The sequence below is a fragment of the Oryctolagus cuniculus genome, chromosome 19, assembly GCF_964237555.1.
Source record: "Oryctolagus cuniculus chromosome 19, mOryCun1.1, whole genome shotgun sequence".
Lineage (NCBI taxonomy): Eukaryota > Metazoa > Chordata > Mammalia > Lagomorpha > Leporidae > Oryctolagus > Oryctolagus cuniculus.
This window is the reverse complement of record NC_091450.1, coordinates 60,734,184-60,863,127: the sequence shown is the minus strand read 5'-3', so window position 1 is coordinate 60,863,127 and position 128,944 is coordinate 60,734,184. Positions and strand designations below refer to the sequence as shown.

The window sequence follows — 128,944 nt, the reverse complement described above, 5'->3', positions numbered from 1 at the left end:
CAAATATAAGAAATGAAGTCAATAAATCAAATAAAATACAATGGGAATTACTATTATTTTTTTTTTGGACAGGCAGAGTTAGACACAAATGGTGACTATGGCTGGTGTGCTGCACCGATCCAAAGCCAGAAGCCAGGTGCTTCCCCCAGGTCTCCCATGCGGGTTCAGGGCCCAAGCACTTGGGCCACCCTCCACTGCCTTCCTGGGCCACAGCAGAGAGCTGGACTGGAAGAGGAGCAACCGGGACAGAATCCGGCACCCCGACCGGGACTAAAACCCGGAGTGCCAGCGCCGCAGGCATAGGATTAGCCTAGAGAGCCGTGGAGCCAGCCACAATGGAAATTCTCAACAACAGACTTGGTTAGCAGAAGAATGAATATCTGTGCTAGGGGAAAAAATCTTTAGAAATGGTAAGACCAAATAAAAAATAAATTAGAAAAATTAAAAACAGCATTGGAGATTTATTGGATAATATGAAACAACCCAACAATTGAGTCTTTGTGAATATGTAGAAAGAGAGAATGGATTAGAAGGGCTATTCAGTGAAATAATAACAGAAAACTTTCCTAATTTGGAGAAAGAAAGGGAATCCAAGTATGGGATGTACATAGAACTCTTAAGAGACATGATCAGAAAAGATCTTCTAAGAATCGGAGAACTCAGAGGGCTTCCATAGCCTTGGAAACTCATGACTGGAGCATAGGGAGACTACTGATGCCATAGACAGGAGTGTCAATTGGTAAAGTCAACAACAGGAGTCACTGTGCACTTACTCCTCATGTAGGATCTCTGTCCTTAATGTGCTGTGTATTGAGATTTAATGCTATAACGAGTACTCAAACAATATATTTCACTTTGTGTTTTTATGGGGGTGCAAACTGTTGAAATCTTTACTTAATGTATGCTAAACTGATCCTCTGTAAAAAAAAAAAAAAAAAAAAAAAGAAATTATCAACTCCCAACTTGACTCTCACTGGGATTAAACATGACAATAGGTCTGATCTGATTTCATCATCATTAAAAAAAAATCATCTATTATTTTTCACTTTATGTTTCTGTGTGGGAGCAAACTGTTGAAATCCTTACTTAATGTATACTAAGCTGATCTGTATATTAAGATAATCGAAAATGAATCTTGATGTGAATGGAAGGGGAGAGGGAGTGGGAAAGGGGAGGGTTGTGGGTGGGAGGGACGGTATGGGGGGAAAGCCATTGTAATCCATAAATCGTACTTTGGAAATTTATATTTATTAAATAAAAGTTAAAAAAAAGATCTTTACCATGACATATTGTAGTCAACTTTCTTTTTTAATTTATTTTTATTTTTTAACTTATTTAATAAATATAAATATTAATATAATAATATTAATATAAAATTTAATAAATATAAATTTTATTTAATATAAATTTTGAAAGTACAATTTTGGATTATAACAGCTTTTCCCCTTATAATAAGATTCCCTCATCCATTATTAGTGGGGATGTAAACTAATACAGCCACTGTCAAAGACAGTATATCTCACAAATATGAAAATAAGTCTACCATATGACCCAGCCATCCCATGCTTGAGAATTTACCAAACAAAATGAAAACAGCATATGCAAGAGTTATCTGTACTCTCATGTTTACTGTAGATAAATTCAAATATCTAAGATATCGAATCAACCCAGATATGTATCAAAGGATGATGAGATAAAGAAACGGTGGTATATATTTAGTATGGGCTAGTACTCAGCTATAAAAAAGAATTAAATCCTGTCTTTTGCAGCAAAATGGATAAAACTGGACACCCTTATACTTCATGAAATAAGCCAGTCCTCCAAAGACAAATACCATATGTTTTCCCTGATCTGTGATCATTAATATAGTACCAAAAATTTACATTGACATTGTGAGGTTCAATGATTGTTTAGAGCCCTTATCTCTACTGTTGAAGAATTGTTTTTTTTATCTTATTACAATTTTTGAAGTCTTTATTTTCTGTAGGGTTAAAATAAACTTAAAGTTGATTAAAAGACTGAATAAGAAAGGAAGGAGAATGGAGGGTGGGTGTGTGGGTGGGGGGGAGTATGGGGTAGCTATGCTCCTAAATCTGTATATATAAACTACATAAAATGTTTTCACATTAAAAATTTTTTAAAAATTTAGAAAAATAAAAGATAGAAAAAGAAAATTGTAAATTTACACATGTTATAGTAATGAATTTTGATATTATCAGTTCTAGGTGACACAATTCTTGTGGAATGAGTTTATGACAATTCAGCATTATTACCAGGAAGAGAGCAATGTAAAAGTCCCTTCATGCATAGACAGAGATGCTGTGAAAAAACTTTATATAACATTGTGGTTTTTTTTTTGAGCTTTATTTGAGAAAGGATATTCTTTTTGAAATTTTATTGAAGGTATACAAATGTCTTGCATTTCATATATTCAGATTTAGGAAGATAGTGATTTTCCCCACCCTACCCTCCTCCTATACATACTTCTACACTTCTTCCTCATTTCTCTCCTATTTCCATTCTTAATTTTTAGAAAGATGAATTTTAAGTTTACTTTATAAGATTAATCCTAAGGTAAATAAAGAGTTCAGCAAATAACCTTGATCATAGCATTACATGTTTCCCCCACTTCACTAACAGTCATAGTTACAGAGTGTACCCTTTACTTCCATTTTTATTGGCTGGCAATATTGGACATGATTTATGTCCAGTCTTACATTTTGCAAATTTTTATTCTCTTTGCCTACGTAACCATTCTAAACACAATTCATGTCCTACCTGTGCCTTTTCCTCCACCCTTTCCTTCCTATCCTTTTAATAGATCGGAGATGAATAGCACACGCTCTCTCTCCCTCTCCCTCTCTCCTTCTTAGATCAAATAAATAAATAATGTTTTCAATAGAAAATATTTTAAATGGCACTAACTATGACACTGGAAGTATTCACTTTCCATTTCAGAGTGACAGGGTTTGAGTCCCAGCTCTGCTCCTGATTCCAGCTTCATGCTGGTAGTGTGCATCCTGTGAGGCAGCAGGTGATGGCTAAAGTACTTGTGTCCCTGCCACCTACATGGGAATTCTGGATTGAGTTATTGGCTCCTCACTTCAGCCTGGCCAAGCCCCTAGCTGTTTCAAGTATCTGGGGAGTGGACCACTGTTTGGGAGCTCTCCACTGTGTTCCTCTGCCTCACAAATGAATAAAATAAATATATAGGGGGGGCGGAGCCAAGATGGCGGAATAGTGAGGGCGCGCACTGATAGTCCGGGAAAATTTAGTTTAATAAAAGGGGAGTAACAGTAGCCTCAGAAAAAAGAACCAGGAAAATATTGCAGAGGAAACTCTTCTGGATTGAGTGGCCGCGAATCGGAGGACCTACTGGGAGAACAAGGTCGCCCACCGCGCAGAAGCCGAGCCGCGGGACCGAGCCGCGGAAGCCGCAGAGTCTTCGCGCCAGTGCTCGAAAGGGAGTGCGTGCCACACAGACAACAGCGGGGAGACTTGGGACGTCCAGGGCTCTGAGTCCACACATCGGCGCTGGAAGGGGAGTGGACCTGCGTGGAGAGCATGGGAGCCCACAGTTCGGGACACCAGCGGCAGACTCAACACACCAGCGCTGGAACGCCAGGTGAGCCGAACCTCAATAGCCCGAGACACCAGCAGGCACGCGGAGAGAGGAGACTAGAGGGAACGACCCCCGGGGTGGGGAGGGAGTTCAGCAGGCTAACTGGAAGAGAGAGAGAGAGAGAAAAAAAGGTGACTGGTAAGGACACGGGTTTCTCTCTCTCCGCTCACCTCTCAAGGGCGAGCAAGACAAAAGCAGGCGCCATCTTGGACATACGTCATAAGCAGAGTGACCTCAGGTCGGCACCGGCCCTGAGCCTAGCAGAAAAACCTGACTCTGGGCGGGGCAAATTAACAGGAGATTAGGACCTAGTAAATTTGTGGTGCTACTGAATTGAGACAGTGAAAAAAGAGATGGTGGGGGAGAGAACTCACGGAATTCATGTGAGCACTCTCCAGAGACGCTACAATTCTGTAACTTTGGCAACCCAGTGGGAGACTGAAGGAGAATTTGAGCCCAATCTGAGGGCCGAACAGATTCCCTGTGTGGTCCTTGGGAAAGAGCTTCCAATCTCTGGCTCCTGTGGGTACATCATTTGCCTGCTAACTACCTCCAACTTCGTTCAGCTGTGCAGAATAACTTCCCTTTTGAATCAAAAATAAAAAAGAAAGAGAGAGAGGTTTACCACGCCTAACCTGGGAGTGTCACCTTTGGCACACCAAACAGCTCTCAGGCCACACCCATCTCAAGCCCTAAGGCTCCATCAAAAACAGATAGTCCACTTAATCTAGAGTCATAGTATAACAAGAAAAAGCACCACAGTGAAGAAACCAAATATCTCCAATATGCCAAATAACAAACGCAAAAACTGAGGTAATAAAAACAAGGAAGTCACCATGACGCCCTCAAATGAAAAAGACACCCCAATTCAAGATTATGAAGATGATGACATAGAAGAAATGCAAGAAGCAGATCTCAAAAAATTGATAAGAACATTAAGAAGTTCTCAAAAACAAATTCTTGAACCACAGAAATCCTTAATGGACAAGATAGAAAATCTCTCTCGTGAAAATGAAATATTAAGGAGGAATCAAAATGAAACGAAACAACTAGTACAACAGGAAACTGGGATAGTGACTGAAGTGAAGAATTCAATAGATCAAATGAAAAACACAATAGAGAGCCTTACAAACAGAATGGGTGAAGCAGAAGAGAGAATATCGGACTTAGAAGACAGAGAACAGGAAAGGATACAGTCAGACCAAAGAAAAGAAGAGGAAATTAGAAATCTAAAACATATTGTCGGGAATCTTCAGGATACTATTAAAAAACCCAACATTCGGGTTCTAGGAGTTCCTGAAGGCATGGAGAGGGAGAAAGGATTAGAAGGCCTTTTTAGTGAGATATTAGCAGAAAATTTCCCAGGTTTGGAGGACAGAGAAATCCTAGTACAGGAAGCTCACAGAACCCCTAATAAACACAACCAAAAGAGATCCTCACCACGACACGTTGTAATTAAACTCTCCACAGTGAAACATAAAGAAAAGATCCTAAAATGTGCAAGAGAGAAATGTCAGATTACTCTCAGAGGATCTCCAATCAGACGCACAGCTGACTTCTCATCAGAAACTCTACAAGCTAGGAGGGAATGGCAAGATATAGCCCAGGTACTAAGAGAGAAAAACTGCCAGCCCAGAATATTATATCCTGCAAAGCTATCATTTGTGAATGAAGGTGAAATAAAGACTTTTCTTAGCAAACAGAAATTGAAAGAATTTGTTGCCACTCGTCCAGCCCTGCAAAAGATGCTTAAAGATGTGTTACACACAGAAACAAAGAAACACGGTGATCAATATGAAAGAAGGTAAAGGAAGGAAACCAAGGAAGGAAACCTCACAGCAAAAGATCACAGGGAATTCAAAGCATATATTAGAACTTATCTTTGGCAAATGGCAGGGCAAAGTTACCACTTATCATTAGTCACATTGAACGTGAATGGCCTGAACTGTCCAGTTAAAAGACACCGATTGGCTGATTGGGTTAAGGAACAAAACCCATCTATTTGCTATTTACAAGAAACACATCTTTCCAACAAAGATCCATACAGACTGAAAGTGAAAGGCTGGAAAAAGATATACCATGCCAACAGAAATGAAAAAAGAGCGGGCATAGCCATCTTAATATCAGACAAAATAAACTTTACTACAAAAGCCGTTAAGAGAGACAAAGAGGGACACTATATAATGATTAAGGGATCAATTCAACAGGAAGATATAACAATTATCAATGTATATGCACCTAACAACAGGGCACCGGTTTATCTAAAAGATTTGTTAACGGACTTAAAGGGAGACTTAGACCCCAATACAATAGTACTGGGGGACTTCAATACTCCACTCTCAGAAATAGACAGATCAACAGGACAGAAGATCAACAAGGATACAGTAGATTTAAACAACACTATAGCCCAAATGGATCTAACAGATATATACAGAACTTTCAATCCTACAGCTAAAGATTTTACATTCTTCTCAGCAGTACATGGAACCTTCTCTAGGATTGACCACATACTAGGCCATAAAGCAAGTCTCAGCAAATTCAAAAGAATTGGAATCATACCATGCAGCTTCTCAGACCATAAAGGAATGAAGTTGGAAATTAGCAACTCAGGAATCCCTAGAGCATATGCAAACACATGGAGATTGAACAACATGCTCCTGAATGAACAATGGGTCATAGAAGAAATTAACAGAGAAATCAAAATTTTTTCTGGAAGTAAATGAGGATAACAGCACAACATACCAAAACTTATGGGATATAGCAAAAGCAGTGTTAAGAGGAAAGTTTATATCAATAGGTGCCTACATCAAGAAATTGGAAAGGCACCAAATAGATGAGCTTTCAAATCACCTCAAGGATCTAGAAAACCTACAGCAAACCAGACCCAAATCTAGTAGGAGAAGAGAAATAATTAAAATCAGAGAAGAAATCAACAGGATTGAATCAAGAAAAACATTCCAAAAAATCAGCCAAACGAGGAGCTGGTTTTTTGAAAAAATAAACAAAATTGACACCCCATTGGCCCAACTAACTAAAAAAAGAAGAAAAAAGACCCAAATCAATAAAATCAGAGATGAACAAGGAAATGTAACAACAGACACCACAGAAATAAAAAGAATCATCAGAAATTACTACAAGGACTTGTATGCCAGCAAACAGGGAAACCTATCAGAAATGGATAGATTCCTGGACACATGCAACCTACCTAAATTGAACCAGGAAGACATCGAAAACCTAAACAGACCCATAACTGAGACAGAAATTGAAACAGTAATAAAGGCCCTCCCAACAAGAAAAGCCCAGGACCAGATGGATTCACTGCTGAATTCTACCAGACATTTAAAGAAGAACTAACTCCAATTCTTCTCAAACTATTCATAACAATCGAAGAAGAGGGAATCCTCCCAAATTCTTTCTATGAAGCCAGCATCACCTTAATTCCTAAGCCGGAAAAAGATGCAGCATTGAAAGAGAATTACAGACCAATATCCCTGATGAACATAGATGCAAAAATCCTCAATAAAATTCTCGCCAATAGAATGCAACAACACATCAGAAAGATCATCCACCCAGACCAAGTGGGATTTATCCCTGGTATGCAGGGATGGTTTAATGTGCGCAAAACAATCAATGTGATACACCACATTAACAGACTGCAGAAGAAAAGCCATATGATTATCTCAATAGACGCCGAGAAAGCATTTGATAAAATACAACACCCTTTCATGATGAAAACTTTAAGCAAACCGGGTACAGAAGGAACATTCATCAATACAATCAAAGCAAGTTACGAAAAACCCACAGCCAGCATCGTATTGAATGGGGAAAAGTTGGAAGCATTTCCACTGAGATCTGGTACCAGACAGGGATGTCCACTCTCACCACTGCTATTCCATATAGTTCTGGAGGTTCTAGCCAGAGCTATTAGGCAAGAAAAAGAAATTAAAGGGATCCAAATTGGGAAGGAAGAACTCAAACTATCCCTCTTTGCAGATGACATGATTCTTTATTTAGGGGACCCAAATAACTCTACTAAGAGACTATTGGAACTCATAGAAGAGTTTGGCAAAGTAGCAGGGTATAAAATCAATGCACAAAAATCAACAGCCTTTGTATAACCCTACCGTTCGACCCAGCCATCCCACTCCTTGGAATTTACCCAAAGGAGTTTAAATTGGCAAACAAAAAAGCGGTCTGCACCCTAATGTTTATTGCAGCACAATTCACAATAGCCAAGACCTGGAACCAACCTAAAAGCCCATCAATGGTAGACTGGATAAAGAAATTATGGGATATGTATTCTTTAGAATACTATACTGCAGTAAGAAACAATGAAATCCAGTGATTTGCAACAAAATGGAGGAATCTGGAACACATCATGCTGAGTGAAGTAAGCCAGTCCCAAAGGGACAAATACCATATGTTCTCCCTGATCGGTGACAACTGACTGAACACCAAAAAGGAAACCTCCTGAAGTGAAATGGACACTATGGGAAACAATGACTTGATCAGCATAGCCCTGACTGTAAATGAACAACTTAATACATTATCCCTCTTAGTAGTTTTTTTGTCTGTTCTACTTAATATGACTGGTTTAATTCTGTAATTAATACACAGTTATTCTTAAGTGTTGAAAATTAACTGAACTTTGATCCCTGTTAAACATAAGAGTGGGAATAAGAGAGGGAAGAGATGTATAATTTGGGACATGCTCAAGCTGACTTGCCCCAAATGGTAGAGTTAGAAACATACCAGGGGATTCCAATTCAATCCCATCAAGGTGGCATGTACCAATGCCATCTCACTATTCCAAGTGATCAATTTCAGTTCACAATTGATCATAATGAAAGGACTAAGAGTCAAAGGGAGCACATAAACAAGTCTAGTACCTGCTAACACCAACCGATAGAATAAATAAAGGGGAGAGTGATCCAACATGGGAAGTGAGATACTCAGCAGACTCATAGAATGGCAGATGTCCTAAATAGCACTCTGGCCTCAGAATCAGCCCTAAAGGCATTCGGATCTTGCTGAAAAGCCCATGAGAGTATTTCAGGCATGGAAAGCCAAGACACTCTGGCAAAAGATCTCTGTGAGTGAGATCCCAGTGGAAAGAACAGGTCTTCAAAGAAGGAGGTACCTTTCTCTGAAGGGAGGAGAGAACCTCCACTTTGACTATGACCTTGTCTAAACAAGATAAGAATCGGAGAACTCAGAGGGTTTCCATAGCCTTGGAAACTCATGACTGGAGCATAGGGAGATTACTGATGCCATAGACAGGAGTGTCAATTGGTAAAGTCAACAACAGGAGTCATTGTGCACTTATTCCTCATGTAGGATCTCTGTTCTTAATGTGCTGTGCATTGAGATTTAATGCTATAATGAGTACTCAAACAATATATTTCACTTTGTGTTTCTATGGGCGTGCAAACTGTTGAAATCTTTACTTAATGTATACTAAACTGATCCTCTGTAAAAAAAAAAAAAAAAGAAATTATCAACTCCCAACTTGACTCTCACTGGGATTAAACATGACAATAGGTCTGATCTGATTTCATCATCATTTAAAAAAATCATCTATTATTTTTCACTTTATGTTTCTGTGTGGGAGCAAACTGTTGAAATCCTTACTTAAAGTATACTAAGCTGATCTTCTGTATATTAAGATAATCGAAAATGAATCTTGATGTGAATGGAAGGGGAGAGGGAGTGGGAAAGGGGAGGGTTGTGGGTGGGAGGGACGGTATGGGGGGGAAGCCATTGTAATCCATAAATCGTACTTTGGAAATTTATATTCATTAAATAAAAGTTAAAATAAAATAAAATAAAATAAATATATAAATATATTTTTAAATGCATAGTTTTTTCTAGTTCTGATGCTTGAATATTTGATTAATTGAATCACTTTTATATTTTAGAAATCATTTGCTTAAAAAGTTTGACATGATCTATGTAACACAATACTCACACACTATAAGTGGAACTTACATGCATTTTGGTGTATGAATGGGTTCTATAATTATAATCCCACTCTGTTGCACACTATTAGAAGAGAAACTTGAGAAATGAAATTTGTGTTTCTGCGCAGAGAATGACTTGTGACTTGGCAGCACTCAGGGCCAGGAAAGGTTCACATAGCTGGGCTTGGCCATGTGGGAAGTGTTTACAAATGGCACATGGAAGCACAGTACTGATCAAGCTCATTAGGCTAAGGGTAAGCATCCACCTCATTCTGACATCCTGAGCATGGTTGGTGTATAGTTGCTAGTGATTGCCTGAAACTGACCCGCTATCAAAAATGAATTCCTGAATTAGGTTTTATTTTGTTTACTAAGTGTGGTTGAAGTGTGAAGTTCTAGAGATAGCCTTAACCAATTTAAGGTAAGGGTATATTTTCCTTAAAACAATCAAAACTCCCTGCTGCTTGCCTCTCTGTGTGCAACAGGCTGCTTGACCATGGAGTGTCACTCATCCCCAACCAACCTAAGGACCACCATTAATCTATACTCTCTGCCCAGAGATTAGCCATTTTTGGTTTTCTGGCTATCAAAACCATATAGTATGCATTATTTTGTGTTTAATTTCTTTCTGTAATCTTAATCATTTTGAGATCTCTTCTTGAAACATATCACCATTTAAGCAATTTTGATTATTAAAGAGTTTTCTATTATAAAGAAATATCACACTTTTTCCAGTCATTGGTAGATACTTGGATTATTTTCACATATAGCTCTGTGATAAGGGCTGTGGTGAGCCTTTATGTGGATCCACGTTTTCATGTATTTTGGGTATATAAGTGAGATTTTAATTACTGGATCATATGCTAATTCTCCTTTTAAATATTTATTTATTTATTTATTTGCAAGGCAGAAAATGAAAGAAAGAGAGACATAGGCATGCAGAGAAAGCTCACATTCCCTGGTTTATTCCCCAAATACCTAAAATAGTCATGACTGGGCCAGATTGAAGCCAGCATCTGGAAACTCAACCCAGGTCTCCCAACTGGGTGGCAGGAAACCAACTAATTGAACCATCATCTTCTGTCTCTCAGGAGTGCACTAGCAGGAAGCCAGGATTAAGAACTGAGACAGAAATATAAAGCAATATACTCCAATGTGGGGTGTCGGTGTCTCAGATTAGCATCTTAGCTGCTGTACCAAATGCCAACCCCTACATATGATAATTCTGTTATGACATTTTGAAAAGCTGCCACGTTGCTTTTAGAGTGGCTGCACTATTTCATTACTCTCTATCAGCAACATTCAACGATTCCATATTCTCCATTCCCATGAATTGTTTTTCACTGTTGTTAGAAGCATTGTTCAGCTTGTGTAGTGTTATTTCTTAAATTTTTATTTACTGTTTTACTCCTTTATTTACTGTTCTCAAATTGCCAGTAATGTTGGGCCGGCACCACGGCTCAATAGGCTAATCCTCCACCTAGCGGCACCGGCACACCGGGTTCTAGTCCTGGTCGGGGCGCCGGATTCTGTCCCGGTTGCCCCTCTTCCAGGCCAACTCTCTGCTGTGGCCCGGGAGTGCAGTGGAGGATGGCCCAAGTGCTTGGGCCCTGCACCCCATGGGAGACCAGGAGAAGCACCTGGCTCCTGCCATCAGATTGGTGTGGTGCGCTGGCTGCAGCACGCTGGCCGTGGTGGCCATTGGAGGGTGAACCAATGGCAAAAGGAAGACCTTTCTCTCTGTCTCTCTTTCTCACTGTCCACTCTGCCTGTAAAAAAAAAATTACCAGTAATGTTGAAAATATTTCACACAATTAGTGAAAATTTTTGTATGTTACTGCAACATGTCAATTCAAATCAGTACTAATTTCAAATTTGTCTTCTATGTGGTGGAGTTCATTATGAAATCAGCATCGCTTTTTACAATTTTTTTTTCCTGAGATATGCACTCATTCTGTTGCTACTTTGGATGCTATTGTACGCCTTTTAAAAAGAGATTTATTTATTTATTTGAAAGGTAGAGTGACAATATTAAGAAGAGGAAGAGGAGGAGAAGGAGCGGGAGGACAGAGAATAAAAAAAAGAGAGAAAGAAACCTTCTAACTTCTGGTGTTCTCTCTAGTTACCTGCAACAGTTGGTGATGGGCCAGGCCAATGTCAGGAGGTGGAAGTCCATCTGTGTCTTCTATGTGGTTGACAGGAAGTAAACTACTTGGATCATCATCTCCTGCATCCGAGGTATGTTAGCCGGAACCTGGATCAGATACACAGTAGCACTTAATACTACATACTTCAGCATGAGATGTATGAATCCCAAGAAGCAGCTTAGTCCCCTGAAATATGCCTATCTCAGGATGGTATCACATTCTTAAGTACTGTTCCAGAATGTTCATTAGTTGCTTATAGAAATATTATTGACTGGTATATATTGATATCATTCACTGCAAGTTTACTGAACTTATTAATTCAAGTGGATTTTCAGTGAATTCTTTAGTAGTTCTTTTATAGGATTATGTATTTTACATGAAAATCAAGTTTTACTCTTTGGCTTGCAGTCATGAATCCTTTTTCTCACTTTTATCACGTTTTTTTTTTTTTAAACCAAACACCTCCAGTGTGACATTTTAAAAAGTGCCCAATAAAATATTTTCATCTTGTGCTGAATCATCTAGGGAAATATTTAGTCTTTCACCATTTACATTAAATATGGAGTTTGCTGCAGGTTTCTCATAGGTGCTTATTTAAAAATATTTGTTTTTACATTTATGAGGCAGAGTGACACAGGGAGAGATAGAGCGACAGAGAAAAAGACAGTTACACACAGAGCTATCTTCTAAATGCTGGTTTACATGGCAAATGCTTTTAACAGCCAGAGTATGGTAAGAACAGGAGTTAGGAGCTGAGAACTCAATCCAGATCTCAGGCATGGGTGTCAGGAACTGAACTGTTGGACCCATCACCACTGTTTCCCAGGGACTGTGTTAGGAGGGAGGAGATAGGAGATAGAACCAGAACTTGAACCCAGGCACTGTGATATGGGATCTGAGATTCCTAAAAAGTATGTTAACCTCTGAGATAAATTACTGCCCCATACAGGTGCTCTTTATCAACTTGTGTAAGTTATCTTCAATCCTTTGTTTATGGTTTTAATCATAAATGGTGGTAGGCTTAGCCAGATGCTTAAGATGATCACATATTAATTTCCATTAACTTTATATTCATTGTTTTTCACATATTAAGCAAGTTATGTACAAGAGTAGTCCAAATGTTCATGGAAAATTCATAAAAAAAGTTCATCCTGTTGCAAAATGTACTCAAATTCATGGCTAGATTTTTCTTATTATGTGCTTTCCATGAGCTTTTGAAGATCCCTCATATTTGCAATTTCATATTGTTTTGTATGAAGATTTTAATGAATTAGCATCTTCTCTCATATACTATAGATGAGTTAATATATTTTTCTTTAATCAAGTTTGATAATTTTTGTCATTATTCACTTTTTCTTAATTTGTACTATTCCTTATTCTTAATTTCCATGAAAGTTGATGTAGTAAAGATAAAGTGAAAGGAGACATTGAGTTATCTATTAATACACTGTTTCTGTTTACTCAGATGTAGGAAGGAGAAAAGCACTGCACTATGTGCTTCCCCTGACTGACTTATGAGACAAATGCAAGATTGTACATATGTAAACTGATAAAGTCTGCCCTTTGACTTTGTGTTTTATCAAGATGACAGACAGAGGTTACATTCTCTTTTGAGTCAAAATTTATATAATGCAACTTGAATCAGAAAAACACAAAAAATTATAAATGAAGAACAGTATGAACATATGATAATTTGGTGAATCAGAGTTCTTATTACTAATTTGGCTCATATTATATATCATTTGCATGCATAGCCAATATTGGCTTCTGGCTAAAGCCTGGCCCAGCCCAAGCTGTTGTAGGCACTTAAAGAATTAACCAGGAGATGGAATATACACTCTCTCTGTCTCTCTGCCTCTCTCCCTCTCTCTCTTTCTTTCTTTCTATCATTTTCTTGTCACTCTTCCATTCAGCTTAATAATAAGTAAGTTTAGGAAATGTTAGTAACATTTTATAAATATATGGGGCTTCAATGAAAAGAAGATGAAGAAGTACATTTAAAATTATAATAAGCACCATCAAAACTATCACAAATCAATTTTTGATATATAATAAGGATAAATATAATGAAAATTAAATAACTTTATTGGAAAAATCAGCAGGTTAGTAAGATATGAACATAGACAACATTTTAGCCAGTAAACAGAATGAATGCCATTTACAAACAGTAAGAAGACATTTTGAAAATTTCAACATTTTAGGATCCAATAATGTTAAGAAAATATTAATCTACAAATTCTATATTTTCTCAACTGTGAAGTGACAGATAGAACTACCAATTAAAATGTTATCAGTAAGTCATGCAGAAAAATTCATGATTTATTTAAATCATCTTATTTAACCATTGTATCAAATGAAACATGCAAAGAAATTATTTTTGAGGAATCAGAAAAGTCATAGGTAGGAATTTGATGATTACATGAAAAGAATGTATTCAGGTAACTAACTCAGCTAGTAACCTCTAAAAATTATATTTTATTAAAATATTAATTATTACTATATTCTCGTATTAATTACTCTTATAAAAATTTTGATTTCCATAAATGTGTAGAAAACATAAAATTACCCATAAAACATTAAAAATAAGCAAATCCAGAAATCATTATTAATGGATTTGTACATTATTCTTTCATGAAAGGTTCCATAATGAGAAACCTGGTATTTCTTTTAAGACTCTTTTGTCTGCCACAAACAATTTATGTAAAATGTTATACTCCTGTGCATTTGGTATATGCATGCATATGATAAAATATATGCCACGTGTTCCTAAAACATTTCAAATATAATAACTACATGTACTCAAGAAGTTACAAACATCCTTAAAATGTCCAAGAGAGTCAAAAGGAAAATTGAAGAATTTCCCAAGATCAAACATAAATCAACAGAGAGAGGAGAAATCAAACTGAGAGACAAGTGCTATCCTAGGGACACTGGCTGAACACTTAACTTTCCCTCTGGCCAACTGGATGAAGCAAGGCAATATGAAAACTGGAGATTTCCAAGGATCAAAATATACCAAATATGAAAACCAAATTGGAAGTAATGGAGCATACACAGAAATAAGCCACAAGAATGAAGGTTCACAGAAATTACATATCAGAATTATGTTTCAAATATTTAATTAATTAAACAGAAAATGAAAAAAATTGAACTAGTATTGAGAATTAGAAATAATAAGATGAGGGAACTGCAAATTTGATAAGCCATATTTATAAAAGAATGAAATGAAATGTAAACATTTGAAAAAAATGTAATAAAGTAAACACAGAATTTAGACATTCAGCTCAGGTGATGAGAGTGATTAACTGGAGGATCGAGCTGCCAAAATATATCACAGGGTGATATTGCAGTAGAAAATATAAATTTGGTTATATATAGGGTGAAACTAGAATGAGAATGAATAAAACACATTTATTTGTATCTTTAGATTTAGAAAATTGATACAATTATGAGATATAATAACCCAATAAAATAATTTATAAATACCAAACACAGCAATCAGACATAAAGCATTGATTTAGCATTTCATTGCATTAAAATAGAGATAAATAAATAGAAACATTCAAACAGAAATAAATGTTAAACTGCATAACCAGGTAGAAGTAAAATTGGAGAATAGAAAAAAAGAAATACAACCTAAAAAAGTGACAGAACAATCTACACAGCCCTTGTATAATCCAAGAAAGATAGATACCAAAAATTATCTTTGCAGAGAGAAATGGATATCCAGTTTACATTTTAATACTTACCCATTTTTAACTAAAAAAGTAAAATAAAAATATTTTTCAAAGTAAGTCATGAAAGATTTGATTGCCATCAGATATGTCTAAAGCATATGTCTTCTTTAAGAAGAAAGAAAAGTTTTCCTATCTGATTTTCTAAAATCAGAATGAATAAACAAGAAACTTGTAAATGCATGGAAATCTTAAATCATGCTGGATGTTGAAGTAAAGGAATGTAAATTCTGGACAAAATATGAATCAAAGCATTTAGATATGAGAAAAGTATAATTCTACACAATTGAATTAATCAGATAGGAACCTGTTGCAGTAAAATAATTTATTTGTTCTCAGATACAGCTATTGCAAGACAGTCATTGTTAAAATTATTTATTTTTACTTAATGTCAGAGAGAAGAGAGATGAAGGATAGATAGATGATAGATAGATGGATAGATGATAAATATATAGGTAATCATAAATTTGCTGCTTCATTGCTGATGTGCACAACCAGGGTTGGGCCAGGCCAAAACCAAGATCATAGATCTCCAGATGTCACTCTGATGTTGTGGATGACAGGAACCCGAGTACTTGAGCAAGAGAATACTCATTGTTTAGTACAATATATCATGGAAAATGTTCAATTTTAACAAGTTTATGACAAAAATGGTTGTCTTTTAGTGGGCATATTTTTCAGTAGTTAAGGTACCACTTGGGAATCCCACATCCCATATTGGAGTGCCCAGTTTTGAATTTTGCCTCTGTTTCTGATCCAGCTAATTGTTAGTGCACACTGTGATTGGCAGCATGTGCTTGCTCATGTACTTGTATTCCTGTAACCCACATGGGAGTGACAGGATCTTGCCTTTGGCCTGGCCTGATCCTGGCTGTGTACATCAGCAATGAACAATGAAATGTATGAATATTTACCTATTTATCATTTATCTATCTGTCTATCTATCTATCTATCTTTCTATCTATCATCTATGTTCTCTCTGACATTAAATAAAGAAAAAGCAAATACATAATTTTAAGAATGACTGTCTTAGTGTAGATGTTTCTGAGAACATATAAATTATTCTATTACATTAGGTTTCTATCTAATCAATTCCATTTTATTTCATTGTATTTTCTTATATCTAAATGCTTTCAGACCTATCTTGTCCAGAATTTACATTTCTTTAATTCTATATCCAGCATGATTTAAGATTTCCATATATTTATAAGTTTCTTGTTTATTCGTTCTGATTTCAGAAAATCAGACAGGAAAACTTTTCTTTCTTCTTAAATTGAATACCTTAGATATTTCTGATGGCAATCAAATCTTTCATGATCTACTTTGGAAAATATTTTATTTTACATTTTAAGTTAAAAATAGGTAAATATTAAAATATAACCTAGAAAATAATTTTTGTCAGCAATGATAATTTTTGTATCTCTCTTTTTTGGATTATTTAAGGGCTGTGTAGATTGTTTAGGTGTATTTCTTTTTCTGTATTCTCCAATTTTACCCTTACTTGGTTATGCAGTTCAACATTTATTTCTGTTTGAACACTTCTATTTATTTATCTCTTTTTAATACAATGAAATGCTGATATCAATAATTTATGCCCCTTTGTGTTAGTTATTTATGAATTGCTTTACTGGGCTAGCATATTTCATAATTGTATAATTTCTCTAAATCTAAAGATACAGATAAATGTGTCTTATTCATTCTCATTCTAGTTGTCATATAACGAAATTTATATTTTCTACTGCATTGTCATTCTGTGATATACTTTGGCAGCTCAATCTTCCACAGTGGTCATATGACTCAGTTATCATTGGTGTCCAATGTGTTGTAGTCATTGTCTATGCCACTGTCAGTCCATTGGTGCTTATTTGTTCTGATAAGAGGATACTCAATATTTTGCACAATAAACCATGAAAAAGCTTTTGATTTTAAAAGACTGATGATAAAAATGTTTGTCTTGGACCTTTGTTGATGATAAAAATGTTCGTCTAGACCGTTGTTACTATGAACATGAATACTTTAGAAATACACATAACAAATCAAGTTTTCCCCCTCGACGCCCACATGCCAGCTTTGAAGAAGTTACAGAAAACGGAACTCCATCCATAATCCCAAAGAAGAATTTTGGGTATTACCTCTTGAGGGGGGAATGTTAGGTAGGAAAGTCAGTTAGGAGCTTATGTGTGTGTGACATAAAGGCCCAAAGAGAGGACATCTGTGTCCAGCATATGCTGCATCTCAGGGTCATCCTGATGGTGTTTCAGGGGCAGCCTGGTGTTCACATCCAGCCCTGCCCTGACCCCTTCTACCTGATATCTCCCAGGTGCAGCCCAGTATCTGCATCTCAAACACCCTGCTCCCTTCCTCCTGTCTGATAACATTTGCATCCATGAAGTCCTTTGTTTCAGACCTTCAGGAGAAAACCCAGGGAGAAGTTTCTTAACATTTGCATCCAAAAAGCCCTTTGTTCCAAGAGGAACAGGTGGGGAAGCAAGACCCATTTCCTTAAAAACCCCTGTCCTCAACCAGACTGCACGCTCAGCCCTCTGCCTCTCTGTTGAGCTGCCCACCTGGCCTGGTCAGGTGTAATCTCTCTACTCAACCATGTAACCTCGCTCCTTCCCCGCCCCCCCCAGTCTCCCAGGTCCTGTCTGGAGAGGTGCCCATCCATCCTTATGATGTCCCTGCCCTAATAAACCTTGCTATTTTACCTCCCACTAAAAAAAAAATCAAGTTTTTCTTGATTGTTACATTTGAAAATATTTTTATTCTCTTTAAAATAGGTAAATATTCAATTGTAGCTTATATACTAATTTCTGTTAGCAATGTAAATGTATTATTTCTCTCATTTGTGAAATGAAATCCAGTCATTTTAAACAAAATGGATGGAACTGGAAAACATTATACCTAGTGATTTAAGCCAGTCGCAAAGGGACAAATAGTATTTATTCTCCCTGATCTGTGACAAATAACGGAGCACCTAAAAGGAAATCTGCAGAAGTGAAGTTGATAGTATGAGAAGCAATGACTTGAACAGCCTTTGTCTTCACTGACAAATAACAGTTTGTTATTTCATTTTATTATCATTTTTATTTTTTCTACTTAATACCATTGGTGGAACTCTTTACCTAGCATTGAAGTAATCATAGGTGTACAAAGTCAATTGAAAATAAACCCCAGTAAAAATAAGAGTGGGACTAAGAGAGAGAGGAGCTGTTCAGTTCTGCACATATTCTCAGGGACTTACCCTTTAGGGTAAAGCTAAAAGCTTGTCATGGCACACCAAATCCCATTAAGCTGGGAAGTAATAATGCCATCTCACATGTTAAAGTGATCATATTAAGTGTCTAATTGATCATATAGGTAGGATTAAGTGTCAAAGGATCACATAAATAAGACCAAGTGTCTGGTAATAACAATAGATAGAATGAAAAAAGGAGAGAATGATCCAATGTGGGAAGCAGGCCACACCACAGACTCATAGAATGACAAATGACCTAAACAGCACTCTGGCCTTAGAATCAGCTCTTAAGGCATTTGGATCTGGTTGAAAAGCCCATGAGAGCATTTCAGGCATGGAAAACCTGAGTTTAACTTAATGTTTAAATTCTGTATTCTATATTTGTTTATTACAATTTTCAAATGTTTATGGTTATTTGGCTTTTTTCCAAATATGATCAAATTTGCTGTTCCTTGTTCTTATTTCTCAAGCTCATTATTATCTCAGTTCATTCATTTTTATGTTTATTTAAATATTTGAAATGCAATTACATTATCTAATCTGTGAAACTCAATTCTAGTAGCTTATTTCTTTGTATGCTTCATTAGTTCCAATTTAGTGCACATGTTGGCTATGCCTAACCTTTGGGTAAACACTAGTTGGCATGTTTTCTTATTTATTCCAGTTCACCAGAGGGAAATCTGGTTTACCCAAAGGGATTTGAGGCTCAAGTATTCAGCAACTGTCCTGGGGACAAAAATAGTCCTTCAGCTTGATTTGTCCTCTCAATATTTCTATTGATATATGTTGGCCTCTGGGAAATTCTCCAATGTTCCTTTTGATGATCTTGCACATTTTATAGTTTTTGTACTGGAAAGTAAGCATAGTGGATGTAATGTAAGAGTTTGAGGAAATGAGGCATATGTTTTATCATATGAATGTATACATCAAATGCACACAAGAATAGAATATTTCACAGGGATAGTTTGTGCAAGACAACATGATCTCATAAGAAATACTTAATTTCTCAGGCCAGCACTGTGGCATGGCAGGTAAAGCTGCCACCTGTAGTGCTGGCATCCCATATGGGCACTGGATCGAGTCTGGGCTGCTCCACTTCTGATCCAGCTCTCTGCTATGGCCTGGGAAGGCAGTAGAAGATGGCCCAAGTCTTTGGGCCCCTGCACCCACTTGGGAGACCTGGAGGAGGCTCCTGGCTCCTGCCTTTGGATTGGCACAACTGTGGCTATTGTGGTCAATTGGGGAGTAAACCAGTGGATGGAAGACCTCTCTCTATCTCTCTCTCTCTGTGCCTCTCCTCTCTGTGTAACTCTGACTTTCAAGTAAATAAATAAATCTTTTTTTTAAAGAAAGAAATACTAAATTTCTTATCTTGGAACATCTAATGACCAAGTAATATACTTTATACTAATAATGATTTTACAATGGTGACACATTTCATGTTTTATAAATAATTTTATGCTTTATACAAAGCTACATTTTATACAAATTTGTGAATAGCTATACATTTTCAGACAAATCTAAAATATGTCACATTTCACATTTAATATTAGTTTTATAAAGATAACTTTTAAAAATTCTTAGCTGAATTAGTTACCTGATTTCATGTTCTGAGTGCAATAATCACAATCCCCACTTAATACTTTTCTGATTCTTGAAAAATAATTCTGGACCAATGCAATGTAAGATAATCTTAAGTAAAATTTGCATGTGTCTGAATGACTTCTTGGTAGCACTTTAATTGGTAGTTTTTCTATCATTTCATAGATGGTAGAGTACAGGATTTTTAGATTTATGCCTTCATGACATGACTGGGTCCATAAACCTTGAAAGCTTCAAATGTCTTCCTATTTGGAAATACTATTCTCTCTCTGTGTGAACTGGTTAAAATATTGTCTATAAGTGTATCTCAATATCTTGTTAATTTAGTAAAGTTACTTATCATTTATATGTTCATATGTATGTTTATAATACACTAACAATCAGTTTGTGATAGTTTTTTTTTTTTTTTGACAGGCAGAGTGGACAGTGAGAGAGAGAGAGACAGAGAGAAAGGTCTTCCTTTTTGCCGTTGGTTCACCCTCCAATGGCCACAGCAGCTGGTGCACTGTGACCGGCGCATCGTGCTGATCTGAAGCCAGGAGCCAGGTGCTTCTGCTGGTCTCCCATGCGAGTGCAGGGCCCAAGGACTTGGGCCATCCTCCACTGCACTCCCGGGCCACAGCAGAGAGTTGGCCTGGAAGAGGGGCAACCGGGACAGAATCCAGTGCCCTGACCTGGACTAGAACCCGGTGTGCCAGTGCCACAGGCAGAGGATTAGCCTATTGAGCCACAGCGCTGGCCTTGTGATAGGTTTAATATTACCTATTGTGGTTTTAAATACATAAATTTATCCTTCTTAAAGTGAACCACTATGCTATAAATATTTTGAATTTTTCTAAATTTCCAAATCTTATTTATTTAATTGAAAGGTGAAGTAACACAGAAAGAAAATGACAGAGAAGGAGAGTGTGAGAGAGGGAGGACTAAATGCCCAGAAGCTGGGATTGGGCCAAGCTTAAATGAAAAGCCAGGAACTCCATCTGAGTATCCAATGTGAGTATCAGAGACCAAAGTACTTGAGTCCTCATCTTCCACCTAACAGGGTGTGCATTAGTAAGAAGCTGGGTAGGAAGCAAAGTAGGACTTAGTCTAAGAGCACTCCAAATAGAATGTGAGGGGCCCAAGAAGTGGTTTAACCCATGTACCCTGATATTTTATCCATTTAAAATACTATTATGCTTACACATAAATATATGTAAATGGGATGCTGTGTGTAACATATCAGATTTAATCATTGGTTCATCAGATCAGCATGTTTATGTTGTTCATACAATGTTATGTTTTTCTTATTTTAATGTCATTATCTAAATTAGGACACAAAAGAAAATGTGCATTCAGTTTGTCATGTTGATAAAACCCAAAGTCAAATGGCACAATATATCAGCTTACATTATGCACAATATTTCATTTGTCTCATAAAATAACTGAGTAGCACATAGAGCAGTTAGTTATTTTCTGCATGCTACATCAGAATAAACTGAAGTAGAGTGTGATGGCAGATTGCCCAGTGCATTCTTTTTCACTTTGTTTTTCCCACAACTTCCATGAAAATTCAGAAACATGGAATATGATAAAAAAAAACCTACAAGAATAAAAATTATCAAAATTGATGCAAGAAGAATCATACTAATTAATATAAGTATTAACTAAAATCTTGGTGCTAAATAAAATGAATTTGCTTATATGAAGGGTCCTCAAAAAATTCTTAGAAAATACTATCTCAGAAAGAAAGAAAGAAAGACAGAAAATAATGCATATTAAGAAAAACCCCAATGTGAATTTAAAGAACATGTGATCATCTTAAAAGAAAATTCTTCTGGCTGAATCCACCACCCATTTATGATTAAAACCCTAAGCAAACTAAGATGTGAAGGAAATTCCCACAACTAGATAAAATCACCTGTGGGGAGCAGGAATTGAGTCTAGTAATTCACATACATGTAGGAAATCCCAAGTTCTGTATCAGAGTGCAAGGGTTCAATTTCAGGTTCTATTTCCTGACTTCCTCCTAATGCAGATCCAGGGAGGTAATGGTGATGTCTCAAGTGTTTGAATCTGGGAGAGCTACATGGAGCTCCCACGTCCTGGCTCTGTCCTTGACTCAGCTCTGGATGTTGCAAGAATCTGTTATGGAAATCAGCATATGGGAGAGATCTCTGTGTGTAAATAACTTTTTCTCTTTCCTCTGGTTGTCCCTGTTTCTTTCTTTTCATTCAAAATGTATAAAATACCAAAATCTTAAAAAGAGCACCAAAAGAAAGCCTACAGTAAACACCGCATATAATGGAGGAATGCAAAATGATTTCCCCAAATGGTTAGCCACAAGACTCAAATGTTTTCTTGTGCATGTCTTTTGAATGTCATCAGGAAGGTTTCTGCTAAAAAAAAGTAATGTGGTGAAAATGGAGAAAAGGATTCTGGACTGCAAAGCAAGGAATAAAACTTGATTTTTTTGTGATAAATATGTAATCCTAAGTATAAAAGAATACTAAATAGTTCACTGAAAATCCATTCCAATTAATAAATTCTACAAAATTGCAGTGTGTGAGATTAGTATAAAATAAATTACATTTCTATGAAAAGTATAATGAATATTCTGTACAGTGCTTAAGAATGTATAGATACCATTCAGAGATGGGCATTTTGCAGGGGTTAAGCTGCCCTTGGGATGACCACATCCCATACTGGAGTGCCTGGGATGGAATGTTAAAATACTCTGATCCAGCTTCCTGCTAATGTGCCTGGGAAGCAGCAGATGATGGCCTAGAGTTGGGTTCCTGACTGCCACATGGGAGACACAGATGGAGTTCAACTCCTGGCCTTGGCCTGGCCCAGCCCAGGTGTTATGGGTATTTGGGGATTAAACTAGCAGACAGGGTATCTCTCTCCACCTCCACCTCCCCTTCCTGCTCTCCTATTTCCTCTATCTTACTTTTTCTTTTCTTATTTGTAATTAACTTTATATACAGAAGATCAACTCTATACTACATAAAGATTTCAACAGTTTGCATCCCCCCCACACAACATATAAAATGCTGTTTGAGATCAAGTTTTGCAGTTAATTCTCATAGTACAACTCATTAAGGACAGAGGTCCTACATGGAGAGTAAATGCAGAGACTTCTGTTGTTAATTTTACAATTAACACTCTTATTTATGACATCAGTGATTACCCAAGGCTCTTGCCATGAGCTGCCAAGGCTATGGAAGGCTTTTAATACCACAACCTCTGTCAGAATTTAGACAAGGCCATAAACAAAATGGAAGTTCTCTCCTTGCTTCAGAGAAAAGTACATCTTTTTTGATGGCTCCTTCTTTCTACTGGGGTCACAGTCACAGAGGTCCTTCATGTTGGATATTTTTTGACACAGTGCCTTGTCTTTCCATGTCCAAAATGTTCTCACGGACTTTTCAACCACATCCAAATTCCTTAAGGACTGAATCTGAGGTCAGAGTGTTAAAGAGGTTATCATTCTGTAAGTCTGCTATGTGGACTGCTTCCCATGTTGGACATTCCCTCCTTTTTAATTCTATTATTATTAACAGGCACATGATGCTATTTATATGATTTTTTTTACATTTAATCATATCTATATGCTCACTTTAACACGTATGTTCCTTTAACTTTTTTTAAAAAATTTATTTTATTTATTTGAAAGACAGTTACAGAGTGAGGTAGAGCAGGAGAAATAGAGAGAGAGAGGTCTTCCATCTGCTGGTTCACTTCCCAAATGGCTGCAAAGACCAAAGATGAGCTGATCTGAAGCCAGGAGCCAGGAGCTTCTTATGGGTCTCCCATGCGTGTGCAAGAACCCAAGCACTTGGGCCATCTACTGATTTCCCAGGCCATAGCAGAGAGCTGGTTTGGAAGTGGAGCAGCTGGGACTGGAGCTGGTGCCCACATGGGATGTCAGCACTGCAGGCAGCGGCTTTAACCTAATGCACCATAGCACTGGCTCCCACTTGAACAATTAAGATGGCATTTTACCACCTATTTTAATTGGATTTGGAGTCCCATGAAAACTTTTTAAACTGTACCCTTAGAAGTATGCCTGGGGGCCTGTGCTGTGGCACAGTGGTTTAAACACTGGAATGAAGCACCAGCATCCCATAAGGGAACTGGTTCTAGTCCCAGCTGTTCATCTTCTGATGCAGCTTTCTGGTATGCCTAGGAAAGCAGTAGAAGATGGCCTAAGTCCTTGGGCCTCTGCACCCACGTGGGAGTTCTGGAAGAAGCTCCTGGCTCCTGATTGTCAGCTCCAGCCATTGTGGTCACTTGGGGAGTGATCCAGCAGATGGAAGATACTCTCTCTCTCACTCTCACTCTCTCTCCCTCTGTATGTACATCTCTCTATAACTCTGTATTTCAAATAAATAAAATAAATCTTAAAAAAAGTAAGTCCATAGGACTGTATGCATAACTATACATCTTAACAGTTACAAACTTCCTCCTCCCTCTCTTATTCCTCCTCTCATCTTTTACTGAGATCTAGTTTCAATTGAGATATTTTATATATATATATATGTATATATATATATGATTAACCCTATGTTAAGAGTTCAACATATAATATGAAGAAAAGAAAAAATTAAAGACAAAAAAGGGAGAGAACGATCCAATATGGGAAGTGGGATACACAGCAGACTCATAGAATGGCAGATGTCCTAAATAGCACTCTGGGCCTCAGAATCAGCCCTTAAGGCATTCGGATCCGGCTGAAAAGCCCATGAGAATATTTCAGGCATGGAAAGTCAAGACACTCTGTCAAAAAGAAAAAAATGACCTAAATGAAAGATTTCCGTGAGTTCCCGGTGGAAAGAACAGGTCATCAAAGAAGGAGGTACCTTTCTCTGAAGGGAGGAGAGAACTTCCACTTTGACTATGACCTTGTCTAAATATGATAAGAGTTGGTGAACTCAAAAGGCTTCCATAGCTTTGGCAACTCATGACAAGAACCTAGGGTGATTACTGATGCCATAAACAAGAGTGTCAATTTGTTAAGTCAACAACAGGAGTCACTGTGTACTTACTCCTTATGTAGGATCTCTGTCCTTAATGAGCTGTACATTGTGATTTAACACTATAACGAGTACTCAAACAGTATTTTTAACTTTGTGTTTCTATGTGGGTACAAACTATTGAAATCTTTACTTAATAGATACTAAACTGATCTTCTGTATATAAAGAGAATTGAAAATGAATCTTGATGTGAATGGAAGGGGAGGGGGAGTGGGAAAGGGGAGGGTTGTGGGTGGTGGGGGAAGTTATGGGGGGGAAGCCATTGTAATCCATAAGCTGTACTTTGGAAATTTATATGCATTAAATAAAAGTTAAAAAAAAAGAAAAACAAATAAATAAAATAACTGTTCCTCGACAATCAAGATGAAGGCTGTTCAAACTGTTGTTTCTCAAAGTGTCAATCTGACTTCTACAGCTTTTGTTATAGGAGTTCTATTAGTTCTTACAAATCTGGGAGAACATATGGTATTTCTCCCTTTGGGAGTGGCTTAGTTCACCAAGATGAAGTTTTTCAAATTAATCTATTTTGTTGCAAATCATGGCATTTCATTTATTTTTATGGCTGTGTAGTATATAATTTATATATCTCATAATTTCTTTATCCAGTCTTTGGTTGATGGGCACTTAGGTTGATTCCATGTATTATCTATTGTGAATTGAATTGAAATAAACATGGAGGTGCAGATAACTCTTGTTTTCTGATTTCATTTCCCTTGGGTAAATTCCCAGGAGTGGACTGGCTGGGTCATATGGTAGGCCTATTATCAGATTTTTGAGGTATCTCCAGACTGTCTTCCATAGTGGGTTTACCAGTTTGCATTCCCATCAACAGTGAATTAGGGTACCTTTTTACTCACACATCTTGTCCGGCATTTGTTCTTTGTTAATTTCTGTATGAGAGCCATTCTAACCAGACTGAGGTGAGACCTCATTGTGGTTTTGATTTGCGTTTCCCTGATTGCTAGTGATCCTGAACATTTTTTCATGTGTCTGTTAGCCATTTGGATTTCCTCTTTTGAAAAGTGTCTGCTTAAGTCATTGGCCCATCTCTTAAGTGGGTTTTTTGTTTTGTTGTTGTGGAGTTTCTTCATCTCTTTGTAGATTCTCATTATTAATCCTTTATCAGTTGCATAATTTGTAAATATTTTCTCCCATTCTGTTGGTTGCCTCTTCATTTTCTTGTTTCCTTTGCTTTACAGAAGCTTCTCAATTTGAAGTAATCCCATTTGTTAATTTTGGCTTTGACTCCCTGTGTGTCTTGGGTCTTTTCCAGGAATTCTTTGCCTGTGCCAATGTCTTGTAGGGTTTCCCCAATGTTCTCAATCAATCTGATGGTGTCAAGTTGTAGATTAAGATCTTTAATCTTTAATCCATATTGAGTGGATTTTTGTATAAGGTGTAAGGTACGGGTCTTGCTTCATACTTTTGAATGCAGACATCCAATTTTCCCAGCACAATTTGTTGAAGAGACTGTCATTGCTCCAGGGATTGGTTATAGCTCCTTGGTCAAATATAAGTTGGTTGCAGTTTTTTGGATTGAATTATGGGGTTTCTGTTCTGTTCCACTGGTCTATCCATCTATTTTTCTACCAGTGTCCAGCTTTTTTGATTATAACTGCCTTGTAGTATGTCTTGAAACCTGGTATTGTGATGCCTCCGGTTTTGTTTCTGTTGTACAAGATTGCTTTAGCCATTCGAGCTCTCCTGTGCCTCCATATGAATTTCAGCATCATATTTTCTAGATCTGAGAAGAATGTCTTTGGTATTTGGATTGGTATCACATTGAGTCTGTAAGTTGCTTTCAGAAGAATGGACATTTTGATGATATTGATTCTTCCAATCCTCGAGCATGGAAGAAATTTCCATGTTTTTGTATCTTCTTCTATTTCTTACTTTAATGTTTTGTAATTCTCATTGCAGAGATCTTTGACATCCTTGGTTAAATTTATTCCAAGGTATTTGATTTTTTTAACTTTTATTTAATGAGTATAAATTTCCAAAGTACAGCTTATAGATTACAATGGCTTCCCCCCCATAACATCGCTCCCACCTGCAACTCTCCCCGTTCCCACTCCCTGTCCCCTTCCATTCACATCAAGATTCATTTTCATTTCTCTTTATATACAGAATATCAGGTTAGCATACATTTTGTAGCTATTTTGTTTGGGATTAATTTTAGAAGTTCTTTCTCAGCCATGGCATTGTCTGTGTATACAAATGCTGTTGATTTTTGTGTATTGACCTTATATCCTTCTACTTTACCAAACTCTTCTATGAGTTCCAATAGTCTCCTTGAGGAGGCTTCTGAATCTCCTATATATAGAATCATGTCATCCACAGATAAGGATAATTTGACTTTCTCATTCCCAAGTTGTATCTGTTTGATATCCTTTTCTTGCCTAATGGCAATGGCTGAAACTTCCAGGACTATGTTGAATAGCAGGGTTAGAGTGGGCATCCCTGTCTGGCACTGGATCTCAGTGGGAATGCTTACTTTTCCCCATTCAATATGATCCTGGTTGTGGTTTTGTCATAAATTAAATTTGAATTTGTTGTGTTGAGGAATGTTCCTTCTAAACCCAATTTGATGAAAATCCAGTTTTCATCATGACAGGGTATTGTATTTGTCAAATGCTTTCTCTGCTTTCAATGTTATTGATTTCTTCTCTAATTTTATTCCTTTTCTCCTACTAGTTTTGGGTTTGGTCTGCTGTTGTTTCTCTTGCTCCTTGATGTGCATAGATAGTTTATTTATTTGATGCCTTTCCAGTTTCTTTATGTAGGCAGCTATTGCTATAAACTTTCCTCTTAACACGATTTTTGCTATATTTCACAAATTTTGGTATTTTGCATTGTTGTCTTCATTATTTTTCCAGAATTTTTTTATTTCTCTTTTAATTTCTTTTATGACACACTGTTCATTCAGAAATATGCTGTTCATTTTCCATGTATTTGCATATGATGTAGAGATTCTTGAGTTGTTGATTTGCAGCTTCATTGCATTGTGGTCTGAGAAGATGCATGTATGATTTTTTTTTTTTTTTGAATTTGCTGAGACTCAATTTATGGCCTAGTGTATGGTCAATCCTAGAGAAAGTTCCATTCACTGTACTCTGTGGCTGTAGGGTGGAAGGCTCTGAAGATATCTGCTAAGTCTATTTGATCTATTGAGTCAATTAACTCTGTTTTTTCCTTGTTGATTTTCAGTCTGGTTGATCTGTCCATTGCGAAAAGTGGGGTATTGAAGTCTCTCATCAGTATTGTATTTGAGTCTATATCTCCCTTTAAAACCCTTGTTCTTTTCAACAGCCAGGTGCCCTGTAATTAGGTGCATATACATTTATAATAGTCATATCTTCCTGTGGAATTGATCCTTTAATCATTACATAGTGCCCTTCTCCATCTCTTTTAACAGTTATTATTTCATTAACAAGACCTTCTTTTTTATTTTTATTTAAAAAATTTTTTTTTGACAGGCAGAGTGTACAGTGAGAGAGAGAGACAGAGAGAAAGGTCTTCCTTTACCATTGGTTCACCCTCCAATGGTCGCTGCAGCTGGCACACCATGCTGATCTGAAGCCAGGGGCCAGATGCTTCTCCTGGTCTCCCATGTGGGTGCAGGGCCCAAGCACTTGGGCCATCATCCACTGCACTCCCGGGCCATAGAAGATAGCTGGCCTGGAAGAAGGGCAACCGGGACAGAATCAGGCACCCCGACCAGGACTAGAACCCAGTGTGCTGGTGCCACATAATTAATCTATTAATTTTCTGAATTCCTTTTCTGGCATATCCTTGATCTCTTCTTCATCAGCCTCCATTATTGAAGATTTTTATTGCTCCTTTGGGGAGTTCATAGAGTCTTCCTTATTCTTATTCCATATTTTTCCTTTGTTCTTCAGCATTTCTGGTTGATTTTATTTTAAAATTTATTTCCCTCTGCTATTGGCTGCCATGTGTTTATGCAAGTGAAATCATGCAGACCTGTCTCCTGGAATCCTGTTTATTTCTAGATCCTGGTGGAGATAGGTACCAGGGCTTTGATGCACTAAGCCCTGCCTACTGGGGGCTGGGCTCTTTTCTCACTGGTGTGTACAATGATCTTGGATTTTTGAGATTTAGGACTAGTCCTAGTTGTACAGCTTGCATAATGTGGAAGAAACCACTCTGAAATGTTGTGATCCTTTGGGGCATGTTGTGAGGTGCACCTCACAATTGATGGGTGTGTGTGAGGGATGCAAATGCAGAAGCCCTCTGCTTATGCTCAAAAATGTTAATTATCAATATGGCTTCTCTCCACTGGTTGTAAGTCCAGTTGTGGGTAGAGGGGACACAGACAGACCATGGTGTGCCCAATTTCTCTGCCTGTTCTTCTACAATTTCTCCTTCTTCCTGCTTGGAACTTCAAACATAGTTAACCAAGATTTCCTGCCTGCCTCTATCCACAGCTCTGTGGACTCACAACCTCTCCCCATGGTTCGCTGGTGGTGGGGGCAGCACCTCTTTGCTTATTCCCTCTGCAGCTCCTTTGCTGCACATCCACCACCTCCCCCTCCTCTTTGCTCCCCCAGTGTAGACCTGAGCAGTCTCTGGTGGAGTCCTGGGCCACTCTATGAATTTCTGGCTATTCTGCCACTGGCTTGTATCCTCTCTGCTCACTCACTATCCATTTTTTCCTATGCAACTTGGAACGTCCTGCTGCTATACCACCATCTTCCCAACACCCTGCTTCTTTTTCTAACCCTGTCACTCTGCCTTTCAAATAAATACATGTATGTTTAAAAAGTACAAGATACTATTCAAAATAGCAAAAAAATACATAGAATGAAAATTAAGAAAAATGTGACTCTAATTTTATAATGAACTCTAACAAATAAAATTAAAAGAACAGAAAAAAAAAACTTTTAAAATCAGTAAAGATTTGAATGGACATTTTGCAAAAAATAAGTTTTCGATAACTATGTAAAATATCCTCAAAATCATTATTTGAAAATAGTGAATAAAACTTCCCTTCAAAATACACACTTCACATGCTGTACCATGGTTCTCTTTCTCCCTCTCTCTCTCTTGCTCCCTCTGCCTCTCCTCTCTGTGTGTAACTCTGACTTTCAAATAAATAAATAAATCTTTTAAAAATATGTCAATATATGTATTTATTCATTTGGGAGACAGAGAAATCCCAAACACTGGCTCACCACCCGATTACCTGCCACAGCCAGGAACTTAACCAGGCTAATTCCAGGAGCTTGGAACTAAGTCCACATCTCCCATGTAGTTGGCAGGGACGTAAGTACCTTTACCATCACCTGTTCTCTCCCAGGATGCACATTAACAGGAACTTGAACTCAGAAACAGAACTTGGACTCAACCCCAGGCACTCTGACATTGGATGTGAGTGTCCCAAGAGGCATTGTAATTGCTTCATCAAATCCCTGCCATGTTAAAAGATGTATTTATTTACTTTATTTAATAGAGGGAGAGGAAAGAGTGGTGGAAAAGGCAAAAACATGCCATGGATGAATTTTAGAATGATTATGTATGAAAAGAGAGCAGCAGTATGCAAGGAGTATGAGTGCACATGAATCATATGTCCAAATTTTCCAACCAATAAAAATTGAAGTAAATGGTGGAGTCCAGCTCCATCAAGTCCAGGGGTTCCTGAAGGTGTGGGAGGTGTTGGCACAGGAAGAAATGAGAGACACACTCACAGCAAGGCTGATGGCATGGCTCTGTCTCTGGAGTACCAGGTTGTTTCTTTATATAAGTCACATAATGATTCTTTCTTCTTACTATACCAAGTTTGTTGTTCATTTTTATCTAGTCACAATCTCTTTGGTTTTCAAGGACATACTCAGAGCATGGATTACAATCACAGGTGTGAGACGACAATTTCAAAGGCATGTTCAGAGCATGGGTTACTATCACAGACAGGTGCGAGATAACAGGCTGCCCACACAAACCAAGGCCTGGAGTGCTATCTAGCTATGCAGACATTGGCTACACAAGCTAGAATATTACCTTCCTAATCAAATCTTTACTAGAAGCCCCAATGTTCAGAGAAGGCCCTTTTTTCAATATATCCCCTCTTTTGCAGTTCTTTCTGTAACTCTTTAATTTCTTTCTTGTACTTATCTAAAGGTTCCCTTAGATCTATTCCACAGTTTTGGCATCCTAACCATTGTTGTATTTGTTGCATATATTAACTTAAAGTTTTAATAACATTTATCTTTTTTCTACTGGGAAGAATATACCAAGGAGCCTGTTACCTTGTAATTCTTTTCCACAAACAGATCAACCTTGCGTAAAGCATTAACCCCTTCTCCTACACTAACATTCTGCTTGATTAAAATTCTACAAAGCAATGGACATTTTGGGGATCATGAGACTAAGAGTTCTTCCCTAAAATTAGAAATATAACAATCATTAATGGGACCACCAGGAAGGTCTGGCTTTCTTATGCAGAGTGTAGATCCCAACAAACCTAAAACCACCAAGAAGACCACAGCTGTTGTTCTCATGCCTTGCTGAGACAGACCTTCTGTTATGTCCTTGTCAGCAAGCCAAAGTTGCCTTGGCCTCCCACTCTGTTAGCATTCCTTTGCATGTGTATACCACATTTTCATTATCCATTCTCCAGTTGATGGACACCTGATTCTACATCATGGTTACTGTGAATAGTACAATGCTACACATGAGTGCACACATCTCTTCAACATACTTTCAACTCATAGATACACGCCCTGTAGTAGGATAGCTGAGGCATATAGCAGTTCTGTTTCTAGGTTTCTCAGGATTGGCCACATTGTTTTCCAAAACAACAACAGTCATTTCCATTCCTACAAAGAGATCCCCTTTCCCTACACCCTTACCAGCATTTATTACTTTTATCTTTTGATCAAACTGTTCTAACTGGAATAAGATGGTGATTTTGATTTGCAGTTCCCTGATGACTAGTGACATTGTACATTTTTCCATATACTTGTAGGTTGCTGTAAATCCTATTTTGAGAATATCGGTACAGGTTATTTGCCCATTTTATAATCAGATAATTTTTTGTTATTTAGATCCTTGAGTTTCTTCTTCATTATGGATATTCATAAGTATTCATTCTCAAAAACAAAGTTCTCTAAGGTGCACGTCTGTGTTTTTCAGTCATTTTAGAAGAGTCATCTTGGGGCCTTCCAGCTCTCTCATTCCCTCTGTTCAGTCAGTTGGGTCTGTGACCTAGACTCTAGATCTTATTACTTTAGGGCCTCTTAGTGGCTCCAGTCTTGCAGAGGTTTTACCTATAGGTTCTGCATTAACATCCCAAGAGGAACTTTCCTAAACCACAAACTTCATTGTATCCTTCCCTAACCCCACAACTTACTGAATCCTTAAAGCACACATAGAGAGATGCCGGCAGCAGAGTGCAGCTTAACGCAGTGCATGTAGAGGGATGCTGGCATTGCAGAGTGCAGCTTAACCCAGTGTACCTCAACACGAGACCCAGGATGAGGGCCTTTCTGCAAGGACTTTGGAGGGGTCCATTCACTTCTTCCGCCTTGTGAGGACACTTCAAAAAGGAGCCATCTTTTTCCTAATGTTTGGATGTTGAATTCAGTCATACTGGTATATTTAAAGGGGTACAATGCTCCCTTTCAACTCTTAGACATATGGTAAATAGCAGGCCTCCAGCCTTCCCTTTCATTATCAATTTTTTGACGAGGGCACCAACATAGAAGCAGAAAGTGAGTCCTTTCAAGTTACTGAGTCTGCTGGTCCTCAATTTTACTCTCCCCAGCCTTGAAAACAGTGTGAAAATTTTCAAATACCCAAGACAAGGTCTTGTTACAATAGCTAAAAAGCACTGAAATCTCTAGGAATGTCTTGCTTTTCTCCCTACAATTTGAAGCACAGTTTTGCGGGCTACAGATTCCTCAGTTTGTGCTTTTTTTTTGCCTTCTGCACTGCACCATATCAGCCCTCTGCCTTGTGGTCCTCCAGGGATTCCGATGAGCAATTTGCTCATGAACATAGGGGAAATGATGGAAGATACCTCCCTCTCAGCTCTACAGATATGAACAACGCACCTGAGCTGTCATGGGCAACAGAACATTTTGTGGTAGTGTCATGATGCTAGGAAAGTGGTCCCATCATGTTGAGACCTATCACTCAGATGTTAAATTGAGAGGAAAGGCTATTTGGGGTGTAGACTTTAGGAGGCAATTGGAACATTCTACATGTGCTAATTTTGCAAAAAATAAATATCAATTTCTATCACTAACCTAAGCAAAGATCTTTTGGGGGTACTTTCTCTTTAATCAAATGGACAGATACTTCTGGAAACTGCCATGGAGTATCACCAACTGTGATTGGTCCATTTCTTGCTCTGACGTTGGAAGGTGCATTGTGATGTCATTCCAACTGCCTGTTTGAATCCCTGGCTGGGCAGAGGACTTTGTCCGTTTTTTCCAGGAAGCAGTTGGATGCTGGCCAGCGAGACTTGGACAAAGCTATAAGTTTTTCCATATTTTGTTGTTTTTGCTGTTTTATTGTTCTGTTCATTTTGTCCTCTCCCTTCCCCACAATCTTTTACTTCTTATCTGTGCATTTTTATTTTATTTAAATATCTCCTCATTTCTCTTTTGATTTTTCTTGTCATTTCTTCTCTTTATTTTCCATTTTCATTTTCTAATTCTTTAATTCTTGTGTATCTCACCTTCTTTTTCTCATCTGTAATCACTTTCTTTACATAGGAGGTTTAGTATTGTAAGTTTAGCTCTAAGAGTTGGTGTTTTCTTTCTGTTACAGTTCTCCGTGTTTCTGTTTTGTCACTTTTGATTATTTTGTGTGAATCACTGATTAGTATAGTGTAATTCATTATAGTGTTTGTTCAAAATATTAGCATAGTGAATAGAATTAATCTTAATAATTAGTGTACTTCATATACTGTTGTTTTTGTTATGCCCAGATAAGTAGATCCCCCAATAAACTATCAACAACCTCATCACACTGAAATCCAAAAGCAAGATTTCTATTAGAAAGGTACAAGCCGCGACAGGGACCTCATCCAACCAACCGGTGCAGCAGAGGAAGGAGGAAAGGCCCAGGTCTTTGTTTGGGGACGCTTTTAAAGGGGAGATACATCATCAAGGGCTTAAGGTGCGGGGCCTTTTGTGATTGGGCAGGGTGGGGGGTGTGTGTCTCTGTTTGGCTTGGGTTCAGGAAGTTACCTCAGTTGGTAATCTCTACTGAGCTGGCCTTGGTCTGCTGAGCTAGCTGTCCTTGGTAAACTTGGATATCTCCAGAATGCCTGAATGCCTGCTTTTACAAGGACTTGGGTCTGCTATGGGAAACGGAGGCTGCTTTTGATTGTTTCAAAATAGTCACTTTGGCTCTTCAGTTCTGTCTGTTCTTTTTAGTGCTGTTTATTTTGTTCTTTTTGTTTTTTGTTTTGTTTTGTTTTGTTTTCCCTCTTATCTTCCCCACAAATTTTTGCTTTTCATCTGTGTGTATTTTATTTAAAAATCACATTTCTTTTTTGATTTATCTTGTTGTGTTCATAATATCACATAGTGAATTAGAATTGGTCTTATTGATTAGTACAGTGAAGTTCATATGCAGTTTTTTTGTCTATTTGTTCTTTAAGAGCTTTATTTTTTTATTTTTAGTTTTAGTTTTAGTTTTAGTTTTCTTCCCCTAACTCAATTTTTTTATCTCTGTGTATTTAATTTAAATATCTTTTCTTTTTCTCTTTTTCTTGTTATAATAGTAAGATGAGTACATTGAATAGAATTAGTCTGTAGTATAGTAAATGTAGTGTTACCTGTTACTTGACTTATTCATTTGTTTCTTTCATTTTATTTATTTATTTATTATCATGTTTATTTCATTCATTTGTTTTTGTTTTGTCACTTTTGATTATTTTGTTTGAAATAATGATTAGTATAGTGTAATTCACATATAGTGTTTGTTCAAAATATTAGCATAGTGAATAGAATTAATCTTAATAATTAGTGTACTTCATATTGTTTTGTCTGTTCTTTTTAGTGCTGTTTATTTTGTTGGGTTTTTTTTGTTTTTGTTTTTCTTATTTTCTCCCCCACAAATTTTTGCTTTTTATCTGTGTGTATTTTATTTAAAAATCTCATTTCTTTTTGAATTCTCTTCTCATTTCTTCTATTTATTTTCTTTTTTCATTTTCTAATAGTTTAATTCTTGTGTATCTCACCTTTTTCATTTTTTTCTCATCTGTAATCGCTTTACACAGGAGGATTAGTATTGTAAGTTTGTTATAAGAGTTGGTGTTTTACTTTCTGTTATGGTTTTCCATTTTTTTGTTTTGTTGCTTGATTATTTTGTTTTAATTATGATTAGTAGAGTGTAATTCATATGTACTGTTTGTTCAAGATATTAGCATAGTGAACAGAATTAATCTTAATAATTACTGTAGTTATATACTGCTGTTTTGTCTGTTCTTTTCAGTGCTGTTTATTTTGTTCTTTTTTTTTCTCTTTTCTCCCCCTCAAATTTTTGCTTTTTTATCTGTGTGTATTTTATTTAAAAATCTCATTTCTTTTTTCATTTCTCTTGCTGTATTCAAATATCACATAGTGAATTAGAATTGGTCTTATTGATTAGTACAGTGAAGTTCATATGCAGTTTTTTTGTCTATTTGTTCTTTAAGAGATTTTTTTTTATTTTTTATTCTTAGTTTTTTCCCCCAACTCAATTTTTTTCTTTTTATCTCTGTGTATTTAATTTAAATATCTTTTCTTTTTCTCTTTATCTTGTTATATTAGTAACTTGAGTATAGTGAATAGAATTAGTCTGTAGAATAGTAAATGTAGTGTTACCTGTTAGTAGTATTAACATATTGACTTATTCATTTGTTTCTTTCTCATTGGGTTGCCAGGTCACCGTAGGTGCTGTAGGAGACTAGCTAGTGTTACTCCCAGTACACTAGATACCAAGATATCCCCACAATGAGTGGTGACAGATCCTCCCACACAGAGGAGGAGGTGTTCCGGGGATATGAAGTCCTCAGAACACTTGGCAAGGGCAGCTTCGGCAAGGTGAAGCTGGCCCGCCATGTGGAGAGTGGGACCACGTTGGCTGTGAAGATCATTGCCAGAGGGCACGGGGATTCCTCCGAGTTCCCACAAGCAAGGGTAGAAGCAGAGATTATGAGTTCTCTGCATCACCCTCACATTGTACAGCTAATGCAGGTAGACTACACAGCAGAGAGAGCCTACCTGTTCATGGAATATATTAGCGTGGGGGACCTTGGAAAGTTAGTGGCAGTGCGCGGCCACCTTGAGGAAGGAGAAGCATGCTACTATTTCAGTCAGACCCTGGAAGCAGTGGAGTACTGCCATAAGCAGCATGTTGTCCACAGAGATATAAAATTAGAAAATCTCCTTGTGGACAGAAACATGTGTATTAAACTAATTGACTTTGGCTTAAGCCAAAAGTTGGCTGAAGGCCAACAACTCAATTCATTGTGTGGCAGCCTCGAATACTGTGCCCCGGAAGAATTCTTAGGGAAGGAATTCGATGGCTACAAGGCTGACGTGTGGAGCCTGGGCGTGCTCCTATACACCATGGTGAAAGGGTGGCTGCCCTTTGAAGGGGACAGCTTTGCACACTTGAAGGCAGCCATCCTGGCTGGTTCTTACCTAATCCCCTCCTCTATAAGTGGGGAACTGGAGCAGCTGCTGGACTGGCTGATGACCTATGACCCTGCTGAGAGGCCCACAGTGGCAGATGCTATGGGCCACAAGTGGCTCAGCATGGAGCAGAAAGGGCCCAAACTGAGTGAAGACACAGCCAAACAGACTCAGAGTTCAACCGAGGACGAGGACCTCAGTGAAAGTGTGGAGAGCCTGAGCTCTCAGGAGGGCCTCCGAGAACAGGACGGCCCCCTGTGGGGAAAAGCCCAGCTACAGGCTCACCTCAGAGGAGGAGGAAGTGAAATTTACATGGGGCTCCCAGGTCCTTCGCATGTTACTGAAGGTCCAAAATACCTCTCAGGCCTCCTCTTCCAGCTGGGCCATGAGGAGGAGGATGGCTGCTTGTCCCCTGCTCTGAGCTGGGGGAAATCCCAGGAGGGCTTCAGTGGAGCAGCGAGACCTGAGCTCACTGAAGTGGAGCTTCTAGCATCTCCCCAGGATGCTGAGGCCCAAAGCTACCTGGTGGAGCTGGGCTTTCAGCTGAGCCGTAAAGCAGCCTCCCTGACACCCAGTCTCCAAGCCAGCACCATGTCCCCAGTGCTGCCCGAAGGTGACCTGTCATCAGGGCTAAATGCCTGCCATGGAGCCCGCAGGATGGACGGTTCCCCACCTGGCATGATGATGATCCACACTCCTCGCCCAGTCCTCAGGTATAACAGCTCCGTGTCCTCTCCATCCACTCTCAACACCAGCAGCAGTGAGGCCGGCAGGTCAGGTGGTCCCCACCCTGTCATAAGGAGGAGGACCTACATTCTTGGGCCAGTTCTCAGCCACAACAGCTCCTTGTCCTCAATAGCCACTATCAGCATCACCAGCAGTGAGGCTGAGAGGACAGATGGCCCCCAACCTGGGATAAGGAGGAAGACCTACATTCCCTGGCCAGGCCTCAGGTACAACAGCCCCGTGTCCTCCATATCCACTCTCAGCTCCAGCAGCAGTGAGGACCACTTAGCAGACAGGAGCTGTTCCCAGGGAGTGACAGAGAATGAGAGCCTCCCAGAAAACCAACAGGACGAGGAGGCAGGGACCTCACCTGCTAAAGCTGCCAAGAGCAAGGGCCGCCGGGGGGTCTGCAGGAGGATGGTGAACTGCCTTCTGCGGGTGTGTTGTATCCTGCCAGACCCAGAGGAAGACCTCTGAATTCAGAGGAGAAAGGTGGCCCCATAGCTTCATTCACTGGAAATGCTCAAGAGGAAATTATGATCCCTGCCTGGGAGGAGGGATTGTGGGGAGGCAGTAATAAATAACAGGCAGGGAGTGAAGGCAATGGGTCTCGTAGGAGGAACTAGGATCAGGCGTCAGACCAGACCACACCACCAGGTCCTGTGTCTCATGTGCAAGCAGCTGATCAGGTGAGCACAACCTCACTTCAGTGTCAGGTCAGTGACATTTCTCGGTTGTCACATGGTTCAAGTAGTCAGCAGAATAGCATTTTTATTGGTTAGCATCCATGACCATTTGCTAGGCACCAGAAAAACAGACACCTGACATTGAAATGCTGTAGTGAATGTATCCATTTATAAGGACTTACTATAGAAGCTCCTTTAGAAGAGGCATAACATACTGGGGCAAGTGCCAGCCTCAGGGGCTTTCTCTATCTGGATTCTGAGGACAGCCACACTGTGTGCATTCAGCAGAACTTACAGAACTGCATGCATAAACATCTCCTTGATTCCATAAAAAGTAGAAAAAAGGAACAAAGAGACCAGGCCCTGGGACTTCCAAGAGCTGTACAAACCTTGCCTTCACATCTATGAGGTGTGTGGTACTGCGCAAGTACCTCATATTCTGAGCCCTGGTTACCACTAAAAAGTTGGGGAGGAGGCTCTGAAAAGTCCCTGTGACACAGTGAGGTCTGGAGTTTCTGGGATGACAAATCCAGCCATGTGCTTGCTCAGGGAAACCCAGGTACGTGTGGCAGATAAGCCTTCCTTCTAGCATGAATGTACTGGACTCTCAGGTTATACTCAAATAGTCTCCCATCCTGTTTTGGGATGTGTGCAGGGGCCACTGGCTGCTTGGGGGATGACTGGCAGCTGCTGGCCCCAGTGGCCCACTTCGGTATGTGATATCTGGGGTCACTATCAAGTCCAGCCTAGTATTGGCAGCTATAGTCAAATTGAGTAACTTTGGTCTGCATTGATAGATATTGGAGTGGGGGGATTCTTTTACCTTTTAAATTATGCTAATAATACAAAACACAAATGTTACTATTTTAACCCTTTTTAAGTATACAGTAGTGGCATGAAGAGCATTCACAGGGTTGTGTGCACATCACCACCACTCCTCTCCTCCACATGAAACACTCCCCACCCCCCTCCCCAGCCCGGCACCCCCAGGTCTACTCCTGTCTTAATGAATGGGACAACTCTGTCTCAAGTATTATGCAGTATTTGCTCTTTGAGAGCCAGAGAGACAGGCAGAGCTCCCGTCAGCTGGTTCACTCCTTGCAGGCCTGTAATGGCAAGTACTGGACTGGGCTGAAGCCAGGAGCTGGGAACTCAATTCAGGCCTCTCATGTGCATGAAATGAACCCAATCACATGAGCCATCAGCTGCTTCCTCCCTGTCTGCAACAGCAGAAATTTGGAGTCAGGAGCCAGAGCTGAGGGTAACTCTGACATGGTACGCAGGCATCTTAACTGCTTGCCCTTGGTGTTTGTCTTTCTGTGGCTGGCTTGTATTATCCAGTCCTCAGGATTCATGCCTGCAGTAGCAAGTGTCAGAATATCCTTCCTTGGAAAGGCTGAATAATACTCGGTGGTTCAGTTGGACCACATTGTTTTCCCACACTCATTTTCTTTTGATGGCCCCATGGGTTGTTTGCATATAGGGGTAATATGAATAATGCTGCTGTGAACATGGGTACAAATTACTCCTTGAGACCCTGTCTTCAATTCTTCTATTATGTATGTACTTATGTATTTGAAAGACACAGTGACTGAAAGAGATCTCTGCCTCACTCCCCAGATGGCCACTACAGTGAAGGCAGGCCAGGATAAAGCCAGGAGCCCTGCACTCCATCTAGGTCTCCCACACAGTTGACAGAGGCCCAAGAACTGGAGCCATAATCTGTTGCCTTCCCATGAGTATTAGCAGGAAGCTGAATTGAAAGCAAATTAACCAAGACTGGAACCAGACACTCCAGTATGGGATGTGGACCTCCCAAGTGGCAGTTTAATTGGCTGCACCACAACACCCACCCCCGTTTCCAATTCTTGGAGTCATATACCTAGATATATATACACATAGATGTATATATACCTAGATGGCTACTTGACAATTCAATGTTTAAAAATTTGGGTGGCAGTTCTATTTTGTGGTGTAGCAGGTTAAGCCACCACTTGGAACACCCACACTCCATATTGGAGTCAGTTCATGTTCCAGCTGCTCTACTTCCAATCCAGCTCCCCGCTAATGCTTCTGGGAAAGACTTGAAGGTTGGCTCAAGTACTTGGGCCCCTGCCACCTACATGGGAAACCCAGAAGAAGTTCCTGCCTCTGGCCTGGCCCAGCTTGTCTGTTCTGGTCATTTGGGAGGTGAAGCAGTAGATGGAGGAGTCTCTCTCTGTCTCTCTCCTCCCACTCCCTGCCACAGACTTTGCCTTTCAAATCAATAAATTTTTTTGGTTATAAGGAAATAGCGTTATATTTATTTTAATTTTAAAAGATATTTATTAATTTGAAAGGCAAATTTACAGAGGCAGAAGCAGAGAGTGAAAGACAGACAGAGAGCGTGAGAGAGAGAGGGAGGTATCTCCATCTTCTGCTTCTCTCCCCAAATGCTCACAACAGCCATGGCTGGGCCAGGCTGAAGCCCAGAACTTGGAGCTCCACCCTGGTCTCCTACGGGAGTGGAAAGAACTCAAGTATTTGAGCCATCACCTGCTGCCTGCCAAGGTGCACATGAGCAGAAAGATGGAATGGGGACCTTAACTTAGTCTAGAGTCCAGGAAAAGCAAGCTCTTCAGCTGGAGACCAGGACAGAAGGAGGTGCTGCCTCTCCTATTCCCCTCCCCCAGCTGTTTATGCTGCTGGCCACTCCCTACCTATGTCCATGCATGTGTGTTCTTTCACCTTTTTAATAAACTTCATCATTCTGGACAGTGTATATGTGCCTGTACTTGGAATGTCTCCCTAAGTAGAAGGCACAGACCTGGAATACACATTCAGCCGCCCCACTTACTTCACTTCTTATGGGTGAGCCAGCCAGGTGTCTGAGAAAGCCCAACAGTGAACCAAAAAAGCAACAGTGGTAAGTGGAATTCAATTTGTTTCTGTCTCAGCTGTGCTAAGCTTTTACCTCCTTGTGAAAATTCAAAAGTGTCTCCCTCAGTCTCACTGCTCTTGATCTCAGGCAGATCTGTTAAGATGCAGTTGTGGGGACCTTGTTCCTAAGTTACAGCTATAGGGGAGGAAAGGCGACAATGAGATGTCTTCGTAAGGAAGATTGGACAGAGGAATGGGAAGAGAGTTGGCCAGTTTGTGACCTTGTGCCCAAAATCTTTGTTTCTAGTTTTTAGTGTGTTTTTTAAATTCATTCTTGCTGCTGAAAAACCTGGAACTTGGCATTTAGTTTCTACTGGATGCAATACACCTGGCTAAAAAGTTCTGTCTTGAGATTTTGAATCATGGTATTTTCCTTATTAAGATGGGCAGGTGGGCCAAGCACTCGCCTTTTGCTAGCAAACTTCTCTTCATCTGACTGGAGTGGTCCTCAAAACAGGTGTGCAGTGTATATGTGCCACACCCCCTGTTAGCAGGTGGTACTTCCTTTTTTTTTTTTTTTTTTTTTTTTTTTGACAGGCAGAGTGGACAGTGAGAGAGAGAGACAGAGAGAAAGGTCTTCCTTTTGCCGTTGGTTCACCCTCCAATGGCCGCCGCGGCCTGCGCGCTGCGGCCGGCGCACCGCGCTGATCCGATGGCAGGAGCCAGGAGCCAGGTGCTTTTCCTGGTCTCCCATGGGGTGCAGGGCCCAAGCACCTGGGCCATCCTCCACTGCACTCCCTGGCCACAGCAGAGGGCTGGCCTGGAAGAGGGGCAACCGGGACAGAATCCGGCGCCCCGACCGGGACTAGAACCCGGTGTGCCGGCGCCGCTAGGCGGAGGATTAGCCTAGTGAGCCGCGGCGCCGGCCAGCAGGTGGTACTTCCTAACATGGCAGGAGTTCCTCAACAGGAGCCGAGGGAGGGACTTTGCCCAACCATGGAAGCCTCAAGTGTGACTTCAGCTTTTCAGTGGATGATGGAAATGGACCCCACCTGACCATGGTGGACCCCAAAGCTAGTGCAAGCCATGTACCTAGTCAGCAGCACTACCATTTATCTTAGCTTTATGCTGGTTTCTGCTGCCCTGGAATACACACCCAGGTATGGGTTCCAATGCTACCTGAGGTCACAAGCTCTAGATATGCTGGTCCTAGCCCCAGAGAATGTTCAGGACACAGAAGCTTCAGGGCTTACAACCTCTAGCAGCTGGTCTTCAGGCATAGGCTGTGTTATTTTTACAACCCAGGGGCTTTTCCTCCTGGTGTGAGGAACAGTGCCCCACTAGAGATCATTTCTTGAAGAGATGACATCCCATAAGCTCATGTTGGATGCTGGGAAAATGCCCCAATTATATGTGCATTTGCTCCCGAGTTGTTGGCACCTTTGCAAAAGCAGCAGCACTCTTCAACTGGCCAGATTATGTAAGGCATGTTCATTAAGACATTTTAATAGGGGCATTGGGTAATGAAGATGCCCTTACATATAGATCAACCCACAGGGAGCCCTGGAGGCAGGTTGCTTAAAGCCGAGGACCTCAAATTGGGGTATAAAACCTTTGTAATGTATCCAATACAATTAATACAAGGGAGCTGAATCACATGTATAAGCATAACAGGGTTTGTGGAGAGCCATATCACTTTAGTCTTGTCAGGTTCTACCAAAACTTCAGCTGTATATGACTCCTCATTCGTCCCTGTGGACTGACTCCTAAGGGTACATTTTAAAAAACTCTAGAAAATCGAAATACCGAGTGGTTTACTGACAGCAGTAGTTGCACAAAGTATGGAGTTTAAAAGGCAGGTTATGCCATGGTGGGTCTTACTCAGGTGATAGAATCTCAGACATTGCCAACTAGCACTTGATCACAAAAGGCCAAACTTACTGCTTTAACTAGAGCCTTGCAATGGGGAAGAGCTAATGAGTTATTATGTCCAGACTCCAGTTTGTTTTCCTTGAGTTCCATGCACATGGAGCAATTTGGAAAGGAAGAGCCCTCCCAACTTCAAAGAGCTCTCCCATTAAATAAGGAGAAGAGATGTTAGCTCTCCTTGAGGAGCACTGGAGTCCTTAGAAAGTGGTTGTCATTCACTGCAGGGGACACAAGAAGACAGATAGCCATGCTATTCAGGGAAATGTGCTAGCAGATAAGGCAGCAAAAGTTGCTGCTGCAGGGCAGGTTCTAGAAATAGCTTTGCTACCTGAGCTTTTTGGTCACTAAGTATCCTCACTACACAAACCCTGTCATAGAATGTTCTCCTCAACCAGGGAACATGAAGGACGCCAGTGGAGGTGGGCGTTCAGTCATAAGCCCATGTGCTGAATGGGGGGTTCTCAATATATGACTCTCCCTATTTGGAAGAGAAGGTTTAATGCCAGGAGTTCCTTGGGTATTTGGAGGGTAAAGGCTGCATACTGTCATAAAGAAAGTACCTCAGCATGTGGTGACTGCTTTAGGTTTTTCTTATCTCCATACCCCTTGGAGACCTTAGTCATCAAAGTCAAAAAGCTAATCATATTCTTACAAAAGTCCTGGTGAATCTTTGCCAAGAGACCTCAGAAAGATGGCTTAAATTCTTACCTATTGCCCTCAGGATGAAAGTGGCACCTAAGGCTGCTTTAAAACTGCCTGTCTAAAATGCTATGTAAAAAGGTCTTCTTCACCTCTGATACCCTCTTTCACTCAGGGATACAGATCAGGTAAGAATTTATTATTAATCTTTTTCCTATACAAGAGGCTAATGGACTGTGGTAATAAAATTCTCACAGTGCCAGGTCCCAAAATCATGAACAGCCTGTCCCCAGGAGACCAAGTCTTAAGAGACATTTGGAGCAAAGACTCTTCCTCTGATCAATTGCAGCCTAGATGAAAGGGATCCTACCAGGTGCTACTCAGCACTCCTACTGAAGTCAAATTCAGGGCATCCCAAGCTGGGTACATTTGTCAATCTCAGTTCTACCTCTTTAGTCTTCACAGGGGCACACAGAGAACAAGTCTGCTCACTCTTGTGAATGCATCCAAGATCTCGAATACATCTTCAAGGGGCAAAAGGGTGAGTAAAACCTTTGCTTTTATCATATTGAACCTGCTACACTTGGTGGCACACATGTTTTGCCTATCTTTTATTCTCTCAGGAGGCTGCTGTTGTGAGGAAAACTCCATAGTTCTTGTAGTATGATAGTAGGAGATCCTGCTAGGCCATAGAAAACCATTTAAAAATCTGTTTATTGTGTGGGCCAAACTAGAGCCTACACTTCAGGCCAGATTTTACAGCAATTGCTTGAGGCTGTGGGTGCTATAAGACAGTCATGGACAAGTAGCTGGCCATAAAATGCATACTGGCAAAACCAGGAGCGTGTGCAGTGATTAATGGAATCTGCGGCATCTACTCTAACAGTTGTATATTCACTGAAAAGGATACTACCAGTCTTTATGGCTATGCTAGATGGTTTTATAATCTCAGCAAGGACAATCTATCAATGCCCATGTTTTGGGAAACAGTGGAATATACTCCTCCTATCCTGAAGGGGATTCAACTTGCAATTTATCTTTTTCAATTATGCTCATCCTGATTGACAAACTTTTCTGTTTCAGAATTCGACAGCTTCTCAAAATGATGATGACCATGCAAGGGCAACAGCGATTGGCCGTGACAATGAAAATTCCCCAGCTCATGAGATGGATCGATTAGATGAGATAAGAAGAGGTTTCCGAACCTGGATAGGTAGGGACAACGCCCCTGGCCAGCAGGAAGTAGCTACAGAAGACGGATCATCATCCTTCAGCACCCCCTTAAGATTAAGGGTTGGAAATCTCTGCGGGGGGATGAGATGGGATAAGGCAGGTAGCTAGCTTAGGGCCACAGAGCTGGAAGTCCCAAGTCACAAGCGCTCGCCCCCATGTAATTCTATCCTACTTGTCCAATAAACTGCCCCTTACTGGGGCGTGTTTCCTTCTGGGTGGAGCACGTGCCATGTGAAGTTCCACCACACTTCTACCTCAAAAGCAGCCCGCACTGGAAGAAGTGTGTCCTGCTCTTGGGAGACGGATGCTGAGGTGCTGTCTCTCCACTTCTCCTCTTACCTCCATTTTCCCCGGCCCACTCCCCACCCATGCTCATGTTTCCTTTATCATCCCTTAAATAAATGTTATCATTTTGTGTACTGTACATGTTTCTGTGCTTCAAATGCTTTTCTAGGTAGAAGGCAAAGACCTGGAATAAGATTAGACCCCACTTCAGGGTTAAGGTTCTGTTTGCAACAGAAGGATCCCATATCAGAGGGCCAGTTCAAGTCCTGGCTACTCCACTTCCTATGCAGTTGCCTATTTAAGCACACTCTGCTTTGCAGATAGCAGGTGATGGCCAAAGAGCTTGGGCCTCTACCACGTGGGAAAGACAGATGAAATTCTGGGATCTTAGCTTCATCTTGGCCAAGCTTCAGCCATTGTGTCCATGTGGGGAGTGAACCAGTGAATGGAAAATGTGTTGTGTGTGTGTGTGTGTGTGTGTGTGTGTGTGTATGTGAGAGAGAGAGAGAGAGAGACTCTGCCTTTCATATAAATAACAACAAATATTTTTAAAAAACAGATTGTACCAGGAGGTGGGGATCAACAGTGGCTATCTAAGAGCCTGCCTACACAATTCAGGCCATGAATGAACCTAGAATGTTCTGTGTGGCACCTGAAACATGTAAACCATACAAGCAGGAACAAACTCCATGAACAAGGTGCCTCCAATAGGTTTTCTACTTAATTTAATGGGAATATGGAGGCTCAGTGGTGAAGTAAATTGACATCGGTAAGATACTGCTACCAGTGGAGCAACATTGAGAACCTGGGCCAATCTCACTCTAAACACAGGCTTTTTCCTTTGCACTTCCCTTCTCTGATTCTCATTAGAGTGGTGTAAGATACACACTTTGGGGTGGGCATTTGGCTTAGAGGTTAAGTCACTGCTTGGGACATGCACATCCCATATCAGATTCCTTGGTTTAAATCCTGGCTCTGCCTCCAATCCTAGGTTCCTGCTAGTGCACAACCCACAAAGGAGCAGATGATGGCTCAACAACGTGGGAGACACAGATGGAGTTCCAGGCTCCGTGGTGTTGCCTGCCATGGCCTGGCTCTTACAGGCATTGGAGATTGAGCCAGCAGTTGGAAGATATCTATGTCTCTCTTTCTTATAATAATAATGATAATAAATGAATAACATAATAAAAAGCCTAAACCCTGACACTGAGCAGGTGTTGGCAAAAGTTCATTCCTAGAATTTCAGCAAACAGTTACCACAGATACAGGCAATGACACCTATGCTTGCATTGCCATCTCTTCTAAAACCAGCCTGGAGGCATCTGGGAAATGTCCCAGCTCAGTTAGTGGAGGAAATGAGCACCCAGTTGATCCCAGAAAAGCCAGCTGGGTGGTAAAAGTGAAGGCAAAGACAGGATGCTGGGGCTGCCTCCTCCACTTCTATCATTTGTCATGTCACACATGATGTGCTCACACTGGCCCTGCCAACTCCACAGGCCATTTAGGGTTACCTATGGGGCAGGTGTTTAATTGGAGTTTTTTTTTTAATTTTAATTTTTATTTTTGACAGGCAGAGTGGACAGTGAGAGAGAGAGACAGAGAGAAAGGTCTTCCTTTGCCGTTGGTTCACCCTCCAATGGCCGCCGCGGCCGGCGCGCTGCGGCCGGCGCACCGCGCTGATCCGATGGCAGGAGCCAGGAGCCAGGTGCTTTTCCTGGTCTCCCATGGGGTGCAGGGCCCAAGCACCTGGGCCATCCTCCACTGCACTCCCTGGCCACAGCAGAGGGCTGGCCTGGAAGAGGGGCAACCGGGACAGAATCCGGCGCCCCGACCGGGACTAGAACCCGGTGTGCCGGCGCCGCTAGGCGGAGGATTAGCCTAGTGAGCCGCAGCGCCAGCCCTTAATTGGAGTTTAAGAAGCCCATGTCCCACTCTGGAGTGCTTGAATAAAGTCCTGCAATTGGCTCTTGACTCCAGCTTGCTGCCAATACACAGCCTGGGAACCAACAGTCATGGCTCAAGTGATTGGATCCCTGAACAGAGTTGTTGGCTCCTGGCTTTGGCCTGGCCAAGCCCTGGTCATGGTGGGTATTTGGAGAATGAACCATCAGATGGGAGCTTGCTGGCTCTCTGTGTTCAAATAAATGCCTACTTGCAAAATTTAAGCTAAAAATAAATTTGCCCATAATATTGCTCATAGGCACTTGCTTTAACCCAGGGATACAGTAACATGCAAGATGTGTTTAATTAGGGACTTGTGTTGTGATGCAGCACGTTAAAGCACCACCTGTGATGCCAGCATCCCGTGTCAGAGCACTGGTTCAAGTTCTGATGCTCCATGTCTGATCCAGCTGGTGTATATCTGGGAGAGAAGTGAGGTATGGCCTGAGTGCTTGGCCATCTCCTGAACTTGCCCCTACTACCCACATGGGAAACCCCAGTGAAGTTCCTGGCTCCAGGCCTTGTTCAGCCCTCTTTTAGCCATTTGAGGAGTGAACCAACAAATGGAAGATTTCTCTCTCCTCATCTCCTTCTTTCTCCCTCTCTCTCCATTTTAAATAAATAATCTTTTTAAAGAAAGATTCAGTGATCCAACCATCATCCCCAGACATGTATGTTGATTGCTAAGCATTCACCACCAACAAAAGCTAGCAGAGCTGTGTGATTTGGGAAGCTTGCAGCCTTGCAAAGTAAAAGTCATCACTCCCACTTTGCAGAGAGGGAAAAAGACAGTCTGACACTTGCCATAGGTGAAATTGGCATAGAGAAGGCCTTACATCCAAGTTTAGCCTGATAGGGCTGCTAGATTTAGCCAAGAAAAAAAAACAGAAGTGCCTGAAACAATAGCACCCAAATACCCAGTTCCATTTGCATGCTACATAAACATCGAATGACCCCTTAGTGTAATCATATCCCAAATGTTCCATGGAATGCAATATATTTGTTAGAAGTTTTTTTTCCCATTCATCTGACATCTGATCTGGGTTGATCAGAAATGCAAATGCATCTAAATATTGCATAGAATGTTAAATAAACTCACAAATTATGTGTTGATCAACTGTTGTGGAAATTCTTCTTGGAGTCCTGTATTTTTCTTTTTAAAAGATATTTTAAAGATCTATATATTTATTTGAAAGGCAGAGTGACAGCATAGGAGAGAGAGACAGAGATATGTTCCATCTACTGATAGACTCCTGAAATTCTTGCAACATATGGGCAGGGCCAGGCTAGAGCAGTGAGCCAGGGACTCATTCCAGGCCTCCCTTGTGGGTGGCAGGAACCCAATTACTTGAGCCCTTGGCATTGCCTCCCAGGATCTGCAGTAGCAGGAAGCTGGAGTCAGGAGCAGAGCCGGGCATCAAACACAGGCACTCTGATGTGTAACAGAGGCAGGGAAACTCCACTTTTTGAATAAGTTATCCTTTCTTTTTTTGAATTCCCTGTAGTACTGAGTAAAAAAAAAATTCAACTGAGAATATTTGTGTGGTCTATTTGGGTTCTCTGTTCTGTTTGTCTATGTCTGTCCTTTTCCCAGTGTCACAAATTCTTGATTACTGTATCTACATAGTGAGACTTGACACTGACTGCAGTGAATCTCCCCACTTTGTTCTTCCCACTCTTCCAAGACTGTCTTAACTCTCAATATGAATTTTAGAATAAGTTCACCTAGACCTACAAAAATCTTGCTGGGATAGTGATGGAATTGCATTAGAGTTATTTACTAATTTGGGAAAACCAGCACCTTTATTAGTTTATCCTGAAATGCATGGGCACAGTACAATTTCCAGTTCTTTAGATGTATTTCACCTTTTTTAAATCTGTATTTTGTTATTTGGAGTGTACAGTATTATATACACATTTTGTTAATATTATATATAAGCATTTCATTTTCTCAGATTAGTTGAAAGTGGTATAGTTAATTTCAGGTTCTGTATCTCCATTATTAATATTCAGAAAGAAAATCAAATTTTTTATGTTTTGTAGCTGGAAAACTTTCTAGGGAGAGAGAGAGAGAGGAGAGAGGGAGAGAGGGAGACAGGAAGAGATGGAGAGAGAGAGAGAGAGAGAGAGACAGACAGACAGACAGACTCAGGCAGCATGGCCCTTTGCAGTAGCCAGGAGAGGCCAGGACCACACAGCTGGGACAACCTGTCCCCAAATCATCATGACATGAAGAGAGCAAGTCCCACTCACCTGGACCTGAATCCATCCACGTGTCCTGAACTTGCTTGCTGCCTAGAAAACAAACTCCAGCTCAGCCGCTCACTTGACACAGGAGTGGCCACTAACTACTGTAGAATATGGAAGGAGCAGTGCTTGGCAATGATGACATCATGGAGCGCAGTCACAATGGCAGCCTCCTAGATCAGCAGGTCTCAGGGTGAGGGTTCCTAAACCCCCTGAGGAATAAGAATCCCCTAGCAGTGGGGCCTGTGGTCATCCTCGGATCAAGAGAAAAGGGCAGATTGTGGGAGGTATGTCATGGGCTCAGATGTCCTGGTGCCCTCTCTCTCACTCACTGGACAAGGTCCCAGGACCCTGCCACCCTCCATCCTCCATCCTCCTTTTCCTCCTCTACAATTATATTTTGTATTGGCTTTTGAGCACTTGCATTTTGGATTAATATGAGTGCAGTTGGTGCCCTCATAATTGGCGTACAACTACCTGAGGTCCCTGTACTTTCCCCAGCCTTGCAATGACCAGAACTGGGGACTCCATGTGGCACAAACTCCTGCCACAAGACAGGCTTACTCTAGCAATGCTGATCCAGGCTGTGCCTCCTGCCCTCCTCCTGGCCTTTCCTTGCTGCTGCTGTTGCTTTTGGGTATCAGAGAGTCCAGGGAGTAGGGTGAGTGGTGAGGCATACTGCCTGCCCCTGCCTGGGACCTTGAGCCAGCAGGGACCAGACTGTCTGTAGGAGGAACAAGAACTCTGTCCTGGACACAGACAAGAGGTGAAGGATTGAGTCACTGTGACTTCACCACCAGCCCCTGACACTGGTGCTGACCACACAGACACTGATGTTGACAATAAGCATGTGGGAATCAGGAGCACCCACAATCTCCAGGGCTCCCAGATGAGGGACATCCACATCTGGGGAACACCATCACTTCAGCACCATTAGGCCCCTTCCAGCTCCTAAGCTGGGCATGGTTACCTCTGGCTCCTGCAGTGACAGTGAATGCCTTGCAGAATTTATGGAGCCTCCTGGGTCCTGCTGTGGCCAAGTTCCTCACTACTCTCCCTGTCCTGGGGGGCCTGAGCTGTAATCCCACTGAGTACAAGTGTGAGCCTCTGTGTGTGTGTGTCTGTGTGCACATGCAGGTGCATAAGCCCACATGTGTTCCTAGCTATTCAGGTTCCATTGCTGCTGTTGTATTCACCAGCCTCCTCGCCACCCTTGTCTGGTCTCTCCTGGAGGTGAGGATGGAGGGAGGCCAAGGGCAGGGTCCTGTGAGGAAGCTGGGCCCTGGCTGGTGGAGGTGACTGTGGTGTGGTGCTGAGTGTGTTCTGCAGGGCAGGGATCCCCCCCCCAAGTCATCACCACATTCAGGGGCTCCGAGGATAAACCACTTCCCAAGGTCTCAGGGCAGCTGGGTTACCAGGCAGTGCTGATCAGGCCATGGGTTGAGTAATACGAGAAGAAAGATGGGAGAACTCACTTAAGGGACATTGCTTCTGTCACTCAGGGGGTCATAGGGTGTCACCTCCTATCTGTCATCCCCCCTCTGCCAGCCGCCCTCATCATTGGAGACTAAACAGGGCGAAGTCATGGTGAATATGTCCCTGCAGTCTGTCCTACCCACCCTGAGGCCCCACAGGGTCCCATTCCCTGTTCCTTAACCCTGACTCACACTGTGATAACCCCACACCATTGCTGGCCTGGCCAGGGCATGTGATCATCAGGGTTAAGGAGATGGCACAGCTCCTCCCACACAGAGGAGCCTGAAGCCTCCCAGCCTTACTCCTGCCAGGACAGTCATTCAGGCCTCACCTAACCTGTGCTTAGTCTTGGACCCCACCCACTCTTAGGCTGCTACACTCCTGCCTGATGATTCTCCATCATCCCCTCATGGTCCTGCTTGTGCTGACCTCCTGTGAGCTCACAGCTTGCCCAGTAACTGAGCCCACAGTGTCCAGTGTCTCCAAGGACTGCACTTCCACAGTGTCTGCTCAGCACAGGGCACCAGCATCCTTATCCCAAGGAGACTCTTCATGTCCATGAACTCACCAGTTGTCTCCATCACCCACTGGTCTACTTCTTCAGTTGTTAAATTATATTATATGTAGTAAATATTCTTAGTCAATTTGTTTCTCTGCTCTAGCTTGAATCCAGAGATTTTTGTTCAAATAATTAAAAGAAGAAATATTTATAGAAGATAATTCACATTTTCCATTTCTAATGTTTAGGTGTCTTTCAACAAACACTGCATATTTTCTATGAATCTATAAAGCATCTTGTGGTTTCTGGTCCATAACATGAAGCATTTATTGAATGAATGAGTTATTTTGAAACAACCAAGTGTCTGTTGCATGTTACAACAATGCAAAAAAAGCTCCAATACAAAAACATTTTAATAGGTTGTGAAATATACAGTTATAAAAAATAACAGATTGGTAATAACTTTTGAGGTCCAAGAATATTCCCCATCAATACTACAAACCACAAACACATAAAAATCCTAAAGGTATTATTTAGGTATTTAAATCAAACTATGATTATAGTAAACACATTCATTTATCAAGTACAATACATCAGAATTGTGGCTTAGAGACACCAAGAACACAATTATAGGTGTATTTTCATTGATTTTCATCATCCATATATAGCTCACTTGTTGCTTGCAAAATTAAATGGTCACCTTAATAAATTTTTAAAACAAATTTTACTGGTGTAAGAGAGACAAAGCAAGACCAGGATAGTAACGCCATATACAAATCCCATAAACATAAAAAATGAGTTTCTATTTGGAGAAATAGTCATCTTAAGCCAATAGGAAAAGGAAGGTTTATTTGATCAGTGGGACTGGCACAGGTCACTGACTTTGGAGGGAAAATATTAGATGTTTACCAAAGTAATTTTCACATGTTTAAAAAGGTTGATTTTTCAAAAAGGAGAAAGAGAATAATTAAAGAATTAAAAGAAAATAGGGTCAGTGCTGTGGCATAGCCACTGGTAAAGCCACCCCCTGCAGTGCTGGAATCCCATATGGGCACAGGTTCCAGTCCTGGCAGCTCTACTTCTGATCCAGCTCTCTGATATGGCCTGGAACAGATGGACAATCACCGAAATCCTTGGGCCCCTGCATCCCCATGTGAGACCCAGAAGAGGCTGTATCGGCCCAGCTCCAGCCCTTGAGGCCAATTAGGGAGTGAGCCAGCAGGTGGAAGAACTTTCTTTCTCTCTCTTTCTCTCTGCATCTGCCTCTCTGTAACTCTGCCTTTCAAATAAATAAATAAATCTTTAAAAAAAGAAATATGAATTCTCATTTGATTTCAAGTCTGAGGAGAACTTTTTAAAATATAAGAGCAAGGAAGGGAACTGGAGCCATGACACAGTATGTTAATCCTCCACCTGTGGCTCCAGCATTCCATGTGGACCCCAGTTCTAGTCCAGGCTGCTCTTCTTCCAATCTAGCTCTCTACTGTGGCCTGAGAAAGCAGTAGAAGATGACCCAAGCCTTTGGGCCCCTACATCTGCATGGGAGACCAGGAAGAAACACCTGGCTCCTGGATTTGGATCAGTGCAGCTCCGACTGTTGCCACAATTTGGGGAGTGAACCAATGGAAGGAAGACCTTGCTCTCTGTCTCTCCCTCTCACTATCTGTAACTCCACCTCTCAAATAAATATTTTTGAAAAAAGAGCAAGGAAGAAGGAGATCATAGACGAAATACTAAGGTGCCAGACTATATGTGAAATATATATTTTAAACATACATAAAATAGAAAAATAGTACAGTGAGTATCTACATATATGCTAATTAGATTCATTAACATTTTTCCATGTATGCTTCATAATTTCATACATACACTTTGCTAAATCTTTTCAAAATATATTGGAAACACTTTAGCACTTCATTCCTAAATCCTTCAGAGTGTAAATTAAAAGGCAATTCTTCTATAAACTATGTAATTCTTATCCTAATGATATTTATCCAATATAATTGAAAACCCAGTCTGCACTCAAATTCCTTCAGTGATGCCTTGCTAAGTCTTTACAACAGCTTTTATATTTTTTAAAGATTTATTTACTTATTTGAAATGGAGAGAGAGGGGGGAGGTGGGGAGAGAGAAATATCTTCCATCTGCTGATTCACTCCCCAAATGGCTGCAATGGCCTGTGCTGCACCAGGCCATAGCGAGCATCCAGGAGTTTCTTCCTGATCTCCCATGTGGGTGCAGGAGCCCAGGTACTTGGGCCATCCTCTTTTGCTTTCTCAAGCCCACTAGCAGGGTGCTGGATTAGAACTGGAGCAACCAGGACTCCAAACAGCACAAATATGTGATGCTGGCACTGTAGGCAGTAGCTTAGTTTCTGCACCATAGTGCAGATCCCTACAATGTCTTTTTAACCAAACAGTGCTCTCAAGGATCCCACATTATATTTGGCTATGACATATGTTACATAACATTTAATCTACAACAGTTTGACCCCTACTTCCTTTTTTTTCTTTCCAGACACTATTTTGAAGAAATGAAGCCAGACATTTTCTTTTTTTTCTTTTTGATAGGCAAAATGGACAGTGAGAAAGAGAGAAAGGTCTTCCTTTTGCTGTTGGTTCACCCTCCAATGGCCACTGCAGCCGGTGCATCACGCTGATCTGAAGCCAGGAGCCAGGTGCTTCTCCTGCTCTCCCATGCGGGTGCAGGGCCCAAGGACTTGGGCCATCCTCCACTGCACTCCCGGGCCATAGCAGAGGGCTGGCCTGGAAGAGGGGCAACCAGGACAGAATCCAGCACCCTGACCGGGACTAGAACCCAGTGTGCCGGCACCGCAAGGTGGAGGATTAGCCTATTGAGCTGCGGCACTGGCCTGAAGCCAGACATTTTCTACAACATTCTGGATCTAGCCAATCATTTATTTAATGAATAGCTGTCACTTAACTTGTTGCCTTAGCCCCAGGATTTCCTGAAAATAAGAAATCAGTTCTAAAGGATCAAGTAAACTCCAGTGAAGTCAGGACAAGAGCACTGCATAGGTACTACAGCATACTGCAAACCACATTACAGATCCCAAAGCGAGTCTGGCTATGTGACTACCAGTGATGCAGGTGTTTTCAGATCTTAAGGATATACACATTGTAAAGTGAGTTTTTTTCATACAGCCAGCCAGGCAGCCAGCCAGCCAGCATGTATTTGGTAAAAATCCTGGTGGGGTACAGCTCAATCTCTTATGTACTATCTTCATCATCAAAACATCTTTACCATTGCCTTATAATAACTTTTCAACTTTTTACATTTCTGTTTCCTAAAGTATCAAAAACATTTGTTTTCCACAATCCACAGCATTTATAACAAAGGTTACTTTAAAAATGATGCACTTACTCCTTAACTAAAATGTGAGCATCTTCCTTCTTTCTGATTTTGCTGGAAGCCCATATGGCAGCCAGTATGATAGCCACACATGCACCAAGAGATTCACATACTTCCCAAGGCATCAGCATCATCAAATGAATCTGGACATATGGGAGGTGGTGGAGGAGTTGCTGGTGGCCCAGAAGGAAATGGGGGTGGCCAGCATGACAGGAAGTGGGGTTGCAGGGGTGGCAGTGGTGCTAGATGTGGACCACTGAACCTTAGACCTGGTGTTCCTGGTTCCTGGCCCTGGCTTAAGGGTTGGCAGGAGGAGGACAAAGTTCTAAGCATTAGCTTTTGATTTTATATTATTTGATTTAATTCCAGGAGACCTGGAGGTGATCTCTCTGGAAACTTGACCTTCATTTTCATCCTCCTGAGCATTTTGTTCTATATTATTAGGCACTTCAGATGTTGGGGAAAGTATAAGAGATTTTCCTCTTCTCTATTTCCATATCCAGTCTAAACCACAACACAGGTTTCTCTCTTAAAGTCAACCTAAGCAATTGTAGCTGGGGAGATGCAGCCATCTTCTGACCAAATGGTTACCAACCTTCCATTGTTTTAAGGGAGCTGGACTATTCTTGTTTTGGCATTTCTTCTTTTTTTTATGTGACAGGTAGAGTTATAGACAGAGAGACAGAGACAGAGAGAAAGGTCTTCCTTCCATTGGTTTACTCCCCAAATGGCTTCAACAGCCAGCGCTGTGCTGATCTGAAGCCAGGAGCCAGGTGCTTCTTCCTGGTTTCCCATGCAGGTGCAGGGGCCCAAGCACTTGGGCCATCCTCCACTGCCCTCTGGGGCCACAGCAGAGGGCTGGACTGGAAGAGGAGTAACCAGGACTAGAATCTGGAGCCCATATGGGATGCTGGTGCCACAGGCAGAGGATTAACCAAGTGAGCCACAGCGCCAGCCCTGGCATTTATTCTTCTTAACAGCATTTCTTTTAGTTGTGATCTTTGGTTTATCTGAAGTTTCACAAATGTCACCATTCTTTAGTGCATGCTTAAATGATACTAAAGCTTTACTATGAGCTTTTATCAATGCTGTTTCATCCCAAATGTCACAGTCATCACTCTGGCCCATTCTGCACTGGAACAGCACTGAGTCTTCCAGCTCCAGGACAGCAAATGTTGCCACCACCACCACCACTGCCCATTGCCATCGTGAGCTTTCTGCCAAAGGGTACTAATTCTTCATCTATCCTATGTTGCAAATAGTTTTCCATTTGGGGTTGATTTAAACCTTTTTATTTGAAAGGAAGAAAGAGACAACACTCCCATCCACTGGTTGACTCCCTGGGTGTTCACAGCAGTCAAGGCTGGGCTGAAACCAGGAGCTGGGAATTAGATTTATGTCTCTCATGTGTATGGCATGAGCTCAATTACTTGAGTATCTGAATTAGTAAAAAGCTAGAAATGAAGATGCAATCAGAACTTGAACTCAGGCATTCTGATGTTGGGTGTGGGTGTTAATTGCTAAGATACCACTTGTTCCTTGTTTGATTTTTATGTAAACTTATGATATTATTTTTATGTGCAGAAATACCTTTTATGTTATTTATTGAGAGGCATGTAAAGAACACAAGACAGTTTAATGGATAACATCAAAATGAACAAATTATACAAGTATATGAACAACTGGAAGAAGATGAATTACAAAAAAATTCATGAGAATAAATTTGCTGATCTAATAGTAAAAGAACTATAAATTAAAATGAGATACTACTTAACTATCAAATTGGCAAAGGTTTTTCATACAGAGATTCCCAATACTGATTAAAGTGTAAGAAACATGGGTAACTTCATGTGCCACTGATGGAATTATAAATGGGAAAATCTTTTATGGTGGGGGGTTTTCAATATAGCATATTTCATTTACTCTCAGTTTTGGACTAGTTGTCATTGCTTGCTTGAGTGCACCCAATTTTGCATAATGGATATTACTGGTCAGAAGAGCCCATTCCATGAATTTGACATGTCATGATTGCACATATTTATGAGGAACAGTGTGATGGTTCAACATCCGTATACAAGGTCTAATGATTAGGTGGAGGTTACAGGCATTTCCATCACCACAAACATGTATTATTTGGGTGTGTTGTGAACATTCAAAATTCTCCCTATTAACTATTTTGAAATATGGAATTGTCTACCATAGTTAGCTGACAGTGCTATAGAACATTACAAGTTGTTCTTCCTGCCCAACTGTACCCCTATCAGCCATCCTTCTCCACCCTTCTCTGGAACCTCTCTACTTCCCAACCTCTGGTAACTACTATTCTACTCCCTTCTATGAGTAGCTTTCACATTTATGTGAGTGCTTGTAACAGTTTATGGAAAACTGTAATTAGAAGATAAGTTTAGTTTGCTGTGAAATATTTTGGAAATTCATGCATAAATTTTTTCATAGCATACATTTTCCATGAATTTTTGAAAATGTTGAATATGCATGGATTTCAAAATTTTTGCATCAAAATAAATTTATCTCTTACTTCCCCTTTTCACAGAATATTTGAAGTATGCTTGTTGAAAGTTAGCATTGAAATTCACTACAAATCCTTCATAATGAGCCTTACATACCTCCATGGCAAGAATGCTTTGCATAGTCATTTTTGAATCACAAATTCCTAAAGCTTTCATGCAAGCAGGCTTTCCTTCAGCAACCATTTCATCAAATTTCTAACTGTGACAAAATTGTATTTGGAGACAATAATGGATATTTTCTTGGGTTCCCTTTCTCTGTTGACCCTGTGACTCCTCAGCCCATTGGGCTAAGAGCACCAACTGCATCCTAGGGCCATTTGCCAAAGAGGACACAAAACAAAGGAGTATTGAAAGGCAAATACCAGAAAGAACAAAAAAAGTCATTTCTTAGTTCCAAAGTTCCTAAATGGGTTTTCTTGCGCTCAGAGCAGGAAAAAACATCTTAAACACCATGACTTATGATCTGCAAAGGAGAAGTTTTCCAGAGCTTCAAAGGGCTAAATGATGAAAGAAGCTAAATATAAATATTTGTCTGTAGAAAATGGATTAGAGTAAAACAGATGAGGAACCAGACAACCCTCCTTGAATACTGGATAGGGCTTTCTAGATAGGGTTTCTGTGGCACAGAATTTGCATTGGAAAAGAAAAAACACTGAAAGTCCTAGGTTACTGATAACTCACCCCCTCTCAGGTTTTTATTAGACAACTTAGTTCTTCCTTCAATTTAGGAACCTAGCAATAATGCAGTAGGTTTATGATTTTAAAGTTATTATAATTTAAAAATAAAAGCTTCCTCTTTCTAGGAAAGAACTGAACTTCTACACCCCATTGGCAAACTAACCCATGTGACTTACTTTGGCCAATAAAATGTAAGCTTTCCTAACCAGCCCTAGGTTCTCTTTATTCTCTTTTCCTCTGCCCTGAATTCAGCAGTATCAGCTCCAACTGCCTGGATCCAGACAGAAGAGGATGTGGAGTAGCACCACAACTGACCCTGGGAGACCAAGCAAGTGAGAAATAAACCTGCTTTTCAAAGCCACTGAGATTTGGGGAGCATTCTTCACCATTGCAAGACCTTACCAATCCTGACTAATGTAAATAGAGAGAGCTGTGCACTGTTTTGCACCTGAACTTGGGTAGGAATTGTCTATACTGACATGCTTCATGCCGTGGTAAGATGGGAACAGAAATATCAAAGGGGTGGGTAAGTCAAGTGAGAGCCCAAGCCACACACCTGTCCCCTCAGACTCAGAAGAAAGAGCAGGAAGCCTACTCACATCTCCCAGCCTAAGCCTCAAGTCACCTTCTCTAAACAACTTTGCACCAGATTTCTCCACAGAAATGTGCTGGACTCCCAAAGGTTGAGAAATTCCATTTTCAATACAGTCTGTTTTCAATCAATTGTTCCTTTAAATCACCCCCACACCCTCCTGGAAACTGCTGCTCTTCCTCTCCGTGCCTTCCTTAGAAGGTTGGTCCCTCCTCACACACAACCCCTCCAGTCTCTGATTCACTGCCCCCACCATGCCTCTTTCTTATTGTAGGAGAGATTGATCCTTGTCTCTCCTGAAGATGGGATGACAAAGTTAAAGGACAGGCTTAACTTGGTGGGACATAAGGAATCACAGACTGGGACCAGAAAGCCACATATCTGGCTGTGTGATCTTGGCCAGCTCTCTTAACTGCCCTGTACCTCTGTCACTTTACCTGAAAGTTGAAGGATTATAGACCCTAAGTCCCTTCCTGGTGCTGAAATGCTCTCTACACTGGTAGGGAAGCCGAGCGACTCCTTACTTTCCAGATCTCAAAAAGGAAACCTAAAACTGAAGGATGGCTTGGAAAATGATCTGCCATGGATAGGAATTATGCTGGGCCACAAATCACTTAGAATGAATGCTTAATAATATCCTGCATCCATTGGATGCTTCAGCTCAATGTTCTGCAGCCCTGGACACCACAAAAAATTAACAAGTTTCCCAGAGCAGCCAGGGGGAGTTGTTGAGGCACAGGTAGATTCTGATTTGATGAATACAAAAGTGCTAGGAGAGCATCACAAGGAAAGTGTTAGAGCAAATGCCTGCTTTCTCCTCTGCAATGCCTGCTGCTCTCTAAGCAATTCTGCCAGAGGGTCTCAGGTCTGAGGACCACACAGCATACAAAGGCACTCACCTTTCCCTCCCACTCCCTACTCCTCCTTTCCTGGAGTTTACACAGAGAGGCCATGCAACTTTTTCTTTCTTCCCCTTTTTTTCCTCATCCCTCACTTCTCCCTTCCAACCTTCCTCCCTCCCCCCACTACAGTGGATCTTCCCAACCAGACCATATAACATCTCAGCCCCACCTTCCAACCTCTCTCCCCTTCTCTCCCATCAAGTGATCCCAGGCTGTCCACTCAAAGATCTTCCCTCTCACTCTAAGACAAGAGTTCTGGGCATGCATGCCCTCACTCTGAAACTCTTCATGAAGACCTAGCTTCTGAAGCCAACTCCCCCATCTGAGGACCTTGGAGTCCCTGCCATGAAGTGTTAGCTCCACACAGGCAACACCTAAGGAACCTGCCAGGGCCTCCAAGCTCAGGGTCTGAAATGAATTCTCTCCACTCAGCTCCTGCCTCACAGGAAGGCCATGGATGTGCTCCTGGTCCCAGAGCTGCTCAAACTTCCCACCTCTCTCCACCGCTCCCCATGCACCCAGGTGCAGAGAGTCTGAGGAACCACTGCTTTACCTAAATATTTGCATTTTAGCCCACAACATACTCACACATGATACTTTCAAAACCAGATTTAGTCATCACAGAAGGGGGAAAGGTACAAATCTGCACATAACAATCAGCCATAACTGGTATTATAGGAATCCGAACCACAGTCTGAAGCAGTCCCTGGCTCTCCTCTGTGTCCTGCCTGAAAACTTCCAAATGCTCCACTGCCACCACCCATGCTGCTGCTGCTTTCCACCTTCTTCCTGCCACACCGTACTGACTCTGAGTGCCCCACTTTCAGAACCAAGGCAAATGGCACATCCATTTATTTCTGAGTTGGGGTGGCAGGACCTGGCTCTCACCTGGGCCCATGACCAAGACCTGCCTACACTGCTTCAGACCAAAGGAAATGCTAGGGATGTGGCAGCCAACCAACTCCTGGCCTTACCTTGTCAGCCATGATCATGCATGTGCCCCCTGTGGATGTCCAAGATGGAATGAAAGTCTCAAGGAGATGAAATCCAACATCCGGGCCACAGCCTCCTAGTCAGTGTTGTCCCCAAACAGCAGGCTGTGAATGCACGCTCTGGACATGTGGTAGCAAATGTGTGTTATGAGGCTCTTGGGGTTGGTGCATTTCATCAGCAGTGCCACCATGTTCATGACCAGAGGCAGTCCTGCCACCTGCTCCAGGCCCCACAGGTTTCAAAGTTCATGCTCCCTCATGCCGTGGCTGTGACCAGCAGCACCGCAATTTTCAGCACAGGGGGATCTTTCTCTGCCACTGCACTCTATGCTGCACTGCATCAGACAAGAAGGGCTGGCAGCACCAGCAGGGTCTAAGAGCCCAGTCTACCCAGAGTAGCCATTTATGGTCCCTGCAAAGTAGAGAGTGAGAGGCAGGGCCATGTGAGCCAGAGCCCCAGAGGGAAGGCATTACCCACATGGCGCCCCATGCTAGCAGCCAGGCAAGGAGCTCCACCTGGGGCCACTGACTTCGATCTCCTCATCCCTGATGCCACTCACCTCCCTCGACCTCGTGCAACTCAGTTTGCAACTCCAATCCAGGCTAATTCTCTACATGTGCTCCCAAGCTGGCTCTCAAAGCCTGCTGCCTGTGCATCCCCTATCCCCAGCTGCTTCTCCATGATCAACTGGGTCCACATCACCCACTGCATTCCCCAAGTTCTTTGTGGACCACAGCCCCTGGGCACCTCATAGCCATGGACCCCATCCAGCTGCTCGGCACACAGAATGAGCCCTTCTCTCTCCAGTCCTCTTTCATGTGGGGTAGAGTGAACAGAATTTCATGACCCCATCCTCAGCTCACACACAGCAGACCCAGGACCCACACCACCCAGATGGTGCATGGAGTAAGAGGACTGACCACACCCACACTGAACCTGTGAGGTGCACCACACACCTTGCTCCACAAGTGGCACCCACTGCAGACCCTGCAGTAGGTTACACCCCAAGCATTCAGGAGTGGGGACACTTGCCGGTGGACCCAGGCCCAGGAGTGCTTAGAGGAGCCTGTCCTCTGCCCCACCACATGCAGATGGCCCAGGAGGACCCATCCCTCCAGGCCCATGTGCACATGCACGTGCATGCACACATGACCCTCTCTCATGCACCCTACATAATGCAGAATTCCCTGGAGTAGGCCTGTCCCCCAGCAGGCCAAAACGTGGGAGCTGGTAGAAACAAGCATGGGGTGGAGGGAAAAGGCAGGCTCCCTAGAAGCTCTCAGATGGACGTGGACTGTGCATCCCCTCCCCAGCCTTTCCTCTACAGGCCCTGCCACTGGGCCTTAAGTGAATGTGGACAGTAGACTGCACACACTCACAGACATGAGTGCTTTTCTGCCCACACCCACAGGCGGCCCTATCAGAAACCTCACTGGTGCTCAAGGGAAGCATACCCACACAGTGCACCAGGTGCACAGACACGGGTGCCTGTAAATACCAGCACCATATGCAGGTGTGCACAGGCACACAACATTTGGGCTAGGCCCTGCCAGAGCCCAGGAAAGTTGGGGTGAACTCACACAGGCCTGGGCATTTTTTGGGTGAACTCTCCTTTGTGCTCTTCCCATGCCTTGCTCTGGGGTTCCTGCTCCCCTGATCCCTCGCCAGCTCTCCTTTCAAGCCAGTCTCCCTCCTCCTGGCTCAATGATCCCATAGTTCCCTCTGGAGCTTATCTGTAAGCTTGAGAAGTTCGAGGATGCAGGGGGGCACACTGTGAGCACAAGCATTTCAGCTGCTTCAACAGCCATCAGGTTTATCAGGTTCCTGCATGCCGTGGCCTCCATGGTATCCCAGCTGTCCAGCACTGTCTGCATCACCCCCTCCTGGGGGGGCATCTATCTCAGCTGGAGGCTCTGCAGCAGGGCTCTACCCGGTGGAGAGGCACAGTCAGCCCACAAGCATGGGGATGGGTCAGTGGAAGGCTCACAGCCCCTCCAGGTGCCCAGGGGGCTCAATCCAAGACAAGGAGCTGAAGCTTGGCACCCAGCACGCCCCCAGTGTGGATTCTCAGTCTTGATGGGTGACAAAGGTTGTTCCACTCTGGATGCACCAGAGAATGGATTCCCAGGTTGGCCACTCGTCAGAAGCTAACCAAGCACTTCCACTCACCACATCCACCTCCCAAGCACCTGCTGCAGGGACTTGTGCTTCCAGGATCCCCTGGGTGGTGGTGGTGGGGTGATTGAGAGAAAAAGAGAGCGCTGTTTGTATATACAAAGGCTGTTGATTTTTCTGTGTTGATTTTATATTCTGCTATTTTACCAAACTCTTCTCTGACTTCTAATAGTTTCTGAGTGGAGTCTTCTGGATCTCTTATGTATAGGAGGATACACTTACATCACATAAGCTCCAGTTATGTCTAAGTGCTCCCAAAAGATGTATCGTTCTTGGGTGCTTCTTTAAAGTTAATTTTCTCAAAAAAGGGGGGGGGAGTGAAATTAACTTCTAGATGCAGAGACTTTTGTTTTTGTTCATTTTTTGTTTTAATTTTATTTATTGATTTGACAGATAGGTCTTCTGTCCATTGGTTCACTCCCCAAATGGCTGCAATGGCTGCAGCTGCATGGACCAAAGCCAGGAGCCAGGAGCTTCTTCCAGTTTCCCACATGGGTACAGGGGCCCAAGGACTTGGGCCATCTTCCACTGCTTTTCCAGGACATAGCAGAGAGCGCGATTGGAAGAGGAGCAGTTGGGACCAGAACTGGCACCCGAGATGCAGAGACTTTGAGCAGCCCTTGTCGCCACTACTGAGAAAGCTTTTTCTACTTGTTTTTCCTTTTTTTTCATGCAAACTGATGAACACTTTATTTACTACAGACTTAATCTTCTGTGTATGAAGTTAATTGAAAATAGATCTTAGTATAAAATAAGACTGGGAATGGGAGAACAAGGAAAAAGAGGGAAAGGAGTATGGGTGGGAGGGTGGGCAAGAAGGGAAGAAGCACTATATTCCTAAAGTTTTACTTGAGAAATGCCTGAAGTTTGTATGCTTTAAATAAAAGATTTATCTGCAAATAAATAAATAAATAAATGCTTTAGCATATACTATGAAGGTTATACATTAAAAACCAGTGATTTTGTATGTAAAGAAAAGTCAAGCCAGAATGCTTGGCTTGGATCATTTTAGTTAGTAACCTTAGAAATGTCTCTAAAGAAACCTATGACATTTTCTCTCATTAGAAACCACAAACAGGTGGTCCTTGGGGGCCATTTTTGTTGAAATTATGCTTGGAACTCTACCATCATTCTGAGTAAACCAACATTGCATCAGGACTCTCTCCAAAATATGTATATATTTCTTAAACTATATGTGTTTTAAAATAAAATTTAGGGGCTGGCATTGTGGCATAGCAGGTAAAGCCACCACCTGTAGTGCCAGCATCCCATGGGGGTGCCGGTTCAAGTCCCAGCTTCTCCACTTCCAACCCAGCTCTCTGCTATAACCTGGGGAAAGCAGTAGAGGATGGTCCAAGTGGTTGGGCCCCTACACATGCATGGGAGACCAGAAGAGGATCCTGGTTCCTAGATTTAGATTGGCTCAGCTCCAGCCATTGAGGCCAACTGGGGAGTGGACCACTGGGTGGAAGATCGATCTCTCTCTCTCTCTCTCTCTCTCTCCCCCTCTGTCTGTGTAACTCTGACTTTCAAATAAATAAATAAATCTTTTAAAAATAAAATCTACATACTCAAAAAACACACATTTTCAGAGTGGATAACAACACATACTACAGTTACAGTTACCCATGCAAAAACCACTTCAAAAACACTGCTATAAGTAGATTAAAAGAGAAAGAACAGAAAAAGTTACAGCATGTAGATTCATTTAAAAGACAATCAGGAGGTGGGGGGGTTGGCCATAAAAAAAAAGACAATCAGAGAATCTATTTTCATATCAAAGTAGATGGCACATTAAAAATAAGAAAAACTACTAGAATCAAAGATAAACTTTATATAATACAGCAAGGGCAAATTCAACATGAAGAAATCGCTCCTTACTGTATATGCACCTAACAACAGAGCTCCAAATAGAGGACATGAAAACTGAGGAAACTGAAGGAGAAACTGACATACTTAGAGTTGCAGGTGGAGACTCTAATACTCCTTTCCCAATAACAGACAATACCAATAGGCAGAAAATCATCAAAACTATAGGAGAACTCAACAACACCACCCATCAACAGGACCTAATTCACACTTATAGAACCCTCCATTCAACAACAGCAAGGTATACACTCATTTCAAATCCATAAAAAACTTTTACACAGACAACATCCTGGATCATAAAACAAATGTTAACAAACTTAAAAGAATTAAAATCATGGGGGGCCAGCGCTATGGCATAGGGGGTTAAAGCCCTGGCCTGAAGTGCCGGCATCCCACATGGGCACCAGTTCTAGTCCCAGCTGCTCCTCTTCTGATCCAGCTCTCTGCTATGGCCTGGGATAGCAGTAGAAGATGGCCCAAGTCCTTGGGCCCCTGCACCCATGTGGGAGACCCAAAGGAAGCTCCTTGCTCCTGGCTTTGGATTGGCACATCTCTGGCCATTGTGGCCATATGGGGAGTGAACCAGTGGATGGAAGACCTCTCTCTCTGTCTCTAACTCTCTCTGTAACTCTTTCAAATAAATAAAAAAAAATCTTTAAAAAAAGAATTAAAATCACATGGAATATATTCACTAGTTGTAATATATTGAAATTAGAAATCAATAACAGAAATAATGGGAAAAACCTTCAAACACTTGGAAATCACAGAATACCAGTAAAAAAAATAAAAATAAAAGGAAGAAATCCAAAGAGTACAAGCAACAGGAATTTAGTAAAGGGATAAGGCAGAGATCACACAGATGTCCTGTCTTTGCACAGGTACTCAGGAAAGGCCTGAGACTAAAGAGGAAGCAGAAGCAATGACAAAACTTCTCCAGGACCACAGTCCCCACTCTGTGCACAAAACAGCAAAGAAATTCAAAGACAATGGTGCCCTGCAGGTAACCACAGCAACAACCCAAACACAGTTCACTCTGAATAAATTAACATTCACTTATTTATTTATTTATTTATTTGAAAAGGAGTCACACACACACACACACACACACAGAGAGAGAGAGAGAGAGAGAGAGAGAGAGAGAGAAATTTTCATCCCAAATGCCCACAACTTCCAGGGCTGAGCCAGGCCAAAGCCAGGAGTTCAGAATTCCATCACAGTCTCCCTCATGAGTGGAAAACACTCAAGTGTTTGAGACTTCACCTTTTTCCTCCTAGGATGCACATGTTAACAAAGAACTGAATATCAATGTAGATTCTGGGACCAGAACTCATGCACTCTGATGGAAGCAGGCTTTCCAGGTGGCAGCTTAAACCACTGTGCCATAACACATACCCCAGTTCCTGAAGATACAAACTATTTACACTTCCATGACACAAAAGAAAGCTGAATACACTTGTTTAATATCAAAGTTGTCTTTAGAAGATATATCAAGGTAGGGAGAGACCTGTACAACAATGCAAGGACCAATTCACAAAGAGGATGTAAGAATCCTAAATGTGGCCAGTGCCGCAGCTCAACAGGTTAATCCCCTGCCTAGCGGCACTGGCACACCAGGTTCTAGTCCCATTCGGGGACCCAGATTCTGTCCCGGTTGCTCCTCTTCCAGGCCAGCTCTCTGCTATGGCCAGGGAGTGCAGTGGAGGATGACCCAAGTGCTTGGGCCCTGCACCCCATGGGAGACCAGGAGAAGCACCTGGCTCCTGCCTTTGGATCAGCACGGTGTGCTGGCCACAGCACGCTGGCCACGGTGGCCATTGGAGGGTGAACCAACTGCAAAGGAAGACCTTTTTGTCTGTCTCTCTCTCTCTCACTGTCCACTCTGCCTGTCAAAAAAAAATCCTAAATGCATATGCACCTAAAGGCAGCATCAGAATGACAGCAACAAAAATCAGTGAGACAAAAGGCTAAATGAACAACACAGTACATGGTTTTAATGAAGACATTGAAATCCTGTCTTAGTAACTGTTACACCAAATAGACTGAGCAGCTGTGGTAAAATGTCAGAAACATCAGCAGTGATTTCACCCCTCTGACATTCAGAGAACACTTGCAACAACAACTGAAGCATACGTATTATTTCAGGTATACATACAGCATTTACCATATTAAGCTACATTCTAGGCCATAAAGCATAACTCAATAAATTTAAATTTATTAATTCCATACATGAGTTAATTATCTAATGCCATATGCCATATGAATGTTCCTTTATAATATTAGAATGAAACTAGAAATCATTAACCTAAAGGTGAATGAAAAATATCCAAATACTGGGAAACACAAAAACAATCCCTAATAACTTAGGAGTCAAAAACCAAGTCAAAAGATAACTAGAAAATACAATTTAATGAAAATAAAAACACAGCATGTTCAAACTTGTAAGATACAGTACATGGAGATTAACGTGAGCATTAAACACCTCTTTGGGAGCAGGTATGTGGCACAGTAGTTTGGAGGCTGGGCCAAGGGTGTGCATATGGGCTCACCTGGTGGAGCTCTGTCCCAGACACAGGTTCTGGCAGGGGTCACTCCACATCCTTCTCTCCTCAGCCTGATGATGACATTTCTGCTGGCCTCTTGACACAAGCTTCTTTTCCTCCACAATAAACATATCTCTTCAATTCCTCCACAATAAAATTATCTTTTCATTTCTGTTTCCTGTGACTTTTTGAAGTATCCTCCTGCATCTAATCAAGACATTGAATGCACAATTATAAATTTCCCAACAAAGAAAATTATAACACCCCCTTCGTTCATACAGCTCAATTAGTGGATTCCCCATCCTTTAATGGAGGAATAACACAAATTATACATGAATAATTCCAGAAAATAGAAGATGAAATACTCATTTAATGCGACTTGTGTTAAAGTAACATCAAAATCAGAAAATATATTACAGGAAAAGAAACTACGCACTAAATTTCTCAAAATCATAGAAGCCTCCAAACCTCAAAAAATGTTAGCAGAATAAAATCTAGCAATATAAAAATGTATCAGGACTGAATGGAGTTAGTCTTACAAATGGAAGTTTATTCAACATTATAAAACCCATCTATGTCATTCACATATGAATGATAAAGAAGAAAACATGAAAGAGATGCAGAAACTAATAGATCAACAGTTACAAGTACAGTATGAATATAGTTGAATAAAAATGCACCATCAATCAACTATACATCTAATGGGCATGGAGATAATGCTCCATCCAACAGCAGCAGAATACACACTCTTCTCAGGCCCACACAGAACATTCACATTGACCACCTTCATGGCTGTAAAGCACATGTCAACAAGTAAGAAAGAATAGGAGTCACAGGAAGTAAGCTCTCAGGTCATAATGGGATCAAAATGAGAAGTCAGAGGGTGGCACTATGGCACAGCAGGTTAATGCCCTGGCCTGAAGCACTGGCAACCCATATGGGTGCCAGTTCGAGACCTGGCTGCTCTCTGCTATGGCCTGGGAAAGCAATAGAAGGTGGCCCAAGTCCTTGGGTCGCTGCACCTGCGTGGGAGACCTGGAAGAAGCTCCTGGTTCCTGTCTTTGGATCAGTGCATCTCCGGCCATTGTGGCCATCTGGGGAATGAACCATCAGATGGAAGACCTCTCTCTGCCTTTCTTTTCTCTGTGTAACTCTGACTTTCAAATAAATATATATCTTTAAAAAATGGAGAAGTCAGTAAGAACTGGAAAATTCCAAATACTTGGAGATTAATCAACAAACCTCTAAAAAACATGTGTTAAAGGCATAAATCTCAATAGAAAATGAAAAATATTTCAAATTAAATGACAGTGAAACTATATTTTGCCAAATTATACTTATGAATACATCTTTTAGAAATAATCAAGATCAATGAGCTAGGCTTTCAACTTAGAAAATCAGAGGAATAAGATGAATTTAAAAATAAGTAAAATAAGTTAGATGCAGAAATCAGTAGAAGTGAAAAAAGTACAATTGTAGAGAAAGCTACCATAACTAAAATCTGACTCCTTGAAAATATCAACAAAATTCATAAACTTCCTATCAGGTCTAACCAAGACAAAAGGAAAAAGCAAGCAGAAATTACCAATAATATAAATGAAAGGGGTGACTTCATTATTGACCCAATGAACCCACAAAAAAAATCCACAATGGAATAGTACAATTCTGTGACTCAAAATTTGACAGCATAAATGGATTTAATTAACTCTGTGAAACATACAATATACCAAAATTCACACAAGGAGAACTTGAAAATTTGCATGTTCCATAACTATTAAATAAATTTTATCAATGGTTAGTAGTGAAGGAGCCAAACCTAAATGGTTTTCCTAGTGAATTCTACAAAATTTTAAAATTTTTATTTTGATGCATTATTTATAAGAAAGCCAAAAGAGAGGGAAAGAGAATGTGACTGTCATTTGTTCACTCCCCAAATATTCACACAGCCAGGGCTGGGCTAGGCTGAAGCTAGGAATCAAGAACCCAATCCAGGTCTCCCATGTAAATAGCAGGGATCCAACTACTTGAGCCATCACTCATGACTCCCAAGGTGTACATTAACAGGAAGCTAGATTTGGAGCAGATCAGAAATCAAACCAAGGTATACCAATATGGGATACAGACATCGAAGTGGTGTTAACACTACATTAACATACTTTCTCTCCATCAAACATTTTTTAAAAAGGCTAATTCTCCAAGATCTGTTCCAGAAAATAACAGAAGGAATACTTATTCTATGGTGCCAGAAATACCCTAATGTCAAAACAAGATAAAAACACACACACAAAAAATCTTCAGACCATTATCTCTCATGAACACACAAGAAAACATCCTCACTAAAATATTCACAAATTGAAGCCAAAAACATTTAAAAAGAATCGTACACCTTGGACTTCAGCAGAAGTCAGTGTATGAAGAGCCCTGGCAGCTCCACCAGCCAAGAGTTTGATCACTGGAAATGAAACTGCCCTGGAGTCGAAGGACGCCCAGGTCAGAGACACAGATCTTACTGGCTCTAAGCTGAAAAGCACTTCACTCAGCCCAGCTTCCGAAGTGACCACCGCAGCTGAGGGGACGGAAAACCAGGGTCAGCAACATTGCAGGCAGAACTGTAAATTTCCTGTTAGATGCCACCTGCCTTTACATAGCCAGCTCTCCTCCCAGGCCAGCTAGGTAATGGAAGTCAACAGGGTGCCTTCCCCAAGGAGGTTCACACCTCCCTTAGGATGTACCCTATGTGAAGAGATAGATAGGTCTGGGCCTCTTATCTTACAAGGCTTAAAGCCCACAGATGATTATCAAGCCCCTTCTGTCAGGTTCTATTTGCCTCTCAATCATAAAACTTAATTGTAGCTAGATAGCACCTTTCTTAGGTTCTCCAATAACAACTCTGTCCTTTGTATCTAGCCCACTAGAGCCTTATTCCTTTGTAACCATAGCCTCTACTCCACCACCAATGGCTCTACTCCCAACCTGTGTGTACTGATGGTCCTCTCCCCACTTAATGTTGTATGACTGTTCAGAATTTCTATACAGACAAACCCCTCTACCCACAAAAGATGAGTGGCTTCTCTCCCAGTCTTGGCTGGAATCAGCTTTAAGCCACATCCATCAAACTGTCCCCACAAGGGTCCAGAGACCCCGCCATTTCCTCTCCTCTATGAAATCCTCTCATTACCTGGTTAATGCTACTCTTTTAGAGTCATTGGTTGCTATTCTCACCCTGTATTTTATACTACAGTTTCTGTTTAAGTGTTTACAGCTGGTGATAATGAAACACCTTCAAGCAAGGCCTTCAGCAACCAGGCAGTCAACCAAATGCTGCTTCAGGGATGTACTTGGCTCCCCACCCAGGAGACAGTGGCTTGAGACATTATCCCATGCCAGCGAAGAGAACCTCATCTCCCCAAATAAACCCTTTCCCTTAAAAAAAAGAATCATACACCATAACCAATGGAGCTTATTCCAGGTATGTAAGGCTACATTGACATGTCAAGTACCAGTCAGTGAAGTACAGCTTCAACAAACTAAATTCACTACTTATCAATAGTCACATTGAATGTAAATGGCCTCAACTATCCAGTTGAAAGACACAGACTGGCTGAATGGATTAAAACCAAAATCATCTATTTGCATGGAAACCCAAGACACCATGGCAAAAAAAAAAAAATTACCTAAATGAAAGATCTCTGTGAAATCCCAACAGAAAGAACGGGCCATCAAAGGAGATGGTACCTTTCTCTGAAGGGAGGAGAGAAGTACATCAACAAGCTAAAGAAAAAAAAATACCATCATTACTTGAGTGGGCTGAAACAACATAGGACAAAATCCTACATTTTTTTCATGATACAAACCCTGAGCTAAATAGGAACAGCATGGAATTTTCTCAATCTGATAGGGAATTGTGGGGAGCAACTGGGAGCAACTCGGACTAGACTGTTACTGGAATTAAGACTTATTCTATGCATCTGCTCTCCCACAATATGGCGCTGGGAGAGGAGGAAACAGCTTCTACACAGCTGCCTCCAGTTCAACCAATAAGCAGCAGGAGCTGACTCTGATTGGAGGAGAGCAGCGTAATCGGCATGTGGGTAGCAGAGTTGGGATTGGTGGAAGAGGACTATAAAGGAGGAGAGAGACAACATGCACCAGGAACATCTAAGGGGAACATCTATCTGAAGGAACACCTGTGCAGCCCCCGAGAGAGCCGGCCGGCGGTGTGCCGCTCCCCCGCGGAAGTGGGGAAAGTGGCAGGGGGAACCTCCCTTCCACGGAGGTGGAAGGGACGGTAGCCAACCCGGGAAGAACCAGCAACAAACCTGGGGAGGGCCGAGCAGACAAAAGAACAGCGCAGGGTCCTGTGTCATTCCTCCACGAAGACGGGGAGTGACAGGGAATGTCTACAAAAATGTAAACTTTACATTATACTTCTCTTTAAGATTTTATTTATTTATTTGAGAGGTAGAGTTATAGACAGTGAGAGGGAGTGACAGAGAGAGAGGTCTTCCATCCACTGGTTCACTCCCCAAATGGCCAAAACAGCCATAGCTGAGACAATATAAAGCCAGGGGACAGGAGCATCTTTCAGGTCTCCCACATATGTGCCACACATGGAGCCACCTGGGCCACACACGGAGCAGTCTGCCTGATTGGCAATTATAAGGCTCTGCAACAGAAGGCAGGGCTGGGGGAAATGTGCCTGGGGCTCCTACCACCTGCCAGCAGCCAGGTTAACCTACTGCAGGGGCTAGGCCAGCAGCCTCCCAGACAGGCACAGGATCACCCATAAATCTGAGTCTACCACAATAGTAGCAGGGAATCACCTACTCGAAACATCACTTGCCGCCTCCCAGGGTGGGAATTAGCAGGAAAACTGGAATTGAAGTGGAGCTGAAACTCAAAACCAGGCACTCCAATTTGGGATGCAGGTATCATAAGCACTATTCTACCTACTCAGCAAAACATCTGCTCTAAGCAGCTTTAGAAAGTGCTTTGACCAGGGTCAGCATCGTGGGGTAGTAGGTAAAGCCCCTGCCTGTGGTGCCAGCATCCCATATGGGTGCGGTTCCTGTCCTGGTCCTCCACTTCTTATCCAGCTCTCTACATATGGCCTGGGAAAGCAGTGGAAGGTGACACAAGTGTTAGAGCCCCTGCACCCTCATAGGAGACACAGAAGCAGCTCCTGGATCCTGCTTTCAAATTCACTCTGTTCCAGTTGTTGCAGCCATTTGGTGAGTGAACCAGCAGATGGAAGATCCTTCTCTCTTTCTCTCTCTCTCTCTCTTTTCTCAAGCTCAACCTCTCAAAGTGCTTTGACCATTTCCTTAAAGTGAATCATACTATGAACATGCAACCCTGAAATTCCAGTCCTATACATTTACTCAAGGGAAATGAAACCATATTCACAGAAAAACTAGTAGTAAAAATTCACAGTGCATTTACATGTGATCATCAAAGCCAGGAAATGCCCAGACATCCTTCAACAGGCAAGCAGTGAATACTGCATGCTAGGATGGGTAGGCAGGAGAGGGGCAGGGAAAAGCTGAGTAACACACACCAAAGTTACAATTTGATAAATTCCCAGTGTCCTACAGCACAGGGGAGCAATCACCACTCGCAGAAATCCACCATATTTCTGAGAAGAGCTGGAAGATGGGAGTTCTAAGGCTCTAAATAATGACTTATTTCCTCTGTGCCAGGCAATGTGAAACAGACTTAGTCTCCCCACACCCTGCTCCTTAAGGCCATGTGTGGCAGGTGAAATTAGAATCAGGTGCAAAGAATGAAAAGCTTATTTCATTAACTTAAATCATCAGGGAATTTGTTTCTAATATTAATATCAATCTAGAATTCATGCATGCTTCAAGATTATTTTTGTGCAAAAAGTTTTTAAATCCATGCATAGCTTTTTTTTGTAATACACCATTTCCGAGAATTTTTTGAAGACCCTGTTTATTCTGTTTTAGCTTCCTTAGACAAGACCTCTGTTCTCCTGTTCACAAGGTGTTGGATATTCTGACATCACACCCACAGGTCAGAGAAGACAGAGAAAGAAATGAATACTTCAACTCATCTCTTTAACCATTCCTACTGAAAGGGCAGACTGACTAATACCAATGGCACTGTGTAGATTTCTGTAGTAGAAGATACCAATGGCAGCTTAAGTGCACGTTGAGTGAAGTTATCTGCACCATATGCCACAATGTGCTGCCTTTATCTATTGCTCTGTGGAGCTGAATGCTTTTCACTTTTGCAAATGAGCTAATAATCCCCAGATACGACCACTTTCAAGATTTTTAAAAATTTACATTTAATATAAATACTGTTATCTTGTGTGTGGATGGTCATTTTGTTTACCTAGCTGCCCCTGTCTTTACCAGCTTCCCTGTAAGATCTCTTGACACTGAAATAATTTTCTCCTATTTAAATATTAGGACATTTTTGTTATAAGATTTTACATGGAGAAGGTATAGCATGGTTTATAGTTGATATTTCAATGGCAATTTATATTTTCAGAGTACTTTGGAATCACATATCCAATGTGATATCAAATCTTATTTGAATATTATATTGACCCACTTTTCCTTTTGTTATGGATAAAAAGCTTTTAGCAGAGAACTACAGTAATTTTGAATGTTATAATTGAGGAGATGAAATATTTCACCTTCACTTTTTCATAATGAAATCTCCATGCCTTCATATCTAAAAACTCACACCCAAAGAATGTAACTTGGTTGTAATTCCACATTTTGCAGATATATTTCATTAGACCTATCACTAAAAATTGTCTGCTTTGTGGTAATAATTATTATTATCAGTATTTCAAAATAATGGGAAAACAGTGGTGAAATATGATGTCATCACATATCTCTATTGAAAAATGATATGGTTGAGATAAGTATAGAAAACTAAAGGGAAAAGGGAAATTTTACTCTCTTTTAAGATTAAAACACCATTATTTCTATGACTGCACAAATATTTTAGTATTTCTTTCTTAGATATTTTGTTTTTGTTCTATAATTTGACCCATCCTTTTTCTGGGAGCAGCCTTTGGTGATCAGTGAAAATGGTTCACTACTCAATTGATGCATTTATTTCCTTTTTAAAGATTTTATTTTTGTGTAAAGAATTTAACTTTGGCTGGCACCGCAGCTCAATAGGCTAATCCTCTGCCTGCAGCGCTGGCACATCGGGTTCTAGCCCTGGTCAGGGCACCAGATTCTGTCCCAGTTGCCCCTCTTCCAGGCCAGCTCTCTGCTGTGGCCCGGGAGTACAGTGGAGGATGGCCCAAGTGCTTGGGCCCTGCACCCCATGGGAGACCAGGAGAAGCACCTGGCTCCTGCCTTCGGATCAGCGCAGTGCACCGGCCACAGCACACTGGCCACGGTGGCCACTGGAGGGTGAACCAACAACAAAAGGAAGACCTTTCTCTCTGTCTCTTTCTCACTCACTCTCCACTCTGCCTGTCAAAAAAAAAAAAAAAAGAATTTAACTTTGGGGCTGGCACTGTGGCACAGTGGGTTAAAGCCCCAGCCTGTAGCGCCAGAAATCCCATATGGGTGCATGTTCCAGTCCCAGCTCTTCCTCTTCCAATCCAGCTCTCTGCTATGGCTTAGGAAAGCAGTAGAAGATGGCCAAGTACTTAGATCCCTGCACATGTGTGGAAGACCTGGAAGAAGCTCCTGGCTTCTGGCTTCAGATCAGCTCAGCTCCAGCCTTTGTAGCCATTTGGTGAGTGAACCAGCAGATGGAAGATCTTTCTCTCTCTCTCTCTCTCTCTCTCTCTCTGTAACTCCGCCTTTCAAATAAAATATTTAATAAAAAAGAATTTAACTTTTTGAAAGAACTTCTCACATGGAATGAATATATAAATGCTGTGTAAAATTCCTTTATTTTCAAGAAGTTATGGGGATGCTTGAAAGTTGTTACAGAAACCTCAATCACAATTTATAATAAATCCATTTAACTTGGGTAAATGAAATGCTATATTCCAGAGAAAGAACAAATTTTCAAATTGCTTTTCCAACAGAAAGATAGCATTGCATATATTTTGCCTATTTTAATGCCAAAACCTGCAAATTATATGGTTCTATATAGTATATCCAGGCTCTGCTTCAGAGGGAGGGAAGTTATGGGGGGGGAGCCACTGTAATCCAAAAACTGTACTTTGGAAATTTATATTTATTAAATAAAAGTTAAAAATAAAACCAGGTTTACAAAGAAAAAAAGTAAAATAATATACTCTGTCTCTAAAGCTAGAGTTTTATGGCAAGCTAATTGTATTTGTATGTCACATATCCTGATATGAATGCAATCTCTGTCATGAAGATTTTCTGCACAGAGAGAAAAGAGCCTCAAGTATCTCATCACTTGAGTCTTCTGCACTTTCCAACATAGGGACTAAGAGCAGAAATGCCATTAAGGAAGTCAGTGAACTGACAGTATATTTCTTTTTTCTTCCTCCTTTATTTTTCATTGCTTGTTTCATTTATTTCTTCTTCAAATAAGCTTTGTTTTTTTAAATTATTTATCTGAAAGGTAAAGTTGCAGATAGACACAAAGAAACAAGAGAGACACAGAGAGAGGGGTTGTCCATCTGCTGGCTCACTCTCCAAATAGCCAACAATTGGAGCTGTGCCAAGTGGAAGCCAGAAGCCTGGAACTCTATTTGGTTCTGCCGTGCTGGTGGCAGGGGCCCAAGGATTGGGCCATATTCTGCTGTCATCACAGGCCATTAGCTGGAACTGGATCAGAAGCAGATCAACAGATTCAAGTCAGTGCTCATAAGAGATGCCAGCTTTGAAGGCAGTATCTTAACCCACTGTACCGCATTGTCAGCCCCAAGTTTCACTTTTAATTGTAACTATATTTGTGATATTATGCAGAGGATATCAATGTGGGAAAACAGAGACATTCATTATCTAAATAAGCCAAAAACCTCTTAAAATTGATTGAGTTTGTGTGTATTTATTTGAAAGATTTGAACTCCTAAATGATTTAACAATAAACTCAAAGCAAAAACACATCTTAAAACGTCTTTACATTTGTCTGAAAGAAGAAACTTGAAGTATTTGTTGCATTCTGGATTGAGTCCCACAAAACACAATACCTATGGATTTTGAAATTTTGTGTTGTTTAAAACACAGGTACAAATAGGGATTTCAAATTAGTCAACCAAATTTTTAGAACCAATTATATGGCAACCAGTATGGATACTGTGCAGAAACAATGCCCCTGCCCTCTCAGACCTAAAAATGGTCTAAAAAACCATAATATTCTACTAATTTAGAAATAAAAAGAACCTGTATTGAGTTATTCAGAACCTTATAATTTTATAACTGCAACAAATATACTTAGGAAGTAATACTCACTTCTCAAAATTTCAGTGCCATCCTCTAATCTGGTTGCCTTTTATGATAAACAGAGTCCCCATATTCCTAGTAAATACAGTAATATGGCTGGGATATGTAAATTATACATAATGTATCTTCCCATATAACCACATTCATTAAGACAATATAACAATATATTCCTCAGGAACATTTTCATAAAATTAGGGAAACACTGGATATCACAGAGGCAGAATTAGAATTCAGTGGGGGAAGGACACCTATTAAGCCATCTTTTGGGGTTTACCAGTCAATGCTATCACTGCTGTGCTGGAGAACCTTCAATGCAAACTGAGATAAACTATTTTAGCAAATTAGAAAAAAAAAAAACACAAGAATCAAAACCTGTGTGTAGGAACTTCCTTTCTGGATGACTAGATCCATTTTCTCAGCTCCTATCCACTAAGTAGAATTATAAATTCAGAAAATAACACAACAAACCTGGAAATTAACACTATCACTGGGCATCTTAATTGCCCATCCAAAAAAAGATGACTCACCTGGTTCACCCATCCCGGCAGCAGAATTCAGCCAGGTAGGCTCCTTCCTTCTGGAACCATATGCGATACCTTCGATCGCATGTACATTTTACAATATACAATTTAAAATCTATTTAGAACATATGATATTAAATTTATAATATATAATAAAATTTATAATATAATATATAGTATTCAACTTATAACATACAATATAGTACACAATTTATTCTTCCTTTCCCCAGAACCACAACCAAAGCTTAGCACACTGTGCACAACTGAGAGTTACTCTGGGAATGCAAGGCTGGCTACCATACAAAATCAATCTATCACAGAACAGAACAAACATGGGGAAAGCCCACAAAGTATCCCAAAAGGCACAGAGAACCTATTTCACAAAAACTTCATTACTTTTGCGGTATTAAAACAAATAATCAAATTAGGAATGGAAGGTACACCGCAGCCTGACAAGGCTCTTTCATGAAAAACCCACAGAGCGCTAACGTCACACCCAATGCCAGGAACCCGAAACTGTCCTCCTAGACCAGGACACAGACACGCATTTTCGTTCTCCTTCCTCCCGACAACAGATGTCTAGAGCAGGGCGGCTGGACCCTCAAAGAGCAAATAGACAGGAACACAATGGCTATTCTGCAGAGGTTCCTTTTTCCTTCCTTCCTCAAAACCAAATACTTCAGACCCTGTCTTTATGTAGTGATCTTAGTTTCAACTCCTCATCGGCCTAAGGTCTACTTTTGTACTCCCTATGGAAAGTAAGGCTGATTCTCTAGGACTGGGGTGTGATAATATTTCACAAGGCCAACACAGCCTCAACTTACTGACCTAATGCTGTGATTTTCACTTCCTTTTTTGTTTCTGACAAATGGAACTTTCCCTTCTCCTATGGGTGTACCTATATGTTATACTTAAATCTGCCATTTCTTTGGTTTATAGTGGAAATGGTTCCAGGTTTGCTTTACTAGGATGTTGCCAGAAAAGAACCATTGCATAAAAGCTAAAAACTGTGTAATTTATAATACCATATTATATATGAAAATAATAGAAAGCACCATTAGTAGCAATATGTCAGATGCTTTAAATCAAGTTGAACACATATTAAATCTTATATAAGAAAGTAATTGCCAACATATATGAGAATTTATGCATAAAATAATATGGCTAATAAACAAATTGAAATATATAGTTAAGTAGAATACCAACATGAAAATTAAAACAGACATGGGGCCGGCGCCGTGGCGCACTAGGTTAATCCTCCGCCTGCCGTGCCAGCATCCCATATGGGTGCCAGTTCTAGTCTTGGCTGCTCCTCTTCCAGTGCAGCTCTCTGCTGTGGCCTGGGAGGACAGTGGAGGATGGGCCCCTGCATCCACAGGGGCTCCTAGCTCCTGGCTCCTGGCTTCAGATTGGCGCAGCTCCAGCTGTTGTGTCCATTTGGAGAGTGAACCAATGGAAGGAAGACCTTTCTGTCTCTCTCTCTCTCTTACTGTCTGTAACCCTCCCTATCAAATAAATAAATAAAATCTTTTTAAAAACGAGATTTTTGTTCTTCAATTCATATTGACAAAAATTAATACTACTGATAATTATCAGTATTAATGAGTATTTTCTGAGATGGCCCTCATACATGCCTGGAATGTTTCAAGAGCTTTAAAAACTATTCAAACTAATAATTCAATTTATTAATTTTGATCCTATAGATTTAATCTGATATTGATAAATTTGTCTTCACTGTATAGCCAACACTTTGAAACCACATGAATATTTAAAAACTGGAATTGCAACTCTACCTTCTTTGCTTTTTTCATTTTTCTCAAAGATTTATTTATTTGAAAGGCAATGTGCCAGAGAGATAAATAACAGAGAGAGAGCGAGAGAGTTTTATCTGCTGGTTCACTCACTAAATGGCCACAGCAGCAAGGGCTGGGCCAGGCTGAACCCAGGGGCCAGGAACTCCATTGAGGTCTCCCATGTGGGTAGCAGGAACCCAAGTGCTTAAACCATCATCTGCTGCTTTCCCAGGCACATTACCAGGGAACTGGACTGGAAGTAGAGCAGCCAGGTCTTGAATAAGTGCTCTGATATGGAATGTTGGCATTGCAGAGGGCAGCTTTCACACAATACCACTGGCAAGGAATCCTGATGGATGTGTTCTATGCTCATTCCAAAGAACCTGACTTGCTAAATAAGAGGAAGGGTTTTATTCATATAACTGCTAACTTGATAAGACATTAAACATAATGCACACATTGATTATACTCTTTTTAGTATGGGCCCTTTTCATGTAACCTTAATATGTGAATATTAAATAATTGGGATTTGGGCTAGACTTTGAAAGCAGAATAGAGAAGGGAAAAAAGCAAATAAAAAAGGAAGTTTTTCATTCAGTGAGTGAAGGTGATATCTTTATTATTTTCATTTTCTCTTTTGGATCATTCAGTGTTGCTCCCAGAATATAAAAAGCCAGGGAGGGACCATTACTATGCACAATCAAGACTTGATCTCATTTTGAGTAACATTATCTAGGCATAAAAGTAATGGTTTTCTTTTAATCATAGGCTTTTCAAATATTTTCTATCTACTGTATTGTGTTGTTATTATATCTAAGGGTCATGTTTCCCCTCTGCCCCAAGAGAAGCAAATTTTCCATTTTATGAAGTCAGCAGGGAGCCAGACTCAATTTCTTTAAAGATTTTTTATTTTGGGCCAGCGCCACGGCTCAATAGGCTAATCCTCCACCTGCAGCGCCAGCACACCGGGTTCTAGTCCTGGTCAGGGCACTGGATTCTGTCCTGGTTGCTCCTCTTCCTGTCCAGCTCTCTGCTGTGTCCTGGGAGTGCAATGGAGGATAGCCCAAGTCCTTGGGCCCTGCACCCCATGGGAGACCAGGAGAAGCACCTGGCTCCTGGCTTCAGATCAGCACAGTGCGCCAGCCACAACGTGCCTATACAAAAGTTTCCAGCAGCATTTATACATAATTGGCTGAGGTAGAGAGAAGCACAAAAGATAACATACATAAACGACTCATTGGGGTCACAGAGAGTTCTCGACAGGGTGTCTACGTAATAGGTTATAAAAGGCTTCTAACTACCAGATCGTAAATTAGTAGTTACAAGGGTACAATAAAACACCTAAAGGATAAATGCAGGTTTCAAATGTGATTGATCATCTGTATCTGTTTCTTGTAAGAAGCGTTAACAGTGAGATAAGGGTCTTCCTGCTTTCTCCTGGAGCCCTGTTAATCTTTTGCCTGCACCGTGATGTCTCCCTCCATATATTCAAACAAATCAAAGGCGATCGTTTTCCAGCTGCCTACAGTAGTTGTCCTTAGCTTTCTCATTTTTTTTGGAAAGTCAATGTTATAGAGAAAGAGGGAGGGAGGGGGGAGGGATGGAGGGAGGGAGGGAGAGAGAGAGAGAGAGAGAGAGAGAATCTGCCACTGACTAGTTCATTCCCCAGATGTTCACAGCATCCAGGGCTGGGCCAGGCCAAAGCCAGGAGCCAGGAGATCCATCCAGGTCTTCCACGTGGATGGCAGGGGCCCAAACACCTGGCCCATCCTCAGCTGCCCCTCTCAGAGCACCAGCCAGGAACTGCATCAGAAGCAGAGCAGCCAGGACTTGAATCAGCACACATATGGAATGCCAGATGGTATCCCCACCTGCTGCACCACAACACTGGTCCCCAGTTTCCTCATTTCTAAAGGAGGAAAAATAATAGTGCTTACTCAGAGTTTCCTTGAGATTATGTAGAAACATAGAACAGCACCTATCACAGAGCAAATACTGTATAGTACATTAGCACTTAGCTTAGAATAAAATGAATCATCACAAAGATGTGATATTTACTCCCATTTGTGCAAGTTAATATATAAAGTTGTGTGGATGTCATATAATTTGTTTCTAGTTATAAATACTGCTTCACAGAATTATACCATGTACATGACAATGCTGCGAGCATCTCGGGGAGTCTGGCCAGCAGACTCAACCCAGGGCCCTCGACAACAGTTTCTCAGGCGAGAAAAGAACAAACAATGCTTATCGGTCTTCAGTAGACTTTTTATTAGAGAAAGTAGACGTGACAGAGGTAGAAAGGAAGGAGGAAAGGAGAGGAGAGAGAGAGAGCTTCCTCCTCACACCCACAGCTTATATACAAAATGTGACCAATCAGAAGCAAGCTAGAGTCCATGCATCAGGCACACCAATCCGGTCTCTGTTCACGTGAAGGGCATGCGTCCTTCGGCCAGTCAGGTGAGGTGTCACGCAGCAGGCAGGCAGGCAGACTCACTGCGGGGGTCCTGGTGCCATCTTGTTGTTTACCACGACCTCGATTCCTCTGCCTCCGGAGAGCCCCGTTGTTGGAAAGCCCACGGTCAAAACCGAAAATAAAGACCTCCGCCTAGCAATGCTGCTGCAGACTATTCCCCAACATGATAATATACCCTTCTTTCCTCACGTTATAATCAGTGTCATGGATCCCTCATTTTGTGTTATTAATACACCAATTTTTTTAAGAAAAAATAGAATATATCACATGTATATAATATATACATATGCAGTGAATGTGGCAAAGTGTTAAAAATCATTCAGTCTTAAAACTAGAAAAACGGCTGGTGCTGTGGTGCAGCAGGTTAACACCCTGACCTGAAGTGCCAGCATCCCATCTGGGCATCTGTTTGAGACCCAGCTGCTCCACTTCCCATCCAGCTCTCTGCTATGGCCTGAGAAAACAGTAGAAATGGCCCAAGTCCTTGGGCCCTTGCACCCACATGGGAGACCCAGAAGAAGCTCCTGGCTTTGGATCTGTGCAGCTCCAGCCATTGTAGCCAAATGGAGAGTGAACCATCGGATAGATCTCTCTCTCTCTCCCCCATCCTCTCTCTGTGTAACTCTTTCAAATAAATAAATAGATCTTCAAAAAAACTAGAAAAACAAATATAAATAAAAATAAATCCATAAGACTCAGCGCTACCATCTTCTCCAGCTCCCCAGAGTTTGGGACAGCTGCTCCACTTTCACACAACCTGTATATCCAGATGCTCCACTGTGTCACTTCCTGCACTGCCCTTTGACTTCTGACTCACCTGCTCCGAGGACATCCCCACCTTGCACCTGATCTGATTGCCTCTGCACCCTTCCTCTTCAAGAAGTCACCCAGACTACGTAGCACTCCCCAAAAGGCCTGGTCACAAGGTGTTACCTCCTCTCTGAAATGCTCTTCCTTTTCCCCCTGAACAACTGGGCAAAAGGTAAACTTCCTCAATCTGTACTTCCAATGTCATATTCTCCTACTCACTTTCCCTAATCACATTCTCACCAACAGGAAACTAGTACAGACCTTGTGTCTGCATCTGTCTGCTTAAACAGCAGAGATGGTGACATTCTTTCTGTTTCCTCGAAAATAAGGTGAGGCCTGGAACCTTGTTTCAGCTCAGAGAAAGTTTGATTAAAATAACAGTGCATTTCAAATAAATAAATAAATCTAAAAATAAATAACAATGCATTTATGAGTCAATGATCAGCCATAGTTTGCCTCTGAGTGAGAACCTGTTCAGAACTCTCAAAGGGGCTACATCCCACTCCAGCAGCTCCTATTGGAAGTTTCTTTCTGGTACTGCTCCCAGAAGTCATTCATTCATTCATTCAGTAATTTTTTTTTCCTGGCAAGGTCACCGACACAGTACCAGAAGAGACAAGGTCAAATATGAAGGTGTGGTCCTGCCCTCCGGAAGGATGTGGCAGGATAGCAGCATGAAGCCTCTGCCCAATGCCTGGCACTTTCCTTTGACCACATAGTGCTTAGTGCTCTCCCATCCCTCTATCCCTAGGCCAGTTCTCTGTTGCACAAGGACCCCCACAGAGAAAGCTAATCGTATCTGCAGAGGCCAAGACTCTCTCTTTGCAGATTGGCCTATTTGCCAAGTGGGCTCAATCTCCTACAGTGCTACGAGGAACCACAGCCTTCAATGGGAGTTTTCTGAATGTGCAGTCCCTATGCACACAAGAATCAGATGTGGAATGGATTGGGGTGAATTTCAGCATCAGGGCTGAGGACAGCAGAGCCTCAGCCACAAAGCCTGAGGACTCAATTCTCCAAGTCCAGTAGACGAGTATGGATGGATGGGGATGCTAGGGGAGACAGTAGGCTCACTTCAGTAATTTTACCATAGAAAATGGAAAGCAACCATTCTACTCATTTATTTACTTATCTTTTTACTTAAAAAAACTACTTATGTCACTGTGTACTCAAGACAGAAGCTAATAATGGGGTCAACATTTTGCATAATGGGTATAGCCACTGCCTACCACAGTGGCATCCCATATGAGCACCAGTTCGCATCTGACTGTTCCACTTCCAATCTAGCTCTTTGTGAGTGGCCTGGGAAAAATAACAAAAGATGGCCCACATGTCTGGGCCCATGACCCATGGAGGAGACTTGGATGATGCTCCTGGCTCCTGGCTTTGGCCAGGCCCAGCCTTGGCCTTTGGAGGCATTTAGGAAGTGATCTAGAAGATGTAAGATTTCTCTCTGTCCCTCTCTCTGTGTAACTCTTCCTTTCAAATAAATAAATAAACATATATATGTATGTAAGTATAGAAGAAACTTTTACAGTTTAGTATCATGACAGCTTACAAGACAGATATGTTTTGTCTGTCATGAGCTATCATGGAGGAAGATAAATGAGAAAGAATTGATTAAATACAACACATAACTAAATTACTAATTGATAATTTAAGTAGTAAATTATTATATGGAACAAATCAAATAACACATGCCAATAATACTAAGTGCATCAAAGAAATAAATGAGATGGTAAGATAGTGACTAATAAAAAGGTAACTTTAATTTCTTTACCTAAATTGGAAAATATAAGTATAAATTTGTTTTGTAATTAGTGACAAAAGTCACAAACCAGAAAAATGCTGTTAACCATGAAATGTCAATATACAGCATTCTTTGTCCTTTTTACAAGTTTTTGCTTTGAATTTTACTATGTGGATGTTTTCATTGAAAGATAAATATATTTACTCTGGAATAAAACATCATATTTTACCCCATAAACATGTACAATTTTATATTGTATATTTTAAAATGGAAAAGTAATAAAAATAAATTTTATTGTGATAATAGAATTGTAACCCCTATTATTTTTGGATAGATGAAGCCCTGTCTATAAGAAATAGAAACAAAAATTAGCAAAACCACAATCATTGTAGGAAACTTGAGATTCTCTCCTAACTTTTTATAGAGAAAAAAGAAAATTAAGATTATGAATTTGGGGGCTGGCACTGTGTCACAGCAGGTTAAAGCCCTGGCCTGAAGTGCTGGCATTCCATATGGACACCAGTTCTAGTCCCAGCTACTCCTCTTCTGATCCAGATCTCTGCTATGGCCTGGAATAGCAGTAGAATATGGCCGAAGTCCTTGGGCCCCTGTACCCATATGGAAGACCCGGAGGAAGCTCTTGGCTCCTGGCTTCAGATTGGCATAGCTCCAGCCATTGTGGCCATCTGTGGAGTGAACCAGCAGATGGAAGACTCTCTCCCTCTCTCTGTCTCTACATCTCTCTGTATCTCTTTCAAATAAAAAAATCATTAAAAGTTTTTAAAAATGTATATGAATTTGACTTAACTGCAAAATTTAGTTAAAAGGGTATATTAACAAAAAATATAGAATTTTTACATATAGATAATTTTCTTCTGAGAGGTCTACAGAACATTTTATAATTAACTATATAAGGAAAATATCAATAAATTCCAAATACTTGTCATTTCTTTACTATTAAGCTAGAAATAAAAACAAAGGAAAAACACTACAATTTCTCAAATAAATAAAGAAAGCCACAGAAGTATTTAAAAATTCACCAAAATCATTCTTTCTCAAAATGTAAATCAAGCTATAATATAGAATTCTGACAAAGCTGTGCACAGAGGAAAATCCATAACCCAAAGTGCATTTATTACTGAATACAAAAGAACAGTAATAAAATTAACCAAGTGTTTTTAGCAAGAAACTAATAAAAAACAATCTTAAGGAAAGGCAGATAGTTCGTAAAAAATAAATTGAAGTCAATTAACTAGAACACAGAAAATAGCAGCATTGATTTTTTTTTTTTTTGACAGGCAGCATGGACAGTGAGAGAGAGAGACAGAGAGAAAGGTCTTCCTTTTCCATTGGTTCACCCCCCAGTGGCTGCTGTGGCCAGCGCACTGCGCTGATCTGAAGCCAGGAGCCAGGTGCTTCTCCTAGTCTCCCATGCCGGGGCAGGCGCGCAAGCACTTGGGCCATCCTCCACTGCCCTCCTGGGCCACAGCAGAGAGCCGGACTGGAAGAGAAGCAAGCAGGACAGAATCCAGCACCCCGAGTGGGACTAGAACCCGGGGTGCTGGCGCCGCAGGTGGAGGATTAGCCTAGTGAGCTGCGGTGCTGGCCAGCAACATTGATTTTATGGCTTAAGTCTCCATGCAACCCCCTGTGTCTTGTTTTGTTTCTTGCCCACATTTCCCAGTATCATTAGGGCACCTGTTTTTGCTTCTGATGTTCAGAGTTCATATTTTCCTGACATTACTAGGAGTCATCCCAGGCCCAGTGTGTTCCATCTCTGATGGGCAGCTCTGCTCGCTCTGGGACATCCTCACATTCCACTGCTGTTTCTGGGACTGTGCTGCAAGTGGCAGACTAGTGCTCTAGATACCGGGGTGCAGAGTACCCCACTGCTGCCCTGCCTCGGCTAGGACTGTGGTTGCTATCCTTACAACATTAGTGTGGACTGTGAAAAGCAAGACTTCTGCCCCTTAAGTCAAATCTGAATGTGAAAAAGAAAAAAAAAACTAAATATCAAGTACCTTGGCATCCTCAGCTGCCTTCTCATACGCATTAGCAGAAAAGGATCAGAAGTGGAGCAGGTGGGTTTTGAACCAGCGCTCCACCAAGGGCGGTCAACAGTCACAAGTGGTAGTTTTACTGGCCCCTATGATGCAGATTCTTGTGCATGCCTCTTGTTGCACATAGACACACAGTACTATTGAAAATGAAACTGTTGGCTCCGATTTGGCCTGGATTCGGCTGCCCGCCCACCACCACCACCGCCCCCAACCCGCTCTGCTCCCAGCCCTGCCGCCTCTACCCGCAAGGCCTTCACCGCGGGCAGCAGCTGGGCCTGGATGGGAGCCCGGGCCCAAGACGCGGCTTCCATGGACGCTAATCGCCTGGTCGGGTTTGTGCTGGCCACGCTGCACAACTTGGCCCAGATGAAGACTTCACTGTTCCCCTATGCTCTGCAGGGTCCAGCCAGCTTCAAGGCGCCTGCGCTGGGTGGCCTGGGTGTGCAGCTGCTGCTTGGCACCGGGCAGGGCACCAGTGACATCCTGGGCTGGCCCGTGAGCTAGGCGGACAATGGGCTCCAGAGCGGCCTGCCCCGCCTGAGCGGGCTCTCATCGTAGGCCAGCGTTTACTTCGGGCCCCAAGCCTCTGGCCTAGCGGCCCAGGCACCCGCCCATCTTCTGGCCCTGCTTGGTGGCCGGCTCACCCTGGAGGGACCCGTGCCCGGCCAGCGCGGGCCTGAACGAGGACGGGAAGAAGAAGCACTCGGGCAGACCTTCTCTGGACAGCAGATCTTGGCCCTGGAGAAGAGCTTCAAGCAGACCAAGTACCTGGCAGGCCCAGAGCGCACGGCTCACCTACTCGCTGGGCATGACCGAGAGCCAGGTTAAGGTCTGGTTCCAGAACCGCTGGACCTAGTGGCGCAAGCGGCACGCGGCCGAAATGGTCACGGCCAAGCAGCAGCAGGACTCTGACGCCGAGAAGCTGAAGGCAGGCAGCTCGGATGCCCTGGACGACACTGAGCACAACTGACCACTGGACCCCAACTCGGGCAACGACAAGATCAGGCAGTTGCTCAAGAATTGCCCACGGACCCGCCCCGCACCTGCCCGCTCCTGTTTTCTGAGAGTGCCAGGGCGAAATCTTTGTGTGATCAATAAATTATTTACCACGCCCCCATCGGAGCAGTGAAAAAAAATGAAACTGTTAAACTATAAGATGTGAATACCTTAAAATAAAGCAGTAAATAATAAATATATCTCCAAGTGCTCTGCCTGAAAAATATGGACACTTCTACCACAAGTGCAGGCCAACTGCCATGGCTCCAATCCTTACCAGCACTCAGTATGGTCATTCTTTCCAGTTCTACACAGATTGGTGGTTATGTATTGTATCTCATGGTTTTAATTTGCATCTCTCTGGTAAGTGAGAATGATCACCTTTGTTATATAATTAATACCCAGTTTATCACCCTGTTTTTTAATTTTTAAAGTTTTATTATTTCCTTTTTATTTGTTTGAGGGCCAGAGAGATAGAGACTAGTGAGGAGATGTTTTTCCCCATTGGCTAGTTCACTCTGCAAATGCCACAAAAACCAGGGCTGGCTAAGGCCAAAGCCAGGAGTCAAGAACTCAATCTAGTTACAGCTAGAGCAGGTGGATATAAAGCAAACCCATCCCTCCTGTCTCTCTTCTCCTGCACACCCCTACTTGTCCTTTCTCTTTCTGTCATGAGCTCAATCAGCTGAGTACCTCGCCAGCTGTGACTGCCCAGTGTTGGCCTTCCCAGCCTCCAGAACCAGGAGCCAAGATACACCTCTTTTCTTTATGAGTTATACAGTCTCAGGCACTCTGTTCTAGCAACAGAAAGTGTACTGTGACCAGGGGTTATGCCGACAACTCATTTAAGCATAATGACATTGTAATCTCTACAAACCAGGATAATTATCAGCATAGTTTGGAGACTGTTAATAAGGGAAAGTTTCATCAAAATTTTTTACTACATCAGGGCCACCCTTGGTCTGAAGGCGGACAGCCAAGTAATGCCTTTTATAATGGCATTTTGAAACTAGAGCTCCATATTAAATGTGATTTACAATAAAATTGCTGACATTAGAAACCGGGCTTTATGCTTCCATGTAGCTTAAACCTTAAAAATATGCTAATGGGCTGCAAATATACCCTTGTGTTCAGCCTTCAGTTGCAATGATACATCCCAAGTCATTAACAGATAGGTTTTTACCACTTTCCAAAAAGCCTTCCTAGATGTCAAAAAAATGAAAACGAGTCTTTCCCTGGGCCTTAAGAAAACAATTCAAATTGTTTATATTTCCAATTACAGAAAAGGAAATTATAAACTCATGTTACTTTACACAATCTGTTTCTTAGAATTGTAAGTTTTTTCAATGTGATGGAACAAAATAATGCTCTTATTATAGGATACATCTTCTTTCTCTCTCTCTACCACCCTATCCTCTCTCCATCCCTTCTCTCCTCTGTTCTTACATACTGCACACACACACACACACCACACACACACATACAATTATACAAAATAAATATGGGATATGTTAATTCTCAGTATTCACCTAATTGTATTGACATATGTTTAACAATAACTGAAAAACATGAGATTTAGTATATTGGGAAATAAAGGGTATATTTTCATAAGGATGTTGATAGTCTTACACAAATAACTTCTTTATAAACTTTCAATACCTGTAATTGATTTATGGTGACATTATGATATAAGAAGAAAAACTGTGCTATAGGGGAAGGAATAGGAAGGAGTAAGAAAGTTGGAAGATAAGAGAAGTGTAGACACAGAGACAACATTAGTTGGGAGCATAGTATCACATTGTTTCCCTAATTCTTGATTTTCTTGTTTTATTTGCATATTAGGTTGAGATCTCTTTGGGAATAAAGATCAAGTGATTGGATCCTAATCCTTAACTCCTTGCTTGGGCTTTTATTTAATGTTTTATTTTTTTCTATGCAGAGGTGAGACTGCAGGATTTTATGCAATTTATAAGGCTAATTGTAGATGTCTATATTCATCTGAGTAACTTCTACTGAGCTATTATTATGTGCAAGACAAACCTTTTAAAAGGTGACTTTTCTAAACGTATTCAGAAATATGATGGTATTTATTAAAAGGCTCAAAGACAAATTTCTAACTTTAGAATTTGTACATCTGCTTAAAGCACCTTTCTAAGCTTAAAGTCTGAGTGTCTACTTAAAGGAAAAAATAATCTTGGATATTGTTAAAATCCTCTGAGCACAGCTATTTAAATTCTGAGACGTTCAGAAGTGTTGTTTCACTGCATTAAGCATCAGTCATGGAAATCTATGAGGCAATAATTATGACAAGATTTACTACTTGTGACATTTTTTGCCATATCTTCTCCTAAATCAACAAATCTATATTGGAAAAGCTCCAAATTAACATAATAAAGTATTAATATAAGTCTTTAACTATGTTTTCTAAGAAATATCTTATAATCTCTAGAGCTAATGTTGGAATTCAAAGATTTAGTACTCTATGAGAGAACCATTGTTGTGAAAGATGTTAAAATAATATTTTCATAAACAAAACCAACATTGAAAACTTTGTAAATTCCAAACAGATGTGCTGATATGATATTGTGAGAGGATAAGAACTTCTTCTCTGAACTTCAATTCCATCACTGAGAGAAGGCTCCCAAATCCCTAGGAATTCTCTCACAGGTATGAGCATACCTTGTTCTAATGAGCTGACCCATGATGGGCTTCTGGATAGGTTCCAGTTAACAGAAAGAACAATCCATGATGACAAGTTTGGAAGAAGGGAGGGAGAGATGAGGAGGCAGAGATGGATTAATGACCCAGCATGCCCTTGTGATGAAGGCTTCATAAAAATCCCCTAGTGATTATGATTCCTTTGTGTCCCATATTGGAGTGCCTGTGTTTGGTACCAGCTCTGGTTCCTGATTCTATTTTCCTGCTAATGTGCACTGTGGGAGGCAGCAGTGATGACTCAAGTCGTTGGGTTCTTGCCATCCACATGAGAGTCATGAACTGAATTCCAGGCTGTCAGCTTCAGCCAGGCCTCATCCTGACTACTGTAGGCATCCGGGGAGTGAATCAACAGGTGGGAGCTCTCTCTCTCTCTGTCTGCATTTGAAATAAATAAATTTTAAATGACATCCCTAAAAGATGGAGTTGGAGGACCTTCTGAGTTGGTGGACACATCCATATTTTGAAATGCAAGTGCACCACAATCCCTGTACTGAGGACTTTCTAGACTGAAGGTTAACTCTTCATCAGAATGTCTGTATCCTTTGTGACATCCTTTATAATAAACCAGCAAATATTGTGTTTCTCTGAGTTCTATAAGCCATTCTAGCAAATGATCACATTTGAAGAAGAGGTCATGGGAACTTCAGATTTATAGCCATGTTGGACAGAAGTTGTGAGTAATCCAGGGACCTACTACTTATGACTGTCATCTGAAGTCAGAAGCAGTTCTGTGGGTTTGAGCCTTCAACCTGTGTGGTCTGAACTAAGTTATGGCTGTGTCAGAACTTAACTGAATTGGAGGACACCCATCCAGTGTGGGAGAATTGGTTGGTGTGGGAGGAAAACACCATACATCTGACCACAGAACTCTGGAAAGTGAATACAGAGAGAAACAGATGGCTTTTCCCAAACAACCGAGAACCTATCTTGTACAAAACACTGTGAGTTATAAGTCATAGGGTATGTTGGCATTTTGCCCAAATAAAAAGATTCTCTAAACTATTGAAAGTAATAGAATACATTTATCTATAAAACTTTAGTGAATATGCAGGAGCCACCAAATACACATAAGAGAGCTTCTGTGAGAAATAATTTATTTGATAAACATTTCCTCCATATTACTTGTACCTCAGCTCTTTTATCTTTAAAAGATAAATATTGCAACAGGCATGGACAGGGAGATTGTGGGAGCCAAATTGGTCAAAGATGAGAAAACAGTTTCTATCCCCCAACATATTGAAGTACTCAAAAGGCATGCAGCAGACACTTGCTGAATAACTGAAATTCTTTTCTGAAAGGTCCTTGATATTTTAAAGATTAAATACCAGATTCAAAAATCTTGAACCATTGTAATTTTTGCTGTCTGTTGTGTTTACTCTTTTTTATTTTTGAAATGTTTTATTTATTTATTTAAAAGAATGAGAGAGAGAGAGAGAGAGAGAGAGAACTTCCATCTGCTGGTTCACTTCCTAGATGGCTGTCATGATTGGAGCTGGGCCAGGTGGAAGCGAGGAACCAGGAGCTTCTTCTAGGTTTCCTATGTGGGTGGCAGGGGCCCAAAGACTTGGACCATCTTTCACTGCTTTTCTCATGTGCATTAGCAGGAAGCTGGATCAGGAGTGGAGCAGCCAGGACTCGAACCAGAACTCATATGGTATGCTGCCATTGTAGGCAGTGGCTTTGCCCTCTACACCACAATGCTGGCCTCTATTCGTGATCTTTTAATAAGAGGTAAATAACTGTCATAAATAAAGTGGAGATAATGCTTTTTTAAAGACTTATTTATTTGAAATGCAGTGCATTAGATAAAGGGAGAGACAGAGAAAGAGAGACAAATACAGAGAGAGAGAGAGAGAGAGAGATCTTTCCTCTCTGCTGATTCACTCTCCAAATGGCTTTAACAGCCAGGTCTGGGTCAAGCCAAAGCCACGAGCAAGGAATTCCATCCAGGTTTCCCATGGGTGTTCAGGGGCCCAAGTACTTGGCCCGTCTTCCACAGCATTCTCAGATGCATTAGCAGGGAGTTGGATCAGAAGCAGAAAAGCTGCCCTGATACGACTGTTTTCTGATGACTTCAGGCAGAAGTCATTGTCATAAGCATCTGCTTCAAGTAATGCTCATACACTGTCACAATTTTGTGATGGCTACCGCAAAACCTGAACAATGGATTAAAATAAATAATCCCAATAGAATTAAACAGATACCTCACATTCTGATTACTACACAGTGGGATGATTGAAAAGAAAGACACTGAACACACAGCAAATGCAGGAGCTGCTTCACGGGAGTCAGCCATGGATTGGAAAGAAGTCCCTCGTCAGCAGTTAGCGATGCCCAACACTGGTCTAAACCAAAAAAAAGTGAACAAGAATTAAAAGATAAAGAAATGGATTTGTTTACGAAATACTACTCTGAATGGAAAGGAGCTAGAAAAAACACAAATGAATTCTGTAAGATCATTCCTCAGTTTTATTATAGGCTACCTGCTGAAGATGAAGTCTTACTTCAGAAATTAAGAGGAATCCAGAGCTGTCTTTGTGCAAAGGAAAAGCAGAGAACTGTTAGATAATGAAGAATTACAGAACTTACAGTTTTTGCTGGACAAACACCAGATACCACCTATGATTGGAGAGGAAGCAATGCTCAATTATGAGAGTTTTTTGAAGGTAATTTTTCACAGCAAAAGTCCTTGCTAAACTCCTTCATAGAGATTCATATGGAAGAATTTCCATCATGCATTTATTTAATTATGTTATGTGGAAAGTTTGGCTTCATCAAACAAGAATAGGACTGTTTGTATGATGTCGCTGGGCAAGGGTACCTTCGGGAATCTGATTTAGAAAACTACATTTTGGACTTATCCCTACTTTGCCACAGTTATATGGACTGGAAAAATCTTTTTACTCCTTTTATGTTTGTACAAAAGTTAGGAAATTCTTCTTCTTTTTAGACCCTCTAAGAACAGGGAAGATAAAAATTCAAGATATTTTATCATGCAGTTTCTTAGATGATTTATTGGAGCTAAGAGATGAAGAACTGTCCAAGGAGAGTCAAGAAACAAATTGGTTTTCTGCTCCTTCTGCCCTAAGGGTTTGTGGCCAGTATTTGAATCTTGATAAGGATCACAACAGCATGCTCAGTAAGGAGGAACTCTCCCGCTATGGAACAGCAGCCATGGCCAATGTCTTCTTAGACCGTGTTTTCCAGGAGTGTCTGACTTATAATGGAGAAATGGACTATAAGACCTACCTGGACTTTGTTCTTGCATTAGAAAACAAAAAGTAACCTGCGGCTCTCCAGTATATTTTCAAACTGCTAGATATTGAGAACAAGGGCTATCTGAATGTCTTTTCCCTTAATTACTTCTTTAGGGCCATACAAGAACTCATGAAAATCCATGGACAAGAGCCTGTCTCATTTCAAGATGTCAAGGATGAAATCTTTGACATAGTAAAACCAAAGGATCCTTTGAAACTCTCTTCAGGATTTAATCAACAGTAACCAAGGAGACACGGTCACCACCATTCTAATAGATCTGAATGGTTTCTGGACTTATGAAAACAGAGAAGCCCTTGTTGCAAATGATAGTGAAAACTCTGCAGACCTTGATGACACATGACCTTGGAAGGCCTGGACTGTCCTCCTCCAGATACAGTTGAATGCTGCATGTGAATCCTCTGAAGCCAATCCTGTGAAATGGTTTAGATAAAAGACTTCAGATGCCTTTAGAACTCAGCAGATGTTTTGGATCCTAGAATTTTGGTTGCAGAAGTTTGGAATCAATAGGATAAAATACTGCTTTATAAGAAGTGGTAAGTTCTGTGCCATTTAACTCAAATATGACAAGTGTGATATGCTGTGGGTTCAGTTTAAATATGTATCATCTTTAGAGATGAAGTTTTTGTGGAATATTTCTGCCATCAGTCATTCATAATTTGACTATTTAAGGGATAGTTGAAATTATTAACATGGTCAGTCAGCCTTCATTCTTCTAAGACAGTATGGATATTGAAAATTATAGACTTTGCCATTCATTAGAGTAGAAATATTTTATTTCTGGGTTCTCATATTTTACTTTCATTAAAACCTTCGGTATAAAAAAAAGAAAAGAAAGACACCTCCTTAATAAGAAAATTACAAGGAAACCAATCTCTTTCTGTCAGGAATTCATTTGATTCTGGTTCAAATCATTCCGATTCTTTCTCCAATTAAAATGGAACTTTTAATTATTCATCTAGTTTATAAAATAATGCAATATTGCTGTAGGCTGCCTAATTTTGTGAGATAGTTCACTTTTCTTTTATATAGAAACAAAATAACAATCTTTCAAAGTCTGTATGAATCAAATGAAAATGAAAAAAAAAGTAATGCCCTATTCACAAAATATGACCAAAACACATGATCTTAGGTACTTTGAATCTCGGAAATAAAAATAGAAACCAAAAGAAACAAGAACAAAAGTCAACTCTATGCAGGGGATTCTTCCAAAGTGAGAGAAGGGTGTAGAAGTGGGTCTGACACAATACAGAAGTCAGCTAAGCGCCCTATGGGAAGGATGGCTCTTCAGCTGTACCCAGAGTAGAACTGCAAACTGGAAGCCATAGCTATGACAAAATCTATGGAAATGCAGTGAAAAATCTAGGGAAATGGATGTGAATGTCCTTAAACATGTCATGAAAAATATGTAGTATGAAAAAGCTATGCATGGCCGCGCTGCCGCTAAATAGGCTAATCCTCCCCCTTGAAGCGCCAGCACACTGGGTTCTAGTCCTGGTCAGGGCACTGGATTCTGTCCCGCTTGCTCCTCTTCCAGTCCAGCTCTCTGCTGTGGCCCGGGAGTGCAGTGGAGGATGGCCCAAGTGCTTGGGTCCTGCACCCGCATGGGAGACCAGGTGGAAGCACCTGGCTCCTGGCTTCGGATCAGCGCAGTGCACCAGTCACAGTGTGCTGGCCGTGGCAGCAATTGGAGGGTGAACCAACGGAAAAGGAAGACCTTTCTCTCTGTCTCTCTCTCTCTCACTGTCCACTCTGCCTGTCAAAAAGAAAAAGGAAAAAAAAAAAGAAAAAGCTATGCAAGGATTTCAAAATTTTTTGCACCAAAATAAACTTATTTTTTAATCTCATCTCCCCACAGACTTCCTGCAGTTCTCTTGTATTGCAAATACACTGACAAAACAAAAGGGGGCTCACTGACACCTCTGTTTAATAAAATGCTGGTGAGCAGAAAGCCACTGTAGATCTCCCCACAAGGGACAGGCAGGCAATCTAAATCCCAGGCCAGGCTTCAAGGACAGGCAAAACTCCAGTCAACAAGGGGGGCCGTAAATTCAGCAGGAAGGGCCAGATACTTAGTTTAGCCCTCTGCCCACACCAGAAACCTAAGTCATCCTTCTCCTCCCTGCCACGTGCAGTCAGTCAGAGCCCTGCTGCCTCTGCCTGCTGAATATTCCTTCAGACCGCCCTCTCTAGTACTGCCACCTCCCCCTCAGGCAGCAGCCTCCTAATGGGCCTCCCTCCTTTGCATCAACCCTCAAAACTATTTCATGAGACAACTTGGGTGTCTCAGTGGCATATTGCATCCTACATAGCATCATTCCCCTTTGGGAAAGAATCCAGCGGCTGCCTAATGCCTTGCACAAGGTGTAGTGGGCACAGTGCTTCAGAGGCACAGCACCTGTCTTCTTTCAGAAACACCTCTCCTCTTCCCCCTGCAAGCATGTCTTTCTCTTGTGAGCTGGCACCCAAACCCACCACACCAGCAGGGTAAATCAGAATCTTCCCTTGGAATTCTGTTAGGATGGAGGAAGCTGCAGGATGTTAAAACAAGAAGCTCTCACCATCCACCAATCCTGCTGTCAACACTGAAACAGTGAGAAATAAAAAGTGGTGAATTCTGGCAGCTTGAGTTCCTGGTTCTACCTTCCTGAGGCCCGGCAGGCATCTCTAGTGTTCTGCTTAGCACCTTCTTGGATTCTCTGAGCCAATACTTTTGTCTTTTTGCTTCAGTTAGCAAGAGCTCTGCTTCTTCCCCTTACTGTTGTATGCAAGGCACTTCATTGTTTCCTATCTGTCCAGCTAGCCTAGCTTTCCTTGCACCCTCATTCACTTGGTCTATGAGACAATGCTTAAATACTCCACTAATCCAACATGTTGCTTCCCACCTGTAACTCTGCACACACAAGTCTCTCTGCATCCAGGGTACTAAGGTTGGGGTCACCTTCTTAGTGAAGTCTTTCCTGATTCCCCACTACTACCACCACCACCATCCCCAACAGAACCAAGCAGCCATTCCTTGCTTTCCAGTAGCCTTTGCCCAAGTTCAAGCTCTTATCTCAACGTCTTTGCAATGGCTCACATGGACGACTAACCTACCCTATGTGGCAGCTAGCAGAGCAGTTAAAATGAGCTTAGGACATCAGAGTCAAACCACTGCACTTCCCACTGAATAGCAGTGACTTCTGCTAGCCGGGCACACCTCTCTGTGCCTCCAACACTCACACATAAGCAGAGATATCCATAGTGCCAACCTTTTGGGTCATTGTGTTCAGCACTTAGAAGAGTATGTAGCACTGACAGCACTTGGCTGTTGTTACTGTGATTCTGGAAACCAGGAACTTGGTCATCACAATGCGCTTCTTCCCAGCACTCCACAACCCAAAGAAGGGCTGGGTATTAACGGGGCACCTGGAGCAGAAGCTGAAGGAGGAGGCCACACACAAGGCCTGGAGTCTGCCAGGATTAAGGAGGCCAGGCCTCCCAGGCAGCTGCTGCTTACTGGAAACTGAAGATGACACTCAAGGCTGAGAGAGTGTGCACATGCCGAGCTCTGTGCCACTCTTACCTCCCAGCTTCAGAAAAGCCACCTGGGCTCCACTTCCCGGGAGCCTGGGGGAGCCTGAGTGGCTCAGCACCGTGCCTTGATAAGGCGCTAGGGGCGCACTCATCCCTGCACTGGCAGACTCTGGCAAGGTCACCTGTGACCACCACTGTCAGCCCCTTAAACACACCTGTCTCCCGCCCTAGCATGTGAGTCTACCCCAAGGACAATGCACTGAAGCCACAAGCTGGGCCCATGGGGTCAAGGGTGGAGGAGGAAATCCCTGAAACTTGGGTCACAGGCACCGATTGGCACGGAGGCCCACATCGCACCACACTGGTGACCACAAAGGGGTGAGTGCCAGGTGTGCAAACCTCGGGACCTCACACAGCTTCCTGGCTGCTGCAGGCACAGGGCCTGTTGAGTTTACTGTTAATTTACACTATTATAAGGAAGACGTCGCTTAGTTCCCCCACTTTACCTATATCATTTTACTTATATCACCATCTTATTTTTTCTCTGAAGATTACCATTACCTCATTAAATGGAAAACAAGATTGTTATTAACTTTGGAACTTTTGGTAGACTTCAGCCTCTTTCATTTCATTGTCATTTAAGAGCAGCACCCCTCTTTCCCCCATTTTTTTTTTTTTTTGACAGGTAGAGTTATAGACAGTGAGAGAGAGACAGAGAGAAAGGTCTTCCTTCCATTGGTTAACTCCGCAAATAGCCACTATAGCCAGAGCTGCTCCAATTTGAAGCCAGGAGCCAGGTGCTTCCACCTGGTCTCCCATGTAGGTGCAGCGGCCCAAGCACTTGGGCCATCCTCCACTGCTCTCCCGGGCCATAGCAGAGAGCTGGACTGGAAGAGGAGCAACTGGGTCTAGAACTGTCTCCCATAGGGGATGCCAGCATGGTAGGCATAGGATTAACCAAGTGAGCCATGGCACCGACCCCATGTTCTTACCATTCCATGTTTCTTGCTGCCTTTGGTGCACCCTCTCTGTTGTTTCTTTGATTTTTAGTAGCACAAGTGGCATCTATTGGCCTACCCTGCTGTTGACATTCAGTTGCTGCTTCCATTAAAGGCAGACTAATTAGAGTGGGCTGTGTGTTGGCCAAGAATTAATGAAAGCAGGGCAAGAATCAAAGCAGCACATTAATCTATCACAAATTGTCTGCAGTTCTGATACACAAGCTCAGCCCATATTTGGATAGTCTAGGTTATGATCACAGACCTAGTTATGCATTAGTAGTACTTTTGTAACTGAAGTCACCAACCTGATCCATTCTAATTAGTGCCATGGTGTGCATGCACACATGTGTGTGTGTGTGTTAGTCCATTTGATTTCTCCTTTGAAAATAAATAACTCTGTGTGAGTGATATGAGAAGACATCATTAGTGGAAAGCACCAAGAATATTAAGATTAAGGGAACATCAGATTGATGCCATTAGACTTGTTTTATTTAATTTATCCAAGTTTTTAAAACACCAAAGACTCTAACTTACAAGTCTATTTTGGAATAGAAATGACTGACAAGGATCCTTACTGCCATCTCCCATAAACAATCACCATCTACCCTATCCCTACCCTGACTTTATCATTTGCATCAACCCATAGATGACTTTCTGTGATGTTGAAAATATTTTATAGTTGATGTGCTAGTGAAGATGTTACTAAGGAAGGAAGGTGGGTAGGTAGAAATATAAAAATATTAAAAAATTCACAAAAAGATTAAAAATTATCAAAAAATATCATCCTTTGAGGATGAATAAAAGCAGGAAAATTCTGGAAGGGAGTCAACACTTGGAAGGAGAAATTTCCCATCATGATATCTCTGATTTTATAGCTTTTACCCTGAAGGCTGTCCCTAGTTGTTGCCACAAAGGATAACTAAAACCCCAGTGGTCTTTCCACAGGACAGAGATGACAGAAATACAGCTGATGGAAAGAGAGACAGGAGTAGGGAGGAATCAAAGAGAGTGATAGAAAAATAGAATTGTAGGGAAATGAACTGAAGGGATGGGAGAGACAACCATGGTTGGTGAGTCACAGGGCAAGCATCCAGTTAAAGTAAAAGAACTAAAATGAGATTTGAGCTGCTGCTGAAGAGACGTTTCCAGTTTGAGTCTATACAAATTAATTGCCTGCTAAAATGAACAACACGCCCAAACAACATTTTTGTGGCTATGATCAGAATCTGGTCTTCCACAATATAACATCCCCAATGTATAGGATATGAACCATAACAGCAAGAAGCAGTCAAATATGAAACTCAGACAAAGAGAAAGAAAAATTCAACAGTTTTCAACTGTGAGATGACTGGATGGAAGCCACAGAATGGGATTATAAAGCATCTGTTAGTCTATGCTGAGTCATGTGAAGGAAAACATACGTGGAATCAAAGAAAACACAAATTATCTTCAAAGAGCAAGATATAGTTTCTAAAACTGAAAAATACAATTTCTGAAATAATTATTTGGATAAATTATTCAACAACATGGAAATAACAGAAGAACGTAGAGATAGGTCATTAAAAATGATCCAGTCTGAATTACAGAGGACAAAAATGGTTGAACAAAAAGGACAGATTCAGGCACTTTGGGACAGCATCACTGTCAAGCCTGTTGTGCTAAATCTAGTTGGTGGAGGTTAGAATGTCAGTGTACATCAAGGTTCCTAGGCAAGAAAATATAAACTCAGGTAAAAAAAATCTATCTTCAGTTGAATCAGTTATTAAATAAAACCAGTTTGGTAATCTGTGTATAATTTAAACTGGATTCTATTTGTGAGTGCAAAGAAGCACTATTAATAACTAATGGGGACAACAGGCATAAACAGGCAGTACTGAGTATGCTGTTGCATATGTTCATTAACTCTCAAGAGACAATCTTAGGAGAAGGAACTATACTGCCAGCCCCTTTGTTAACATTTTGCATTGATGTACTTCTTTCACAAAAGGGAAGCAGGCATGGGTGCTTACCAAGCCATTAAGAAAACTGCATCCCATATCACACTACTTGAGTTGGATTCCCAACTTCCTGCTAAAGCTGACAATGGTGATGGCTTAAGTGATTGGGTCCCTACCACCCTCATGGGAGACCTAGATTGAGTTCCCAGATTTCATCTATAGCCTCAGTTCAGTGCCAACAGTTGCAGGCATTTGGGGAGTGAATATAAGTAGAAGAGTGTATTTTCTCTCTCTCTGCCGCTCAAATATTCTCTTAATTGAATTAAAGAAAGGAGATGTAATTGCAGATTAAGAAGATGGCCTTTCTGGTCCAACCTATTTCATATATTTGCATTGTGAAATGAGAAAAGAATAATAGAGAATACACAGGGATGATAATTTTATTTGAAATGAGTCTTCAGGCTTAGGAATAATATCCAGAAGATAATGTTATCTCTGATCTTTTTAAAATTTTATTTAAGGTACATAAATTTCATGTATTTCATATATACAGATTCAGGATTGTAGTGATACTTTGCACCCTACCTTCCCTTCTGCCCACACTCTCATGTGCAATTGACTAGAAATAGAACAGAAATCAGCCTAGTTTTGAGAGATTATATTGCCAATCCTAAGTGTGACCTACAAGAGCCTATGAGTTTTCTTCCTACTTCTAGTACAATGTTGAGTCTCTGATCCCACACGCAGTTGTGATTTCATGGCATTTATAATTTTATTTAATTCATTTGGCAGTCTTATATTCAGGGTTTTGATCAAATATAACTATAATTTGATACTAAATCTAATTAATTAGAATGGAATTTTCTATTACAACAAGACATAAGACTTCAGGACAATTTTAATGTATTTGGTCACAGATATTAGCCCCTTTATTCCTTAAAGTACTATTTCCTTTCTCAATTATTTGCACTTTTGAGGGTAATGTGGACAATGTTATAATTAATTTATACTAAAGTTTAGTGATTTGCTTTACTGCTGGACCTATGAGATTTTTGTCCTCTTATAATTCATGTAAACATTTCCAACACAGAGTTAAATCATTTAACATTTTCTTTGCCAATATACAGTATCAATACTTCCAGAAAATAAGCAGATAATTCCTATACCACGTTCATCATGCAATACTAATGAAATCTTTTGATACTATTAAAAAAGTACTCAAGAGATTTATCACATTGTAACAGTTGTTCCAACATATTGCCCTGCACTGCAAGCTTGACAGATAAGACGCACGACATATTGGTGGCTAGTCCTGATACATTTACAGAAAATTGGAAGCAAACCAATGAGTTCCATTCTGAATGACCATCCTTCCTTCATTTTCCTGAGATAAAGAACTTGTAAATAAGAACAAGAAAATGGGCTACCATTATATCAACTAGTATTCATCAAATAATTCTCAGATATAAAATCCTCATGTTGGATATTGATCTTAAACATGCACCATATCAGCAAGGCACAGAACAGAAAAAGTCTCTCCTCTTTTCTAACAACAATAAAAATAAAGTTGAAAAAGAGAAAATAAAACTAGGAAAAAAAACTGCCTGAGTTGCTGAATCAGTCAATTCACTTAAAAGCATTTTATTTATTTATTTTAAAGTAGCATGTAGTAGTAAAGTAAAGTAGTAGTGGGAGAGGAAGAGGGAGAGGGAGAAGGAGAAGGAGAAAGTATCACCTGGATAGTTTCAGTTTTGGATTTTTTGAAATGTAATGAGTAATAGTTATGGGGGAAATGTGTATATACATTTGTTTATAGCAGTTCAATTCATAATAGCAAAGATATGGAATCAAACTAATATTCATCAACTGATGATTGAATAAAGAAAACATGGCATATATACCACACAGTTACACACAAACATGCAGACACACACACACACACACATACACACACACACACAGACGATGGGATATTACTCAGCCATGAAAAGAATGAAATTGTGGCCAGCATCGTGGTGTAGTGGGTAAAGCAGCTGCCTGAGACACTAGCATCACAAACGGGCACCAGTTCAAGTCCTAGCTGTTCCACTTCTGACCCAGCTCCCTGCTAATAAACCTTGGAAAGTAGTGCAAGATAGCCAAGTAATTGGGCCCCTGTGTCCATGTGGGAGGCCTGGAAGAAACTCCTGGCTCCTGGCTTAGTTCTGGTCCAGCTCTAGCCATTGTGGCCATTTGGGGAGTGAACAAGCAGATGACAGAACTCTCTCTACCTCTCTCTCTGTAACTCTGCCTTTCAAACAAATAGATCTTTTTAAAAAATGAAATCTTATTTTTGCAACAAAATGGATAGAATTGGAGATCATTATACTAAGTAAAAGATGCCAGACCCAGGAAGACAAATATGTGTTTTCTGTAATTGGTGGAAGTTAATATATATATATATATATATATATATATATATATACATATATAGATAGTATAAAAATTGTGTGGCTGTCATATCATTTGGTATTAAGCTACAAACATTGCTTCACTGAAACTATAACATCTAACTTAAAATATACTCTTCTTTCCCATGTTATGATCATTGTCATGAATCTGTGATACTAATCTCTGTTTTCAATAAAAAATAGTGCCTATGTGTATGTACATAATGTCTACATTTCAAGTGAATGTAGCAAAATGATTTAAAAGTTGTGAGGAACCAGCACTGTGGTGTAGCAGGTAAAGCCACAGTCTGCAGTGCCGCATCCCATATGGGTGCCAGTTTGAATCCCAGCTGCTCCACTTCCAATTCAGCTCTCTACTACTGCCTGGGAAAGCAATAGAAGATGGCCCATGCGCTTGGGCCCCTGTACCCACTGGAAGACCTGGAAGAACCTCCAGGCTCCTGGCTTCCTTTTGGTGAAGCCCTGGCCATTGCGGTCTTTTGGGAAGTGAACCAGCAGATAGAAGACCTCTCTCTCTCAAATACATAAAATAAAAAATAGTTGTGAAATAATAAAGAAAATGTGTTTTCTTAGATAGAACTTGAAAAGTGGCATTATTGATGAAAAAGATAGCACATTTAGATAATTACTAGCATATTGTCATGACACTGTCTAGAAATGTTCACACCCAGCACAGATAATATCACTAGATTAGAAGAAATTATATCTGCTTGATGTACTACAATCCAGATTATGTCAGAATTATTAGAACATTATTAGAATCTTAGCCTGAACCAGATCCCCTAAACATATGGAATATTTGCATTTCGTATTTTGTTAATTCCTTGATTGCAACTGTTAATAATTTCCCATTGGGTTCTACCCCATTTATTGATAAAGACTCTTTAGAAGATGAAAAGTAGTGTTTCTACTTTTTGACAAGCAGAGTTAGGCAGAGAGAGAGACAAGAGAAAGGTCTTCCTTTTCCGTTGGTTCACCCCCCAGTGGCTGCTGTGGCCAGCGCACTGCACTGATCCGAAGCCAGGAGCCAGGTGCTTCTCTTGGTCTCCCATGTGGGTGCGGGGCTCAAGCACTTGGGCCATCCTACACTGCCTTCCCAGGCTACAGCAGAGAGCTGGGCTGGAAGAAGAGCAACTGGGACAGAATCTAGCACCCCAACCAGGACTAGAACCCGGGGTGCCAGCACCGCAGGTGGAGGATTAGCCTAGTGAGCTGCAGCTCTGGTCAAAAGTAGTGTTTCATCAAATATTTTACAATAGATTTTGCCGGTTTGTATTTGGATTCCAATTTGAATGGTGTTTTAGGATAACTGGATTTTTATGTGATCAAATGTTAATACTAATTCCCATGTGATATATGACATAAGTTTTCCTCTAAATTTCAGCTTTGAAATCCTTCTACCACAAAAAAAGCTGCATAAACACATTAGGTCTGCATTTCACATGAAATTCATTGGTCAACAGAAAATTATTAGATGGTGTAAAATATGACTTCATCTATATATTCCAGCATCTTTAGGATTTAGAAATGTACAACATCTCTACATTTATTTATGGAGAAAATTAGTGTCTTGTTTTGCAATATAGAGGTACACATAGTTGCTTGTTAGTTTGCTCCTAGAAGAGAGATCAGAGGGAGGGAAAGATCAAGTTAAATAGTTACAAGTTCTTCCTTTTTCCTTATCAATAAATGGGTCTCACTGCCTACACTCTATGTATCATAGTGTTGAGTCTGGCTTTAGGAAGGAAGAGAAAATGACTTAGTGAGGACATAACTAGATTAGGAGAGAGTAAGAGAAAAAATAATACTATCTCTTGAGTCCAGCTGAATTCTAAAAAGATGAGGCTGACAAAGGATAAAAATGGGAAGAAGCATTGTCACTGCTTTTACCACCATAGAGAGTATGGTTGCCATAGACTGAATGTTTGCGCTCCTCTAAAATTTGTATGTCCAGACTTGATTCCCAATATGCTAGTGTTAGGAGCTGAGGCCTTACAAGAGAGGTTAATCATGAGGGTGGACTCCTCATGAACAGTATCAGAGCCCTTATGAGAAGGACCTCAGAGAGCTCCTTTGACACAGCAAAAATTAAAAAGAAATAAGCTTCTATAGACCAGAAAGCAAGCACAAGATGCCAGATCTTTTGACAGCTTGAATTTGGACATTCCAGTTTCTGGAACCATGAAAAATATGCACCAAGTGTTGTTGCTTGTGAGCCACCCAGAGTACAGTGATCTGTTCTAAGAGTCTGAGCAAACAAAAATGGAGGCAGTCTGTCAGACTCAACCAGGTAAGGACAGGAGTCCAGAGAGTTTGACATCAGAGTTCTCAGACACCCTGAGATTTCCAGGAAAAGACCAAACACAGTATGAGCTCATGGCCCAGCAGATGCATGGAACAGGGGCACTTCCCCTAGTTGCCACAGCCTGAATACCCTGGCAGATCATATCAGTGAAGGGACATGAAAGTCTTAGGTTGTAGTTCAGAAAAAGCCTAGGTTCAAACAAAGACATCCCCCAACTCTGGATACAGAGATTTAAAACCAGAGGCTAATGATGACAGTTACTGACTGCAGAAGGTAGTGCTACCATATCTCAACTAGTCAGATAGAGCCAGTGATGCCAAAAAAGCCATGAGAGAGGGCTCAGTCATGATTGGTCACTGGACACAAACACAAAACATGATCCACAGAGTAATGTGTTGATTCTGTCATCACAAAGGCCTGTCCTCAAATCACCACTCCCTCATTGCTAAGGTGACCTTGGGAAAGGTAAGCATAAGAACAATCACTGCCAGAGTCATCCAGAGACGAATTTTCTTAAAAAGGCAGTTTAAATGATTGGAAAGAACAGATATTCCAAATTTGGGATACACATAGTTATTCCCTTTCTTACTCCACTCTCCCCCTCACTGAGGGGAGATGGAAGGGAGCTCATGCAGAAAATCAACATAGTTTTGCATGGAGTAAACATTAAACTGCTTTGTACATCCCAGTTAACAAGACTGAGTTTCTTATCCTAATACCTGCACGCACACAAGCATGTTTGCACACAGGGTCACATACACTTTTACTTCCTTTTCATTTTACCATCTGTTTTATAATGAAAACATATTGCATTCTCTTTGAAGATAAGAAATATTCATTTTTAAAATCTTAACTAGTCTTCTTGAAAACTCCCAAGTAACTATATATTTCAATATACTTCAAAAGCAACTGAAGCATTTTACTTAAAACATTGCTCTTGTGTTTTTACTTCACAACCTACCTGGCAAATACAAGTTTAACCAAAACAAATATTCTTGTACCTTGGGCTGTCATTATTTCTAATTCAGATATAAGAAGGTTTTCCCAGAAATTTCCATCTAAACATTGCATTTGAGAAGTGAACTGGTCAAGAGGAGACAGATACAAACATTTTACCTTACACCTGGCTGTAATCCAGTTTTATTTTTAAAAGAACATATAAGCAAACTAGTTACTGTTGAAAGGGAAAACTAAAACCTAATAAATTATTTCAAGGGACTTGAAAGTATAGAATAACCTTTTCTAGGCCCCTTTTGAGTCAGTTATTAGTGGATTTATTTCACCTTGAATTATATCCAAAAGTTGCCCTAGATATAAATAGAGTGAAAACAAGATGTTGTTGAAGCTAAAGTGCTCACATTTATTAAGCAATTATTGTACAGTTCAAATGCAGTTCAAATGCCTTATAGGACTTCATCCTTCCAACAATCCTTTGAAAACATCCAATATCATTCTCATTTTAACAGATTAACCAATCGGGACTCAGGTGAATCAGTTTTCCCAAGTATGCAGTAGGAGAATAGCAGATTCGACTTTCAAGCCTGGGTCCTCCAAAGTCAGAACCAACAGTTTTTCTTCTGCTTTTTGACCTTGGAATACAGTTGAGTTTATATAGCAAGGGAAGTAAACACAGAGCAGTTTGCACCTAACAGCCCATATCCACATCTTGCCTTTGCCAAGTTTTTGTTGCATTACTCTAAGCAAATGATCTGTTACATGCTTTGACACACAAGGGTTGTGAAGATTAAATGAACTGCACTTTCCTCCATAGAAAATAGTAGAACAGACCTGTTAGCCTAGTAGTTTAGTTCTCTGCATCCTACATCATATTACTTGGGGTGGATTCCCAGTTCCAGCTCCTAACTCCAAAAATCTGCCAATGTAAACCCTGAGAGGCGGTGGTGATGGCTCAAATACTTAGGTTACTATCACCCATGTGGGAGACCTAGAATGAATTTCCAGCTCCTGGATTCAGCCGAAACCAATGCCAGACATGGTGGGCATTTGAGGAGTGAACTAGTAGATAGGATTGAGAGCTCCATCCCTCCCCCTCCTCCTTCCTCTCCCCCTCTCCTTCCTACTTGTTCCCATTCTCAAATTTTTAAAATATGAGCTAATACTATCTAACTCAAATTAGTCTTCTAACACAGACAGATCCTGGAATGCAGCACTGATGGCTCAAGTAATTGGGTTCCTGTTACTCACTGTGAGAAATGGATTGTGTCACTGGCTCCTGGCTTTGGTCCTGGCTCAGCACCAACCACTACAGGCATTCAAGGAGTGAACCAGTGGTTAGGCACTCTTTCCATCTGTTGTCAATGTCTCTCTTATTTGTCAAAGTATAATACACACATTTATGTACAGTACATAATCTTTGATAATGTTAATAAGCAACTATTACTGTTTTATTCTTTTACTATGTTTAATGGTTATTTTGGAGAGTGCTTACGAAAAAAAGTTTACTGTAAAACACTGTGCCATGGTACATCAGCAGCAATTTCACACATCTTATGTTTCCTGAATCTCTTAATTACATCAAGAAGCTACAAGTGATTGACCTATACTAGTAGGTTTATCTAGGTACCACTCTATGACATCAGCACAATGATATACTTATCCATGCATTTCTCACAACACATTCCTGTGGTTAAGCAAAGCTTGATTGTGTAAGGTAATATTGATGGCTTCCAGAGATTGGGATATGGACATATTTCAGGATCATGAATCAGCCTACACACCAAGCTTCCATCATGAGAGCACGAAGACTCTGTCTTTTTATACTTTCTAACTAATGAACTCAACCAAGAGGACACTTAGAGTTGCCTCTTCATTCTCAATCAGCACCGAGAAATATCTAGAACTAGTTGATCTCAAATCCTGGGAGGAACTCTCACTGGATTCCTTTTTCCTCCCATCTCATTCACTACAGCATACATGTGAAAGCCTGGCTTTCTTTGATGAGACACCAAAAATCCCATTTCCTCCACCAGATTCTCAATTCAAAGAAAACATGGAAGCCATCCAGCACACATTTCAGAAGACATTCTGGAAGTATGAATTTAGGTAAAAGGAAAATCAAAGTGTGAGTACTGGGTAGAGCAAGTGAACCTAGTAGAGGAATAAATGAGGTTAATGATGATTATAGCTGGAAATTAGATCAAGATAGTAGAGGTAATTTAAGATGTTGCTATAGAACATCTGATTTATTCACAGATCTGTGTTTAAATAAGATACCACTAATTCTAATAAAAATATGGAAAAAAGATTAAAATAGACATAAAAGGTAGTGAGATAAATTAGCAAGCTGCTCAATGGTTCGTGATGAATACAATATGGAATTGAATATTTAATTCAATCCTAGGTTCATTTTAGTAATAATATAATCCTGCCTCTAACTTGAATTTTTCACAGAGTAAATAGTACAGGTATTTGACATATCAAGCATCAATTTGTTGCCTCACACAGCTGTAAGTATAGGTCTCCATATAAAATAAAAACTTCTTAAAATTATCCAAATTAAAATGTGAGGATTTACATTGAAGCTATGTGAATCTATGTGCTTTATTGGAAGATACATCTAACCACAGTTTTTGAAAATATTACTAATAAAATAAGGCATACAGTTGGACATGCAGAAGTAATGGAATCACTCTGGGAAGTTTTTGAAAAAGTTAATTTGCATGATCTCTAGGCTCATTTTTAGCAGGAGATATGATAGAAATACTCAGTGACACCTTTCATCATCACACTAATTTCTAATAACAAATGTACATGAATCAATGGCTGCGTTCCAACTAGACATGAGACAATCAAGAAAGAAAATGTAATAGAATACACAACATAAATATGACATTTATGTCTTTACTCCCTTTAATATTTAAACAGAAACATTTGGAAAAACTCACACAGACTGTCAAATGCAACCTAGGTTGATAAGACATGCACCAAGGTCAGACCAAATGTTTTACTCATTCTTTTTATTTTTAATTTTTTAAAAAATTTACTTATTTGTTTGAAAAGCAGAATTACAGAGAAAGGAAGAGAGACAGAGACTTTCTATCCCCTGGTTCACTCCGCAAATGGTCCCAATGGCCAGGACTACACTGAGACAAGACAAAGCCAGGAGTCAGGAACTCCATCCAGGCCTCCCATGTGGGTGGCGGGGTCATAAGCACTTGGGTTATCTTCTGTTGCTTTCCCAGGCACATTAACAGGGAGCTGGATTAGAAGGGAAACAACTGGGACCCAAACCAAAGCTCATGTAGGATGCCGGCATTGCAGGCAGCAGCTTAACCCACTGTGCCACAACACCAGCCTCTGTTTTTGAAATTGGTGACTTACCTATTTATCTGGGGGAAAGAGAGAGAGAGAGAGAGAGAGAGGAGGAGAGAGAGAGAGAGAGAAATAGGCCCCTGCACCTGCATGGGAGACCCAGAAGAAGCTCCTGGCTCCTGGCTTCAGATTGGCACAGCTCCGGCAGTTGTGGCCAACTGGGGAGTGAACCAACACATGGAAGACACCTCTCTCTCTCTCTGCCTCTCCTTCTCTCTGTGTGTAACTCTTTCAAATAAATAAATAAATCTTTAATAAAAGTAACAAAATGATTCATTGGTGAGTGTCTTATGATTATGCAATTTCTTTCTATACATCTTTGCATTATTAGGAACACTTGTTATTAACAACTTCCCCCATCTAGTTGAGTTTTATATATATATCTCCATCCCATACACACATACACAAACACACACCCCAACACATACCCATAAAAATTCCAATGTCATGTTTAATAAACATTCTAAACATTTACAGATAACTTGTTATTTTGCTTAACTAACTGTTCAAACCACACCAATATGAAATAATTTACATTTTAAATTTTGTTTTTCAAAGTGTTATAAATTAATATGGTGGAAAGGTTGACCTATTTCCACCAGCAATGGGAGTCTAGCATCAGATATCCCAAAAAACTTAAAAGGCCTTATAATCTTTCACTAAATTTAAAAGGTTCATATTTGTTATTTAATTTGCATAGTAATTCTTTTGCATCTCAATGTGCATAATCTGTGCTTATAAGTTTGTATTTCTAAATCTGTTAAAAGTCATTGCTTAATGATTCAAAATCATTGTTTAATGATTTTAAATCATTTAAATAAATACTCATTCAATCATTAAACAAGTGTTTATCAACTGCCTATTAAATGCCAGATCAGGTACTGAGCTAGTTGCAGTTATATACAGCAATGAATAAAGTTATTAAGCTTAGTTATCATTCTTTATAAAAAGTTACATTCAGAATTAAATTATACCCATGTTTTCATTACTCTGGACTTAATGATTTCACTGTTGAATAATATAATCCAAATGTATTGATTACCTTACCAATCTCACTTTTTGGAAAAGATTTATTTTATTTATTTGAAAGAGTTACAGAGAGAGGTAGAGACAGAAAAAGAGGTCTTCCATCCATTGGTTCTCTTCCCAGATGGCCGCAATGGCCGGAGCTGTGGTGATCCAAAAGCAGGAGCCAGGAGTTTTCTCCAGGTCTCCCATGCAGTTGCAGAGGCCCAAGGACTTGGGCCATCTTCTACTGCTTTCCCAGGCCATAGCAGAGAGCTGGATCAGAAGAGGAGCAGCCAAGATTAGAACCGGCACCCATGAGATGCTGGCACTTCAGGCCAGGGCTTTAACCCGCTGTGCCACAGCGCCAGCCCCACCAGTCTCAGTTTTTAAATGTGCTCATAAAATTGTGTCCTCAGGAAACTTACTATTACAAGTGTAACTGGGTGACAAAATCTCAAAATCTCCTATAGAAAACAGTTATGTTCACAGAAAATTCTCCTACCCCAACAAGCATTAAATATAATGACTCTAAGGCTAGGGAAGCAAACAGCAAAAGTGCCTAGATCTCATTCTCTATGCAGATAAGCTGGAAGTTAAGAGTCTTGATTTCCATTCCTTAACAGGTAGAATGATTTATTCATTGTCCCAATTTGGGCATACATTAGAGGAAAACTGGTGTCAATGAGACATATAATGACCCTGTGGATGAACTACTTTATTTATTTGGCCACTCTCTTTCCTGTAGTGTGGTGGCAGTGCTGCCTGAGTTTCTACAAATATGAATACTTTGAAAAGTGCATACTGCTATGCAGATTGTGGTTTTATCATAATACAAAACATTAAAAGTAATGAATTTTCAGTTTTTCCTGTGAATTAGCTCTAAGGTTTTTTTTAACTGTAGATTCTATAATACCCAGGAGTCACAGAAATAGCTTTAAAAATCAGGACCACTAACACTTTTTCTTGGCTAATCAATTAGCACCACACTACAGCATGACCATGGGGACACATCAGTGAGAACAAAAGGAAAAGGCAAATGACATCATAGATGGTGCCTGAAGTATGCATAGGTCAATCAAACACACAAGACAACAGCCATATACCACACTGAAGCTCTGGACTGCTGAAACCTTATTAACATTTAAGTTAAGAAAATTAATTTGAACCATGTGAGTCTAGTGAGCTAGCTTAGAATCTCTTTTATCTGAAGAGAACAGAACAGTTCCTATTCAGATAACAAACAATATTTTTCCTCCTCGCTATAAAGCATTCACTTATATCCTAGGAGATACAAAAAAGAAGAAGACTGATGACTTAAACATAAAACATCTAATTCTTTATTAGGAAGGGGAGAACTGAGGGTACTCATATTGATACTCATCTTGACATAATCTAAAAAAAATCAAGACAAAACTTTGTCCAAATGGATTGCATATTATGCGATGCTCTAGCAATAGAGTGAGCACCAGTGTGGTAAGGCCTTTCCAGGACAAATGGGAAAACTGAGACAAGGGAGACAGAAAAGTACTCTACAGAGAGGAAAATGAAAGAAATAAAACTAAAGAAACATGTAAAACAAAATGAATCAATAAAATTAAAAAACAAATGATGGAAAGGAAACTAAATTCCCTCTTATGAAATTAAAAGCAGTGCTATTTGTAATCATGAAATTTTTGACAATTAGCAAGACAGGATTTTCTATGAGTTCTAAATGTAGGAAATGGAAACATTTGGAAAAGATCACAATAGGCATATCAAAAAGGCTTTCCAAGAAAACTGGGCAATCAAAAGAGGAGAGTGTTCCTCCTCTTCAGATCTTGGATATGATTCTTTTTTTACTAACCATGCCAGACATACAACAGCAGGCAGAAAGTGGCAAAAACTATTCTCCAGATCCCCATAGCAATCTGGGAAGAAAACTGCTAAATTTTGCCCCACTGTTGGCTCTTGTCATCTTCGTTAGTGATAGAACCAGATTATTGGCAAGATATGTTGTAGCTGAGAATGAAGACCATATTTGCTAGCCTTCCTTGTAAGAAAGTGCATTGGGCTCCATGGGATCTAAGTAGAACTGTCTTCAAGAAGCATTCTCAAAGAAGAGCATATCCAATTTTACTTCTCCTTCCCCATGCCTGGAATATAGGTAGAATTCCTGAAGCTGAAGAAGCCATGCTCAAATGTAAGCTTTATGTTGAGAATAATAAAGCAAGAAGATAGGAGTGGTGGTGAAGCAATCTGAATGGCCCTAAAATACTCATCCCAGATGTCACTTACAAGATAGAAGTGGTCCTCAATCCCGCTGTTTGGGGTCATTGTTAACAGCCAAAACTCACCTAATAATAAAGACTCATTGAATTAATATTAACCATTTATTCTTTTATGGGCATCTTATTATTATAGCAGTGGTTTGTAAATGCAACCCATACAAATTTGGATTCTTCAACGAACTTTCTAAATAGTTCTCCATTTTTCTCTTTCTTCTTTTATCCTTTTTAAATTTTTATTATTATTTTTTATTTGACAGATAGAGTCAGAGAGAGAGAGAGAGAGAGAGATCTTCCGTTGGCTCACCCCCCAAATGGCTGCTATGGCTGGAACTATGCCAATCTGAAGCCAGGAGCCAGGTGCTTCTTCTTGGTCTCCCATGTGGGTGCAGGTGCCCAAGCACTTGGGCCATCCTCCACTGCCCTCCCGGACCACAGCAGAGAGCTGGAGTGGAAGCGGAGTGACCAGGACTAGAAACTGGTGCCCATATGGGATGCTGGCACCACAGGTGGAGAATTAACCAAGTGAGCCAAGGCACCAGCTCCCATATTTCTCTTTCATTCTAGTCCTTTGTTACTCTGTCTCTCCCTCCCAAATATACTGTGATACGTTTTTACTCAAAACTTAAGGTGAGAACTCTTAGAAAGATATTTTACATAACCACAATAGTATCATGGCTAACCTAATTTCAAATAATTTTATAAACCAATTAATATACAATACATATTCAAATTTACTCCATTTGCCAAAAATAATTTTTGAAAAAGCTACTGAAAGATGTATATGGTAAGTATGATGAGGAAAAAAAGAGATATATAGTAAAATACAATCTATATTAGGAATAAAAGCAGCACCTCTCTGCACACACACACACACATACACACACACACACCCATCTCAACTTTAAATTTCATTAGGAATGAAATAGTATGTATTTGTGTGTGTATTTCAAAATGTTCTTGGGGAAAATGGAACTAAAAGGGAAGTTTATTTTGGTGTGAAAATTTTTTATTCCATATATAACTTTCTTTTAATACACATTTCCATGAAATTTTTGAACATTATTCATATCCTTGAAATATAAAAATAGCATAATTATGAGTAACTATAATAAGCTTGAAACAGAGAAAATGCAATTTTTAACAAAAATAAAATGTAATACTTTATTATAAACTTCAGTAATCTAGAAATTATTATTTTTTTTGACAGGCAGAGTGGACAGTGATAGAGAGAGAGACAGAAAGAAAGGTCTTCCTTTACTGTTGGTTCACCCTCCAATGGCCGCTGTGGCCAGCGCACTGCAGCTGGTGCACCGCGCTGATCCAAAGCCAGGAGACAGGTGCTTCTCCTGGTCTCCCATGTGGGTGCAGGGCCCAAACACTTGGGCCATCCTCCACTGCACTCCCGGGCTACAGTAGAGAGCTGGGCTGGAAGAGGAGAAATCGGGACAGAATCCGGTACCCTGACCGGGACTAGAACCCAGTGTGCCAGCGCTGCAGGCAGAGGATTAGCTTACTGAGCTGCATCGCTGGTCTAGAAATTATTTTTAAAAGTAGAATCTGTAATTTAAATAACCCACTCCCATCCCTGAAAAAGCATTGAGTTCAAAAAATTTCACCAACCTTTCAGTAGATCATTACAATTTTATAAAAATTATTCCAGGATATAAAATTAGAAACAAAGTTCCACAAATCCCTTTTTTAAAGATTTATTTGAGAGGCGGTGTTACAGATAGAGAGAGGTAGAGACACAGAGAGAAAGAGAGATCTTCCATCTGCTGGGTCACTCCCCAAATGGCTGCAATGACTGGAGCTGGGCCATTCCAAAGCCAAGAACCAGGAGCTTCTTTTGGGTCTACCACATGGGTGCAGGGGCCCAAACACTTGGGCCATCTTCCACTGCTTTCCCAGGCCATTAGCAGGGAGCTGGATTGGTAGCGGAGCAGCCAGGATCCGAACCAGTTTCCATATGAGATGTTGGTGCCATAGGCATAGGCTTAACCTACTATACCACAGTACTGGACTCCAAAAATCCTTTTGTAAGTGCCATATAACTTCAACATTTTTTTGATAGGCAGAGTGGACAGTGAGAGAGAGAGACAGAGAGAAAGGTCTTTCTTTTTCCGTTGGTTCACCCCCCAATGGCCGCTGCAGCCAGTGCACTATGGTGTGTGCACTGCGCTAATCCAAAGCCAGGAGCCAGGTGCTTCTCCTGGTCTCCCATGTGGGTGCAGGGCCCAAGCACTTGGGCCATCCTCCACTGCACTCATGGGCCACAGCAGAGAGCTGGACTGGAAGAGGAGCAACCGGGACAGAATCTGGTGCCCTGACCAGGACTAGAACCCGGGATGCCGGTGCCGCAAGGTGGAGGATTAGCCTATTGAGCCATGGCGCTGGCCTAACGTCAACATTTTAATACAAACAAGTGATGAGAGAATATATTAAAAGATAATCATGGACCAAGATTACAACCTAAAAATAAGTATGACAAAGAAAAATGTGAGTGAATACCTCAACTCCAGGAATGTGTTTTGAAAAATAATAGAGCAGCATCAAAGAAGAAGATACCTTTCTCTGAAGGGAGGAGAGAACTTCCACTTTGATTATGGCCTTGTCTAAGTAAGGTCAGAGTTTGTGAACTCAAGAGGCTTCCATAGCCTTGGCAGCTCATGAGAAGAGCTTCAGGTGATTACTGACATCATAAATAGTGTCCATTGTTAAATCAACAGGAGTCACTGTGCACTTGCTTCCCATGTAGGATCTCTGTCCTTAATGTGTTGTACTATGAGAATTAAAGGTAAAACTAATTTTCTAATAGTACTTTATACTTTTTGTGTCTGTGTGGGTGCAAACTGTTGAGATCTTTACTCAGTATAGAATTGATCTTCTGTATATAAAGATAATTAAAAAGGAATCTTAATGGAGAATGGGATGGGAAAGGGAGTATGAGATGGGATGGTTTGCAGGTTGGAGGGTGGTTATGGGGAGAACTGCTATAATCCAAAAGTTGTACTTTTGAAATTTATATTTATTAAATAAAAGTTTTCTATTAAAAAAGGAAAAATAATAGGCTAGGGTTGGCACTGTGGCATAGCTGGGGAAGCCACCACATGCAGCACCAGCATCCCATATGGGTACCGGTTCAAGTCACGGCTGCTCCACTTCTGATCCAACTCCCTGCTAACACACTTGGGAAGGTATTGGAGGATGGCCCATGTGCTTAGCCCCTTCACCCACATGGTAGAACTGGATGAAGCTCCTGGCTTCAGTCTGGACTAGCTCTGGCTGTTGCAGCCATCTCTCTCTGGAAATCTAGGAATATAATTAAATAAATAAATAAAGAAGAAGAATATTATATTGTTTTTCTATGAAGAAAGTCCACTCAAAAAAATTTGGCATCTATTCATTTTATTCAACACCAAAAGAAAAATTTAGCAGACTCAGAATAGGAGGAAATTTCCATAAATCAATAATGACTATGCACCAAAATTGAAAGCAAATACTGAACGCATAGACCATAAAAGCTGTGTAATGTTTAGATTTGGGAACAAAGGATCAGGTGTTTTCATGCAGGAATAAAATGAACAGTATAGAACACAAAGCTTGTGGGCCTGCTGAGATTTCCTTCACTGATTACTCTTCTCTCTCTAATATCTTGCTTGAGCTGAACTGCCCAACCATGTTAAGTTTAGGTAAAATACTGGACCACCAAACAAACTGTATACTCAGATTTCTTGAGTTTCCACTTGGGATGCTGGATGACCTGGTCAAACATACACGTAATAGCAATGTCCAAGGATTTCTCTATTAGCTGGATTTCCATTAGAGTGAACCTCAACAACAGGGAACAGATGATGGAATAATAAAGATAAATTAATTTGCTTTTCTTTTTCCCTTTCAGGTGTGGTTGTCCCATGAAAAATTTCAAGACAAGGCCTCACTCTTGACAGTCACCTGTCTTTTGAGACATGTGTTGAGGCAATATCCAGGGCATAAATGCACAGAGAGCATCATATTTCTTTTACAATCTACATTGTTAGACCCCTTTTTTTCCCAGCGTTCCACTGTCCTAAGATGCTACATAGTGGATTCCTTAATCACTTTATCTTAATAGAATTACACAGTCAGTTCAACCCAAACATTTATACAGGGAGCTACCTTGATAAAAGTATCAACCAATTACATAGTCAGCCTGAACCTGGTGACAGATTAATGTGGGATACTAAGACGCCCATTTCCCTTACTTCAGCAAGAATGGAACCTCTGAATGGAGGTGCTCCTTCTGAGACTGGCTGATGCTTCCAATGCCAAAAATAGCTGAATTAAGATATCTGTTATTCACAAATTTAACCTTACCAAAGATAAGTCTGAAATGACAAAAAAATTAACAAAAATTTAAGATGGTAAGAGGGAATAGGAAAACAACCTCCACATGATAAACACCATGTCTGTGAGACTGATAAGATATAAGTTAATTAAACAGGAAGGTTAAGATATTCCCTAGTATTTCACGATAACCAACTAGGATTAGAAATAGATATAATTTTACAGATTACTTTGCGTTCTGCATATGTTTCTAACTCTGAAATGTCTTATTGCATTATCATTAATTTATTTAAATGTTTTATTTAACTTCTATTTAATTCATATCAACTTTTATGTATAACATTTCTGTAGATGGTGTTATTAGATTACATACCTGAATATTTTAAAGATTTTTTAAATTATGCTTTAGGATTTTTTTAAAATTTTCACTTCCCTGGAGATGATTTTCAGAGTGTTAAATTTGTTGAATTCAGCATCAACTTTTCCTCCTGTACTTTGAAAAATTTATTTGAACAATTTTTTCTAAATTTTTTATTTTATTGAGAGAGAGAAAGAGAACTCCCAAAGTGGCTAGGGCAAAGCCAGGCCAAAGCCAGGGCCTATGAACTCAACCCAGGTCTCCCACATGGGTGGCAGGGACCCAAATACATGAACCAGCTGCCTCCAAGAGTGGGACTTAGCAAGAAGCTGGAATTGGGAGCTAGAGCCAGGGCTGGAATTCAGGTACTCTGCCATGGAACATGAATTTTTCAACCACAGTCTTAAACACTAGGCCAACTACCAAGCCCAACTTTGTAGGTTTTATATACAAATCCCCAGTGAGAGATTTTTAATGAGTGTATCTTTCCTTCTGTGTTCACTCCTTCCTGTTTCATAGAAATTCAGGCACTTAAACATATGCCAACAGGGATCAAAAAGATTATGATCTTGGATCTTGAGACAGGATTGTAAAGATCAGTGTCCTAAAACCAGAACCAAGCTTGGCCTATTTTTTGGTATTAGGTTGTTTCTGATCAACATTCTTGATGGAAGTCTCTAGAAGCTTCAGGTTATGAAATTATCTGAAGATAGTGCTCAGCCTTCAATCATTCTTGAGGGCCATACTTCATTCGGTACCACCACCACCACCACCACTATTTCACATCTCACCTTTCTCTGCTTCCTTGCAAGTGCCAGTGTTTATTCCTACTTCTGGTGATAGTTAAACTCCTGGCTGTTAATTTATGTTTCCATGCAAGAGTCCAGAGGGCCCTCAGCTTCATAACCCATTTCCCACTCTTGGTTTGAAGTCCATGGAACTTGTATCCATTTTTCCATTATGTTTAGCAATAAGTGAGAAAAAAGCACTTTCTGTTTCTAATCTATGGAAATATTTATCCATTTTGTTAACTATTTTTTTCTTTTATCCTGATTGATAGATGCTCATACAAGAAACAGAAAAGTTTAAGGAACTCACTCTCTTATCAACGGGCAATCCCCCAAAACACAAGCTTTACAAAAACATGTATACCATTGCGCATGCATTTGGCAGCATGTTAAAAATCCATATCCAAGCCATTCTAGTTACTCAGAATACTGTCCCATATTTGCTCAAGTTCAGAGGTAGAGAGGGCCTCCTTGCAGGGCCACAGAAACTAAATGCTGTCATCAAAGATGGAAGTGTCTTCATCTCTTCTCTGCCTTGCAGAGTTAAGTCAGTATAAAGCTGGCTCACTCTGAAGTCACAATATAGCTACCAGAAGCCAAGGAGGTTCAATATGCACTGGTTCTCTTCTGACAGGAAGAACATGTTCACTTCTAATGGCTCTCCTTAGGTGTGAAGAAGTGTCTTTCCTGCAAGCTTCCATCAAATATTCCCTTATGCCTCATTAACTCAAATTGTACTAATCTCTGAGAAGATAAACATGGCTTCCATCTTTAGGTTAAACCAGTAGTTCTCAAATTGATCTTTGGGATGTGTCAGATCATTTCTGGGGTTCTGTGAAGTCAAAATCATTCACATATGGGACAAAAAAAAAAAAACCCTTCAAAACATTCAGAAATACAGCTTAGCTCACCTGCTATATAATGAATCTTCTTGTCATGGCCACTATTCACAGATGGGAATGCTTAAGAGACAGGAAATGATCCATGCAAGTCACAAGAATGCTGTGCATTAGTACCAAGAAACAGCAAAACAAAGACCTAAAAAGATAAGACTGTTTAATGGAGCTCTGTGCCTATCTTCAGCTCACCCTGCTACTTTGCTACTTTACCAGTCGGCTCGGAGACTCTTACTGTGAATGAAAAACTATATCCAGATTGAAAAATAAAAGGGAATTCTTGAAAATCAGGAAAACTTAGTCGTTTTTTTTTCAAAATGAAATAATATTTAACCAATAAAGGTTATTTAAATGGTGCAGTCTTGTGAGTCTTGCTGAGATAAAGATTGTAGGAGAGAATGCGGCTTGCCTTCTAGGTTCTGATGAGTTGGCAGGAAAAAAAGGATTGAATACTTAAATTCTGAGATTAAGAAAATTACTAAATGAAATCAGGAGACATTTACAAATAAGGGAAGCTATGCAGTTCTAGGTTTCTTGGATGTCTAAGAGTTCTCAGGAATTTTCTCTTGTAATGCAGTATTTTCAGGTGAAAGTATGTGCCAAGAACACCATGGAAATGTACAAGATTTAACAGAAAAATGTAGTTTTGGACTGTAGTACTCCCCATTGAATCAATGGCTGCTGCTCTTTAGATAGAAAGGAAACTTTGATAAGACTTTCTCCAAATTTCTGCTAGATAAGGGCACAGTGAGGATGTAACAACCAGATGTACAAGTCCAGGGAATCAATTTGGTGACAGAAAAGATACAGGTATATTTGGTTCAAATGGCAAAAGAGATCAAAGACCAAGCAGCCCAAAGCCATTTGAGACCCCCCAAATAAACAGATAGTTGATGACTATCAATGATAGTTGACTATCACTATTTGGATAGTGAATATCCATCCCATGGGACCTCCACTAGTATTGGTGGGTTCAAGTACCAATAGTGAGAAAATCAAGGCAAGCTATGGTAAATATTGCTACCCAAGTACTTCCATGAATAACTCTTGCCTGAATTCCATGGTAAGGTATAATAAAACTGGGTATGCTGGGATCAAATGTACCTTACATGGTCATAGTACCTCGAGTACATGGTAGGAAAATCCAAAGAGAAGTTGTGCAGTGAAGGCTGAAGTATAGACCATAGCTATTCCTGTGGCATGCCTAGATCTGTCCAGATCTGGGTTTTTCAACCTCAACACTACTGGCATTTAGGGCCAAATAATTCTTTATTATGTTTGTTGTCTTGTGCATTTTAGAATGTTAGTAGCATTTCCACTCTACTCACTAGATGCCATTCCCCCAAGTATTGGCAATCAAATGTCTCTAGACACTGACAAATGTTCTCTGGGTGAAAACATGATCCTTCATTGAGAACCACTTGATTCAACCAGCAATGATAACTGGCACTAACTCCAGACTCAAGTTGCTGACAGCATTAGGAAAAGTTTTTAGCTAAATGTCTATGATATAATATTGCATGGATATATGCCACCATATAGGGACAAGTGAAGACAGATTCTCTACTACAGCCAATGGGTTTCCCAGAAGCAGACCAAGGGAAACTAAGTTTGAATCACTTCAAGTTCAGTAATCTTCCAGAACTTGAAGCAGAAAAGCAGATGGAGCTTTTATGCTAGGATCTGTAGTGTGCTGGAGCCAGCTCATACCCACACTGAAGAGGCAATTGTGAGGACTTCTTCCCAATGCCATGTCCTGTAGCCCCACACTGATAGTTTGGAGTCAGCCATGGTGAAAGTATTCAAATCACATAAATTGGAAAATGCTATCCACAAGGGATTTTTGTTGTTGTTATTGTTTGTTTGTTTGTTTTTGGTTTTGCCCCCAGAAGAAGAGTTGTTAAATATTTAGTAGCGTATCACTGGCTAGGATTGAGACACTGTGTACCCACTGAGTGTGGTGAGAGCTGTGGAAAAAGAGAGGCAACTCAACCCAGTTTTGCAAGATTTCAGACCTTTCAAGAAGCATCCTGAAAAAAGGATGACTCTTCCACACACTAATGATTTTAGAGATGATATTAAATAAGCTAAGGCTGGACCATAGAAAGTCAGGAGCTAGGATCTCAATCCATATCTCTCACAGGGGTGGCAGAAACCCAGCTATTTGACCTGTCACCTACCGCCTTCCAGGGCCTTCATCAGCAATAAGCTAGAATTGGAAGCAGAGCCAGTACTTGAACCCAGGCACTCTGATATGCAATGTGGGCATCTTAAGCAGTGTCTTGACCTCTGCATCAAACACATGTCCCTCCATTGCCTTTTGGGTTAGAGAGATTGGGTTATATCTGCAAATAGGCATTGAGATTATTACTGGCCTAATCAGTGCCCCTTGTATGGCTTTCTCATCCACAAATTATCTTTACATTACATATTTCTTCAAGTCTATGGGATTTGAGAGCAGCCAATGGATCTCAGGGAGTGAAAAACCTGTGGCCTTGTCTTTACAGAGCTTATCCTATATAAGTATTTTGGACTCCATTCAAAAACCATAGCTCTTAATACATGCAGTAATGATAAATCAACTGAATGAAACAGGCATATGAAATACAGACATTAACACACACACACACACACACACACACACCATTGGAAACTTAAAGCTATAAATAAACCAAAATGTCTTCCCATTACTGAAACTTGACATCCACAAAGTGAAACTTCATTCGATATTAGGTTTAAATTATGCTAAATACAAAGCAACTGCTGTTTTCCTGCTATTTTAAAAAATAGTGGGTCAACTTATCTTAGATAACTCAAATTACATCTTTCTGCAGATTCCCTACATTATACATTAACAATTCCTATTGTATTTCACACTGGGAGAGTCTTTGTTATAACTATTTTTTCTCCTTTGAGATTTGACATAAACATTAGGATAGCTATTATTGCAACTATAAGATACATACATGATTTTTTTTTGACAGGCAGAGTGGATAGTGAGAGAGAGAGACAGAGAGAAAGACATACATGATTTATCAGCTTTTTATCTTTCAAAAAAGTATACTCTCCTGACTAACATGATGTTTGTATGTGTTCTGAATTTTAATCATGTATATCAGCAGAAAAACCACATTTAAAAATCTGTGATGAAGAAACAAGATAACTAGAATTAAAGAGGAAAGGAGCCAAAATTCTGGCAGACCACATAAATCTACAAAGTGAGAGCAAAAGGTACATCTGCAAAGACAGGACCGCTATGGCTCTTCAGGGATGCATTTCACATCCAGTTGAAGCAAACCATACCTGAGAAGAAACAGGCAAACTTTGTCTGCCATGAAAGCCAACTGTTGCCTGCAAGTCCACCCCCTGTGCAGAACAGGATATTTCTTTTCTTCTTCTTCTTTTTTTTTTTTTTACAGGCAGAGTTAGACAGTGAGAGAGAAACAGAGAGAATCTTTTCTTTTTTTATATACTTATTTATTTGGGTATCAGAGTTATGGGGGGTATCTTTTATCTACTGGTTGACTACCCAGATAGCCAGGAGCTTCTTCCGGGTCTCCCACATGGGTGCAGGGGCCAAAACACCTGGGCCATCCTCCACTGCTTTTCCCAAGCCATTAACAGGTAATTGGATAGGAAGTGGAGCAGCCGGGACATGAACCAGCGCTCATATGGAATTCTGGCAGTCCAAGGGGTAGCTATACCTGCGATATCACACACCAGCTCCCTGCAGAGGGATATTTCTAAAGGGAAGAAGAGCAGACCCTAAAAAGAGAAAGAGCATTTGGCACAGGGGCTTAAGTAAACAGGAAACATGAAAGCTACAATATTATTCAACAATTGTATGGGCTCAAAGTCTGCAACACCTGTTTGGTTCCCTACACAGCTTTGCCTCCTTCCTACCCAGTGGGAGCCACACAAATCCCTCCAAATCCCTCTGGCATTCCCATCCTTGCTTTATGCCCCATACTCCTCAGCTGATGAGAGGGTTAAAGAATGCTAGTGCAGCCGGCGCCGCGGCTCACTAGGCTAATCCTCCACCTTGCGGTGCCGGCACACCGGGTTCTAATCCCGGTTGGGGCACCGGATTCTGTCCTGGTTGCCCCTCTTCCAGGCCAGCTGCCTGCTATGGCCCAGGAGTGCAGTGGAGGATGGCCCAAGTCCTTGGCCCCTGCACCCCATGGGAGACCAGGATAAGTACCTGGCTCCTGCCATCAGATCAGCGTGGTGCGCCGGCCCCAGCGCGCCAGCCGTGGTGGCCATTGGAGGGTGAACCAACGGCAAAGGAAGACCTTTCTGTCTGTCTCTCTCTCACTGTCCACTCTGCCTGTGGAAAAAAAAAAGAGAATGCTAGTGCAGCCTAGATTTTTATGTCAGTTCCCAACTATAAAAATGGATTAGTCCCTGCTCTTAAGCCAATTAATAAGGGAAGACATGTATAAAGTCTGTATAGTCTCTTCCAGTGAGATGTCCTTTGTGCTCATTCCTTACAAGAATGGAAAACACTGCCTTATTCTTACCATAATTTCCAGACATCACTCTGATGTTCCTAAATTCTGTCCCTTGTCTAGGTTCCACCTTCTCCTGCATGTCTATTCATCTCCATGACTAGTAGGCAATGATGTAATCACTTAGAGCTACCACCAAGCTCCTCAGCCATGTGAGCTCTCATCATCCTCACTGCAGTTGGATCTCTTCCACCCCCTTGAAATATGCCATTCATAACATGATAGATATGCCTAATCTTCGAACCACAGTGTCCACTCAGTTCCTGACTTCAATACCAAATAAATACTTCATCCCAAGATTGCACCAAAAGATACACACATGTAACTCTCACCATGACCCTATGAAAAGCAGATAGTACCTTATTTTCAGTTAAGAGAAACTGAGGCTTACTGTACCAAGAAGCACATTCAGGTCTTATTACTGGCAAACAGTTATGCCAAGAGTCAAAGCCAGGCTGCCCAGTTTGCAAAGCCACCAGGCTTCACTGCCCACAGAAATGACTGAATTGGAGCCTCTCCAGGTAAAGTGGTTTTCTCCAGCTTCCACTCTGATTTCCCTCTGTCTCCACCATAATCGTGGTGTTTTGCCACAAGGAACAAGTATATTTCTCTCCTGCTTCCACATTATAAAATCCTGGCCAAAGCATCTATAATAAAATGCAAGGAAGGTGAGTGGCAAGGCTGATAGCTGGAAAGTGCCAGGAGTATATGCTTCTTCATAATGCCATGAGGACTTGCTTGATGGCTCCAGCTTGGAATTGACAGCTGTTTCATCTCAATGGGGAAATATCAACTATAAATAGGGGACCCATATCTCAACATACAACAGTGGTATTCTGGCATTCAGTTCAGGTCTTTTCCATTGGCAAATATGGATTTATCATTTCCCAGAAGTAGTCATTGTCCCAGAGAAAAAAATGATAAGTTGTTAAGATGAAAAATTGAGCAACCTCATGGTCTACTCAAAGACAACACATTAAATAACTTTTTCTTGTCTTGCTTTAACATAAAATATGGAGTCTCCTCTATCCTTAGTTCTATAGCTCAGAAAATGAGTGATTTCTTGCTTCTTGACAAACCACTTAGGAGAAACTGAGACAAAAATGGTTGTAGATTCTGGAACAAACTAATAAAGGAAAATGCACAAAACCATAAATGTATCCTCCTTGTCAGGTAGATTTGTCTGAATAAAATAAAATTCCAAAAGGGAATGAGAGAAATACCCCCAGAGCCACATCTGGTGAAAATGTTTTTTCTTCACTGTGGCCAATGGTCACATCAGAAGATTAGAGGTAGAAGTTACCAAATTCTCCCCTTGCACAATCTACGTCTTGGGTTCCAATTTGTTTGTAAGGAACTCAATGCCATTACCCTATCAGGAACCAGCAACTCCTCTCATCATATCAGAAATGCCTATCAACTGATGTCACCCTTCAAGCTGCTAACAGCTCCAACTAGTCAGGAAACAGCAGCCAGAATATAATCTCATAAAAACATCTTCAGTTATCAGATCCCAAGCCACATTCAGGGGCCCTTTCAGCTTTATCTTGTTTACTCCCTGGGTTGTGTGGATCATTCCTATTGGCCTGTCTTCAGAGTTCTGTGGGTGGTGGGAATGGGGGTTGAGTTAATCTAGTGAGTGGTTGAGCAAAGCTGGGGGTTTTGGTTGCTAGGTGATCATCAGGGCTCCCCAGAGGTGAATTCCTCTGCTGTCAGGCTGTGGATGCCTAGATTTTTGTGAGGTGCTGAGGGAGCTGGAGGATTTTCCTCAGCGCTCCCTCCTCTTCCATCGTCTCTGACTGTGCCACCTCTTTGCTCTTGGCCAGCCACAGCCTGACCAGTGCCAATTACCTGACACTGGGGTCCTCCCTGGGGAGAATGGGAGAGTTTCCCCTGGTGCAGCCTCTGATTTGGGCCTCCCCCACTCCTCCATGGATCCCAGGGCAGGCAACTCTGGTCCCACCCTTCTTCCGTCTCCTCCACTCTTTCCCCCATGTTCCTTAAACAGGCGATTTCAGGCTTTCATTGCTTCTGACAAAAGTACACTGTGGTGAGCAGGTAGCTGACCCCTGCCCTCTCTTCTGTGGAGCTCAGGGAGACAGCAGATGTCCCTCGTGCTGCAGCTGCTTCTTCACACCATGCACAACCCAAAGTAAAAGACTTAGCTGTCTGTTTCTTTGGACGGATTCATCACTCAGGAATGCTGACAGGTGCAAGGAAAGCCGGGATCTTGTGGAGATTGTGGCTTTTCTTCTGTAGGATGAGAGGAATGCGCTCTGGCTAATTTCTCCATCCCCTGGGAAAGGGAATTCTGCTCCTCCTCTTCATGTAAATCTTAAAGCAACCCACTTTCCACCAGGGTTAAAAAAATCATACTTTTGCCAGTGCCGCAGCTCACTAGGCTAATCCTCCACCTTGTGACGCCAGCACACCGGGTTCTAGTCCCGGTCGGGGTGCCAGATTCTGTCCCGGTTGCCCCTCTTCCAGGCCAGCTCTCTGCTGTGGCCTGGGAGTGCAGTGGAGGATGGCCCAAGTCCTTGGGCCCTGCACCCCATGGCAGACCAGGATAAGCACCTGGCTCCTGCCATCCGATCAGTGTGGTGCACTGGCCGCAGCGCGCCAGCCACAGCGTGCCGGCCGCGGCGGCCATTGGAGGGTGAACCAACGGCAAAGGAAGACCTTTCTCTCTGTCTCTCACTCTCACTGTCTAACTCTGCCTGTCCAAAAAAAAAAAAAAAATCATACTTTTGTCCTTTTGCAGGAGCAGGAGCAAGGGCAGAACTTCCTCCAGAAACAAAGATCGTACAACACCTGCTTAAGCCTGTGTTTCATGGTCTTTGCATGCTTTCTTGTATATAATTCTCAAATAGCTCCACCAGGGAAAGGTTGAATTTTTTTCCAGAGCATTTACCCAAATATTTTACAAAATTCTATTTCCTATTCATTGTGATGGATGTTACTCTGCAAATAAAATCCAGTGACCAATGGTTTGTAAATGCTAGTTTTTTCTAAAAAAATTACTGCAAGGCATAGCTTTTCAGAGCCTTACATATTCTATGTCCAGTTCTTTGTAGGTACAAAACACACTGCTACATGCTTATCCATACATCTTTATTCATGTGCACAAACACATCACTAGATCAGGAGAATCTTAAAAATGGAATTCTCAGTTCAATGTGCTCTTTTTGAAATTTTAATTCAAAGTCACATTTTTCTTTTTTTAACTTTCATTTAGTAAATATAAATTTCCAAAGTACAGTTTATGGATTACAATGGCTTCGCCCCCCCCCATAACTTCCCTCCTACCCGCAACCCTCCCATCTCCCACTCCGTCTCCCATTCCATTCACATCAAGATTCATTTTCAATTATCTTTATATACAGAAGTTCAATTTAGTATATATTAAGTAAAAATTTCATCAGTTTGCTGCACCCACACAGAACATAAAGTGTAAAATGCTGTTTGAGTACTAGTTATAGCATTAATTCACATTGAACAACACATTAAGGACAGAGATCCTACATGAGGAGTAAGTGCACAGTGACTCCTGTTGTTGACTTAACAAATTGACACTCTCGTTTAAGGCATCAATAATCTCCCTAGGCTCTAGTCATGAGTTGCCAAGGCTATGGAAGCCTTTTGAGTTCGCCGACTTCAATCTTATTTCCACAAGGTCATAGTCAAAGTGGAAGTTCTCTCCTCCCTTCAGAGAAAGGTACCTCCTTCTTTGATGGCCTGTTCTTTCCACTGGGATCTCATTTGCAGAGATCTTTCATTTAGGTTGGTGTTTTGTGTGTGTGTGTGTTTTTTTTTTTTTTTTTTTTTTGCCGGAGTGTCTTGGCTTTCCATACCCAAAATACTCTCATGGGCTCTTGAGCCAGATCTGAATGCCTTAAGGGCTGATTCTGAGGCCAGAGTGCTGTTTAGGACATCTGCCATTCTATGAGTCTGCTGTGTATCCCACTTCCCATGATGGATCCTTCTCTCCCTTTTTTTATTCTATCAGTTAGTATTAGCAGACGCTAGTCTTATTTATGTGATCCCTTTGACTCTTAGACCTATCATTATGATCGATTATGACCTGAAATTCATCACTTGGACTAGTGAGATCAAATTCACATTTTTCACCTCAAGAAAACATGCACCTGCTAACCTCTGAAACTGAGCCTCTACCCTTAGTGCCTTTGATGTCCACTTCATCAGGGCACAGTTTCTTTCCTTCAGCTTGCAATTCCTCTCTCTCCACTATTATGAGTACAGTCAACTCCCTGCTAAAATAAACTCACTAAACCATGGGAGAGGCACAAAGGTAAGACTAATCCCTGAAAGACACAGCTTATAGATTTAGAACTCAATTATCATGTCTACAGTCAATATCTCTATGCCAGACTCTGTTCTGAGAGGTTTCACAGGAATTTTAGGCTCTAGTCAAACAAAATGATACCCAATCTACTCCTTGACCTGTGATAGGCTACAAGCCTATTTTTCCCTCACAAAAGAACATGCTGGCCTCCTATCACTGAAAATCAAAGGAAGGCCACATACACTGGACTAACCAGAGACCTGGACAGGAGCAGATTATGCACTGCCAACTTTAATGGGCAAATTCACTGTCCTTAATCCCATGAAGAGTTTGGGAATTGAATGATGCCTGCCTGACTCCTTGTTCCACACCCTGCAAATAAACTACTTTCTTCCAACACCCTGGTGTTGGTTATTGATTTGCAGCACTTTCAGCAATTGGGCCTATGCTTTGGGAGGTTCTGTAATACCTGCACAAATAGTGCATTAGTAGTTCCATTTTCTTATACATACTCATATATTATATATATATATATTTATATATTATCTAAAATCTATCAGATATTCACTGATTTTTTTTTTACTGGAAAAACAACATTTCACAGGTTTCCTTTGCAAATGGGCAAAATGTGTCTCTGTGTGTGGGTGTTTGGAAAGTACCTAGTCTTTGCTCCTTTTTAAATTGAGTTAATCTATTTGGAAAAAAAATTGTATTTTAAAGAAGTTCGGTCTTTTCCTAGGAATAACAGTTTTCTTCCAATTTTGCCATTTATCTTTTAACATTGTTCATGAGGTTTGTTCTTGTTCATAGATGTTAATTTGAATGTAGTTAAATTTAACAATTGTTCTTCTATGCTTTATGAATTTCATGATATACTTTCCACTATAAATTATGTTTTAAAAATCAACAAACTCTTACATTTATAAAAGTAAATTCAATGCAACTGTCAAAAACAGTAAGATAAATTTTATATGCATGCAAATTTATTTCTAAATCACAGAATTAGGTCTGTAATATGTCAAGTTAAACTTTACCTGTATTAATTCTTACAGTACACCACAAGTTTGGTATTTTCCTAATTTTACTAATAAGGAAACTGTGTTACAGAGAGGTTCAGTATCTTTTAGCTTACTTGAAATCTCAAAACAGAGATTTGCTCCAAACCAACTGAATCCAAAAAACCATGCTATTAGCAAAACTACATGGATCTAGGAATGAAAATAAAAAATTTGATATGGATCTTTCTTGCTGTTTCCTATTCTTGAGTGGAATCTGGCAATTAGGAATTAATTGAAGTCTTCTAAACTCCTTAGTTTGTTTGTGGGTGGTTTTTTGCCCCCCCCCCCAGCCCACAGAATGAGCCTGTAAGGATTATTTTTAATCCACTGGACATCAAGAAAAATCCACTGTTTCTCAAAGGATATCATATTATTAAATATTTTCCAAACTTCTTTGAACCAGGAAGTTAATTTGGAAGAGTGTTCTGAAGAAATACTGTTCTTTTAAGAATTTGGGGAAAGGCTGGAAAGAGAACTGTTTTCTTTCCTAGTTCACTTCAGACCCCTTTCTCAGTAAATAATGCTTCAAGCAATGCCACATTATTAATCTCTAAGGATAAAATTGTGATTTAATTCATATTTTAAACTTAGTCCACTTGGGTTACTTTGCAGAGAAAGGTATTGTTGTTGATGTAATTTCCCTAAATCTTTTAATGAATAAATGATTTCAGCCATTTCTAACATTTCAATTTCAGCATTTAATGAGAGTTCAGTTTTAATTAGCTGGTCCTGAGTTGTGTCAGTTATAGGGCTGGCTCTTTCTCTCCATCTGATGCTCTATGTCCATTATTAATATGCCTCATTGTGAACCTGGCCTTCCCCCTGTATAGCCTCAGTCAGCCCCCAGAATCTCATATACATTAACTGCTGCAGAAGCGTTTGTGCCAACAAAATCCAGAGTGTAGGTTAATTATTGGGGGGAGCCCTTATGGCAGTTCATGCAAGCACAGATTTGTGGGACTTTTTATAAAAAGCAGATTAATCTGCATTGAT

General features: G+C 40.8%; 1 protein-coding gene, 1 long non-coding RNA gene and 3 pseudogenes across 2 annotated transcripts; 3 read left to right on the top strand and 2 right to left on the bottom strand.

Moving 5' to 3' along the window:
• Positions 1 to 27,468: 27,468 nt before the first annotated feature.
• LOC138846877 (uncharacterized) lies at positions 27,469 to 50,070 on the bottom strand. The gene is made up of 2 exons (XR_011384395.1): positions 49,522 to 50,070; positions 27,469 to 37,760 (listed from the first exon to the last, which is right to left on the bottom strand). It is a non-coding gene; the product is annotated as an uncharacterized lncRNA (long non-coding RNA).
• LOC100346418 (serine/threonine-protein kinase MARK2) lies at positions 36,034 to 45,627 on the top strand. The gene is made up of 3 exons (XM_070063802.1): positions 36,034 to 41,795; positions 42,175 to 44,350; positions 44,893 to 45,627. The coding sequence occupies exon 1, from the start codon at positions 36,287 to 36,289 to the stop codon at positions 38,171 to 38,173; it is 1,887 nt and encodes a 628-aa protein (XP_069919903.1). The 5' UTR covers positions 36,034 to 36,286; the 3' UTR covers positions 38,174 to 41,795; positions 42,175 to 44,350; positions 44,893 to 45,627.
• Positions 50,071 to 54,877: 4,807 nt separating the features above from the next.
• Positions 54,878 to 56,069, bottom strand: LOC127488735 (survival motor neuron protein-like; annotated as a pseudogene).
• Positions 56,070 to 86,220: 30,151 nt separating this feature from the next.
• On the top strand, positions 86,221 to 87,040 carry LOC100346162 (homeobox protein Nkx-6.2 pseudogene; annotated as a pseudogene).
• Positions 87,041 to 91,919: 4,879 nt separating this feature from the next.
• Positions 91,920 to 93,360, top strand: LOC100345131 (serine/threonine-protein phosphatase 2A regulatory subunit B'' subunit gamma pseudogene; annotated as a pseudogene).
• The last annotated feature ends 35,584 nt before the right edge of the window (positions 93,361 to 128,944 follow it).

Bases quoted from the DNA above. Each gene is read 5' to 3' on its own strand.
- LOC100346418 (XM_070063802.1), top strand. From the start codon at position 36,287: ATGAGTGGTGACAGATCCTCCCACACAGAGGAGGAGGTGTTCCGGGGA.